The following is a 144,179-nucleotide window of genomic DNA, read 5'->3' on the forward strand; positions in this document are numbered from 1 at the left end:
AAGTTTATGGGCCCAGGTGAGTATATGGTAATTGAGTATCTGTTGTTGGTGAACCACTGTATAAATAATGTGACACTTATTACTTTGTTTAATGGAAATGACAATAAAAAAAACCTAGTAGGTTCAATCACTAGAGTCTAGTTGTGGCGGTAAACTATTTTTAATTCTCAAAGACACTGGGCCGATTCACAGAACTAACTTAAGACAAAATCCTAAACTTACGACCATTTTCGTATTCACAGAAGGCACTTACTAATTTTGGTATTCACAGAAGACACTTACTCATTTTGGTATTCACAGAAGTTAGGAGTCCTAACTTTAGGAATCCTAAATGCCTTCTGTGAATACCGAAAGTCCTAAAGTTAGGATTTTTCTCAGTTTAGTAGTAGTAAATTTAGGACTCCTAATTTTAGGACTCCTAAATGCCTTCTGTGAATACCGAAAGTCTCAAAATTAGGATTTTTCTCAGTTTCGGAGTAGTAAAGTTAGGACTCCTAACTTTAGGACTCCTAAATGCCTTCTGTGAATACCGAAAGTCTTAAAATTAGGATTTTTCTCAATTTAGTATTAATAAAGTTAGGACTCCTAACTTTAGGACTTCTAAATGCCTTCTGTGAATACCGACAGTCTTAAAATTAGGATTTTCCTCAGTTTAGTAGTAGTAAAATTGAGAAAAATCCTAATTTGAAGACTTTCGGTATTCACAGAAGGCATTTAGGAGTCCTAAAGTTAGGAGTCCTAACTTTCTACACCAAATTGAGAAAAATCCAAACTTTAAGACTTTCGGTATTCACAGAAGGCAATTAGGAGTACTAAAGTTAGGACTCCTAACTTCTGTGAATACCGAAATGAGGAAGTGCCTTCTGTGAATACCAAAATGAGTAAGTGCCTTCTGTGAACACCAAAATGGTAGTAAGTTTAGGATTTTGTCTTAAGTTAGTTCTGTGAATCGGGCCCACAACGTGCATGCAAAAGAAGAAGAGAGGGAGAACAAGTGGGTGACCCGGATAACCTTATTTTTTTCTGAGGGCACCCAACTTCTAAACTAAAAACATTTTCCGGTGAGTTAAGCATATCCTTAAATATTGGTGAATCTAAGGTGGTTCAACTAAGTCTCCTTCCTTCATTTGCTCCACTGGTCATGATTTTTGTTGAAAAACAATGCTTTCATATCAATTCAGGTCCCATCATATGTCCGCATTTTTTCTTTTGTTGTGTACATACGAAGATTGACAGCTTTCGCATGCTTGTCCCATATAGTGCACAAGCCAGCTTTGCCCGACAATGAAGGTCACATTGACACTGCACACCTCACCCTTGTTGCCTCAAGTGAGCTTCTGCCCGGTGAGTGCTGGACACACCTGGTGAATGTCTGTGGATCACACTACTTACAGGTGTGGGCTCTCTGCAGGCTGATGATCCAATTTATATCTCTGCAACACAACTGCAAACATCATACACAAGCAGTCATCATTATTGAGACACCAAAGAGCCTGTCACAAGTCTAAACAATTGCTAGGATTGCAGAGGGAACTCAGTATTGGTACCTTCCACTGCCACACACATCACTAGAATTCTGACTGAACACTGCCCAGTAGGAATCCATGCCAACTAAAGGGACCCCCTGCTGCCCCCACAACCAACTCCTTATGTGTGTTTGCAATTAATTTCAGATGTAATAAGTCTGACAGACTTAAAAGCAGCCTTGAGTGAGCCTCAGGTTTGTGCACTACAAAGGAGAGAAACACATATTAGCTATATAACCTTTCACTGCTAAGCGGTTGTCACCATGGAAAAGGGTGAATATGGAAGAAAAAGGCAATAACTGTTTTCGACGTGAAACCTAAGGGCATATTTACAATGGCTTATCACCACCAGAACGTCACTTTTTATTGCATTCCGGTGACAATAATCTCTTTGCCTTATTTACAAGGCAGCAACGCCGCGTTGTAAATAAGGCACCTTTTCACACAGCACACTGAAGTTACAAATCGCCATTAGTGATTGTTTATGTGCAGGAAGGGACATCTTACTGCACAGGAACAATCATTCCCTACAACACCATACACCCTTGCACTATGGTGTAAGGGTGCCTGCTTTGGTGATATGTAGCTAGATTTAGCATCAGCACTAAGGGAAATCCAGGGGTGGGCAGCATTCTTCTGAATACAGCGCATTCCTAAACTGACGGAGCAGAGCATTAGCAATATTTGAGCTGCACTGCGCTCTGCCAGTTCATTCTAAAAATGCCTCCTAGTGTGTAATGTATATATGCTCACATATATGCAAATTATGTTCATGGGCAAACCAAAAATCAGGTGATGGCATTTCTACCAAGAAAGTTCTTGAGTCACCAAGGTCGTAGCTTGCACTTCCAAAATGAACAAAGCTTTGCTGAATACTAAGCTAACAACTTCTTTGAAAAAGATGTACCATTGACTGGACCATAAAACTATTGCTCAAAGCCAATATTTTGCACTCATGTAAACTTTTTATTCCATGCAGCCCTACAAGGGTTAGAATTTACTGTTCATCCTCGGGACCCATTGAAAGTCAAATGCTAAAAAGCAAGTTCTTGTCACTGAACTTGCAGGAGGACTTGATTACAGGACTTCATGGCTCAACCCATTTACTGATCACAGGGATGTCCAGTTGCTGCTTAGTTTCACAGAGAACTGGTTTGACAGCATGATAAAACCGAAGATCATGCTTTAAAAGATGCCTGAGGTAGCAAGCAGCAGAATGTACCTCTTGGCACTGATCCTTCCCTGCCCTCTGTGGTCTGGAGAAGATTAACCAACTGCTGTTATGCAAGGTTTTGTTTTGCAAAGGATGACTACATTTATTAAGATGATCAGGAACAAAGCCCACTGCCTCACCCACTACATTCCACATGGCTAGCCTGGCAGATAGCATTACAGGTCGGTTATAAATACAGACACTGTTCCTTGCCGGTGGCACGCTCATCACCCTTTTGCTGAGCTCCAAAGCAAAAGACTCACTTGCAGGCAGCGGTGAAGAGAGCACGGAAGACAGCATGGAAGGTGAGTTCCATGGGGAACAAGTTCACAGTTTTCTTGACTGTAGCTCTATATTTCTCCCGACGAGTTTGCCTCTTTAAAGACTTGGGGGCATATTATCAAGGGGGTTTATCTCCGCTTTTTTGGCTTTAAAAGCCAAGAAAGCGGAGATAAAATTATCTCCCTATTACCTAGCTGTCGCTAACACCAGTTAGCGACAGCTAGTAGGAGATAGCGACCATCTTGGGCCCCACTTTGCATGTCAGTGATATTTATCACTAATGACATGCAAAGTGGGCGTGCCAAGATGTTAGCGACTGAAAACAGTCGCTAACATCCCTATCTCCTATTACCAACTTTTGGAGATATTTGCGCTAAGCGCGAATATCTCCAAAAGCTAACACCTGCCCTGAGCAGTTCTTAGCCATGTTATCCAATGGGAGGTGGATAACATGGCTAAGAGCATTAGCTCGGTAATGCATGAATATCGCTGACTTTTCAACCATATTCATGCATTGCGGCGATTTTTATCGCATTTGCGATAAACCTTGGTAATAACAAGGTTTATTTGCGGTAAAAATCGCCGCAGCTCAGCGGTAAATTTTTCATGCTAACCAAGCAATAGCGATTATTATCGCTATTGCTTGGTAATCTGCCCCATGCTTTCTTTACTCCCGCCAATCAGTTCCCATGACATCAAGTTGAAATCCACCACTGACAATATTATTATGTTAATTAAGTTTGTCATATGACCTTGTTAATCATTATCTATATCTATATCTATCTATACTAATATAATAAAGAGAGAGCCCAAAACCTTTGAGGCGGGTAATCTCAGGAACCACAGCACCAATCACAACACCCAATACAGCGTTGGAAAGGGCAGTTGCGGCAGAAGGACATAGGCTATGCAGACGCCCACCATATACATTTAAAAGGCAAAAGAACCGTGCCAGCAAAGTAGTCCCTTGTGGGCGTGTCTGCGTTGTGCTGTGGGCGCGTGACAAACGCTGGGGGCGTTTGGTACGTTCCGCCCTTCATGCCATGTCTCATATCGTGTGCTAATCCCACCCTGCTCCCTTAAAATAACCCTGCACCCCATAATCATAACCCACCCTTACTCCTTAAAATACCCCAACACCCTTAAACACTAACCCATCTTAACCCTATAAATATACCCTGTACCCCAAAACCCAAACCTATCCCTAAACCCTAAAAATACCCCTGTACCCCAAAACCCAAACCTAGCCCATAACCCTATAAATACCCCTGTACCTCAAAACCCAAACCTACCCCTGAACCCTAAAAATACCCCTGTACCCCAAAACCCAAACCTAGCCCTGAACACTAAACATACCACTGTACCCCAAATCCAAACCTACCCCTGAACCCTAAAATACCCCTGAACCCCAAAACCCAAACCTAGCCCTGAACCCTTAAAATACCCCTGTACCCACAAACCTAGCCCTGAACCCTAAAAATAACCCTGTACCCCAAAACCCAAACCTACCCCTGAACCCTAAAATACCTCTGTACCCCAAAACCCAAACCTAGCCCTGAACCCTTAAAATACCCCTGTACCCCAAAACCCAAACCTACCCCTGAACCCTAAAAAGACCCCATACCCCAAAACCCAAACCTAGCCCTGAACCCTAAAAATACCCCTGTACCCCAAAACCCATACCTATCCCTAAACCCTAAAAACTACCCCTGTACCCCATAACCCAAAACTATATCTGAACCCTTAAAATACCCAAACACCCCAAAATATATACCTCAGTACCCCGAAACATATACCCCTATACCCATACTTACTTTATATGAATATTTTTAAAAACATGCTTTTACCATTCATGCATTACAACAAATTTCGTTGTAAATGTATGCGTGGTAAAAGCATATAAAATGTAATGCCATGCGTTATAATGGCATTGCGGAGTCATGGTACTTTCGTAATGAAAGTATGCGGAGTGATGGTATGAGGAAAGAAAGTTGCGGAATAATGGGTGTTTACCCTCCACGGTAAGTACATTGGTGGCACGGCGGCCCACATCTCCAGCAACATACTCATATTTTTTCACCACCCATTTGAAAAATGCCCAGGTCTCTCTCATTGATGGCCAGCACTGACATACACTTTTAGACACACCTCCCGCCACAAGTTCTAGAATTGCGAACTTTAGAGCTGGGGAGCTACGTTCGAATCTGGGCATCAGTCCAACATCCTGTGATTCCAGGCAAATCGCTTTGTCTCCCTGTGCCTACCACAAATGAATGTGTTCTTCTTGTGCTCATGCCATGTTGTCGAGTTCGCGCTATATAATATTGCAAGGAAAATTTAAGTAGGGAAACTCGATTTCACACACTACTGAACGCTCACTCTTAAGTGCATCAGCAGTGCACTGTGAATCGGAGCGTTTCACAGGCCTGTCACAGATAAGAAATGCTATCAAAACGAAATCCTACAAAACATTATACTCCTGGCCGGCAGCAATTCATACCCGGACAACGTCGGGACGGGCTGCTAGTAATGTATATTATGCAGTGGCGGCTGGTGACATTTGAAAGTGGTGGGGCGTAAAATTATTGTCATACTGAACCACTGCGAGCGAGCCCGGCCTACCCGTCCCACTTAGGGCAAACATAGCAAACTGGCAGTTTGTGCTGGACTGTTCCCATGAGGAGCAGGTTCAAGACTGATATGCATATGACTAGGTCCAAACTAGGATTCCACGGTGAGCAAAAGAGCAATGGATTAAACCCAGCTGTCTTCACTGAGGGTGAGTGGTTGAAAAGATTCAGCACTCCGTCCATCATCTTGTGTTTATTACAGAAATCGCAGCACTTGGTCTCTCTCTCTCGTCTTCCCTGATTCGTCTTCTCTCTTCCCTTATCCTTCTAACTCTTCTCTATCTTTCTGTCTTTTTCTTTCTTTATACTCCTCTCCTGCTCTATCTTCATCTTCTATTCTTTCTCTTTTACACTTCTGTCTCTCCCCTCTCTTCCTCCTTCCTCTTTCGTTCCCTCTCTCTTTCTCCACCTCCCATTATTTACCTGTCTTGCTCTTGCTTACTCTCTCTGCTTGCTCACTCTAGTCTGCCTCTTTCTCCTTTCTTTGTGGTTTGTATTTTCCTTTCCCTCCGTATCTCCTGTCACTCTTTCCATATATTTCTCTCTCCTCCAAGTGCTCACACTTTTTCTCCTCCCCTCTTCCACTACTTTTCTCTCTCTCCCTCCACACGTTCTATTCTCTCCCTTATCTTTCTCTTGTCGCTCTCTCACCCCTCCTGCATACTCCTCCCACCCCTTAATCAGTACTGAGTCGGCACCTTATCTTCTTAGACACAATACACAGCACCCTTACTCCATAAACTGAAGACCCAGCACTCTCTCAGTGCCTTAAACAACACATGCTTTTGAATTAATGGTATTTACTATAACAAAAGTATGAAAGGCGGAGTTGGATAACAGCGTGTAATCTGAGACAGTTTAAACGTAGAAGATTCAAAGAGTATTACAAACATAATGTACATTTGGTAAAGGAATTATGCAGATTCTAATATGAAAACACAATTACAATCTTCATGTGAGCATTTACAAAGATCGCTTAGCATAATAAACAAAGTGGACTAAATCATGGCTTTAGATTTCTGTGCTCAAAGTAAATATGTAAATACGCGGCCTGTATGCCGACAGGTGTACAGTCCACCTGCTGTAGACAGAACAAAATTTGTTTTGGTATCAACACACCTAGTAGTAGCTGAAGGGGAGATTTGGTAGTAGGCTCCGCCAGTGTTACCTGAGATTGAGAATACACAATAAATAAACGCAAACTGTCTCATATTAACAAAGTAAAACAAGGGTGGAACACTGCTGTGGGCTAACCACACATATTATGTGTGCGTGTGAAGACAAGTGTCACCGCATGTCATACACACAGAGGCATGAACAAAGGCACACAACGCCCTTCTCATTCGTGTTTGTTACTCGAGCTACTTGCTTAACACAGGTATGGTGTGCACAAAAATCCGAACCGCCTGCAGCTTGACAATATCCCTGTTGGTTAACCTAACCTCCAACAAGAGTGGTGAACCCCATCAAAATGTGTGCTTTCCACAGATAACGTCAGGCCACATCATTTCCAGATCGGAATTGCAAGACGTTTTATATGTGCATATACACGACTGACCACCTTTTAGCTCACTGGAAGTAAAAGCAACAGAACTGGTCATTTCAAAGTATCATAACATCCTCCACAAACATATGTTTAAAAGCAGCAGTCAGTTACTTGAGAAGGAGTCGTTAATCCAAAAGTGTCTATATAAGGTGGAATGCTATGCATCACAGAACATTACACCAATTGGAATTATAAACACCAGATTGTGGAAACATGTCCGCTCTTTGCCCCTAATTATCAAAAAAAAAATCGGCACAGTTTTTATTCGTCTTCGCTTCCACGTGCACACTAGAAATAGAGACGCCACCCATCTTCTTCATACTAAACCCGAGAGGGCCTTTTATTCAACTTGGTACTGGGGTCAAGGGCAGTCAGAGTTTGTTTGCAAAAACGTAACCCCATCCGGTCATTTTAACCTCAAGCTGAAATGCGCTGGCGGCAGGACGGAGCACTGTGCATCACCTGCAATTCCCAGGTTAAATGTGCCGTTTGCATGACATCTCAATATTCACTTAGCGCTCTCGCTGCTTTGATCTGGAGTGATTGAAGTCCACTACACACTGTCTCTCTTACTAATACTCAATCTTATTTCTTTACTACTGGCAAGTATTTTTTGTTTCGTTCTTAATACATTACATTTATTAACTCTATAAATAAATATAAAAAACTTACCTTGGCAATGGCTTCCCGAGTTCCCGCTCTGACTCTTGAGTCCCGAGACTGCTCCCGCCATCCTGAAATTCGAATGCCTCCGCTCTCGTCACGGAAGGCTGCAGGCAGCCTCCCTCCCCTCCATGGCAGCCGGCGCTGATTGGTTCGGCCGGCTGCCCTAAAAACGTCATTCCACTTAGTCTGCATCCTGCAGAACAGAAAGTGGGAGGAGGCTTGGGGGAGCGGCTTGCCCTCTGTTGCTAATACTGTCTGTTTGGACTGCCTCTCAGGCTGTCCAAACAGTCCGTATTAACAACATTGGGCAAGCCACTCCCCCAAGCCACTCCCCCCTTCCCTGAGACTCGAGTCGAGTTAGTAACCAGGAAGGAAGTTCTGTTCTGCTGACTGTAGTGTTTTCTCGCCGTGCGAGAAGGGCAGGCAGAAACAAATGGTAGTTATAAATAAATAACTACCATTTGTTTCTGCCTTCTTCTCGCACGGCGAGAAAACAGGGGGGGCGGCGCCCAAACGCCCCCATGGGGAAACCGCCACTGATATTATGAAATCACTGAAACCTTCAATCATGCAGCGCCTTGAGATACTCGCGGGTGAGTAGTACGCTTCACAAATCCCTGATTGATTGGTTGATTGATTGTTGGCCATTTTGTTTTTTAAACAAACAAGGTCTTTTAATACCAGGAATTCTTACTTGGATACATGGTTGTTGGGTGAATGTGCGGTGCATTAACTCCAAGTACAGGTGCGTAGTAGGAATATAGCTGTGAGTTGCAGGGTTTGCAATTACTTCACACTTTTTAAACCAATTTGGAAAAGCAACTCCTATTACTTGACGACAGTGATGTTAAGTGGCGTGGGTGGTACAAGAGGATTTAGTTGAAATCTACTACTGATGAGGTGGTAAACATATGCTTCAAGTAGCGGGGTAACACAAAATGTTGGATGTGACTACAGAAATTCATAGCACACATTCCATACTGTAACTATTCAGTCATTTATGAGTCACTCCCACAAAACCTTGGAGCAGATTTACAAGCCCTGTGCTCCACTTTTGCGCCACCATTGCGTCACTTCTATGACGCAGTGGCGACGTAAAGCTAGCGCCATGCTGTGGGGGATTTACAACATGACGCATCTAGGGATATGCGTCACGTTGTAAAGCCCTGCGCCACATGAAACCTGCGTCAGGTTTCATGTGGGTGCTCCGGCACAGGGGGGTGTGTTTCGGTGCAGGAACGCCTCGGAAAAGTGCCTGAGTGAAATCTACAAGATTTCACTCAGTCACTTTTCTGACCCAGCTGCGTCAAAACCTTGTGCCTGCTTGAAGCAGGCGTAAGGTGTGATGCACCATGTGCAAGATAGGCCGGGTTGGCACAGTGCTGGATTTGCGTCGCGCCCGCGGCACAACTCCAGCACTGCGCCAACGTTACGAAGGCAGATGCGACACACATCTGCATTTCCTTGCGCCATGATGCGCCACATTGTAAATGCGGCAAATCCGTGGTGGTGCAAGGATCGTGATGCGTGTCGCAAGTTTCCTGGCGCATCCCTGCTGATTTGCAGGGATTTGCCAGGAATTGTAAATCTGCCCCCTTGTGTTCTACTGAATTTAGTGTTTGAACAGTTGCCATTTTCAATGCTCCATGGACGAACTACCTGTCATGAGCGACTGGCAATGTTGGACCCATTGTGCTGCAGAAGGTTTATGCATGTGTGTGATACCCTGGGTTCCATGAACTGATTCTTGCTCCAAACGCCATTCAGATGATAAAGACAGAGCTGAGCTCCATTTCTTGAAAAAACACACCTACTACCTGATTTCTTACCTCTCTGCAGGTGGGAAGCTTTCAGACGAAGAATCAGGGGCCCTTGCCAATGGTTTCATGTCACCGTTGTTATTTATTTAGTGAGTTACTTAATTGTGTATTCAATTAATTCATTATTTAGAGGTTTTTGCTTTAGAGCGGCTAAACCGTATGTCTGTGACAAAGCGCTGTACAGGAAAGTTCAATTGAGGCAATTTAAAAAGACAATAGATAGCAAAACAGCATAGCATAGCATCACAACACAGCACAGAATAACGTAACCTAGCAAACAAACCTAAGCAAAAATAACAACACATAACACTATATCATAGTATAATAACATAGCAACAAAGCATGTGATAGCATAATAAAGTATAGAATAACATAAAAAACAACATAGAATTTCATTGCATAACATAAAACTGCATAGCACAGTATTCAGTAAAAAAACATAACATAGCAAAACTTAGCACAGTATTGCTGGGCATAATATAATATAACAATAGTGGCAGGTTATATTTGCAAGAAGGTTGGCGGGCAGGAACCCCCACAACAATATAAATGCATTGTACGTGTGGTATCATTTCACCGCACTGTGCTCCTGGAGGAGGAATTTTCAGTTAAAGAATGCCAACTTGAGGACATGAAAAAAACATTTGCCACTTCCGAAATATAATATGTGGAGCAGTATTGAAGAACGATTAACTAAGGAAGCTTACACCACATGTACTTTATTAGCAAAACCAAACGTATAAGGCAAAATCCACTATGAACGTACATGGCACCTGATCCACACAGGCTTTACACCAGAAATTGTAAATTGATATGTAAAATGGCTAGATCCAGTTGAATTTTTGGATTGTATTAAATTCATAGGATCACAGAAATGTTGACTTTTTTCCATATGCGAGCTATCACAAGGACTTAATAATTCCTCCCCTTTCCTTTTTCCACCATCCTTGCCTCCCACCTTCCAGCCTTTCCGTGAATTTGTCACATTTCTGATTCTGGGCAGAGGAGGAATCACCCACACGCATGAGGAAAGATATAAAGAATTATGGATGAGTAACAGTGAATTACAGAGATGTTTTTTAAAGAGGAGTTTCTAAATAACATCAAATAGACAAGAAGAGAAGAACTTGAGTTGTCTATGATGTCACTAAGAATTCTAAGGTGAAACACATTCCCTTAATTCACTTTTTACCCATCTCTAATTTTATGCTTTTATGCTCAGTCATTTATTGTACGTGTGGTATCATTTCACCGCACTGTGCTCCTAGAGGAGGAATTTTCAGTTAAAGAATTCCAACTTGAGGACATGAAAAAAACATTTGCCATCAGCTACAGTTCATTGTGGTTTTTGTCATCTTTCAACTTCCGAAATATAATATGTGGAGCAGTATTGAAGAACGATTAACTAAGGAAGCTTACACCACATGTACTTTATTAGCAAAACCAAACATATAAGGCAAAATCCACTATGAACGTACATGGCACCTGATCCACACAGGCTTTACACCAGAAATTGTAAATTGATATGTAAAATGGCTAGATCCAGTTGAATTTTTGGATTGTATTAAATTCATAGGATCACAGAAATGTTGACTTTTTTCCATATGCGAGCTATCACAAGGACTTAATAATTCCTCCCCTTTCCTTTTTCCACCATCCTTGCCTCCCACCTTCCAGCCTTTCCGTGAATTTGTCACATTTCTGATTCTGGGCAGAGGAGGAATCACCCACACACATGAGGAAAGATATAAAGAATTATGGATGAGTAACAGTGAATTACAGAGATGTTTTTTAAAGAGGAGTTTCTAAATAACATCAAATAGACAAGAAGAGAAGAACTTGAGTTGTCTATGATGTCACTAAGAATTCTAAGGTGAAACACATTCCCTTAATTCACTTTTTACCCATCTCTAATTTTATGCTATGTATGGTGCCCAAAATAATCATCTGCCCCAGCTTTCAACCACTGCCCAGGGGCAGAGGATAATGGTAAGCTATACATAACATGCTCACTCTTTCCTGACGCAAATTTGGAAAATAAATATCTTACCTGCCATCCTTTACTAAAACCCACTATCTTTCCTGCCTTCCTTTCCCCTCCTACCACTGTGCTTACAGATTTCAAACAAAGCAGACAAGCAGCGCTGTGCAGACAGGCTTTCAGAGAGACCTGCCACCTAGCTTGGAAGGCCTCACCATATCACAAAAGTTGATAACCAGTTTCATTATCAAATGTTGTGATGTCATAGCAAGGAGTTATGACTTTCAGAAATTGAAATAAAACATAGAGGCTCTCTATGAAAGCCATTCATAACATAATGCTATGCAAACACCAGGGGCCTGATTATCAGTTGGCAATTTTGGATGCGATAATTATTGCATTGACGCCATCATGTTTGGAATTTATTGGGTGTTATAATTATATCACTTATTCAGAGTTTTTGTGGAATGACATGGATGTTGGTGCTGTAAGTGCCAAAAATGCACATCTTATAGTAAATATTGTACACCTTTCCTCCATTTATATCCCAGCAGGTTTAATGTGACAAAATGTAATTAATGGTGAGGTCTTTATCGCACCCTGTAAATGCCATACAACTCGGAATTGTGACCTCTACGCAAGCAGCAGTATGCAAAGGGGTATGAAATCCCAGCCCTGCTCATAACCAGGGCTTGAGACACCACTCTCCTTCTATCCAAAGGACAAATAACATGCACACGAAATGAAAACAACATCAGTCACCAATAAGAACTGAATCATTTTAGGTTTACCACATCCACCATCCACCACCAACTTCGAATACATACCTCATTTCCAGTTTGGAGGCCTTCCATTATCATGATCTAAAATGAGCTTACTAAGACTTTCAATACTGAAACGTTGTGTATAAACCACTCTTGGCTCTTTCAATTACCCCAAGACAAAGAGCCCTTCCAAGGCTTCCACTTGAACTCTGTCCATCAGCTCTTCTTCCTGCTCATATGCTTCTACCAATTTTCTCTTGTGTCAAGTGACATCAACTGCATTCTCACAACTCTCACTTCCTGAATCAAACCCACCATGCCAAAAATAGAAAGACTACCAAACTCAGAAATAAGTAAACTGAGGGTGGGACATTAGGCACTGCCAGTCTGAAGTAAAGTTTCATGTGAAAGATCCTAGTCATATTGTAGAGCTTGGGCTGTAGTGTGCTGAAACAAAATGAAAAAATATATGTTGGTAAAAACATTTGCTTAAAATATAGACTGAGAAAATCTTGAACTGAACATTAATTTTGTTCTACACACATTTTGAGGATGACCTAATCTAACTACCAAATTCGTTCACTAAATATGCTAGTACCAGAGACTGACTACTACATTTCAAGCCGATGATAGATAGGTGGTAAGTGATTTCGGCTGATTTTAGACATTTAAAGTTACTCAATATTTTAGTAGGAAGAGAATTATAAGAGAATTATGTTAGATTGAGGTGAAAGACTGATCGCAGTGACTTTCTGGCTACTGTCAACTACCTGTGAATGTGAAGCTTTTCCAAGTTCCCTAACATCCTGGCCCTTTTCCTCACCTGACAAGTTAGAAGTGGGGGTCTCTAAATGGCCACCAGGTTAGTGCCAACATTGCCTACAACAATTTCGTTGCATGTACAAATCTCATTTGAACAAGCTTATACTGCCTCAGTGTCTTTCCAACAATGTTCAAACTATTACATGGTCCTCGGACACTCACCCGTGTATGGTACTAGCGGTCTGAACATGATTGGCTTGATACAGCTACATACCACTGCACCACTTGCCCCTCTTAGAAAAAAACAAGCAGCTAGATTCATGAAGGTGAATTAGCGCTCGCAAAGGGCCAGATTCTCAGAATCTGGCCCTTTGCGAGCGCAATTTATGCATTTGGGATTCATCATCCCAAATGCAAAACTCGGTAATAGCGAATTCGCAAATTTGCGAGGAATTACATTTAAGGAATCTCTATTTGAGATTCCTTAAATGCAGTTCATCATCCATTTTCAAATTGCGATATCGCAATTTCGGGCCGCTATTTACCGCGAGGTCAAACCTCGTGGTAAATATCGAAAACTTAGAAAAATGCTTTTAAAAGCATTTTTCTAAGTTGCATGTTGCACACACACATGTCCTTTGGACATGTGTGTGCGCAATACCTGTTTATATTTGCATTTAGGGGTGCTACAGGGTGTCCTCTGGACACCCCTGGCACCCTTTAAATCGCTATCTTATTTGCGATTAGCTAATTGCTAATCGCAAATAAGGAATACTCCCCATTCATTCCTATGGGCCTTTTAGCCCATAAGAATGAATGGGGAGTTATTCCTTATTTGCGATTAGCAATTTGCTAATCGCAAATAAGGAATGTGTAGGAATCGCATTTTATTTTGCGATTCCTACATGAATCCCGTTTTGCGAGTCTTTAATAGCGTTTCCTTATGAATCGCTATTAAAGACTCGCAAAACGGGCCTTTGATGAATCAGGCTGAAGATCTCCATCCCACCAGAAGACTTCAGATCATCTGTTCAAGCTCTGGTATTCTCCTTCACAGCCAGCAGCAAGACCTCACCCCTGAAGCCACACAGCACGACGCAGCACAGTTGGTAGCAAGCACAAATAATTCAGGTCAATTAACTCCATTACTAAGGCAATTCTATTGGCAACTGCTAGAGGTGTATATCAATTTCAAGATTACCTGCATAACACACAAGGTGTTACACACAGTGTTTTCATTCTACCTGAAGGAAAAACTCCACCCACAAAGAACAGACACTAAGAAGGAGATAAGCAAGACGAACAACAGAGGTCACAAAAAGAAAAGAAATAATGACTGCCAGGAACCATTTTAAAACTCCTTACTCTGGGAAAAGTCTTAAAACACACTTTAAGAAGATATTTCTTCCTTGTATTCTCTTGCCATGTTGGTAGGTTCCAGTTATTTTGATTCCCCCATAATTCAGTTTGAAGTTGAAATAATGATTATGATCTATTGAAATTGAATTGTCATATGTAAAGTGTACCACTGCCACTATGGGTAGTGTTGTGCATTAAAAATGCAATAAAGTAAAAAACTAAATAATACTAATAATTCTCTATACTTTTTACTTGCAAATTACAGCTCTTGCAAATGTTCACAGCTTTACTCGCTTCGCTTGATTTACTTCGCATCTCTGCAGTTTAGACTGTTAAACTCCAATGTTTTACCAGGCCCCTAGGGTTCTTTATGTTGGATGACATTAGTCTATAAGATGTAAATGTAAATTGATACTTGTATAGCGCACTACTCACCCGCAAGGGTCTCAAGGCGCTTGTACGAATACCGCTGTGGAACCCATCCTGGCTTTCCCTGTGAGGCGTCCACTCCTGGGCACCCCCAAGGTGGAGGCCAGGCATCCTTAGCATTGTGGGGGCCGTTGTGGAGATTAAGCAAGCTATTGCCCAGAGTTGCAGAGTGCGACTCCATGATTGGAATAGGCACCGAGGCGAGAATTATCAGGTCCATGGAATTTTGAGCCCCAGACCCGCCAAGGCAGGGAATTGAACCCTGGTCCCGGGCTACATCTCTGCATCAGGGTCTGCCGCTCTAATCATTGAGCCACACTTCTCCACTAAGATGTTATCCCCATCACTGTTAGTACCTTAATTTACTGTGAAATGCACAGATGAATGTCACTAAATGATCAAACTTCCATTTCCTTCTCCAAGATCCCGGTGAAAATGCATCCTCTCTTATCTTGCTACTCTCCCACATGAATATGCTCGTCTTAAGAAACACAAGAATAGGGGAACCTTCAATTCCACCATTTGTGAAGCAAGGGCATCATCAATCCATTGACAGGTGCAGAGAAAATTCCTTTTCCTGAGGCTAGGGGGTCAAAGGCCACTGCACCATTCTACAATTCACTAATATACCACATGGATTACATGTTTATATCATTCTATACTAACATCCTACTTCCAACTAGTGTGGCAGTTATTTGAATTGGATGTTCACTCTGATAAGAAGTCAATTTATGTTTTCTGGCAAGCAGGGAGTTGACTCATTCACTTATGTGTAACATTCTGTGCCAAATGGATCATGCATCCACCACCGGCAAAATATCCAAAGCATCTGCTCCACGAACCAACAATCTTGTCACATCTTGTCAATTCAATATTTCACTTTAATATGACAACGGGTGTTGAGGTTTCGCCACTGCTGATACATTTTGGTAACAGCCTTGAAAAGTGTGGAAATCTTGCCGGTTAATAGCTAAGGACATTTGCAATGCATAAAATGTGAGAAGAATATACTATGCGTTTCTATACTTTACTATATTATACTATACTTCTTCCCAGCACTTAATTGGTGCTTGCTTCTGTGGGTGGTGTGCAGAGGCATTCACATTTGAGGACCTGTACTTATTTTTCATCATGAAACTTTAATCAGGAGCAAGCGAGAGAAAGACAGAAAAGTGACAAATACGTAGGGCAAGAAAGATATGAAAGAGAGATAGCAGGGATTAAAAAGAAGGGGAACAGCGTTTACAACGCAACTTTTACCACGCACTACCTTTCCCATGCAACTTTTACAACGCAAGTCGTTACAACGACTTGCACTGGGGGGCGCTGTAGGATAGGGAATGTTTTAATTTACTTTCCAAAACCTTCCCTACTATCCACGGGGAATGGAGTTGGAATAGTAAATTAAACTATTCACTATCCAGCGACCCCCAACGCAAGTCGTTGTAACGACTTGCGTTGTAAAAGTTGCGAGGTAAAGGCATGCGTTGTAAAAGCATGCGTAGTAACGACATACAACCAAAATGAACCAGTAGGAATGATACTTGAACTGCCCCCCGGAACCCCCTCCCTCCCTCTGCTCAAAAAACTGCACTGGCTGCCAATCGAAAAGCGCGCAATGTTCAAGATCTGCTGTCTGTCTTTTAAGGCCCTAATAGGGGAAGGCCCAGCATATCTTAGGGACAAACTCGTCAAGCATACTAGCGAGTGCAATCTAAGATCAAATGCACTTGCTCTACTGAATATTCCTCGAATCCGACTCACCCGCACAGGCGGTAGAGCTTTCTCATTTATTGCACCAAAGTACTGGAACTCGCTTCCACTGACACTGCGAAAATCCCCAACCTACCTGATCTTCAGGAAGCAACTAAAAACCTGGTTGTTCTGAATCTCTTAACCACAGGACTTCCTTCCCCTTTTTTGGTGAGCGCTGAGATGCCCCTGGGTGAGTCATGCGCGATAAAAAAGCCATTAACATAACATAACATAACATATACAGAGACGGAAGTATAGAGTGATGCAAGAAAGAAGCATCAGATGTAATCAAGACTCTGCAGGGTTAGTAATCAGCAACCACGTCATTGGGCAGAACTTGCCTTCTGCTACGAGAATAACTTTAGGCTCCTACACTTTTATTCTTTTACATATTAAATGCTGCTGTTGCTTCTGCCCACATATGCTCTCCACTGACAAAATGACAAGCTGAAGAAAATTGATGTTCTTGATACCGCCCATCACCCATGAGCTTGCCTTTGACATACATGTCTGCTTAGTGTGGAACTAAATCAACACTCTCTGGTGCATTTGCTAAGGGTGGAGAAAACCTAGCCTGCCTCTGACTAGTCCAATCTTTCTAGGAAAAGCATATAACTGGTGAAACATAGGAATTTTTCTTTACAGGCTGGTGCTTCATTAAGACTGGTAGGTTTGAAGCAGTGTTGGTTCTACCTAAGGCATGCGTGAAACAGGGGCGGCTCTAGGCTCATGGCGGCCCTGGGCAGCAAGTGTAGGTAGGGGGCCCCGGAAGAGGGGGTCCGGGCGGGGTGGAGCCCGGAGGCCAGTGAAGAAGGGGGGGGGGGTTAGGGTATTTGGAAGTGGAACAGAGCCAGAGGCTGCCAAATCCCTGCCAGGGGCCGCCATGCAATTAAGTATCCATCCTTAGAGGATTATTATATTAAGGATATATATTGCCATGGTGGCCCCTGGGGTTTGGTGGCCCTGTGCAGGAGCAGAGCTTGCACATGCCTAAGGCCGCCCCTGCCTGAAATAAGAATAACTGTGCCTCAGCCATACTAGACTACTGGATCACCGTTCTCCTAGGACAGGAAATATTTCCTAAGAGAGCAGTGCCTCTGAGAGGAAGGGTAAGGGAAAATCACATTGTAATTGAGTGTCCTACCACAAGGATCTCATGTCTCTTCTTTAGGGGGTATTATAACATTTTGGGGCATATTATCTAGGAGATGCGATAATTATCGCAAATCGCGCTTAGTGCGATTTACTCCATCACTGGATTACATCGCCATGATAGCGACGTATCATGAATGTTTTCCTAACAGGCGATGTAATTCCAGCGATAGAGGCCACTTCTCAGGAATAGCGTGTGAAATCCAGCGATGATTTCACAGCGCTAAGGAGAAGCTTGCTGATAGGGGAGTGTGGACCTAACCTGGCCATCCACTTCCCATTATCAGTATGCCTAAGTCACTTTTATTTACAGTACAAATTGGTTCTGTCAGTGTTTTACCAATTACTTAGGGCAAGTAGCAACAGCTTACTTATAACACATATCAATGATTTGCAAAGGAAAAATAACACACACCAAAATTAGAATTCAATACTGTATTCAGAGAAAATCAAATAATCATGGCTGTCGCAATTTACAATTTCAATTGCAATAAGAAATAAGAAATACGTGACTGTGGTGTGTGTTATATATATATAACACAAACAGAGACAGATGCACACACAAACAGAGGTGGACATGGGTAACTACAGTTTGATCCCGTGGACTCTAACTTTTTACTGCTTGCTTCCTTTGCGTCCGTATTTGGAACATCATCTGTGACTTTGGCACTCAGCTCCAGCCACCCCAGGTCAGCAAATCCCCTCTGTGTCAAGTGTCCAAGTAGTTTGGAAACACATCTTGGTTGCCTGATGAGCATCAGGTTTCTGCTCTATACTGCATATAGTAAGATCTTTTGCTATGTTCTTTCACAGAAACTTGTATTCGTATGTAAGTGCATTAAAACTACCTGCTTTGAAGTGATTGGCTGCATACTCTCATCTTTTTTTATGCAACTCATACTTTGTTACATAAAACAATCATGCTGCTTCAAATGAGAATCTGTTTTTGTTTGTAGCACTCAGGCTTTTATCCGTGAACTTCCAGCTCGCATCCAATAAGATTGCTCACCACTGTGATGACTACAAAAGCAACCCGGAGCTGATTATAAGGAGGGGACAGCCCTTCGACGTGCTTATGAAGTTCAACAGAGCACCCGTGGCTGATGACAGACTATATTTTACTATGTCAATAGGTGAGCATCAGTACTATCTTAACTTTCAGATAAAAAAGCAACATCTGTCACAAGGATCACACCTCTGTCACACCCTCTACTCATAGTCAAGCAATATTCTTGGGGCTCTCACCTCACAGACAGGTCATATTATGAGTAAGTGATTGAGTGTTATGTTGAGTGCATAGTTCCTCGATACGTCTCATCAAGTCATTCCACTATTAGACTGGTTGTCTTCATCACACTTACATTTCAAAACATTTATTTTGGATTTTTTTGTTTAGCGCTGCAAATCAATGGTGGAATCCTCTGAACACTAATGTCAGGGACACACTAGCCTCAGATAAAAAAAAATCATAGCATTCAATCCACAACTCATGGATTGCACTATTGAACATGTACTTACTTCATATTTGACATATTGGTTAGGGTTGTCACAGTGATTTTTCTCCCAAGCCTCACATTGCCCTAATAAAATCCTTGTAAGAAATGGCAACAATGCATGGCAACTATGCAACTATGTATGGCATATACTTGGCTTTCCTGTCCTTGGCAGGAAGACTCCCACTGTAACCAAAAAGTATGTTTGCAGGCAACATTGCTTTGGTGATGTCGGAATCATAAAGAGTAGATTTGTAAAGTTGTCACAAAATGCAGCAGTCCACTAAAGTTGCTATGCTGAGTTGCATGAGAGAGAGAAATCAAGACAGCACCGAATCTGCTAAATTATTCCTTCCTCTACAAAATACTATGTTTAGACAAGCCTTAAAATGTTTCCTACAGTGCAGCACACATACAAATTAGGAGAAATTAAAAAAAATCTTCTTTTTCATGCCAGCTTCAGAGAGGCATTATTTTTGGCACAATGCCCTGGCACCAAACGTTAGTAGATAGGGCTTTGCATCAAAATCAATGGGTGGTTGTATGGGAACAGCGATGTTGTTAGTGTAAGGCTACATTTGAGTGCAAGTAAACTGTTGTTCTTGAAAGTATATCCCAAATAAACATTTTGTACTGGCTTGGTCACTTTTGTCACTCAAACTCGATGTAAAATGTTAGTAAATTTTCTCCACAGTTAATGTGTATTTTGGCCACCTTTTGGTTGCTAATGGTGCTGTCAGTCCCATGGTCACTTAGCAGAAAAGTGATATTTGTCACACATTTATTTTAAAGACAAGTAATTTGCAGCACACCATTACCAAGCATCAGGAAATTTCTGTCACAAACTTATAGCACAACAGCTAATACCCAACACAGTGACAGCATGTCTCTCAAATGCACACCTCCCAGGCAGAAAGCATCCTTCACACACTCACCTTCACTCACCTTGCATACCACTATAAGCTTCTCAAAGACAACTTCCAAAAATGCTGCTATCATGACACTAATGTTTCAGTCAACCTCCATCGAAAACTGACCTCTTTGACATATAGGGGCATATTTACAAGCCCCTAACGCCACAGGAGTGTCTATTTTTTTGACGCTCTAGGGGGCTTTGCTCCATACCTTATATTTACAAGGTGGCATTAAGCCACTTAACATGGCTTAACGCACCCTGTAAATATGTCCCTTTCCGCCGCAGTCTGCATTTCACCGCAGCACCACATTGCATTTTGACGCTGCCCCATATTTACAAGGATATGGCAGCACCAAAAACTAAGGCCAGGTACAACCTGTTCTTAGGATGGCAATATCTGCAGCACACATAGAAACAGCCTATCACCTTTAAAGATTGTTTTATATGCGGGAGGTGTCACCTCCTTCTCATAATCAATCAAACCTGCAGTGCAGTCACCCTTGCAGCATGGCGCAAGAGTGACTGTACTGGTGCTACGCATCTTTTTAGCGCAAGCGATAGGGGAAATTAAGGGGTGTGCCGTATTTTAGGAAATACAATGCACACATGCATTTTGAAAATGTTGGAGCGTGAAGTTGCCAAACTTGGCATTACACCGTGCTCCAGCATTTTCTTGTACATATCCCTCATAGTTTCCATTACATATTAACATTTGCAGTCAGTAAAATCCATCATGCATGTTTTACTCAGACAGGAAATATCAGTCAAGTACTTACATTCCATAGATGCATCCTCAATGGCACACTTATATAAGAGGCTGGTGAAAACCATCACACACCTCACAAATAGGTAATAAATATCACATGCATCTCAGAGACATGACACATTCCTCTTGCAAACATGTAAAAAGCATAACTAGATCCAAACCATTGACCAGTAAAATGTAACACATGATCACATCCCAGAAAGGTCATCTTCATGACTCAATTGCTTTGCAGAAAAGTAACATTCATCAAACACTGAAACAACAACACTACCCATTCATTATTCAACTCAGAGACAGATTATGTAATTCACGTGTCTCAGCGAAAATAAGGGTACATCATACTCTTAAAGGTATGCTCTCCATCACACATTCACCTTCCAGATACCTCAGTGAAACAAAAACATGATCACAAATGCACAGTGAAAAGCTGTGTCTATGCACAACCACAACCTAAGAATTAAGCTATCACCAAGCAAAAGGAACAAATGTTGAACGAAATGCTGAACAAAGCAAACATTCACCCCCAGTCCCAAAGATCTGGGTTTAATCTAAAGTTCTTTTGCTCACCACGCCACCCCAGTTTGGACCCAGTTTGGACCCAGCCATATGCAAATCATTCTTGACCCTGTTCCTCATGGGAACAGTCCAGCCCGAACCGCCAAGCCAGGTACTCCCTGGACCGGAAACAAGCAGCCTGGGACCAGTTTCGGGGTATCACCCCTCACCAGCCAAGCTAGCTTGAATCTAGTGGTACAGTGAGGATGGGACCCAAGTCTGGGCATTCCCTTCCCACTTAGATCGACAATACCAAAAAGAACAAATGATGGATGGAATGCTGAAAAATGAAAACATTCACCTCCATGTCATGAAGGTCTGGGTTTAATCCATTGTTCTATCGCTCACCACCCCACCCCAGTGGACTAAACCCGGATATTTGTGACGGGGGTGTATTTTTGCATTGTTCAGCATTCCGTCCATCATTTACATTTACGTTTTGTAGAAGTAATATTTTTTATCTAAGTTCTGGTCATGCAACGTTTTTTTAGGTCTGGCATGAGTGAAGTGAGAGTTTGCCAAAGTTACTTCAGGCAACTGTTTATTTTTAGGTCTGGCTTGCGAAAAATGAGAATTTGGTCTCAATGTTCACTTTTGTATCACAGGGCCTAATCCTTCCGAAGCAAATGGAACGAAGCTAACCACCCCTATGACCAGCTCTGCTGCCAGCGGCTTATTGAGCGCTGTCCATGGAAATGTATTTACCAACCCCCTCAAGGTCACCATCACTAACCCAGCCGATGCCATCGTTGGGCGCTACAAGATGGGCGTAATCATGTCCTCTCGGGGCACCGTCACCTCCAGCAAGCTCTTGGACTGTATTGTCCTTTTCAATCCTTGGGCTTCAGGTAAAGGATGTGCATGTGTACAATGCTTAAGTTGTAAAAAAAAAAAAAAAAAAAAAAGATTCCTTAAGCACAACACAAGAGGGTTGCGTCATTCCAAGACTATTCCGTCTTAAATCCAACTCATGCCTCTTTCGTCCAACACCAGACACTTTCTGTCCATTATCGCAGGAACACCAAGGCTTCAGGGTATTGTTTCCACATCTTTGCTCTGCCACCCTCCACTTCCTGTTTGTTTACCACTCTTGTAAGGTATTTTTCATCCCTGATTTCTCTTTTTGGTTTCCTATCTTTCTCTTCCTCTTTATTTCTCCCATGCACCCTCTTCCTCACAGCCAAATTCCGATGATGTGAAATTTGTTCTGGTACCCAAAAACTGAGATTCTGTGCCCATCCCCTTCAACCATCTGGACAAAGTAAGCACTGGTGTTAATTGCAGTATCTCTCTCAATATCTGTAGCTTCTCTATTGGTTATCTCCCGGCAAGGCCTCAATTTGAGATAGTTTATTGAAAATGAGTTATAAATGAGAAGTATTACAAAGGAATTAATGCTTCTGGACGCAGGCCAAGGTGCAGTAAAATATAACTAATTTCACTTGTAACCAGAAGAATCCAGTAGTGGCTGGTGTTGTCGAAAAGTGGTGGGGCAGGGGGGCCAAGGGGTCAGGAGGCGATGGACGACAAATGACAAAATAAAAAAGAACAAATAAAAAAACCTTACCTGCAGTCGGTCGCGTCGTGCTCTACTGCCCCTCTCCTCTGCAGGCACAGGCTCCCAGACTCCCCTGCGGCCAATCCTGATGCTGTTCCCATACTGCTTGGAGAAGCGACAAGGTTGACCTGAGTGCTATGAATGTGTGTTCCCAGTGAGACTGGGAGCTGTGCCTGCTGTCTCCAACCCTGCAACGTAGCTCGGGATGGAGACAGCTTCAGTGCAGTGGTGGCTGGTGACTTTTAAAAGTGGTGTGACGTAAAATTGTCGTACTGCCGTACGGCGAGCAAGCAAGCTCTAACAACATAAAAAGGGGCTTTTGCAAGGTCTAACTAACGTCTTGACTTCATCCAGTAGAACTTGCTCTTAAGTCTCGATCTTGTACGTTAAAATCCCCATAGGCCCTTTTTCAAGCCATTATGAAAACTCTGAAACCCATGAAGAAGGGAGATTATTCCGCGCAATCCCACCTTGATCCAGGACTCACTACTTCCATGCACAAAGAACGCAGTCTAGAGGTCCTTCAAGACTTGCCTTTTTCTCAATATGAATTCTAGATCTCATCCCGAGCAGCTGGCAGGCACCATAAAGTGATCAATATAGAGAAACATATCAGAACACAACACAACTTAATACAGCATACCATTGCAAACCACGCCACACAAGGAGAGACCAGCAGCTGAAGAGCATGGCAGATGGCATGGAGGGTGCAGATGGCAGTCGGTCCTTGGGACCAGAACCAACAAGAAGAATCAAGCTCTGGTGTTCGACCCAAAGGTGTAAAACGTGAACTAAAACTGAGGCTGCATTACACAGACGTACAAAGGATAATGGAGGGATTTGCATGGCTGTAGGGAAGCTCACTGCTTTCTATACTATACGAAATAAAGAGCAAGAAAAACAAACGAAAACAAATCCATTATTAAGGAAGGAAAGGAACTCTTCTCTTTTTAAATTGTTAAATTTTAAGAAACAACCTACAGCATAAGCAATAAAATAGCTCAGAATGGCTTCGGCTACAGCGCGTTAAGGCCATACTGCTAAAAGAATAGGCGCATTGACATGTGACTACATACAACAACCCTTAGTGCCACACAGATTTCTCCAATTTAGCTCTATGAGGCGAGCCCTGTCTCACAGACGGAGGCGTGTAGGAGCTATTTTAAGATTCCTCCCTACTCACAAAATTACACAGAGACTCTGCTGATGGTCACAGCAGCATGCTAAAGAGGACAGTCCCGAGGGTTTCCGGTATAGCTTTTCAACAGACTGCTGTGCTGGAAAATGTTTATAACACTCGCATGAGATGCTCAAGCATCCAGGGCCCTGGTGATGACTTCATTGAGACGTGAACCCTGCGTACCCCTCTGCGATACAAGGGATATACCTTTGCTTCAAAGATCGCTGGATTAAAAGATGTTTATTTGTTGCACAACTCCAGTCGCAGCTGGAGGGGGTGATGTCGCGCAGGCAAGGGGGGTGATGTTGCGCTGGGGGGGGGGATTAAATATGAAATATAAAACAAAACTCACCTCAGTCACCCCCGGTCCGGGTCCGCGCCACCTCGACCCCTTGGCGCCTCACGTCACAAGACTGGCAGCCCCTCGCAGCCAATCCTGGTGCTTGGGGCACAGGTTTCTCCTCGCCCGCAGCACGCCTATAAGGAGCCCGGAGGGCTCCTAATGGGCATGCGCAAAAAAGTGCAAACACAAGTGCGCATGAGTGGGCACGGGTAAAAAATTCACCCTCCGTCCCCACTCATGCGCACTTGTGTTGCTTGCCCTGGAGACATCATGTCAGTCAACATGACGCCACCCAGCCCACCCTGAAGGGGGTGGGCGATGTGATGTCATGCTGACTATCGTCTTTGAACTGAAACGCTGAGGTGAGGGAGCTGCGGGCGGCAGTGGGCGGGGGGGGGGGGGCTACGCCCCCACTCTCCAATGGACGCACCGCTGCGCATGGCCAAACTGTCATGCGCATAGATTAGTGCATGGTACCGCTGCCAAAGACTCGGCAGAAAAGGAAAGGACAATTTAAATGATAGTAAAACGTGTATATTATCGTTTTACTTTTAATTTCCTGACGTTTTGAGGCAGCTGGTGAGGGGTGGGGGGCATGGTGGTGACACTGGAGGTATCAGCTACTTAACCCAACATTTCAGGATCTTAGTTGAACTTCCAGTGAGAACCCCCTGTTCACAGGAAAACAGTTCTAAGTTTCTTATAGTGACTAAGTGGAAATGTAATTTTATTTCTCAAGTAACTTTAGGACTCCCTGTCTCTGTCCACAGATCCCTTTTACGTTTTACTCATCTGCAAATCATTCCTTTACTGCCCAGCTCACATATTTGAATTAACCTTTGCTGTGTGTACACAGTGCTTTCTTAGCATCATTGTCAAATACCTGGCCATACTGCTTCTGTGACAACTGCAATGATACAATCCTTTTCTGTTCTTCAAGTGGAATGACATTTTGCCCCTGGCGCTCTCTATGTCTACTATGAAATAGATATTTTTTTTGTCTTTTACTGTAATTTGTCATTGCTTCTAGGTGACATCTTGTTGCTTTACATTGCTTTATGAAACACCAGCCCTGCATGGTAGCACCCCCACAAACTATATTTAGCATGTTTTAGTATCTCAAAAAATGAACACATGATGTATTTGTGTGTGTGAAGCCAAGTACAGTTGAGACTTTTCCATTAAGTTCTACTCTCTGAATATTTTCAGATCTCATTTAATGCAAAGAAAGAACAACCAATTGAATGCAATGGGTGAGAAAGGTGTTGCTTTCTGAATTGTTGTTTTCTCATTGCTCGTTCAGAGTTAGCTGCTTATATTGGCTTGTCATAGAATCTGATTTAGCTTACCCTACACCTCTCTCCTCCTCCCTCACAATACACAATCTGTCAAAACTCCCCTTGGAACACTTCAGAGGTATCAAAAAGGATATTGTTGCCTCTCTCCTACTAATAGACAACCAATAAAATTATTGCACATATGGTCTACCACAGCCTTCCTATGGCATAACCGTGCAATCAAGCTAGAGGGCAAAACAATCTATTGGGAAACGTGGGCTCGGAAAGGTATTAACTTGATAAATGACCTGATCTCAGGAACCAACCCCACCCCATTATCACCTCTGCAACCCCACCCCATTCTCACCTCTGCAAGCCCACCCCATTCTCACCTCTGCAGCGGAATTTCTATCTCCCAAACATAGACTTATATATATTCCTGAGCTTGAAACACGCTTAGAGCGTGTTGAAGCTTCCACACCACCCAGACCTACCGGACCTCCTGGGAAAACTTGGGAGAGAGGGCCACACCGCTTCACATGTAAACAAACTCCTGGGCACACTCAACACCCTTACACTGCAACTCTCTACCCGGAAATGGAGACCATACAACCAGCACGTCATCAAGTGGATTTCACAGACAAAAGGGGGGTAATATTGGGTGGTCCCCCTATTCATCAAGAATCACACCAGCTCTTGCACAGTCAAGGTTCTGGTATATTCACAACACTTACTAGACCCACGCCTAAACTGGGGCTAGGAGACTCGGACATATGCAGGAGATGCGAGGAGGCAAAGGTGACCTACAACACATGTTCCTTACTTGCAAAATGTCTTACCAGCTGTGGTCGAGAATACAATCATTAATACAGAAAGTCTCAGGCTCAGCAATGGAAAATGACTTTTTAACGCCAGCACTCGGCATCCAAGCTAACTCCCTTTCCTCCAACAATACTGGAAATACTGCATTACTAGTGGATCTCCTCATCTCAATAGGGAATAAGACTATAGTCGCAGATTGGGAAGTGACATCCCCAAGCTCTCTTGACAAATGATGGAACCTACTATACACGATCCGAGGGGCTGACAACATACTGCACTCTAAAATATATACCTCCGCAGGACCAAGACATCTTTGGGACGCCTTAGACAAATACCTACAAGAAAACAAACCTCCCTGAACTCGCCTCAAGTTCTAACTCCACTCAAGGAGTTGTAAAGGTCTCTTTCCTATCTTTTTGGATACGCGCATCTGAACTATGGTCCCCCCTGTGGAAGTGCGAGCCCAACCAAGTGTAGCCTCCCTTCCCAACCCTCCTCCCCTTGCCTGTCTCTATTTCTTCATCTTTTAACCTCTCATTTTCTATATGCCTATCTCTCTTTCTTTATTAACCACTCAGTTTGCCATGTTACACTCCTACCGAACCAGGCTCCATAGTATACCAACGCAGCACCTTTTACTTCACCAACAACAAAGATCTTGTCGCATCTCATTAGGTCTCCCACCATACTTGTTTAAGACTTCTGATCAACGCTGTTTCTTCCTCCAGATGCACTGTAAAAGGATTGTATGGTATACTATTTATGTACTGTTATTTAGTTTGTCTTTTTTATATGAAAATAAAAACTAATTGAACAAAAAGAAAATCATGTGTGGTTCTAGGGAATGCGCATGTTACACCTTTTTGACGTAAAGTAGTGCATAATGCTACTTTGCATTACTTAAAGGCTAGTCTACAGTGCAAAACAAGTTTGGTGCTGCAAGGTAAATCTCAATATAACACTCCTCTCTTTGATTTGCATCATTTCTGTCATGCAGTCCTAGTGCAATGTGTTAGTAAATCTGAACCTCAGTATTGATCTTGAGCCCAATTTGCTCCTGGGACGCTGGAGGATTTGGAGGTTCAACATGTAAGCAGACTAAATGTGCACAATTATGCCTTGATTGTAGTGCACCGCACCTGCAACACTTGTGTTGCAAAAGATAGCATGAGAACATGCATGGAAGGCGCGTGATAATGACCTTGCATGTTACGGAAGCAAAAATTCTCTACTGTGTGAGAAGGATGTTGCATGTTGGCCTTTGCCTCTCTTCCCATGCATGTTAACAGAGCATAATAATACCCTGCAATGTCCTTGAGTGTATAAAGTCTTTTAGAATGGTGAGAACTTCCCAAGCATAAGAGATCATCAGACAGCTACATTTTGTTCATTCGTCAAACACAATGGGAAACCCTCACTATAACACTTCTGTTAGGATGTACGTTGTTACAACGCATGCTTTTTCCACGCATGCTTTTACAACGCAGGTTTTTCAACGCAAGTCGTTACAACGACTTACGTTGGGGGTGCTGGATAGTGAATAGTTTAATTTACTATTCCAACTCCAGTCCCCGTGGATAGTAGGGAAGGTGTTGGATAGTAAATTAAACTATTACCTATCCTACAGCGCCCCCCAGCGCAATTCGTTGTAACGACTTGCGTTGAAAAACCTGCGTTGTAAAGGCACTGCGTGGTAAAAGTTGCGTCGTATAGGATCTTTCCCCTTCTGTTATATTGCATAACACTAATATCACATCCACCACATCAAACCAACCACAAAATTGCATGGTACATTTAGCTAAGTATAAGTGGAGGTAAGAATAGGGATTATATTCTTCCCATACGGTCCAGCAGTAGGTTCATATTATTGTTACAGATGTAGTCTCATACAACACATTTAATCTGTGGGAACTTAGTAAAGAAGGAACTGACAAGCTCCACCTTTGCTTTTAATAGCTGACACCGTGCACCTACCCGATGAGGCTAAGCGGCAGGAATACGTTCTGAGTGAGCATGGAATCATGTACCAAGGCAACCTGGACCACATTGCCCACCGTGGATGGAACTATGGTCAGGTAAAGAGATCTGTGGAAGAGCAGCCCAGGCTGAAAAGGAGCACTTGTGGATACGTAAATATATTAGTGTTATAATGAAGCAAAGTGCACATGATGCCACGCTACGCGGTATTCTGAATTTGTATTTTACAGAGATGTGCAGTAAGGCATATATAATGTGAATCTTTTTCTAATCCCAATCTTAAACAGAAATGGGACCTGTTTCATAATGAGGTGAATTAATTTGCATGACTTTACACAATGTACTCAAGGAGAATGATAGTCATTAGGGATTTTGTTTTATTACCACCAAGCTCGAAACCAGGTTCTTGTATCCAGTGTATGGAGTGCTGCCAACAAACCACATCTCCTCACAATAAGTAATGGGGTTATATGGGACGGTGGTTCTCCATAAGTTAAAAGAAATTCCAGAAGGGACGATATATTTTTTTAAGCGCAAATGTACTCTTCTGTCATCTTTCCACTGTACGCTTTTTAATTTCCGCATGTGCAATACACAATTTAGGTGCATATATCGAAGATTACCATGGTGCACTGACATTCAGTAGTGCCAGACGCACGCTTTTGAGCAAAATACTGAGCTTTGCACTTAATATTTTGAAAAAAATTAAGCACTGGTTGCTTAGTACCCACCAAACATGTATGTTTGTGCAGAGCCATCAACAATTTGCACATGGAGGCCACCCGGGAAATATTTTAAAGCTGTCTCCTGTCAGAGGCAAGAGTAAAGCTGTTTTCTTGCTGAGTTGGCATGGTGAACAATGGAGCAAGGAGTTGGCATGCTACCTTTAGCAATCCCCAGTGGTTAGACAAATTGCAAACATTCTTCCTATCACCTTCTGTGTATTTGATGTAACATCCTAGGTGGCAAGAGTGTGCCCAGACCTGGGTCCCATGCTCCCTGTGCCAATGGACCCAAGCTACATCTTACTGCCGAACCCCAATCAGGGCAAAACCAGTCTCGAGTTGCTTGTTTTCCATTTAAGGGAGGACCTGGCCAGACGGTTCATTCTGGACTGTTCCTACTGGAGAAGTGTCAAGATTTATTCACATACGACTAGGTCCAAAGTGAGGTGGAATACTGGGCAAAAGAACAATGGTTTGGAATACTACCCAAGCGGTTGCCAGTGGTTAGACTTGTTACAAGCATCCTCCCATCGCCTTTTGTGTATGGGAATGGAGAGAAACTACATCCAAAAGTGATGGGGTTGTATGGGGCAGTTTTTCTACATAGCTTAAAAACATGTTCCAGAGGAGGACAACAATATATACGGTTAAGCGCAAACATACTTCTCTGTCATCTTTCCATTGTGCACTTGTTTAATTCCGTATATGGAAACACACATTATTAATTCCTGCATCACAATTTATGTTATGCTTGCTTCCTTAATGTGAGTTCAACATGTTTCTGTGGTCCTGTGCAATCACCTTTTGTATTACTGACATATTAACAACTTGCTACACAATGTTTCCTGCAGTGTAGCACTATATTAATGTTTTGAGAAAAGCCATAAAGTATGTTAAAAAAAAGTGGAAATACACATTTGAGATGCATATATCCAAGATTACACTGCAATGTCAGGACTATCCTGGTGTAATTTACATATGTGTAATGGCAGTTTGCAAGTAGAATCCCACCATTTCCATTCTGTGAAGGCGGAATGGACTTTGCTCTTACCACCAGGTGACCAACAACTTTTAAGAATTCAGATGAAGAACCCCTTTGAAATGAGCGACAGTGAAGAATTGTTGAGCTAGGATTTGCTGTCACGAGTGCCTTAGCCCAAGTTCTTGTTATCAGCGACTATTTAAGGCATTATCCAAGTGGGTGATTACCCAGCCCCCCCCCCCGCCCCCCCCTCACCCCGCCTTCCAAGGGGCCCTCGGGAGAGTGAACGTTCTCTCTTTTACCTCTGTCTATTCCATTTTCCTATCTAAACCTCTCCCCGTTAACCTACTTCTACGCTTGTCTTTCCAACCCGTGCCATCTTAAGGATTTTTAGACATTTTTCAACTGTTTTTGTGCGACCCAGTTAAACTTTAATATATAATTAAATATTGTCGGACAAGATGCGGGCTTGAGGCAGCAGGGAACGTGTAATGAAATTCAAAATTCGTTGCATACAGGAGCCCCCAAAATATGCGTTTTCCAGGCCCCCCATATCCTGAAGATGACACTGCTTGTTAGAGATGTTGCCGCCTGTGTTGGTTTCTTTCATTCCCTGTCTGAATGCCTGACCTGCAATTTTTGTTAAAATCCATTAAGGCTTTTAATTTCATCTCCATCCCTTGCAGGAGTCGGTCATCTCTCAATCGACTAGTTAATGGCAGGGTGTAGTCCTTGTTTTACTCTTTTAGCCTCTTGCAATTAGCTGTCAGCTCAGCACAACTCTTTGGTTACTCGTAAAAAATGCAGTCTGGAAACGTTGCCGCCTGCACGTACATGGCATAGGTTGACGACGTGCTTAACGACTTAATTACTATTAATTCGCTTCCGGAGTCACTCCTGTGTTCATCAACATTTTGCTGCACACCAGCCCTGGGTGTTTTTCAAATTCTCGACCTCAGTAGAAGGCATGCGGCGTGACACCAAGGCGTTGTTGGCAGTTTCCAATGGACCATCAAATAGTCCTTTGTGCCCGTCTGTTTTGCAAAGATATTTGAAACCCAGCCAAAAGGATTGCTCGCCATTCGTGTTTTCCTCCGAATCTAGCTGCAGGGACTTTTTGTGTCCCTTTGTTCCTTGGTGTGGCATCTTGCAGTGCCTAGAGTAAGACAGCTGACTACAATACCCATAATGCTGCACTTTCCTTGTCTCTTTTCATTCCTTTCCATGGCTTTTGGCCTTTTACAATTGAACACGTATGCTTCTATTTCATGTATTTCCGAACCTTTTGAACATTGTCATAATAAAAGAATATCAATATGGTGCTTTATGACACCACAAGGATGCTTCAGAGCGCGCAAGGCGAAAAGGAGTGACAAAAAAGAGGGGCCGGAGAGAGGACAAGAGGGGACAAGTTAGTGGGGAAGAAGAAACGCCTTGTGGTTAAAGTGGTCTTTCTGGAAACACTATTATTTCACTAGATGGAACAATAGTGTGTGGGACAGCCATAGTCATCTCAGTGGGACAGAGATGGGGAGTTAACGGAGAGGGGACGCGAGCCATAAGTGGACAGAAGAAGGAAGGAAGGAGAGCTGGGGGTGAAGGGTTAAGCCTGTGAGTGAGAGGAAGCTGCTGGTTATGTAGGCTGATCCTTTGGTGAAGCTTGGTATACCGGATTTCAGTCATCGCTGGGGATGTCTGTTGTGGGTTGAGACCACAAGGAACGTTTTCTGCATGGGACTTTGTCTGTTCTGGGTTTGTCTCCAATGAAAAATGCTCTTTTTTTTTTCAGTTTAAGAAATGTTTATTTTGTTTTAAGAACATACAAGATAATTATAACAAGTCATATAAATCATTCAAATAGAGCAATAAAGATGATATAGAATGACTATGAATATTAAATCAATTATGAGTGAGGGGGGGGAAGGAGAAAAATGCTCTTTGAAAGCCTCTCTTCGAGGACGTTCAGTCCATGTATGAGATCATTCAAAGTGGTACCACCTACTCCTATTGGCCTCAAGGAGTCATAGGCGAAGCTACATTTAAACATAGGTTTTGATCATTTCCTGTTGCTGACGTTGAGGCCATCAGTTTCTTCAACATGGCTTCTCCGGACAAGGAACTTGGACATGGAGTCTGTTGAGAAGAATCGCAATCTCTTAACCCCGGTAATTAAAAAGATCACTAATTCCAACAACCGTGTACTTATGTCTTAGCAAATCAATCCTGCCCCGGCTCGATTTCCTCCCCTTTGTTTTGTTTTCCTGGCACTCACAGGAGGATAAGCCTTAATCAACTGTGAATGGTCTTCAGACACATCTTGAACATTTTCTAAGTCAACTTCTGGTACCTTCTTTGACAACATAAGGTCTCTCCACTCTCTGGTAATTGATAGATATACATATTATACATTAAGCACAGTTTTGGTGCCTTGCTTTTAGAATACCTATTTGCTGTTCTACATATTATGATTCTCAACAATCCAATGACGTTTCACTGCTTTGTAGATCATATATAGGTAACGACTCGCAAAGTGGCCAACTGAGCTAAACGTTCACTGATGTCGTTACCTGTGGGCTGCAGGTTTGAGTTCTAATCCTTGCAGAACCAACTCAGCGGTTATCATGAAGCACTATAAAAACACGACCTGTCATTACCTGAAAAGGAGAAAACATAAGGAAGTAATTCTCTGATCACTAACTGTTTGCTGTTTTGCTGTAGGGCTCTTTGTCTTGTTTGTTCCGTTTTCGACTGTCTCCCTTCATCAGCATTCTTGAGGGTGAGTCTTAGGGAAGGTGCGACTGCCCACTGTTTTGCAGTCAAAATATTGACCCATAAAAAAATTGCATCCACATTGTTGACTACCACAAAGTAAGTAGATGTAGAGTTCTTAATTGCAAATGTATACTTTCCTATATATATTAAGGTCCTCATTTACAACAACACATCTGCATAGATGCTTCACTTTCTTTGCACCAGCACCAAACGTCCTTGCGCCAACATGGATGCGCTGTATATACTATACAGTGCTCCATGGAACAAGGATTAACAGATGCATCAAACATTCTGATGCACCTGTTGGCACAAAAGTGATGTATTGATGGAGTTGCTCATTAAAGTGATGCAACACAAGCACTGCGCTACAACAGATAGGTCAGTCCCATTCAAAAAGCCCTGCGCCATTCCTTACGCCTGGTCTTAGCAGGCTTAGGGATTTTGATACAATGAAGGCGTAGAGTGACATAGTGAAGTGTTTTAAATTTCACTGCGTCAGTTCTACATGGCTTTTTGCATGGAAACACCCACACTGCATACATTATACCTGATGCAGTTATAATGTGGTTCAGAGCTTTACAACGTAACGCATCTCCCTAGATGCGTCACATTGTAAATGGGCCGCAACTTGACGCATTGTTTACGCCGACCGCTGTGTCACAAAAGTGACACAACAGCAGGGCAAAAGTGCTGCAAGGGGCTTATAAATCTACCTCTTAGTTTGAAGACATAGTGGTAGTTGATTAAATTAATCCAATATTTTGGAGGTTAATCATTCAAACATGGTATTGCAGCACACAACCTAGGGAAGTCAGATGCAAAGCCCAAAAATGGAAATGTTTAGTAAGATAACCAGTTATATATCACAAGGTGTGGACACACCTGATTAAGTAAATACTGGAAGAATGAACTACTGGAATCAGTGTATTGAAAATTACTATATAGTAGTCGGGGACATTTTTGTGCAGAGGGCATTAGTGTCAGACTTTCTCAGCTATGTTAGTGTAGCTCAAGTGGTAGAAAGTGATTGACTTGTGGGCTATGATTATATTTTACCTATGGCTGCCTTAACATCTGTCTGTGGGTATAGGTAAATGTAATTGTCTTCAGATGCTTTGGTCCCATGCTGGGTTTCTTCTCTCTCTTTGTAGGTTCCACCTAGACAACACATGCACTGTAGGCATTTTGTTTTCTTTAAGTGGGCTTAGAGGCCGCCCATTGCTTAAAGTTAGTTGGCTTCATTCTCACTCTCATTTGTTTGATTCTTTCTGGTCATCTGCTGTAGGCTTACTTTCTCTTTAGGTGTTTGTCCCTCCATGGAGCATGGACGCATCACTTGGGTTCTTCCACTGCTCATTTTTTACGTGCTACTTTCTTTCTTTGTATTCAAGCAATCTTCCAGAGTGCATCTTTTTCAGCTGGTTCCCTTGAGTACTTCATTCCCCTTCATGTTCTTTTTTTAAATCTCTCCCTCCTTGTCTGTTGCTTGCCCCCAATTCCTGCCTGCCTGGCCAGTGGTGCCGGCTCCACCCGCCCTCCCTCCTTCTATTGTTGTCAGTATTGTTGCTTGCCCTACCCACCATTTTCTCCCATTGTTGTCTGTGATCTTGCTTGCCCTCATCCGCCCTCCATCCTTCTGCTGTTTTCTGTGTGATTACTTGTCCCCATCTGCCCTCCCTCATTCCACTGTCTGTGCTATTGCTTACCCCAGCCACTCTCATCATCAGTTGTCTGTCAGCTTGTACCCCACTCCAACCCTTTGATGTCCGTGTGCTTTGTCCCAACCCCTCCCTCCCACCCCATTGTCTGTGTTGCCTCCTGAGTCGCCCTGGCTGCCTCATATAGCTTTTTCCCGCACCCTCCATTGTCCATGTTACCTCCCATCCCACCAGAAATAAAAAAACAAAGCAATATCACCCGGCCAGCAGTGGTCGTATCATAACACATTTCTGTATTTCAGCCACGCTGCACCACAGCTGTGCTGGTATAGGACATGGCTAAACGACATTTGCAAAGCCAACAGCTCTTTCGTAGGCACGACTGATTGGTTTTGCCAATGCTTGTTTGTGTTACTTGTTACTGGCTCCTCATTTTCATGTGATTAACATTGTTTGTCGTTTTGCAACTAAATGGTATCTTAGTGAGCAGTAAAATTGTTCTACATTTCATGTGTTATTGTCTTTGACTCGTACTGGCTTACCTCATAATTACAACATGCATACTATTCCCAGTACATGACACTACAGAGACACTATTGAGCCGCATCCTGTATAAAATTGAATTTCAGAACAATTTCTCATAATATTTTGGAACATTAATGACCACTATTGTCCAGGTTAAGACATTAATATACATAAATGATCTCTCTTCATTCCTTTAAGTCAGTCAAGTCGGTCTGGGAAATATTGACATATATTTCGTTTTGTTTCCATTAACAGTTTGAACCGGACATTTTAAACATCACTCTTTCTTTGATGGATAAGAATTCTACGACAGACCACGTCCTTCGGAGGGACCCAGGATACATTGGGCGTGTATTTAGTGCCCTGGTAAGCATGCACACTCATAAATCAACTTGTGGACACCTAGTGGTCGGTGCACTGAATTGCAATTTGGTCGGTTTCAGTTGAATTCTTCTGACCTTATAGTGAGAAGCAGGGGTGAATGTAACTCGTGTGATTTGTTGTAAGGTAATTACGTACAATTACATCAAAATTATGCAAGATAACATGGAATTATGCCAGGATCGTAATCCTACATTTATAGCTAAGTTTTAGCGTAAAATGCATTCTTCTGTCAAAGATGGACCTAAGGAGGCATCTTGAAAAAAGAAAATAGGCCTAAATGCAACAGAAAAGAAACAGCAATATCTAACAGCCGGTCACGCATTGTTCGTGTTCTTTTTGGTAGGCATTGTTGACGGCAATTACGCAAAACTACACGAATGGACATCATCATGTAATTTGAAATAAATTAGCATCACCCTGAGTAATATGAAATGATTGAAATTACTATGAATAGTCTGGCATAATTCAAATGTTGCCCAGGCCTAATGGGGAGACCGACCCTCACTGTAAGGTTGTAGCAAACGTATATTTGTTTAATTTTTCACATTTTAAAAACTAAGAAAACTAGTTTGTTCACACCCCTGCTTTCTATGCACAGCAAAAAGAGAGCTAAAGAACATTGTTATTTTTTTAAATAGGTCCAGGTGATTTGAATGAATTTATGCTTTAGTAACAATACCAAAAAGCAACAACTAATTTCTTGTTAAGGTTTGGCATTAACTCATAGATCTAAGCAAAACAGTACCTTACTAAATAGACATGAGGCCCTTCCTCATTAAACATACAATTATGTCACACAACGGTAGTCTTTGTACGACATCAGAAGAATAAAGGCTGATTGGATCCACCAGGATACGAACAGGTGACCACGACGTCAAATACAGGCACCTCGAGTGGATACATGAGTGCACCGAGTCAAAGGAACCGGCTTAACAATGTTTTTCCTCTTAAATATATAAGAGAAATCCAACCAGTCAATGTTTGTTGAGTTGTCTGCTCATACCCCAGAAAAGAGAAAATGCTTCCCATTCAATATAGATTCAGAGAATACAACCATGTTTTTTTTTTAACCCCTTGAATGCTCATGACGAGCTGAGCTCGTCATGAGCCACGGCGCTCCGGTGCTCATGACGAGCTCAGCTCGTCATGAGCCGTGGAACGCTCGCATGCGGGGATAATTCCCCTGCTGTGCTGAGCGTTCCACGGGAACGGGTGTGGCCGTGACGAGTTGAGCTCGTCATGAGCACAGGAGCGCCGTGCCTCATGACAAGCTCAGCTCGTCATGAGCATGTGAGCGCTGTGCGCGCCCCCTCCTCCCCAGCACAGCACAGCACAGTGGGGGAATATCCCCCGCAGCGAAGGGGTTAATAAGCTACCCAAGGCCATCAGAAGTAGCCAGTGGCAGCAGTTTTTAACCCTGACTTGCCGTTTCGTACCCCCTGAGCCGGCCTTGCTACCCCTGACCTCAGGGGTCATGCAGGTAACAGGTAGAACTGAAAGTAAACAGGGTTAGCATAGCCATGTTTGGTGTCTGAAGTTTCTGCTCCTTGCTTTGCCCCTACCTCCTTAGCAGCAAATAAATGGCTGTTGACAGGCTAGCATTGACATTACCAATGATATCAGAGAAGAGTCAACTGGTTTCTGATGTAATTCCCTCCACTCTTGCCAATTAAGTAAAAAGGTTTCAGTAACTCTTCCTGAAAGTAAAGCCTTCCATTTACAATCTTGAGCTTGTTAAATTCTACCATGCTCTTATGATATTTGATAAATGTACCTTCTCCAGGTCAACAGCAATGATGATACTGGAGTGTTGATAGGAAACTGGAGCGGTAACTACGCAATGGAGGAAAGTCCATCCAGGTGGAACGGAAGCGTGGAGATACTCCGAAAGTTTGCTTCAACCGGACCAGTTCGATATGGGCAGTGCTGGGTCTTCGCTGGGGTGATGTGCACAGGTACTATGCGGTGGACTAAAAGCTGACCAGCTGATGGAAGAGGTGTCCTTATGAGCTTCCACTCAGTGGACCTCATTTGTGAAAAGTGATGCATCGCTGCGTGAAAACAGCGATGCGTCACTTTTCACTGCGCCCTCCTTTCGACACCAATGATGCGTCATACTTACAGTATGACGCATCATGGCGCAAGGAGTTACAGATACGTCAGTATTTCTGACGTATCTGTATGGCGCAAAAGTGACGCATTGCTGGAGTGTGTCACAAAAGTGACGCAACTCCAGCAATGTGTCCTTTCACATGTGGCAAGCCCCATGTGAAAGGGCCTGTGTCAGTCTTACGCCTGCTGTGAGGCAGACGTAAGAAATTGACGCATTTGTGTCCTAGAAGTGGCGCAGTGAAATCTTATAAATTTCATTGCGTCACTTCCATGACCCTTTCTTGCGTCAAACGCCCCTCTTGCATACATTATACCTGGTGCAGGTATAATGTGGCGCAGGGGTTTACAAAGTGACGCATCTACCTAGATGCGTCACTTTGTAAATATGGCGCAACAAGGTGCATTTTTATGCCACTGGTGCGTCAAAAAAAGTGACGCACCAGAGGCGTAAAAGTTACGCACAGCCTCATAAATGAGGCCCAGTATGTTTATGCTGTGTATTGAACAAATGTCTTAGGGATGGTGTGTCAGTTACCCAATGAAACAATGAGTATTGATTGAAAGCATTGTGATTAGAACAGGCCCAATGACCCAATTACTTAACAGAAATCTTCATTACTCGGAGCCCAAGGCTAGCCTATTTCATGAGATGATGAAGAGTGTGGCGAGGAAGGCAGATGAATCCATAAATGTATGCAAAATGGTGATGGAATCCCATTTGGGCAACTGTTAGCAACAAACAATACACCCTACTGTAACATTATTGATACACATCATAAGATGGACCTATGAGGATAACAATGCTACATTTTAGGTTGTTATGTATTGTTGCCAATATTGCCTAGGATTATAGTCGGTTTTCCACCAAAGGTTTCTTTTCCCCCTTTTTCTTTTTCACTTAAGCATGCATTTGACTGTATGATCTGTGTGTCCTCTTTCATCTCCCCGGTCCATCGGTCTTTGTTAGATTACTTTGTTTTGTGGTCTTATTGGTGAAGGGAGAATTTAAGATGCATATCCATGAAGTATCAACATATTTCCAAACTACTAAATATTAGCTATAAGAAGAGGGTCATTTAGAATTTCATCTTTTGCTGAGGAGAGTCTGGTAGTCTTCTTATCAGACATACTTCTTCTTCAAGCCATTTTACTACCTCTGTCATTTGCAAGAGCTGCAACTGTACTATGGAGTGTTGCCTGTGAACCAGCATTCCATCAGTTCTCCAGCATCCTATTTCTGACGAAGGACAAATCTGGTAATGGCCCATGAAAAGTAAGTCTCTAACGGTAGGCCACCAAATCCGCTGACTTGTTCTGGATATTACGGTAATGACAGCCAATGATTTAGTATGGATAGCAGCTGAGAAATTTCCTGAATATTTCAATATTTGTTCTAAATCAGGAACAACTACTTTATTGTATAATAAAGTCGTCTACGTACTTGCTTGTTTGTACCCGTATTAATGTATTTAATCTGGCATACACACAAAGTAAATGCAACATCTTTATGTTTTTTTTTACACCTATTTTTCATATTTGTATTTTTTTTTATCAAATGTATTTTGTTTTGTCTTTGATTTAATGCTGCTCAACATTTGATTGCAATGAATTCTTTTGGTTTGACTCAAAGCGTCGCGTACTGTAGACTCTGAAATATCTGAATTAAGCATAATCAGTTGTCTGAATGATACCCTTGTTGCCCATTTACTTCCGTAAATTCTGTTACCCAAGCTCACAAGGTATTTCCGGGTTGCCCTTCCTTTGTAACAGGATCATACATGAAGGTAGCACAAACAAAGGTGCCCATACCACTTGTGCTGTTTCAGAGCTCCTGGCGGAGACCTATTAAATCCCTAATTGTTTATACGCCTTTTGCCAAAGATTTTGGGGCAGATTTATGTTGGTAATGCGCCACGTTTGCATCACGCAACTGTGGCGTAAACGTGGCACATCCCTATGACCCATTTACAACGTGACGCATCTAGGCAGATGCATCACGTTGTAAAGCCCTGCACCACTTATGGGCGTTCCGGCGCAGGGTGGGCGTTCCGGGGCAGGTGCGCCTCGCAAAAGTGGCTGAGTGAAATCTATAAGATTTCACTCAGTCACTTTCAGGCCAATGCTGCGTCAAAATCCTGCGCCTGCTTGAAGCAGGCGTAAGGCTTGACGCAGCATTGGACAGATAGGGCACCCCGAGCCTTGCTGAAGCTGCGTCGCGCTTGCGACGCAACTCCAGCAATGCGCCACCTTTACGGCACAGATGCGTCACGCATCTGTGCCGTTTTTGCCCCATGGTGCTCCGCATTGTAAATGCGGCGCACCATGGGTGGCGGAGCAGCGGCGCAAAATAACTGGCACATCCCCAGGGTTATCATAAATCTGCCCCTTAGATTTGCAGAAGAAATCAGAGGTTCTAACAAAGCCAGCTCAGGTATTAAAAATGGAGTTCAAGAGAAGATAGCCACTTGAGAGGCTGTTGGTTTGTAGAGACTATCTGAGCCCGTTTCTAATACATGGGCAATTGGTGTTTTTTTCTCTTTCTTTTATTACTTTCTTCAAGTAGATTAATGATGGAGACCATTATAGGTTCATACACAAGAGATTATTTTGCTCTTTTGCTTGCCAAGCACAGAGAGTAAATGGTGTCACAGTGTAGACTTTGCAAGGCAGTACCATGTGGGGTATGAGAACTAGTCCACCTCTTCTTGAGGTCCTATCACATTTAGACCTTCTAAAGCAGAGATACTTCCTGTTCCCAAGATTCCTATTTTAGATTGATGACCCCAGCAGGTTAACGGATCACTGACATAATATAGAATGACAAAATATAGACTTACCAAAATATAGTCACCAAAATGTAGAATGCCAAAATATCGAATTCCTATCTACAAACAGGTAAGTACAAAAATATCGAATCCAAAATATAGTCTGTAAAAAATATAGTCAGTCAAAATATCGAATTTTTTTAAATGTCTTAAAAGTAATTTAAAATGAATGAAATAATAAATATAATTAACTAAAACATACTTAAAAATACTCAACTAACCTTAAAATTAAGATATAATTAATTTAAGTTATTAATAAAAAATGTACAATATTTTACCGTAGGATAGCAGGAGGGTAACATTTAATATTAACTCTCCAGTGAGTGCAACAGTAGGGAAAGCATTGGATAGCGGGAGGGTAAAAAATACTATTCCCACTCCAGTGAGTGCAACAGTAGGGAAAGCGTTGGATAGCGTAAGGGTATAAAATACTATTCCCACTCCAGAAAGTGCAACAGTAGGGAATGCGTTGGATAGCGTAGGGGTTAAAAATAATATTCCCACTCCAGAGAGTGCAACAGTAGGGAAAGCGTTGGATAGCGTAGGGGTAAAAAATACTATTCCCACTCCAGTGAGTGCAACAGTAGGGAAAGCGTTGGATAGCATAAGGGTAAAAATTACTATTCTCACTCCAGAGAGTGCAACAGTAGGGAAAGCGTTGGATAGCGGGAGGGTAAAAATTACTATTCCAACTCCAGAGCGTGCAACAGTAGGGAAAGCGTTGGATAACGTAGGGGTAAAAATTACTATTCCCACTACAGAGAGTGCAACAGTAGGGAAAGCATTGGACAGCGTAGGGGTAAAAATTACTATTCCCACTGCAGAGAGTGCAACAGTAGGGAAAGCGTTGGATAGCGTAGGGGTAAAAAATACTATTCCCACTCCAGAGAGTGCAGCAGTAGGGAAAGCGTTGGATAGCGGGAGGGTGAAAATTACTATTCCCACTCCAGGGAGTTTAACAGTAGGGAAAGTAATGATTTAATATATTATTAAAAATACATTAAATATCAATCCCAATAAAACATTAATTGAAATTAATAACCATTTTAATATTATGTAATAATGAATTAGAAATACAACTACATATTAGTTATTAAAAATTAATAACCTATTCATAATTATTTCCCAAATAATTAATTTTCAATAACAAAAACTAATTAATAATACAAATTAATATCAATTAAAAATTACCAGTAAATTAATTATCAATACACAAAAAGTATTTTTAACATGTAATTAATTACAATTACATTTCTTCCCACCCTATTCCCCTATAAACCCACATCCCACTACAGAAAATACATTAATACAATTATCATAATTATCAAATATTTAATGAATACAAAATAATTACCAATTAATAAAAATTAATTGCCAATTAATAGAAATTAATTACCAATTAAAAATTAATTAACAATAAATGTAAAATCAATACCAATGAATGAATAAAATTTCTTACTTAATCACAATTAAATTACTTCCCACCCTATTCCCCTATAAACCCACAACCCGCTACAGAACTAAAAAGCAAAATGTAATTAAAAATTAATAATAATTACTAAAAATTAATATTTAATTTAATATAATTAAATTACTTCCCACCCTATTCCCCTATAAAACCACAACCCGCTACAGAATTAAATTACGCAAAAATTAAATAACATAACATTCATTACTTAAAATACATTAAACATACATTACAAAAATTAATATACACTTTTCACACATATACTAACATACAAAACACTTTTAAAAAATTGATATTATTAAAAAATCGATATATTTAATGCCTATGTTGTATACTCCGATATTTTGACTTCTATATTTTGAAAATCGATATTACTTACCTTAAATTCGATATTTTTAACCACTATATTGTGTCCATTCGATATTTTGTCCATTCTATATTTTTACTTCGATATTATGTCCATTCTATATTTTGGAATCGATATTATGACTGTTTACCCAGGTTGACACCCTAGCATGATGTTCTGACAGGAGGTTTGCTTCTTGAGTAGATGACCCTGGGGAAAAGAGGGGGCTCTTGACATCCACTCTGACCCAAGTGCCCAAAGCTGGTAAGCACCTATTCATGAGAGGCTCAGGAAAGGCTGCCAAACCATTGCTCAGCAAGTATAGGGTCTCTTAATGACCTGCCCATACCACAAAAGAGCTGCCCTTTAACACTGTAGAGATGTCAGAGTACACTGTGGTGCATTGAGGTGCACTGTAGTGACCGAAAGAGTAAGGAAATGATCCATTTACTGATTACAAACTCAGGGTGCATAGTTAGTTTGACACCATACACTGCAGAGGCCAGGATACGAATGCACTGACAAACTCTTAGGCAGTTTACCACCAGGAATAATAATCCTGCCATGTTGAGAGCTATTGCAAGCACACTAGTCATCAAGTTGAGCATCACAAACGTGAAGAACATGCTCTATTCTCCAGTGTGGCACCATCCTTCTCAAAATCATAATGTACTAAGCAACTTGCAAATTGATTGACATCAGGGCAACTGTAATTGTACGGTTTTACAGTTGTGCCATTTTCAACATAATTATTGGTTTGACACATCTGTTGCTCAATCTGCAGGTTTCAACAGAAAATGTTGTTTCTAGCTCAAACAGATCAAAAGTTACTAAAATGTGGCGTCACTTGTTGCCCCGCAGGGAAGGCGTTCGGCGAGGTTGATTTGCCACCTTACTGTTGCTTTTTGCTGTATTTGGGTGTTAAACTGGTACTAATAAGGTGAAACCTATGTCCAGAAAGTGTTAAGAAGTGTAAAAATAACAAAATAATAAAGTAGTAGTATCACAAATTGTGCCACATAATTTGCCTTTTTTGCCACATATTTTTGTCAATCCTGCCTCATAATTCCTGCTGCATAATTCCAGAGTCTCTGACTGACAATAGAAATCAACACATTTTGCCTTGCATCAAGGTGTGCTCCGTAACCTTTTCCCTTGACAAAGATGTATTTAAGGGTACCTTGCTAGTATGGGAGATACAAAAAAAAACAGGAATTGATACAGATTTCTAAGCACCTCTATTTTGACATTTTTTTCTTCTTTGTTCTATTTTTCTCCTTAGCTCTCAGGTGCCTCGGAATCCCAACTCGTGTCACTACAAATTTCAACTCTGCGCACGACACAAACCAAAACCTGAGTGTTGATGAATTTTATGACATCGCTGGGAAATACATGGGCAGCCCTGACAGCGTATGGTAATGTCAGCAACTATTTGCGTCTCTATGAGTTTTTAGATTAAAAATGTAATCTATCTATCAAGTAGCAGCTTTTCTGTGACAAGCTAAATAAGGGATAGAAATTTGTGTCTGAAACTATCAATATTTCACGAGTGTTATGTTAGTGAAATACTGAACTGGGCTAAAATGTCTTTGTTGCTTAACCACTGATGTATGGCACAGCCATCTGCTATATAATGTAGTAGTAGAACATGTTATTGTATGGTTAAATAAAACATTGACAATATAGAACATTTTGGAAGAAAATTAAAACCATGTTATACAATGGACAGGAAAAGATTGATTAGTACATTATAGTGCCATATAGCATGAACAAGTATAAAATGGGACAAGCAGTTTAAAATGTACTATAGTTGTCTTAATGACAATATGATTGTTTAAAATCGATTGCAATTGAGCCAATGTGTACAGTTCGTTGGGATGGATAGATCTTTGTGGAACCATAGAACCTTCACAAGCTTCCCAGGTCAAACAAGATTACTTTAGAAGCCATCCCAGAGTTATTGGGTGATCATCCAAATACTCTAAAAGTCATTTTCACATCATCAGGCATCATCAAGCTCTTGAAGTCATCAGCAGACTTTAGAAACTTGAGCTTGATGACTTGCGGATGACTTGAAAATGAGCATCTGATGACTTCACAAGGTGTGACTAATCCTGATGACTTCAGGAGGATTTAAGAATGACTATGTAATGACTTCACAAGGTGTGACCATTCCTGATGACTTCAGGAGGATTTAAGAATGAGTATGTGATTACTTCATAAGATCCAATTGTGCATGATGATTTGAAAATAAACATCCAAATCTCCACAAGTATCATTTCTTTTTAACATTATGAAAATGCTCCTGATGTTTTGAGAATGATTATACTTCTAGTGCAGATGGGTAATTGGAGAAAATGTAACACAAAAGCCAAAAGTGACTGCAGTGATCAAATATGAGGTGCTTTCCTTAGCATCTTATCTAACAAGCATTAAAAATGCAATAGGTCTTGCCTTTCATTAAGTTAAAACCATTCGCTTTGCTATACAATACCATTAGCAAAGCAAATGGCTTTAACTTAATCAAAGTTGAGACCTATTGCATTTTCAATACTTGTTAGTCTACCATTCAATTGCAGATTCTTGAGTGGTATTTAGTTTATTTATTTCGACTATTTTATACTAACTTTAGCTTGGGCCTGGTCATCCCTTCATGTATTACATTTTAATTGAGGATGCTACCTTCCCACTGCAGCATTAGCACACCATTTTAAGACTTGAGCTTGGCTTCTACTTCAATAAGTCACAAGTGCTACAAATAGCTATTAATGTTATGTTATGTTATGTTATGTTATGTTATTAAAATTTCTATAGCGCACAGCTGCCCCAGCAAAGGGGCGTCCTGGCGCTTTGACAGATGCTGTAACATAACACACAAAAGAAATTAGCTAGGAACTGGAAAGAGGAAAGTTTTGATCGCCTGCCTGAAGGCGAACATATCCTCCAGAGCTCGAATGTGAACTGGGAGCGAGTTCCATAGGCCTGCCGCTAGCACCCTGAAAGAACGGCCACCCATCCTGCTCAACCTAAAGCGTGGACAGACAGCCAGATGAAGCCCCTCAGATCTTAAAGATCTCGACGGCACATAGGGCGTGAGTAGAGTAACAAGTGCCGGAGGCGAAGAAGTTTTCAGAATTTTGAAGGCCAGACACAGCGCCTTGAACATGATTCGCTGTCTGACCGGGAGCCAATGCAAGGCCGTGATGGTACCAGACACTGAACAGTGTCTGGGGAGGCCCACAATGGCTCGTGCCGCGGCGTTTTGTACTCTTTGGAGCCTAGAGGCCTCCGCTTGATTCACCCCTAACAACAGTGAACTGCCGTAGTCCAGCCTAGATAGTATTGAGGCCTGAACTACAAGCTGTCTGGTAGGGGGATCAAAGTACTTCAAGACTGGCCTAATACCACGCAATATTCCGTAGCACGTGGCAGCCACCTTCTTGGTGTGGTCCCTGAAGGTGAGCGCAGAATCCACCCAAACTCCTAGATTTCTCACTCCATCCACTGGAATAGGAGTGACACCAAGCTCCGACGGCCACCACTGGTTACCCCATAGCTCAGCGTGCTTCCCTAGAACCAATACCTCCGTTTTGGTGGCATTCAACTGGAGGCAGTTGGTGCGAAGCCAGCTGGCTACTGCCAAGAGACCCGCACGGAATCTCGGAGCTGCTACCTCGGGGTCTCCGCTAAGTGTCACCGCTAGCTGTGTGTCGTCCGCATATGAGGCCATCGTAAGACCCCACTGTTTGACGACACCAGCCAACGGTTTCACATAGAGGTTAAATATTGTAGGGCTCAACGAAGATCCCTGTGGAACCCCCATCTTCAGGGGGTAAGTGGTGGATTGGCCAGGTGGTATAGCCACTTTAAAAGTACGATCAGCCAGAAAGGACCGAAACCATTGGAGAGCGACATCAGTCACTCCCGCCTCCTGTAGGCGTTGGATAAGTATTTGGTGGGACACAGTATCGAAAGCAGCGCTTAGATCTAATAGTATAAGCGCTGCAGTATGACCTGAGTCAAGTACCTGGCGTAGGTGTTCCAAGATGTAAAGTAGTGCCGTCTCGGTACTGTGTCCTGACCGGAAGCCGTTCTGGCTGGAATCCAAAATCTGGTTGCAAGCCAGATGCTCCGACAGAACCGAGTTGACATGCGCTTCTGTTACTTTGGCGATCCAAGGCAACAGGGAGATAGGTCGGTAATTTTCTGGCAGTCGGGGGTCAGAGTTAGCTTTTTTTAGTATGGGAGTAACCACTGCCTGCTTCCAAGCCGCGGGTACAGTTCCAGAAGACAGAGACATATTAATGAGATCCAGTATGGGGTTTCGACACAGCGGAGAAAGTGTATTAATGAAGGCAGGCTTTAATGGGTCCGCCGGGGAGCCTGATTTGACCCTGAGGCTGAGTCTATCAAAGGCCTCAACCGACAGTTCAGGTAAGATAGCCAAGGGCTCATGATCCGATGTATCAGAAACAGTGGCTTCTCGATCCTGGTGGAGTGTGTCGAACCCGTGGTATATTTTTTCCACTTTCTCCACAAAAAAGGAGGCCAATTTGTCACAGTGTGAATCTGTGCAAATCGCCTCTGATGAGGATCTGTTTTTCATAAGGTCCTTCAGTACCTTGAAAATCAGTTTAGAGCGGTTAGTACTGGTGGCAAATTCCTGGGCGTAGAATGCAGCTCTAGCTCTGCAAATAGCTCTGTGGTAAAGTTTCACCTCAGTGAAATACCGGATTTTCAGAGCAGGGTCATATGATCGTCTCCATTCCCGCTCTGTTTTACGGCAGGATTTTTTCAATTCTGCCAGCGACTCGTTATACCAGGGACTAGGTGTTTTTGTCCGGCCTTTCGCCCATCGTAAAGGTATCAGAGAGTCCAAGGCGTCGGTGATCCACATGCAGAACTGTTGGTAGCCTTGTTCCACATTAGTGAAATTGTTCAGAGGTTTCCGCTCTAATGTACCGTAGAACTCTTCCAGCGTAAGTTTGTGCCACGGCCTTTTGAGGGTTAGCCTTTCCCTGGATATAAAAGGATTGTCATGGACCGGGCAGAGCGCCTCTACTAATCGTTCTCTTTTTCTGCCTTTGTGAGTGTGCGTGTGCTGCGGGAGCTCAGCTAAAGCAGGTTAAACTTCTCGTCACCCTATCACTTTTTCACTGTCTTTAAGTCTCTTACTCTGAGAAAATTGTAATTAGATTTTTCAGACATTATTGTGATGGTTGAACATGTGCACTTATGGGGCTCATAGTGTGGACTCCTTTGTGTGGGATCATGTGAATTTCTAATCCATTGCCTTATTTTCGCTGGATAATAATTTAATTTGTATTTTATTGATATAAGTGTGGCCTACCTAACAATGTTACCTGGATTGCACTGCGTGCTGCAGTTTGACATAGCACACATTTTTATTTTTCGGTTTTGGTTATTGCTGTTAGTTGTGAATGGTTATGTGATACCAGCCTCAGTGTTTACATTTTACAAGTCACCTACATCTAGGCATGATTGGCGGGTGGCACCCGAGTGTTCTTTTTTCTGTGCAAAACTACATTCTCTGAAACTGAATGCCACGCTACTCTGCACGACTGCAGTCTAAGTCACTGCAATCTGCATTGCTCTACGCCACTCTAATCTATTCTGTACCATTTCACTCTACACTACTCTGTCACTGCACTCTGCTCTACACCTCTGCAATCTACCTTGCACCACTCCACTCTATGCCACTCTTCTCTGAAACAATCTACTTTACACCACTGAAAACTACTCTGCACTCTAGATCGCTCTACTCTGCGCCAATGCACTCTACACCACTCAACTCAACCAGTGCACTCTACGCTGTCTACTCTGCACCACTGTTTTTTACACTTCTTCAATCTAGGCTACTGCACTTTAACACACTATAAGCTTTGATACTCCACTCGATGATGCTCTACTCCATAAACCTCTACTCGACTCTTTGCCACTCCACTCTACAACACTACTACATGCTATGTCACTCTTCAACACTACTCAACAACGCTCTACCTAACCCCCTCCATGCCACTTTAGTCCACTCTATTCTACAACATACTCCACTCTACTCCATGCCACTCCACTCAGACACTCGATTCTACAACACTTTACTCCACTCTCCTACACGACTCCACTTTATGCCACTCCACAGCAATCTAGTCTACGTAACACTTAACGCCACTCTGTTCTACACCTCTCCATGACACTCTGTGGCTAGAATCTATGCTACTTCATCACATTGCACTTTCAACATGCAAATCATCTTTACCCCACTAACTTTTAGCCATGCTGAACAGCCACGCTCATGTACAATATGGCTAAAACATATTGGCAAAGACAATAGCTCTTGCAAAGGCCAGACCATTTGGCTTTGCCAATGCTTTTTCATTTTAACCGATACTACAAACCATCGACAAAAGACATTGGCAAGTCACATGGACGAAAAGGCAAAACCTATTGGCTTTGCCAATGCTTGTTTTTGTAACCATTATTTGCTCTGCTAACAAAGTAATAAAACTGTATTTCTTAACATCTTGTGAATGGCAAACACGTATTACTACTGGAGGTCATCCTAGAATAATATTTCTACATATTGACACCGCCATGCAGTAATACAGCCAGAACCCATCCTACGGTAATACATTCCCATTATTAATTAATCAACTAGTACGGTTCCAGTCACATTCTAAAGTTATCCTTGGATCATCCATGAGTAATGCAGCCTCATTCTGAAGTCATCACAAAATGATTCTGTAATAATACAGCCCCATCCTGAAATACTCAAAGGATCATCCTGGAGTAATCCAGCCTAATCTGAAATCATCATGGGATCATTCTGGAGTAGTACAAGGTCATCACATGTTTTCCACTGAAGTAATCAGGGACCCATCCTGGAGTAATCCACCCTAATCCTGTAATCAGCATGGGATCATCCGGCAGTAGTTCAAGCTCATTACATCTTTTCTACTGAAGTAATCAGGTCCTAATCCTGGAGTAGTTTCTCTGATGACTCTAGATAAAGTCATACCATTTAAATATTTTGCCCTGTGGGCAGACTTCAGGATGGCTTCGGATGACATCCCCAGTTAATTGCAGGGATTGCCTGGCTGAAGTCATCGAATGACTTCAGAATCACTCCAGGATGATCTTCCTTTTTGACTTGGGTTATGGTATCAGAGGATAAAATACATAATTTGAAATCAGCAATCGTTACATAAAAGGCTATATAGTTGTTTGGAGTCTGTGGCAGATAAGCCAAGGTGTAAGGTGCGTTTTGTTATTCAGCGGTCATCATTGCGCTTAGGAGGTCCTGCACTATTCTTGCCAGTTCCGGAGGGACCATGGTACTAAAAATCCTTGTCATAGCATCACTGCAAGTCCTTAAGCCATAGGTTAGAAAAAGTGGCTTTAGCAGTGTCCACCTAAAGTGAAGCAGCGACAGGCAGGAGCAGAGTAAATACGAGAAGGTTTCACGTTTATAACAGCACAGCCTGCACTTTGTAGTGTCATCATACTCGCAGCCAAGATTTGGGTGGGGCAGGTTTTCCTGATTGAACAACTAAGAAAAGGCTGTGGCTTCAGGACAACCTGGTAGTCATTGGCATATAAAGTTGACAGGGCTTGTGAGGGTGTCTTGATATTTTCCACCGCAGGAAATTTCGAGACAAGTTTTGTGTGTTTCTTCAGTATTTTTTCAACTGCTGAGTACTAGAGCATTTAGTGTGGTTAAGTCTATTTGAAGGGCATCTGCTGATGCCATTAAATATGTGACTGTTTTTGGTCTTAAATATGTTTTGAAGGACAAACTTCAACATACTGGTGTGACTGTGATGCATCTGTGGTAATATTTTAGGATAGAACCCTTGTTGGTCCATTTTAGACCCCCTCAGCAAAATTCTAATCTCACCAAAGATCCCCTGGTGTAATGTGGCAGCCTAAACACTGTTTTGTAGGTTTCTAGCTACAATTATTCTTGTTTGTGATGAGTAGTCCCAGTAAGGCCTCCCTGCCATAAGTGATGGCTGAGATAATGTGGCTTTTAGAACTTTTTGTATTGGGGCTAAAGTGGGGGTTTCGAGGGAAGAATTCAGTTGGCAAAGTCTGGTGGTAATTAGTGCGGCCTTATCTTTAAGGTGAATCAAATGTGTTTTGAGTCCTCTGTTTGCCGAAATCCTAATGCCCAGATAGTTATAAGATTTCGATCCAGTCATTTTTTAGGGAACTGTGATGATTTATTTGCTTATGCATCCTTCCAAATTATATCACCCTGATTTTTGAAGCATTTACTATCATCTTGTTTGTCTTATTATATGTATGAAGGGCATTAAGGGCTCCCTAGATCCTTATTTTCGAATTATCAAGAAGAACTATATCATCCACATACTGCAGTATTTGATTGGCGCAGTTTAGTGACAACGACATGTCTGCCGTGTATGAATGAAAAATCATTGGGGCTAGCACGCATACTTGTTTAGACCTAGGTTGGTGTTGATCTTTTTTGTAAGAGCAGTGTCCGAGAGCTTGACCCTCATCCAAGTTGATTAGAGTGAGATATAATAGCAATAGGCAGGTGGTTTGGAATGCCCCATGCCTGGAGTTTGCTCCATGGGATGCTCCTATCCACCAGGTCAAATGCAGATGAATAGTCAACAAAGCATGCATAGATAGCTTGTGATTTCTGGTTGTTTGCCTGGTGGATGAGATAAGAATGGGTAATTATGCTGTCCAGTGTGGAGGAATTTGATCTAAATCCTGTTTGACAAAATGTGATTATTGCGTTTGTTGTTGCCCATAACTTCAGATCTTTTAATACAGCTGAGGTGTATATCTTGCCCTCTATGTCCAAAAGGGCGATCAAGCGATAATTGGAGGGATTCTGTTTGTCACCCTTTTCGAAAATTGGAGGCAATATTGAGCCTCCCCAGCTATCGGGGACTTGGCAGAGTTTGAAACATGATGTTGTTAATCGTAAACATTAAGTCATCTTCCTTTGGGTCATCCATGGGGTTTAAGGTTTCTGGCGATGGAGCACTCGGGTGTTTGTACAGTTTTTTACTTGCAGGGTCCATGTAGGTTCATTGATGGCATTGGTTATGGTGGCATCCCAGTGTTTTGTTTTTGATATGCTTCCATAAATCGGCCTGATTGCGCTGCTCATAAGTGAGTATACATATTGCCACTCCTTTTCCCTCTGCTGTTTTTTTTACAGACCATACCAAGTGCTTGTCTTGTTTTCTTGCACCCCTCAGTTCTTGTTGCAGAGTGGCTTTGGTATGGTGATTATGGGTGCTGTGGCATGCTTTCATAAGTTTACGGATTTGTGGTGAACCAATCAGAATAGATTGGTTATTGTTGGAAATGTTTGCAAAAGGCGCCCACGACCTGGAGGATTGGCTAGAGATTTGTAGATGCCCTTCATAATTTTTCCAATAGGTAAGTGAATGTTTGCCACTTTGGACCTGGAGGGACTGCCCTATAGTAGCTTTTCATGCTTTTGTTTTCTGCAGACAGTCCAGGCCCCACTTAATTCTCCGGATTAGACATGTAGCTTCATCGTGGAGAGAGGTGCCTAACGTCTTGTGGCTTTCATGTTTGGCTAAACAAAGGTTAAAGGTTATGAGAAGTGGAACGTGGTTGTCCTCGTACAAGGAAAGTACACCAAAGCACTCGAGGTGTTCCCCAAGTTTTCCTGAAACGAAAACGTAGTCAATAGTGCTTATGCCCACGTAGGTTTTCAGAAACTGAAGTGATGGCTCTGAGTTTTCAGTTGTGGTCTGAATGGACCTCAGTCTGTATTTTTTTTTAAAGTTTTGTCCTGTTGTTTAATTAAACAGTTTGTTGATGGACAGCCAGTGGGAACAAATCCCAATTTCGCAAATGAAAATCCCAGCAGAGTATTGTTTCCTAGTTCACATGATAGGAGAGTATTTGATCCAGTTTTTTGCTTAGCTGGCACAGCCTTTTTGCTCGCGCTGAGCCAAAACTGTTGGAATAGGTGTTAATCAGAAGAATCCTAATTCGGGAAGATGTTGTATTAGGTCTTTCCAGTGCGATCACTTTAAGAATCCCATCTTGACTTGGCATTTCTGTTACTGGTAGTTTCAGATTGAGGTTGGCATAAGTTGACGGACCCAACGATGGCCTCCAAAAGTTATTCTTTTTTCCTGCTTCTTGATGCACCCCTTGGAAGCCAGTGATTATTAGTGGGGTAAGTGGCCATGTTTCTTGTAAGCAAAGAACATCAGTTGCCATTAGCAAAGTTTTTGCAGAGTCTGATATTATTAATCTTGATAGTCCAGCGACATTCCATGTCAGGAGCTTTATGTGTTGGTGTGTCTTGAATGGGTGAGTCTTGATGCTAGGAGAAGTTTTTTGCTTCTCTGGGTGAGTGGAACCCAGCTCCAGTCTGGTGTTTGTTCTCCCCTAGTTTTTCCTGTGGCAACTTTCCTAATGGTGCCCCTTGTTGAAGAATAGGAGAGAACTATATATATGGTCTCTGACTGAGTGTGGTCATAGGAATGCCAAGACCCACTTAACATGCTATAGGGGCACGCTTTTAGGTTGGGTGGGTCTTTTGGCTTTTTTAGTGGTGCACAGTATTGAGGGCTGAGATTTCTGAGATTCCAAAGCCCCATTTCTCAAGGACAGGCTTTTGTTCTAGTATTGCTTCAGCAAGTTGGTTTGTTTTTAGGGTTAAGACTGTAGCTTCCCTCCTATTTCGCACTCCGGAATGGTTTTGAACTCAATGCTCAGAATGTCTTTGAGGTTCTTTTTTGACTGGCTGGGGATGACATGAAACAGCCTTAGTAGGTTGGAGCAGTTCAGAACGATGTGGCTCCCCTCTGAGGGGTAATGTGGTATGAGTACCAGCTTTGTTGGTTTGTCCCCGCTTACGTTCTCTCCAGGTTGGCCTTTATTACAAACTTCGGCAAGAATTGGAATGTCAGAGGAGGTTGATCTAATCCTGTCAAGCAGGGTCAATGCTCTATGTAGGGCATCATTATTATGTGCAGAGCGGGTAACTTCCTGCAGAGCAGCTGTTGGAGCCCGGCCAGATGGATGCTGCACCGTCTGTATGAAGCAGTTGTTTATTGTAATTGAAGTTAGTGAGCTTTGACTTATTGAAGAACCTATGTTTTGTGTGCATGCTGAGAAGGCTAATATCTCGGTACCATGGGATGGGCAGGCTGACAATTGGGCCAATTTTGGATCTTTCTTCTCTGTTCCTTTGTTTGTAGACGAGGCTTCCATCTGTTCCGAATGTGTTGATGGTGTATCCTCTATTGGTGGGTTACTATATTTTGTGCCTTGCCTGGGTCCATATTGAACTTAAGTGAGGTAGATACTGAGGTAAGAGTTGCATGGGTTTGAGGTGCAATCATTTGCTCTGACTTGGGTCACTCTTCAGGGGATATTCTCAAGAATGTGTGATAAGTACTGCAAAAGTAGCTTAAGGCAGCTCTTCACATCACAGTCTATTTCTGGCAAATATCGATGTGTTAACGTTGAATTCACAACACAGAGGTACCATGCGATAGTCCCATGATAAAGCATCAAATGTCCGCGATAAAGTCAATGCTATGCTGCAAAACGCGAACGTAAAAAAAGCTGCAATGAGGCCAATCGCAATACAAAAATCAGCGAAAACCAGCGACAGGCCTGCAATTCACACACGTCAGGGAAAAATCACCATAAAAGTAGAAAAAAAAAATACAAACTAAAGCCAAACAACAGCAGAGCACAATGGATGTTGCCGGCATAAGTACAGAGGACAACCAGAACCCCACAAGCCGCCAGGAGGACCATCCTGGGACCTCAGGGTCAGGGAAGGGCAAGGGCAAGAAGAGTAGGAAGAAGAGGTTCAGTCCGCAGGAAAAAAGGGATCCTGATAACGGAGGTGTGAGAACACCATCAACTACTGTTTGTCACCTCCACTGTGTCATTGGCAACAAAAAATGGAATATGGCAGTCCATCGTGGACAAGGTGAATGCAGTCCGAGTGCTGAAGAGGACAATGGACGAGGTCAAGAGGCGCTGGAATGATGTCAAGCGCAAAACCAAGCAGAAACTCGCCAACAACCAGTAGGCAGCAATGAAGACTGGAGGTGGGAGTCCAGCGCCACAGAAGGACCTGGATGAGATGGAGGAAATGGTGTCCACAGTCATCAGTGGGGAGACGGTGGAAGGAGTTGGGGGACCGTACACTGCTCAACATGACCGGGCACAACAGCACCAGGATGAGTAACAACCAGGGACTGGGGGGACGGGGGGAGCTGGGCACAATGGCAAACATGCACAGTTAAGTCAAGCATATCTGCAGACAAACCATGCCCCAGACCCCCAACTCCTTCCCAGAGATCAATGTACCCAAGTACGCAAAATCACATCACTGAACAAGCACATAAGTCAAAGGCACACCGCATGTAAGGGAGAAGGGGCAGCAAAATCAAAGCTGCAGGGGCGACTCACATAAAATGTAGCACACACACATAACATGCAGAGCACATCAACATTGACAACAATGTGGTACAAACCGCAACATGTCCACAACAGAACACATGACACAACTGGTGCCACATGTGTGTAGAAACTGCCAAATCACATGTGACATTGCAGGGAATTGTGAGTTAATAATGTACAAGTACCAACACACATCTGTGATGTTGTCGAAATGTCCACTGTCCCGCATCAAATAGGCAGCTCGTCACAAACAGCCACAATGTACACAGTCATGCAGTCTGTATGTAAACATGTACAATCCAATAACATACATGTGAACACAATGTTAAACTGCATCTCCCCTTCACATTGCAGAGGGAAGTCCAACACCTCCTGCAGAGCAGCCCGAACCTCTCTTCTCTGATGACAAAGAGGACCACCACACCTTCGACTCCGACGCCCTCCAACAGCTTGTGGAGAGCCTCCGCAGCCCAGCTCCAGGAGCAGGGCAGTTCAGCTGCTACGAGGAGACCCCACCCCCTGCACAGACCACACATCAGGCAGCACCCACCACCACGGATGTCTCCCGGGACCTCCACGAAGAACACATGGCCTTCCAACGCTGTGTGTTGGGGTGCCAGGAGACTCTGGCTGCACAGGTGCGGGTGGGGTTTGACTGTATGGCAGTCACACGTTGATGTCTAAGTCTCTTCAGGGACCACTCACAGTCTCTAACGGACACCCACAGTGTGCTCCATGCTCTCCAATGGACCATGTCTGACATCGCTGGAGCTCTGACTCAGAGACTAGAACAGCTGTCCAGTCAGAGTGGCTCTAGCAATGTCACACAGGAGTTGGGACATATGCGGAGGTTGATGGAGACCATGGAGCATACGCAGGTGGAAATGGCTGCACACCAGTGAGAGGTACCTGGGTTCTTCAATGATCTCAAGACCATCCTCATGGCATTGCTGCTACAAGGCCTGGCGCTGATGCATGCTGCTGCTACCACTACATCCACATCTACGCCCCCTGAAGTGTCAGTGCCACACAGCGGAGCAGACATTCTAAATCCGGCCTCTGAGGTTTCACTGCCACACAGTGCTGGATACAGAACACCACCGCCCACACATGAGGCACATGACACAGCAGAGGACGAAGATGTGGATGAATCTGTTTGCGTGGTAAGAAGGACGAAGTAGCATTCATCTGAACCATTTGGATGGTTTCTGCTTGGTTCTGCCCTCAGCATCATCACCTTCCACTGTCCCCTGATGCACTCTGCTACACTCACCTTGGACCTCGAAACGGACTGCCATATTCCGTTTGATTGCCAATGACACAGCACTCAGACTGTGGGCTGAACTCTACTTCTTCCTTTGGACTTGTCATTCCGTGAAGGACTCTTGCTGGCCCTCGAGGGACCTTAATTGGTATGTGGGGTTTGCATGGCCCTGTACTGTTCCAGCTGCAACACCACACTGAATGCGCATTAAACAGTCATTATCACACAGATGTGTCATGTTTATGATCTTTCAAGTGTGGAAGTATGGATGAATGTAGGATTAGTGATTCCCGCTTACATCCATATTGCTCTTGTCTTTGGACTTGGCTCAGAGGGAGACACATTGCCGAATGTGGTCCGGGTGGCACAGGCACTACAACAGGGTCACACCCATTAGTTACTTCCTTGTCCAGCCCAGTGCGAAACCACGCCCAGAGCCCGGGGGTCATTGTTCACACGCTTACGCTGGATTGGCACATGCCAGGCCAGCCCACTCCGCTTACACTCACAGGGGACGACGCCAACGCTAAATGTCCCGGGTCTTACCTGTAGTGATCTGCTGATCACAGGTCTAGTTGTCAGCATTCCACAGCCACTCCCTCGGGGCTGGTATACACCCACACCACCACACCCATCCAGCACACGCGTCACAGGACATGTGACCCTGCCAATAAAAAGGCGGGGCGCACGTGCTGGACACCATTTCCACTCTATCTGGATGTGTCTGTGTGCTTCTTATTTATGCATGAGAGCATAGGGCCCGACCACAACACATTCCCCAGGGCCGGAGGTTACTTGAATGCGAGTGCACCTCGATACTCAATCATAGAGGGTCCAGACTTGGTGGCACTGGGCACACTGCAGCCGGCACAGGCACACCACCAGAGGACGGTGACTTTTGGTGCCCTGGGGTAGGGGCACCTTAGGTGCTGAGCCAGTGTGCCACCTGCGATTATACCCCATCCTGGCGGTCCGGACTGCTAAAGATTTGTGTGCCCTGCTGGACTGCCGTATAGGTCTGAGCCAGCGGGCAGCGCGGGCCTTCCGCCACGTGATGTTGCCTCGCGGATAACAGAGTTAGAAGAACCTAAAGGGCTGAGCGGGTGTGCAGCCTACGATTATGCCCTGTGCACTGATATGTTCTCGGCCATTGCGATATCAAGACCAATATTCAAGAATGCGACCTGGTGGGCCACTGTGCAGGGCTGCATGATATGGAGGCTGCCAAGGTCGCGGGGCCTGGGCTTGGAGCCTCAATCCAGCATGTGGTGGGCCCTCTTGGAGACAAACCGGTGGCGGAAAGTGAGCACTGAGGCCTGGGTGTGCAGGGGTGGGCAGTCATCGCTGGGCGGTGGGAGGGGCTGGGGTGCAGCAGCGTGTGTGTGCAGGGGCGATCAGGCGGTGATGGCGTGTGCAATTGTATGTACTCTGCCATTCCTATATCTGGACCCTGATTCAGATAAGGAACTTGGTGGACTGCAGTGTGTACCAGCATGTGGTTGGAGACACACCGGTGGCAGCAGGTGAGCAGTGAGGCCTGGGTCTGCAGTGTCAGCACTCTCTCACCCTCTCCCTCTCTTCTTTTCTCTGTCTCTCTGTTTCTCTCTCTCTCTCACCCACTCTCTCTCTCTTTCTTTCTCTTCCTCTCTCTCCCTCTCTTCCTTTCAATCTCTCTCTCCCTCTCTTTATCTTTCTTCCTTTCACTCTCTCTCTTTCTCTCGCTTTCTCTCTCTCCCTCTCTTCCTTTCACTCTCTCTCTCCCTCTCTCTCCCCCTCTTTCTCTCTTTCTCTCTCTTTCGCTCTCTCCCTCTCTTTCTCTCTCATTCTGTCTCTCTCTCGTTCTCTCTCTCTTTCTCTCTCTCATTCTCACTCTCTCTGTCCTTTGAACTGAGCGTGATTCTCCTTTCTTCTAACTCACATGCATGTTGAGTGTTGCGACAATAGGCAAATTGTTTTGGTCATGATTTCGTAAAGTTGATGTCACATATCTTTGTCGGAGGGGAGTCCGGGGGGGCTTGTGGGCCTGGGGTGGTGGGGGTTGGTGTTGTGGCCCGCTTGGATGTCAGAGCTCCATGTTTGTTGGGCTCCATGGCATCTGTTGTTCTTTTGGTGTGGCTCTGGGCTGTGCTGGGCTCCCTTTTATGGTGCAGTTTGTTGTCCGACTTTACACCAGGTCAGAGCTGGTGTTAATTCCTGCTGCTAACGGTCCTTATTGCCTGTTTTGGGATCTTATCGCCAATCTTGCTGTTCGCTGAGAATGTTGCGAAGTGGTGTGTTCGCTGCTTTTTGCACGTAAATGCCTACTCTGCACCTCATTAGCGTTAGTTGCTGAGGTCATCTGTGGCGATATTATTTGGGCCTGCTTTCGCAGGTAAACTGGTGATGTGGGCTGTTAGCACCAGCTTGTGAATAGGGTGATAAATTTATCACCACTTTGGCTGTGATGAAGTGCCGATAACTCAGTGATACGTCCTTGAGAATATGCCCCTTCTTCTTCCACTGCCTTTAAACATTGGGTAAACGCTAGGCGAATTTTTGTCTGATGTTATTTGGTTGAGTGGGGGTGGATTTGAGAGTCGTTCTTTCTAAGCTTTGCTTCTGACCTTCTCTTGTCTCTTTTTGCTCTTTTTGATAAGGGGATGTCTTGCTCCGTGTTTTAGATAATACAGAGTTCTACAAATAATCCCACAACACGGTGGCCCAAACACGGCGGAGCAGGAGACATAAAACTCAACAACACCTAGAAAAGCGTTTCACTTTCTTAAAATGCAAAGACTCTCTTTTTAAAATAAGGCTTGGGGTTTTATTTATGCAAAGCTTTCCCAGATGTCAATAAGCAGCATTCAAATAAACATAGAGATATATATTTATATGTAAGCAATAATAATACACTTGGTAAATGCAATAGTTAAATACATAAATATTACTAATAAATAAACAATCAGCAAATAGTACTGGGCGTCTTGCAACAAATAATCAGAAAGAAATATACACTAAATATGACTTTGGATGTGCACGCTGACTCATTCACAAATCACAAAGAAAACACCTCAAATGCTCAAAGCCACAGGCCACACATCACAATAGCAATATTCAAAACTCAACATTTCACCTGGTGCAAACACTGCATCTGCACCTTAGCCCACTCCAGACAAGGGGATTTACAGCCAGGGATAAGAGCCTCAGCAACCAGGGTTCGGCTGTACCGAAGTAGATGAGTCCTTCCCCATTCGGATTCCAAAATCACAGTTTCTAAGTCAACAACCCTCAGCTTTATAATCTCAAAACACACACTAGAAGGATTGAGAGTCTTCCACTCTGCACCAGGGAAACTTACAACTTACAGGAACTGGCCAGCTTCCAGGCAAGCATTTCACGGCAGGAAGGATTCCCAAATTCACTCTATATTCTCACATGTTCCAGCCTTTATCTTGACGAAGCTTACAAAACCCTTCCAGGGTACATTAAACAATCTCTCACAAAACAATCCTTTGAGCGTGATTAACCCAAACAACTTGCAACACTGTCTGTGCGCGCAGAAAAGCTCAAGCAAGGCAGAAACAGAATTCAGGATGACATGAGGCTACATCAAAGGCAATAGTAAGAACGTAATAATACTTGCCAATGTACAACACAATATACATTTGTGCACCACTGCATATAGCATCACATACTTCATCTCTCAATGTACAGCACAGTGCACATTTGTGCACCACTGCTCACAACACTGCACTTCGAGACCAACAACTACTTTCCACATCTCTCTCTCTCTCTCTCTCTCTCTCTTTCTCTCTCTCTCTCATGCTTTCAAATGCACATCCCACATGTTCTATTCTTGGCAAGGCTGTTCTACTATGACAGCTCCCATTTCAAAACTACGAGAAGAGAAACAAGGAATATGCAGCACGTCGTACATTCAGGCTGGGATAAAATAACACACCAAAGTCAATTAAATTGATGGTAGTCAAAGGTCATCACGTAGTTTCAGACCACAAGAGTGCCTGTAGCACTACAGGGGAGGGACCATTGGTTTTCTCTAAAAGTTGCTCTGTCCTGAAGATGACCATGGTGGGTGTTGTCCTTCTCTTCTGAGTCTGTTTCGTGTTCTAGGGAAATGTTGGACGGCCCCATATTATTGTTTCCTGGTAAGATGGGCAGAGAGATGTATAGGGTGTATTTTTTTGGGTGGTGTCATGCCCAGCATTGAGGCTGCTAATGTCATTATCTTGCCTACAGACTCCGGTATATAGGCTGCATTTTGCTCAGTTTGGTCAGATCCCTTGTCGATTGGTTTTATGTCGGGCCTCCTAGGGCTGCTTCTTACTTGTGATTGTAGGGCCGATGTTATACCCATTATTATTGAATTTAATGCCTCTGGAACAGTACACAGTCTTCTCACAATCTGGTGGCAGGTGCACAAGGAGCAAGAAGTTTGTTTGCCTCTGGCGTACTTTGTCCTCCCTGTCACGGAGTTGACTGTTTCCTCTATTTTTACAATTGAGATGGCCAAGGCTTGGATTAAGTCAAGCTGCAGTTATAATTTGTCTGACTGTCATGCCAGGGCACTTACTGTAGTACAGTGATATTGTGGTACTTATGTAAGCCATTAAGTTGTCTTGTTAACTGCTGGTATTAGTGTTTTTAACGGCGGAAGAAGTTAGGTTTTCCAGAATACTCATACTCTAAATAGGGGTGTGGACAGGGGAGTGCTAAAAATGTTGCTTCTGGGTTCTTTCCACTATCTCTTCTATATTTGTTGTGTTTTTTTCTTTTTTCCCTGCTGCAGGGCAGGGCCACATCTAGGCCCTGGCCTAGTTTGGGCTCCATTGATCCCATCTATCGCATGCTGGGTTAACTTGTTCTGCTGTCCTTAAGTTGCCACCTATGGGCCGGTGACTCCTCCCCCCGATCTAGGTATCTGGGCAACCGTGGTAGTGCTGCTTAATTTGATGCATATTTTGAGTTGAATTTGAGTCTGTAGTAGGCTATCCATGGAAATTGGAAGGTCTATTGTAAAGTGAGTGGGAATCTCGCCTCTTTGATCGTTTTCCATGACATTGGAAAACTTCAATATTTGCCAGCATACTGTCCGGAGGACTTCCTGATTACATTTCTATTATGGCGCAGTTTCCTGGCTGCTGAGGCACCTGGTTACATCTTCTTTTGGATCCTGGAGATGGTGTTATGAGGGATATTATGTTTGCCATCAGAATTAGTGTTGCCACTGAACTTCAGTTGGCACCCCATTTCATGGTTGAGAAGGGAATATATGGCTGGGTCGACTGGGAAATTTGTCTGTGGAAGTAGTCAGCTATTGTTGTTTTCTTTGTTGTTCCTATGATGCCACCATTGTTACTGAAGCTGCCCCTGGTTATGTCCTTACTATCCTTTGCTTTCGGTGCTATGGGTGCTGATGTTGAACCTACCATTGGAGGACTAGGACCAGGTGCACAAACTGCTTCTTTAGTAGGTTGGGTTGGCTCAGGAGCCGCTGAGGTTGACATCATTATCTTGCTGGAATTGGTCATGACGCATTGAGATTGAGGAGTTTGTGAATCCCCCTGGATAGGCGTGGAGGTGTCAATTGATTCTGGCAAATTGCTTCCAGATCCTGTGTCTTTGGTTTTTGGCTCCCTCTTTTTGGGACCATGGTTACCCTGTAGCTGGAGCAGCTCTCCAGGGTGAGCCGAGCTTCGGGAATAGGCATCTAAGGTGTAAAGTTTGTTTATTATAAGGTGGGTGGGCAGACAACTGATGTTTTGTGCCATGCTATTACCTTGCCGGGGATCGTCTGACAACTGCTGAGACACCTACTTAGGGAAAAAACTGCCACACTTCCACTTTCTTCTGCCTTATCTCTTTTTTTCAGAGGGGGGATGTGCCAAGGATGCACCAGGGGGCCTTAAGGAGGGGTGTCTTCCTGGGTGTCCCTGACCCGGGCTTGTAAGTCTGTGGCCCATGTTTGATAGGCAGTTGCTAATTTTTCTGCCTGGTCTGGCTGAGCTGGAAGGGCTAGGCATCTGTTACCACGCATGCCAAAACAGATGTGGCTTAACAACACAGTCAATACCATGTTGTTACCTTGAGTTCGATTACAACGCAAGTCATTGCACCAACTTGCTTTTGGGAAGCGCTGGACTTTGGAATAGTTTAAATTACTATTCCAACTCCAGTTGTGTATCAGTAGGGAAGGTGTTGAGCTTAAAATCCTACACCAGTCTGTCACCGCTTTACCTAAAGCAAGTTGTTGTAATGACTTGAACGTGCTATAGGATTTTTATTGTTGTTAGTAACCGCTGGGTAAAACCAATCAGTGGGAAGCAGTTTAAAATGTTGTAATGACCCCTACACCATAGGAGACATTTCAATGGTGTGGTGGTCATTACTTTTTGCTTTTTTAATAAATAAAATCCCCCTTTAGGGTTTTGTATTTAAAAAAAAAACTTGATAAAAGTTTAACGGGTGTCCGACTTATTTGACCAAGCTGTGACAGTGGTTTCTGCCACTGTTAATAGATGACCGCAGTGCCAACGGACTTCTCTGAATGCGGAGAATGGGCTCGCTGTCAGAGCGACTGACTATTTTAATGCATTGCCCTGAATGAGTAAATACCATATTCTGCGCTTGAAATCAGGCCCATCAAATTTCTTACACTTCTAGGATTTGGTCAATATAATATATGACAGCTTTAGTAATTCACATGGTAGATTGGGAATCATCAGTTACTACAGAGTTTTTTAAAAATATTCTTGTGATGTGCTTGAAATGACAGAAGCTGACCAGTACTTTGTCATTTTATACATAGGAACTTCCATGTTTGGAATGAATGTTGGTTCAAACGAAAGGACCTGGGACCACAGTTCGATGGATGGCAGGTTCTGGATGCCACACCTCAGGAGCTAAGTGGAGGTATACTGTGCCTGTTACATAGAGAACACACACTTACATTATTAGGAGAAGTGTTTACAGGTACCTTGTAAGCTATGTTGTTCCTTGAGGGAGGAGGGTCTGATGGCAACTATTTTGAATTCCGAATCGAAGGGGCAGTGGCGACTGCCACAATAAAGATGTGGTGGGACGGTTGGAGGGAGTGCGGGAGAGGGAGCGCCTGGGTGGGGGGTAATAATAAAAAAAAAAAGAAAAACCCTTACCTGGAGATGCTGCCTGCATCCGGCGTTGCACCTCGTCCTTCTGGTTTCAGCAAGCAATGGGGCTGCATCACAGACTTCCTGCAATCCCCGCGCTACTCTTATGTCAAAGCAGCGCGGGGATTGGTCTGGGCAGGCTGGTAAGACGATCCGCTCAGACCAGAGACTCTGTGGGTGTTTCTCTAGCCTGGCTGTTCAATACAGCTGGGCTGGAGAAACCTAAGTGCACATGTGGGTTTTGGACGGCCTGAGACAGCACGCCAAACACATATGCGCAATTAGGGTGTGCACATAGCACTCCTCCTCCCGATGCCCTGCACCCCGTGCAAGCTGGCTCAGATCCGGCAAATGAAAAATAAAACAATGACATTGTTTTATATTTCACTTGCTGGTTTTAAGCCAGGCAGTGAGGCGACGCTGCTCCGCCATTGCGGATGAGCCATGGCGGCGAAGAGGGTTAGGCCTGCATTTTCACGGATCGTGCGCTTAAGGAAGAGGTGTGGCGCCGTGGCCAGGGTGACTGACTCCGGAATCTGGGGATCATGGTTCGATCCCCGGGACCGGCAGAAGATTAGCCCAGCACCATGTGACTCTGGGCAATAGCTTGCTTAATCTTCCCGACGGCCCCAAGCGCCTAGAGATCCTAGCGGGTGATGGTTTGCGCTTTAGAAATGTGGCTTATATTTTAATTATTTGAGGACATTTAGAAAACATCCTATTTTGATACGGACAAAATACCTAAAGAATTTGCACCCGTGTTGCCTTTAGAATTCAGAATAACTAAAGGAATAAGCTATTAGCAGGTATATGGAAATGTAGTGACTACTACTGAATAGTGACAATGGCCTTTGGAGCCAGGGAATGTGTATTCTTTGAGCCAGTTACTCTCCTGTGTAGAGAACGCCTAGGGAATGCAATTACACTGCAGACAATTAGCCTTTGTATTTTGTTTTTTCACAGCTGCCTATACACTCACGGGAAAATATAGGAAGATCTTCACATTCACTAGATAATAACATGCAGCCAGTGCAGTATATTCAAGGAAACTGGGAACGCACTGAATATCTGCAGATTAGACCCATTGGAAGTGGGGAATTTTTTTTAAAAAACGGATTGATTGAGCACTGACAAATCTAGGGGCATATTATCAAGACAGGAGATACAATTATCGCCGCTTTATTGGCAGAAAACTGCAGATAAAGCGGCGTTAATGGGCTTGATAATATGCTCTATGGAATTCCAATCGAAGCCAATGTTAGATGTCTTCTCATCTAACATGGGCTTTGATTGGAATTCCATAGAGCATATTATCAAGCCCATTATCGCCGCTTTATCGGCAGTTTTCTGCCGATAACGCAGCGATAATTTTATCTCCTATCTTGATAATATGCCCCGCGGTTTTCAGATGATAAGGTGAACATGACTACAGTTACCAGGCCTGGTGCAAATACTGAAGTGCATCTGAGATCAAGTCGCTCTTCCACAGGTCAGAGGTATATAGGATTAGACAATCTCAACTAGCTAATGCAGGACTGTTTGCAAGAAACTTGTAGCAGAAGGTGATATCTCTTAGCACAAGCTGGCGTCAGTTATGATGACGTCACTTACCTTTCTTAAGAGTGTAAGGTGAGTCATAATAGATGGACAGTTAAGGGGTATTACAGCTATTCAGTTTGCCAATAAATATAATGGGGCAGATTTACAAACCTCCTACGCCACTAGTACATCTCTTTTTGTTACGTACTGGTGGCACATTTCACTGCTCCATATGTACATAGACAGGAAGAGCCACCCTGCGTGGCTTTTCCTGTCCTTGTAAATATTGCCCCTTTACACTCAGCACTTTGCGTTAAAGGGGCGTTCCATGAGTGTTGCTGTGGGTGTTCCTAATCAACACCCATGGAACAAGACACATTTCCAGATTTACCAGGAATGGTGCAAGGATGCCTGCGCCGGCGCATGTCAGCTGTTTGTGCGCCAGGCAGGGGAGAGCAAAGGAATGCAACATATTATTATAAATATGTTGCATTCCTGTGCTTTGGAAGTGCCGCAGCGTGGCGCAGCCAAAGGGCTTGCGTTGCCGCGCTGCAGCACTTCCTCGTAAATCTGCTGCAATTTGTGTACATTTAACATATATCTCTGCATTATGTGATGTTCTCTGGTCTTCTAGATATACCATTTTGAGTGAATGATTTCTGCAGTTTGCAGTTAATAATGTTAATGTTTTTGTCTCTATATGTCAGTTCTGATAAGCATTACATTGCCGTCACGCTAGATTCAAAAGTAGGGGACCTTTTAAGGAGAACACTCTCTCAGCCTCGAAGTAGGCCTTCATTTGTATCCCTGGGCAGGAAAAAGACACCTCGAGGCTTGCATCTCAAAGAGTGGAGGAAGATGCAGGAGGCCAATTTATTGGTCAAAAATATTGGAAGGAGAAAAGAAATGCCATTGTTTAGAGGTTAACCCATCTGCCTCAACTATTTTGACTAATTTGCTTTTAGGAGTTAGGAGGGAGGGGGGAGGCCACCTGAAGTGTTAAAAGCAGCTGCTCAAGCTGTACATGATGGTTTGGGAAAGCAGACGTAAAACTGGGGAAGACAAAACTTAATCTATATGCCTGATAGTTCAGGGCGCAATTATGGGGCATATTATCAAGAAAGGGCGTTACATTATCACCGCTTTTATCGGCAGGAAACTGCCGATAAAGCGGTGATAACGGGATTGATAATATGCTCTATTGAATTCAAATCGAAGTCCATGTTAAATGTCTTCACATCTAACATGTGCTTCGATTGGAATTCATAGAGCATATTATCAAGCCCATTATCGCCGCTTTATCGGCAGTTTCCTGCCGATAAAAGCGGCGATAATGTAACGCCCTTTGTTGATAATATGCCCCTATGTCTTTTATATCTCAGGACATTTTTGACATTTTACAAGAAACACTGCTCGTCATGAAACCAGATAGAAACCGAACTTGTACTTTATGTAGATCACAAAACAGCAGCCAGTGCACTACTGTTACAGGCCTGACAGTCTATAAATTGTTGTATTTAAAATGATAAGCACTTTCCAATTCTAATCAGTTTGATTCTATTATGTTTTTCATTTCTTATCATCTTGCTTGGGCTTTTCTATTCCGTTATGTTTTGAAGATTATAGCAAGTGTTTCCCAATTTTTTTTATCTTCTTAGGTCCATTAGTTTGGAGATCTGAAAATATCAAGCATGTCCATACCTCTATGTATTTCAAGGTACTCCATGGTGCCTTATTGTGGAGTATGCAAGCAAATCTCTGCTTGCAAACTAAAAATAATCTGTAAAGCTCAACGAATACAACTAGGTTAATGCATATGCTTCCTGAAAATACACAACAGTCTATGCAGCCATCTAAACCTGTTCCAGGAATTAAGGATTATGCTTTGTAGTACTCACAAACTACAGGTATTGTTTCCGATGGACAGTGCTCTTTTGTATATTAGTCAGATAAAGAGATTGATCAGAAACATTGATTGGAAGACTGCAAGTTCACTAGAGCGGGCAAAGAGATCAATGCTAGTGTGGGACCTAACACAACTGCAGACCTGCCAACTCACATGATGCCACTGTGTGTCACATCAAATGGTCTCCCCTCCCATGGTCACTGGGTGAGGAACCAATTTCACAAGGTGGCAAGGAAGATGAGCTGGAACCCAGTGCAGTCCATCTTGTCCCGGAAGGCTCTGACCAGCAGATGTCCATTAATGGGTGTAAAAACACCATAGGACATCGGCAGCCACCTCCAAAAAATATTACTTACCTTGCGGAGAGTTGATGGTGGGTCAAAGTATGGAGGGTGCAGAAGTGTCTTTTAGTGCACTCTCGGCATGAAGCTCCAATCCCTACATGCCCCCCCACCCAATTCAGTGTGGTGAGATTTCTTTTCAACTCGTCAGGTCTGCAACTTACACCGATTTGGACAAAGGTAAGATGTGCTCATAATAAATCCTAGAAGCCACATATCTGGAAAATTAAGAATCAGTTACAATCCTACTGATACATGAGACTTGGGGGCATATTATCAAGGACCGGTGTTAAAATTATCGCCGTTTTATCGGCAGGAAACTGGCGATAAAAGGGCGATAATGAGCTTGATAATACGCCCTTGTTAATTCCCATAGAAGCCCATGTTCTTGTCTTAACATAGGCTTCTATTGGAATTAATAAGGGCCTATTATCCAGCCCATTATCGCCATTTTATCGCAGTTTCCTGCCGATAAAATGGTGATAATTTTAACACCGGTCCCTGATAATATGCCCCTGAGTTATCAGTAACTAATTTCATACTGCCCGAAGGAAATTCCTGTTACAGGATGCAAGTTATTGTATTTCTCATAATAAGCCTTGATGGAGTGCAACCATTCAATGACAACATTACCACTCTCTGTCCTCCATAGGATTATTCCAACTGGGACCGACATCTGTCAAAGCGATCAAGAATGGTGATATCAACTTGCCATATGATGGGCATTTCGTTTTTTCTGAAATGAATGCAGACCGCAAACTATGGGTATACGATCAAGAAAATGAAGATTTGGAGCTGGTTCAATCAGACACCACCACGATTGGTCAGTTTACCAGGACCAAGGCTGTGGGCAGCGACGATTTTGAAGATGTCACTGGAAATTACAAATATCAAGAAGGTAATGCAGCATTCATAGCATATAGAATAATGCACTCTTACATTTATTAGTTTGTGTACAATGTGCACCTACACACACTAGGCTACACTCATGTCTACTTCACTGTACACTAAATGACCCGATGAGAAAGACTATAAAGGCAACAAGCTTCTTATAAGGACACCTACAATATCTCAAAGGATTGGGGAGCAACAGTCTGGGGTTGGACGTCCTAAGGAGATTTGAGACCTTGGACCCAATTTTAATTTCTATTTTTTTGTTCTTATATAGCCCAAACTACACCCGAGACATCGGGTATCAGAGCGCTTTACATGAGCACCAGTTTCGTTACAGAAGGACACATTCATTTTTGTTAGGCACAGGGAGATTAAGTAATTTGCCCTGAATCACAGGATGTGGAGCATTGTAGCCGGGACTCGAACCTGGTTCCCTTGCTTCGAGGTCGGCTGCTCTAGCCATAAGGCTACATTCTCTACTCCTTCTATGCAAGGACAAAAATAATACCCTTTACTCAACTTAAAACTGAATATAAAATGGCAGTGACATAGACTAATAAAATACATACAAATGAGACATGCCTTCTATTCAATGACACAGGATAATGGACTAAAATGGTAGAGTCGCTATTAGAATACTAGACACATATGATGAAAAAAGCTATATTTTATACATACATCATACTTACAACTAACTAACAGAAAGCCCTTCAAGCAGTAAAAAGGCAATAAAAAAAAGATACACCATAATTTGATGATAGAACATGAGAGGAGGCCTTCATGTATGATTGAGAAGTTTTGATGAGGTTCAACCTTCAGATTAAAGTAGTACAATTTTACACAGCTTATTATGGAAAATAAAGAAGTTCAGTAGAGCCGAAAATGATAACTGGCTGTGAAAATGTGGGCAACACGGTACCTCCATACATATACTATGGGAATGGCCAGTCATTCAGTTGGAAGTGGTCAAAAATACTAGACTTTTTCCATGAGGAATAGGGTCAGTACTGATATACATGAGGTGGGCCTCTTTCTAGAAGGCAAGAGTGGGTGCAAAATGATGGGCTGGAATGCCACTGGTTCAACTATTTACAAGCATTCATCCAATACCCTTTTTTGTGTTTGTCAGAAGCAGTGGTGGTTCCTCCTAAAGGGCGGAGGAGAGTTGCCCACCTGCAGTGAGCGCAGCAGATACATGTGAATAAAGAATAGTCATTATTATCATTTGATTACAGGCAGTGAGTGTCGTAGTATGAGGGCACGGATGACAGCAGCAGCATGATTAGGATGACCTGTGAGGCTGGCTGCCAGTGTGGAGTGTGCTTGTTGGATTGGCTGACTGTCTTGTGATGGACAGCCCAACATGCGCATTGCAGACTTCACCAATCCCAGTGGTGTTACACTGCTGGGGATTGCCTGCACAGGCACCTAGGCTCAAAAGGACTGCTGAAGTAGCCTGCTCAAACCAATCCTGGCGCTTCTCTCATGCTGAAAACAGCATCGGAGGAGCTCCAGGATTGCTTAGGTTTGCGCTGGCAGTAAGAAGTCAACCACCTTCAGATCAATCCCTTTACTGTGGCCCTGCAGCAAATCCCAATCAGCCCTGTGTGCATGCAGCACACACCAACCTCAAGAGGTAAACACAAATAAAGAAACAACTGTGCACGTTTTTATGCTGGTTTCTCATTTGGGGAAGGTGGGTTGCAGGCTGGAGAGTTTTTTGGGGTAAGGGGTTATATATGCAGGTTGAGCCACCCGTTCAACATGTCAGGTTGTACTTCACGCTGCCGAATACAAACCCTGAGGACTAAAAAAAGAGACAGAATACGTCAGAAACAAAACCTGTGAGAAGAGGTCGGTCACGATCTCTGGAATAGTGATAAAAGCTGCTTTTGTCTTTCACGGTACCCACTTCTCAGCAAGCATGACGCATAACTCCTGAGGAGTTCCAAGAAAGGAATCACGTTTTGCTCCTTTTAAGCTCCATTGATAGAGCGCTGTGCTTTAGTACATTTGGATTGCCACTCCCCAAAAAATCGTAAGGATTGAAAGGGCCTACTGTTTCAGCGCATTGCATAGAAAGGGCCTAGTCATTCAGTACTGTGTGATGCAGACAGCATTTTGACACCGTATACAGGACTTAGCCTGTTGTCTGAATGCAGATATACTCAGTAGCGGCCCGTCCCATGCCAAAGGGCGGGAGTGGTGGAGACGGTTTGGGTAAAATAAATAATGATAATAATAAAAAATAAACTTACGCTGCTGCCTCCAGCGCATTTGATCTTGCTGCTTCTGGAACTGGGGCTGGGCACACACGCCCAGCCTGCCCTCTGGCCAATCCTGAAGCAGCTCTCACTTGAGAGCAGCTTCAGGATTGGCCTGATCATCGGCAACTTGCACTCCCATGCAGACTGGCAGCCGGTGCCTGCTCTCTCAGGCCCCAGCAACGCAGCTGAGGCTGGGGGCGAGTTTCACTTTGCAGGAGGAGTAATTTGGCTGGCCTGAGACGGCCGTCTAATTCCTGGGGGCAGATTTACAAGCCCCTTGCGCCACTTTTGCGTCACTTTTAACATGGGAAAAGTGACGCAAAAGTGGTGCAAGGGGCTTGTAACTCTGCCCCCTAATGCGCAGTGAAGGTAGAGCCCACCACTCTCCCACCAGCAGTGTCATCCCCTGGACCCACCCACAAGACTCATATGATAATAAAACAGGTTTAAAACCCGTTTTATTTTCATTTTATGTACTGGTGGTGGCCACTGCTGGATCTACTGCTTTTAAATACTGTCTGTAGGACATGGTCAGCTGACTACCTTGACAACATTAGCTGTGCCCGTCTTGAACATGACGACCGATGGCCTTAAACAAACCCTTGACCACTGATGAGGTTGATGACTGCACGCCATTATGAGCAAGGCTAATGGGAATTCACTTGGGTCAACCTATCTGATGGCAGAGTCTTATAAAGCATTTAAGGACCTCTTTGGCCCACACTTCCTGGAGGTCTGCACCAAGCGAGTTGCATAAATGAGTCCCATATGCCTCTCTGCCCTCCAGGTGCCCCAGTTACAGTGGCTCTGCCCGAGCTGGCACCCCGCCGGAGGCGGTCTCAGTACAGGGTTTAATGCAGTGTGTCTAAAGTGCTGCATTCAGTCCAGAAATAACTGACCAATGCGATTGAGATGGAAAATAACAAACTATTTTATGTTGTTTCGGTAGGGTTATGACTAATTATTTAGCCATTTTGGAAAAGGAAAAATGGAACAAATGACTTCTGATAATGAGATTGAACTAAGTGGAAGAACATCTAAAGTCGTAAAATGGAAATGAAATCCTGTGATATGAAACCCTACCATTAAATGTTCCACGGTTCTCCATCAGCAAGTCTGCTTTTAGATGTGTTGCACCGCACGCTAACATAGCCCTACTAACATGTTTTGTACATTTTAAATAATATTCACTGCTCGTTTTGCAAGCCTATATTCCAGATGAAATGTTGTGAACATTGTAATTTAAAATGGACACCAATTAGACAAAACAGGGTTAGGTTCGAATAAACTGGTCTCTATATATATTTATGATCCCGATCATAAAACTGAACCCGGTAAAACCTCCTAATAATTGAGAATGGCATAAAAAATCAACACAGACATAGAAGACCCAGCTCTTGGGCCCCAGGACTACCAAATCAAGAATACAGTTCTCCCTGGGATCCCATGACTGCGTTCAAATACAAACTAATGGTCAGGAGTAGATCACATATTTTAAATGTATCCTCACTCTGCGTCCTTTTTTCATCTCTGCTACAAGGGTTGTCAAATCATGCAAGTGGGTAGGGTCCATGTTTCTATAGTCCTCCCTCTTACACATGATTTTATTAATTGACTGACTGCCCCATGCACTAAGCCCGGGTCACAAATGGAATAGGACGCTGCAAAATGCAGCACCCATGCCAAGGGGAATTAGCAAGGAGAATTAAAGATATTTCTCCTCATTACGCCAGACTCGGATAGGTGCACTATTTTGGTGCAATTCTGTGTTTACAAGTCATGTAAATATTGGATAGCCTCAAAAATCATGGGTGGATGTATGGGAACAGCCATGTTCCATCTATGTAATGCCTACCTGATACAAGGTAATACAGGGCAAGGCTAAGCGCTGCATTGCTTTGTCTTATGTTTTTTACAATACTATGCAAAATGTATTTATTTTATTTATTTTGCGGATTTATAGAGCGCTAGAATAAAATCCCAAGGGAGTATCTCTGCGCTATCTGACTGCTAAACCTGCAGGAGAACGAATTCCATGGCTCCACTCTGGTTCTCAAACTGTGTGGTTAGATCTGGAACAAGAACGTCTTCAGCTTTTTCCTGAAGGCCAGATGATTTTCTAGCTGCCTAAGCTGGAGAGGGAGACCATTCCATATCCTCGGTCCCCTCACAGACAGAGCCTTACCCCCTTGCCTTTCCCGCTTGATCCTAGGAATAGTGAGAAGCATTTGGTCACGGGACCGTAAAGCACGAGAAGGAACATACGGCACAAACTTGTCTGCCAGATAGGAGGGACCCAGACCATGAAGTCATTTGTGGACCGTACAACAGATCTTAAAAGTAACTCTCTGGCGGATGGACAGCCAATGAAGCCTGGCAAGAAGAGGTTTTGAAGATGTTCTGGGAGGGGCATTTAAAACCAGCCTGGCTGCGGTGTTCTGCACAACCTGTAACCTATCCAGATCCTCCTCATTAGCTGACAGCAAGAGACCATTACAATAGTCGAGACGACTGATAACTAACGCCTGGACCAGGGTCTTTCTGATGGTATCTGGAAGCAATGGAAAAACTCTGCGCAGCAATCCAATGGTCCGAAAACAAGATCCAACAATGTTGGTAACATGCTGCTTCAAGCTGAGTTCTTGTTCCAGACGGACCCCTAGGTTCTTGACTATCTGCTTAGGCTCGGGACTGGGCCTAGATCTAAAGGCCACCAGTCAGGAGCCCAGCAGATCTTAGCCTCCCCGAAAAGCATAACCTCTGTCTTTGAAACATTGCACTGCAACATATTCAAAGACATCCACTGGGAAACTGCTCTCATCCCCTCAGAGAAAGAATGTAATACCTCTGGAGTAAGATGATCAAAGGGATAGAGCAGCTGGGTATCGTCAGCATAAGATACTGGGCAAAAACCAAAGGCTCTCAGGATATTAGCCAGGGGGGCCACATAGATGTTGAATAATGTAGGGCTCAGACAGGAGCCCTGTGGCACCCCCTTAGTAATCCTGGTCTCCTCGGATCGGAAATCGCCCATGGTGACACATTGGGTCCGATCCGAAAGAAAGCTCTTTAGCCAAGCCAGTGCCATGCCCCCTAGTCCACTCCCAGTCAGACGCTCGACCAAAATTTCATGTGAGATGGTATCAAAAGCTGCCGATAGATCTAGCAGCACCAGGACAGCTGATTTTCCTTTGTCCTGGAGCATGCGTAGATCATCGGTGATTGAGAGCAAAGCTGTTTCCGTGCTGTATTTTGGTCTGAAGCCCGACTGGGATGGATCTAGGGCACCAGTGTGTTCCAGGTGATTGGACAAGTGCTTATTGCCGTGCTTTTCTATGAGCTTTCCCATGAATGGTAAAAGGGAAATGGGTCGCAAATTGGTCATGTCAGCCCATGTAGTGGCGGTGTTCTTGCGGATAGGTCGCACTTGGGCTCTCTTCCACTCCAATGGGACACAACCTGTGTCCAAAGAGAGGTTGACCAGACTTTGTATTTCTGGTGCTAATATGCTCCTCACTGAAACCATCACTCTTGGTGGAAGCTGGTCCATAGGACTCCCACTCTTTAAAACTCTCAAAACCACACAAATAGAGTTTTGCCAGGCTTTGTAAATCCGAAATATATTTTGAATCAGGGCTGCTCCAAAAAAAGCATTTTGCGATGCAGGGCACGCAACGAAATTCGTTTTATTAATAAAATTGTTTACTTACCTCCAGTTTTCCATATGCCGGTTTTTAGCACCCCCACCCTGCCCCTCCCCCGCCCCGCCTCTCTGCCCCACCGCAACTCTCTCCACGGGCCGTGGCTGCTAGCTACTCCACTGAGGAGAGGAACTCGGCCTCTGGCCTGTTAAAGCATTGCAACGTAGAGTTCAACTCTTTCCTATACTAGAGCAGCATTGCAGTAGTCCTTATGGATATGGGGATGTTGTTCCAGGTCCTGGGTGAATAGATAGAAAGGCCTGCCTTCTTGTTCTTTCTGTTTTTTACACTTATTAGTCTGCATTCTGTGGATGTCCTAACTGCAATGATAAACTTGTCTGCAAGATAAGCAGGGATGCTGGTTGTGATGGCTTTGTAAATGATAAAGCTGGTTTTGATAATGGTGTGGGCTGGCAAGGGGAGCCAAATGAGTTCAATCTATATGGGGGTAATATGATAATACTTCTTCAGGTCTTGGATGAGAGGTCCTGCAGGGTGGAGGATGCCCCTATGGGGTGCCAGTGTGATGGGTGGGCCATGAAATATAAAGCATTACCTCCATCCAGATGCGAGGGTACGAGGGCTTGAACAGTAGTTCTGAATATGCCTTCTGGAAGTAACAGTTTTACTCTCTTTAGAACACAGCGCTGGTACAAGGCCGTCTTTGGATTTTTGGCGATGTGTTCCTTTATAGTGAGGTTGGTGATGAGGGTGAATCCAAGTCACTTGGCATTTGGTAAACGCTGGGGTTTGAACATTGAAGGTTCATATTATTGAACCAGGTACTTATTCATCTAGTAATCCATGTTCCAGTAAAACTCATCTGTTTGAATTCCTATCAGATTCCAAAGTGTTTTCATATTTACAGTGTTGACCAATAAATAAGGTATGTGTACCTAATGAGTTAATGCAGCAGATGGTGTTTCATTTTTAGGCTTCAATAAATTAATCTAGGCCTATTCATATTAGTTAGCCAAATGAGGTACAATTACAACCTACGTTTGTGCCCATATTCCACCATATTTTACGGATGTCACATTTATTCCAATATTACAAATTTGCAGTGAGGAAATGCTTGTATGAATCAAGGCACACCATTTTTACATTATTGGTGAGATTACAAGTGTCATTTGTACATTAAAGTCATCAACCAGTGGGAAGCATTAACAAAGGTTGACATTTTAGTAGTCAAATTGAGGACTGCAATACATCATTAATGGACCAAGCTGGGAAAATGAGAGACACATCCCACAAATATCTGGTGGCTGGTTATCAACCTCAAGTCTTGGGCACAATTATCAAGGAGGTTCTCTTTAAATTTATGTCTATTGGAGTGGGTTCTCCAAAAACTTGAAAGTAAGGAGGTTCTCTTTAAATTTATGTCTACTGGAGAGGGTTCTCCAAAAACTTGAAAGTAAGGAGGTTCTTTTTAAATGTATGTCTACTGGAGTGGGTTCTCCAAAAACTTGAAAGTAGTACCCGTGGTTTGCTGGCTTACATACGTTAGACATTTGTATGCTAACTCATTCATATAAGGAGACACATGCCCTTAATAGAAAAGGAGGCTTCATTAGACGCATTGGAGTATCTATTGGGAGCCTTTGATATACCCGATTGCTGCAGAAGGTGTTGTCTTATTGTGGTTCGAGGGCCAAAGTGACCCTTCTCTAGAAGGCGTGTGCATGTTAGTAGTCAATGCTGAGTGCATCACTGCACAGGATATAAAGGTCAAATGTCATATCCTTGCTGTCATCTTCATTAATGTAACTCAGTTTGAAGCTGAGAATGCGGATTTGTTGAGCACAATTCATGCATTTCATGAGCAGGCAAGTATGAGCTGGCAGTGCAGACAAGGGGATATTACTCTGTAAAAGCTCTGTGTCTGTCCAGTATGGTACCAGAATGTTGTGGCCTAAATATCGTCTGACAAAAATACACTGCCCTAAATAATTTAAAAAAAATAGAAACTCATTGAAAATATTAATAGGACATCTACATCTCCTGATGCATATCAGATTGTAACATCTGCATGGGGAAAATGGGTGTGGGCAAGTCAGTTTGCACACAGGCGGCCCATGTTGCCCATGCGGTAATTCACTTTTGACTCTGATTTTCTCTACCAACAAAAACGACCTTTACATACAAAACCTACCCAGCATCATCGGTGAGTTTCTAACTGGGGCAGATGGTCATCCATTCACTGGAGTGCAGCGAGCTACTGCACTGCAGGAAGCTGCACATCCTAAGCAATTATTCGTTGAAATTAAATGGGGGTATTGTTAATGGCTGTCTGATAGACAATGATAAAAGTAATGCCATGTTGTCTTCCAACCAGGTTCCAAGGAAGAGAGAGCTGTGTATGAAAAGGCTACTGCAAAACTTTATGGTAAGGAGTTTACGTCATTCAGTGCCGAAGTGGACTCTAGCAGCGTAGCTGCAAGGAGACCGGAAGTAGCACCCGAGGCAGAAGTTACCTGCAAGTTCATGAAGTTCAATCCTCCGGTGGTCGGTCAAGATGTCAACTTGATATTGAAATTGACAAACAGCACTTCTTCTGCCAAGGCTGTGAAAGTTAACATTGATGCAGCATGCACCACTTACACCCGAAGAGAGATGACGTCATTCATGTCCAGCACTCATGCTGTCACGCTGGGTCCCAAGGAAGGTATGAATTCACAAGACAATAAACATGACCTTGCTTTTATTTGCATAAACGGTTTACGTTAGTGAACATGGATGGTGCAAGGGATAGAGCATTAGGGCCCGATTCACAGAACTAACTTAAGACAAAATCCTAAACTTACTACCAATTTCGTATTTACAGAAGGCACTTACTCATTTTGGTATTCACAGAAGATACTTACTCGTTTCGGTATTCACAGAAGTTAGGAGTCCTAACTTTAGGACTCCTAAATGCCTTCTGTGAATACCGAAAGTCTTAAAACTAGGGTTTTTCTCAGTTTAGTAGTAGTAAAGTTGAGAAAAATCCTAATTTTAAGACTTTCGGTATTCACAGAAGGCATCTAGGAGTCCTAAAGTTAGGACTCCTAACTTTTGTGAATACCGAAATGAGTAAGTGCCTTCTGTGAATACCAAAATGAGTAAGTGTCTTCTGTGAAAACCAAAATGGTAGTAAGTTTAGGATTTTGTCTTCAGTTAGTTCTGTGAATCGGGCCCTTAATGTCCTCACCAGTCAGGATATACAACTATTAATGTGGGCTAAATATATGTAAACATAAGGCAAGGAATGCAGAAGGTTAACTCTGAGCAATGTGATAGCTGGAGATAAAAGGAGCCCCAAGTCTCCTACTAAGACTCATGTAGGGGGTTCTATAAAAAATGAAAGGCCCTGATTTAGAGTTTGTCAGACAGGTGTCCTCTGACACAAATGTAGCAGGGTAACCTTCCCTCCAAACCCTTGGTCTGCCCACCGCATATAGAAAAGGGTGGATTTTAGGTATTCGTTCATGAAGCCCCAGTTGGCTCTACTGTTTGAACACTCCTTCCTACAGGCCAATGAAGTAGGTGCGGTCAGAGGATGGACGTTACACCAACCTCTCTATTTAGGGGAGATGGTGTAATGCAGTTTTTCCTATCCATCAACACCCTCAACATAAAAAACCTGGCACAGAAGTGCAGGATAAAAAACAATAAATCCCCCATGACCAGAGAGAAAACTTCCAGAGTTTGAAGATCATTATTTTTTTCCAAACTTTGGGAGCGGTTTTTGGCAAACAAATAATGTAAAAATGTTTAGTGGGTGGCAATCAAAACGGCGGTGGCTGTCCAGCAAACATTTTGTGCATCTAAAGGAACTGCTACGAAGGTGATTAAATCAATGTCCATAGATGGCTTAGCAGAGGTAATGTCCTTCACCATCCTGACCGACACTACTCCGCCCGCCAAACTCAAAGTCAGACCCATAGTGCCAGATTTACAAAAGTGTCACCCAACACAGCGCAGCACCCAATAATGCTGCACTGTGTTGTGTGACAGGGAGTGACCAGGATAGGTCCATATCTACAGACATGGGGCACGGTGAAGATGTGTCAATAGTGGGATCACTGTCAATACATCAGATGTTGTTAGGATTAGAAGCTAGAAACCTTTTAGTCAAGTTCTATGAACCATGGGGTATATTATCAAGGAACAGAGTTACAATTATCGCTGCTTTAGCGGCAGAAAACTGCAGCTAAAGCGGCAATAATGGGCTTGATAATACGCCCTTGAGAATTCCAATAGAAGGCCCTGTTCTGCTGTGAACATGGACTTCTATTGGAATTCTCAAGGGCGTATTATCAAGCCCATTATCACCGCTTTAGCAGCAGTTTTGGCGATAATTTTAACTCTGTTCATTGATAATATGCCTCAAAGTTACTTGAAAAATGCTTGTTTTAAGGTAGTGCTCGCACTGTATAAGTGCTGGAAATCGGTACGGAAAATGTTAGACATCGCACGGTTTAGTTATTATACGCCGTTATCTATTTTACCCAGCTATATTTTGGGATTTTAGGATGCAGAGTTGGAGGGCTAAAGGTATTAGACAATTAGGAGATCTCTACGAGGGGGGGTATTGGATTTATTTTCAGCGTTAGTGGATAGATATGGACAACAACAAAAGGAATTTTTTTAATATCTGCAAGTTCGGGATTTCCTATTTAAATATCAAATGGGGGAGGGCATAACCACGTCCTCGATGGTTGAGGCAATTAGAAGGAGGGTACCGCTAGGGGTATTGTATGCTATATTAATTGAGACACAACCAGATGATATGACTGCACAAACTGTTAAATGGAGTGAATGGCTGGGCCAGGAAGGCGATTATGTGCGACAATCAATTGATATGGTAGTAAAGATTTTGTTATCGGCTAATCTCAAAGCCCAACAGTACAAGACAATTTTTGATTTGTATCATACACCCGAGAGGATGATGAAGTGGTGGGACTCTAATGATGGGAAGTGCTTTAGATGTAGTATGGAAAGAGCTGGCATTGTGCATGTGTTTTTCGATTGCAATATGCTTCAGCAATTAAGGCTTCAAATAGACCAGTTCTTGACGGAAATCTTAGGGCTTCAAATTTATATGACAAGGGATATAATGCTGATGTGGGTTGGGGATAATCTACAAATTGATCAGCCGGCATATAAATTCAGATATATTATATTCATCGCAGCCGCAGTGGCACGGTTATGTATTGCATCAGTTTGGTTGCAGCTGGACCCCCCTACGTTTGAGATATGGCGGGTTAAATTTTATAACATTTTTAATTTGGAATATAGTCTTTACTGCCTTAAGTCAATGAAGCGGAAAAAATTGAGTATGCAGATCTGGGGCCCAATGGTAGAACATTTTAATTAATTGTACGATCTAGGTAAAATATGTCCTGTATGCGCTGTCTTGTTTTTATCTTATTTTGCGATATATGTTTGTCATGACCATGAACAATTATGTATTAAATATGTGTTGTCAAATGCTATGGATTGAAAAAAAAGCATGTGTGATTGAATGGGAAAGCCCATACACCACCCTTGTAACGCCTCCTTGACACTGAGTAATGCACAGCAGTGCTTTATGTTGCATGGCATTACTAATCAGAAACTTTTCAGCGCAAAGCAAGTCTTTTGTGCTGAAAAGTAAATAAAAAAATGTGGGGAGTTGTTTTGTGTCACTTTTGTAACTCAAATACAGTGCAAACTGTTTGTAAATCTAGACCTCAGGGTTATATATTTATCAAAGGGTTTTCTCGTTTTTGCACAATGACACAGGATGCCTTGTGTGGCCCTGAGTGGCTTGATAAACCCAAGCAGCGCAACACTGCACAAATTGCTGCATTACATTACCCCAGGGAGGGGTTCCATGGCAAATACTAACACACTCTCAATGGTGGTGTTTGCGTTGCACTGTTCATTTTTTCTTTTTCTTTTTGTAACCGGGGTGTCTCCCCCACATACCTGTGTCTCCTCCATCCTCCAGACCCTGCCCGAAGGCCTTTTGCCACCTTGAACTGCAGTGCACTAAAATTAGGTGCTGCAGTGCAGGCAGCGAAATGTCTGTCAACAAATACAAAAGTAGCAAAAACTCTGCATACCCCGCTGACTTTAAATATAAGTGTTTGATTCTTTTTTGTAGGTGATTCTGGTGGCTGGTCTCCATTACCCTGTCCTGTTGATAAATTGTGCATGAGCAAAAACTGGGGAATGGGGACTTGAGTAGTGAAGGGCTATGAAATCATGAACAAATGTTTAAGGTGACTGTCAGGAATGGGACAAGTGTGCACAACCAATGGGTTGAGCATATCTTTCTTGGACTTAAGGGAACTATTGAAACAATGTCTGCCATGAGAGACTTGGGGGCATATTATCATATTAGAAAACTGCAGCTAAAGCAGCGATAATGAGCTTGATATTATGCCTTGGAGAATTCCAATAGAAGCCCATGTTCACACCAGAACATGGACTTCTATTGGAATTCTCAAAGGCATATAATGAATCACATTTTCGCCACCTTCCCAGCAGTTTTCTGCCGCTAAACCAGCGATCATTTTTAATGCTGTTCTTGATAATATGCCCCTTGGTCTTTGTTCGTGTCAGTGTTGTGCACCAACATCAGTGAGATACTTGAAAGGATTAATATAAATGTGCATGTCTACAGTCAAGTTCCACCCAGTAGCTAGCTGTTTTTCAGATAATATTATATAGCACGTCCCCTCATGTTAGAGATGATAAAATAATACTATATACTCTAACTGATGGTCTGATGATCTATTTCACTTTTTCAGAAAAGGAGCTTCCAGTGAATGTCCCATATGCGCAGTACAAGCTATCTTTAACGGATGATCATGTCATTGAAGTGTCTGCGCTGTGCAATGTTGGTCAAGGGGGCAAAGTGATGGCTAGTCAGACCATCACCCTGAAGAGTCCCTCCATTAACATTAAGGTAAATACCTTTGCATCCTGAAGTTCCAGTAGCAAATACTATGGGCCTGATCTAGAGTTTGCAGACGGGTACTCCATCACAATTATGAACATTTCACGTACACCTCATTATAAGGGTCATAGGATATAATGCACTTGTAACAAGCAGAATGGGATATTCGTCTAATTTGTGACCCAGTATACTACTGACCAATCTATAACACAGGCCCTTTGGTGGGATATGGTGATGAGGTGTTTATCTAACCTTACAGAAGTTAAATTAAAGAATCCACAGATAAAATAAACGTTATCAAAATCAATAGATCAGACGTTCTCGAAGAAGGTTAAAGGGATAGAAAGAAGAGTATGTTTTATAAGCACATCAATATATCTTTTAAATACAAAAAAGTAATGACTATATACGTTTTGAGGGTATGCCTTTTCAACCATGGTTTACTATACTTCACATCGATGTATCATGACAATACACATATCTTTAAATGACATTACTTTTGGATTAAGAATAGTTAATCTACACTTACCTAAATGTACTTACCTTCACAATATTTTTGGGTGATATTCCTGCAACATCATATACGTTGCAATATATTTTTGTGGTCGATATTCAGACATTCTAGCTTGTTCTTAAGGACATGTGCGTAGGATGGTGAAAATGTTTAAAGAAAGCTAAAAAAGTTTGCTATGAGTCATGTTTTTTTGTAAGGAAGAGTAGACAATACGTTCCAATAGATTTACGTAGATGAACTGAAATTCTTCCTTTGTTGACTATGTGTTGGAGCCCAGGCTCTCTGAGACACAGCAACAACAGCAGGGAGAGCACCATAAGCAATCAATAAGGGTTCTTGTAGAGCATGGCTAATCACCCATAAGGGTCTCAAGGCTCTGGGAGAAGGGGTTCTGAAGTTCATTCAAAGAGCCAAGTCTTGAGGTCCTTCCTGAATTGAGGCACTCCACCAACCAACATTGGCCGCCTGAGATGTTGTTGTTGGTGGTTAATATTAGCATGTTAATTAAACTACATGGGAAAGCTATAAAAAACAGCACATTCCACAATTGTAAAAAAAATGCAATCCACAATGTGCCTCAAATTATGCACAGCAGGCCAGTTAACTGTTCACAAAGTAGAAGGACAGTTACTACTGCACCAACGAAATGCCAAAAAGACCTATCTTATGGTGCACCATTAAATATATCTTAACAATAAGACACACTAGTAATAAATTGGAACCCACATCAAAAACCTTGGCCGACACCCTTTCAGCCTTTAGCATATGTGTTAGCATAGAGTCCACTAGTGAACATGCATTATGCTGATGCAAACGCGAAATCTCCCTTCAGCCAGATCTATGAACGACTGCATCAGTATGAAAAGACTGTCAAGCTCATGCAGAAGTAGGGGGTTTGTAGAACAACAGCAGGGTAGCAATAAGCAGGCAGGGATAACAGTGAGAGTTTCATGGGCACGGGCTTTCACTTGTTTACTTTTCCTCGTCTACCCTTTCTTGTTCATCTAATGAAGCGTACAATATGTTATAGCTATATCTGCAATAACACTTTATCATATGCAGCAGGGTGCTAAGTTAGCTATCTCGGAACATCCCAAAAAAACAAAGGCGCTTATCTACAAGCCTCTTGCGCCGCTGGTACATCACTTTTTTGGACACACCGGCGGTGCATTTCGCTGCCCCGTATTTACAAGGACATGTAAAGCCACCCTGCGTGACTTTTTGTGTCCTTGTAAATGCGGCCCCTGTTCAAGCAGCACTTTGCGTGAAAGGGGCATGCCATGGGTGTTGCTGTGAGTGTTCCCACTCAACACCTATGGATTCTGCCACATTCCCAGATTTACAACAAAAGGGATTGCGGCACTGTGCTGAGACGCTTTCTTGTAAATAAGGCCCAAAGTTTTATTTTTAACTTGGTTAACTTTGTCAACGCTATCATATTTTTCAAAAGGTGGATGATAGTGCCCTAAATTTGCACCTGTTTGTATGGGAAACCCAAGAAAAACTTCCTTTTAAATCAAAAATTAACCCATATAAATGTTGTCATGGAAATTTCTCCAGATAAATATATTAATCAACAGGGCACAGAGACCGCTCTTCTCGCTGTGATAGAAGAGCATAGAAACATTTTGGACAGTGGAGGCTGCGCTGCTCTTATCTTGTTAGATCTCAGTGCAGCCTTCGACACGGTCAATCATCAACTTATGGTCCAAAGACTCAGGGAGGTGGGGGTGGTCAGAATCGCCTTGAAATGGCTGCAGTCCTTTCTTGAAAACAGATTTTTCGCTGTTTACGAGGAGGATACTTCCTCTGAGCTGATCCCTCTGCAGTATGGAGTCCCTCAGGGATCATCCTTAAGTCCTACCATGTTTAACATCTACATGAGGTACCTTGCAGATGTGGTGCTTCCCTGGGGGATTCAGATCGTCACCTATGCTGACGACACTCAGTTGGTGGTTTCCCTTAGTCAGCAGGACAAATCTGAGCCTGGCCTTACATCATGTCTTATGAAGGTCTCAGAGTGGATGGACAAGTCATTCCTAAAACTCAATGAAGCAAAGACAGAACTTATGCTCCTGGGTTATTCTGCGCCCGCAAATATAGACTTTTTGTGGCCCAGCTGTCTAGGCCCCCCCACCGGCACCAAAAAAACTGATTAAAAGTCTTGGAGTCTGGTTGGATTGCAACTTGGATTTCAAAGTACAAGCCCGTAAAACCGCCCCAATTGCTATGGACTTCTTAGGACAATTAGGAAGATTCTCCCTCTCCATCCTTTTGCTGCCAGATGAATTTTGGTCCAAGCACTCATACTGTCTTTCCTGGACTACTCAAATGCATTTTATTTGGGAGTGCCACAGGGGACAATTAAGAGACTACAAATTGTTCAGAACTGGGCAGCCCTCCTTTTAATGGGCACTCCCAAATGTAGCTCAGCCAAACGAGCCCTTACTATGCTGCATTGGCTCCCCATCCAGGAAAGAATCAGTTTCAAAGCAATGTGCATTGTCCATAAATCTATTTCTGGGAAGGGTTCCCCATTGTCCCACTCAATGGTGCAACTATACCGTCCTAATAGAACTCTGAGATCTGACAGTAAACGACTACTCGCAGTTCCTATGATCAAGCGGTCACGAATCGGAGGCCAGCGTTTCTCGAATAGTGCAGCCAAGTCTTGGAACCAGCTCCCAGATCATTTACGGCTAGAATCTGACCATCTTACATTCAGAAAACAGCTTAAAACGTTCCTCTTTCCGTGATCGGCTCTGTGTTGAAGGTGTCACATTAAGCGCTGGGATGCCCTTGGGTAGCCATGCGCTATAGAAATGTGTATTCATTCATTCATTCATTAATTTTGTTAAGCATTATCCAGTTCAAGTTAAGTTGTATGGAGTCCAAAGTAGTGAAGTAATTACATTAATGTATATCAACCATGCAAGTGAAATGTACATTTAGCACACTCCTAGTTGTTACTTGTTTGTCTGTTGTGATTGTAAACATTTGTTTGTAAAGTCAGACTGATTAGTGCACTTTTGACAGATGGGATTTCTGATGTCTTCCGACCAACTTTAGACACTTACAATACCTCAGTGGGCAGAGGCGATCCAATGAATACAATAGTCTGTGATAGTAGGGGTGCTTACCACACACATTGTGACTCTTTCTTTGGTCTCTGCTCAGGTTGTTGGCCAGGTGGTGGTGAATGAGAAAGCTCGGGTGGACCTGACATTTTCCAACCCTCTCTCTGAAGAGCTCAAGGACTGTGAGATGCATGCAGAAGGCAGTGGCCTGTTTGCAAACGAATTCATAAAATTGTAAGTTTTCAAATGTGGCTTTTCACCACACTTTTTTTCATTAGTTGAGTCTACTGCTCATGAAGTTCTACACCTCCTTCAGTATTTCGTATTTTCTCTCATTTATTGGCCTCCAATTAATTCTTTATGTGCTTTGATGTTTCGCACTATTTCTCTAAATCTTTATTTTTATATGTCATTCTCCTCTAGGAATTTCACACAGATTGCACTTTATATTTTATTCCCGAGAGCTTCTGTATTTTTCACCATTTCCTACACGCCCTGAACCCTTTGTTTATGTCTCGTTCTTCTTCAGGCCTTGTTACTTTCTCCTTGTTTTGTTCTGGTCAGAGTTTTTTACTTCCCTAGATCCTGTTATGTCGGTTATATGAGTCTACCATTCGTTTTGTATTCTAAACTTACATTATACCATGTTTCTTTGCTTGTTAGTATTTGCATGGGTGAACAATTAGTTATGAATTATTATTTCACGTTTCAATGAAAAGAGGCAATGTGCAAAAGTATTTTTAGAGAAAAATTGATTTTTCGGGTGTGGTATTCCCAACTGTTCTGCAACCCTTGAAAAACACAAGTAGTATATATAATGCAATAGTGCACCCTGCATGTGCATTATTTCTTGCGCTGAAGGTGCGCCAAAGGCAAGCCCGTCTGCGCCCGTCCGCGGCCGTTCGGGGACCGGGGCCAGAACCCCTGGTCGTCCTGGGCTGGTCTTGCAGTTCAGCTCTCATGAATTGCCTGCGCTCTGTTCCCCTTTGGCTGAGCTATGCAGGCACAGTATCCTAGCTAACAACCATGGTTGGAACTGTAAGCACTGCTAATTTAAGTCCTCTCCTGGCAGGGTGATTGAGGAGGTGAGTGCACGCCAGAACTGTTGCCTGGTAAACTGTAGATCTCTCAGGAAGCACAGATTAGAGATCTACGACTTATTCTCTGACGGTCAGCTTGACGTGCTGTTCCTTACCAAGACCTGTCTGGACTTGGACTCTGCGCCGGAGATTGTAGAGGCATTACCCAACCGCTACGCAATCATAAGAATTGATAGTACTACCGGTAGAGGAGGTGGGGTAGCACTTATTTTTAAACTCACCCTTCAAAGCTCGCTTGAACCTAGCACCATTGCAGATAGTGAGGTGGGCTCTTTTTCGATTAGGTGAACCCTAATTACATCGTGAAGGGGCTCCTGATCTATAGACCTCCGGAACCTCTGACTCAGTTCTCACCTAGCCTTATTGAGGGTCTCACACAACGGGCAATATACTATGACAAACTCCTAGTGCTTGGTGATCTAAACTTACACTTTGAGGAGCTCTTTAGTGGAGGGGTGGGTGCTGTACGCCAGGAAATGCTGACGCTGCAACCAAGGCTCATATCTGAACTACCCACCCATCAGGGAGGACATCTACTGACCCCATTTTTTCCAACTGGGAGGGCATAGTAACTGATACCCCTCTCCCAGTCCTGTGGTCCGACCACTTACTGATCCCTTTCGCACTATGGGTGCCAGTATTGAGAGTGCGGGATAAACCTATGCTGGATGTTAGGTGCTGGAAGTGGGTTGGCTTTTCCCGAGAAAATGTAATAATGCTCTGACCCAGGGAGGGCCACCGGGGGGCACTGATATTGAAAGTACATGCGCCAACTTAGATAGGCGAATTATTGAGGCACTCAAAAGTACCGCCGTTTGGGCATCGAGAAAGAATACGGGAAGGGTGAAAAAATCTGCACCTTGGTACAATCACGAACTGCGCACGTCTAAAAAAGAGTGCAAACGCCTGGAGAGGTGATGGAGGAAGGGACTCTTGGACCAGGGGAGGAGGGAGTATAATGCCATGCGGCGAGAATGTCATGGGCTCATTAGGAAAGCTAAGGCTACTTATTATCAGGAAAGAATTGGGGCAGCAGAGAACTCAACTAAAGAACTGTTTAAGATCTATAAGGAGATCTCCTCTTTGCCCACCAGAGCTCCTCCAGTGTCGGGATCTGTAGAGTCCTGCAACCGTGTAGCGGACTTCTTCGCAGACAAATTTACTCCACCTTTCCTGAGTCTGCTAGGGAAGCTAAAAATACTGGAATAAAGGCTAGAGAGGCCTGGGAGGGAGTAGAGATGAGAAACCTCTCAATCCCCCCCCCCCAGAGCAGCTATTCCAAACCTGTCTGAGTGTTAAGTCGGGTTCTCCTAGAGACCCGGCTGCCCCTAAGGCACTGAGGGGGAGCATTACTCCTATTGAGCCCTACATTACACATCACTTGGAAATGTCTTTTGTGACCTGCACAGTTCCTGGCAGTTGGAAAGAGGCGGTGTTCTCCCGCTACCCAAGAAACCTCATATCAGCTCGAACAACTTGACAATCTGTGTCCGATTTCTCTCCTGCCTTACTTTGCTAAGGTTAGAGAGAAAGTAGTGAATAAACAACTCATGGCGCATGTTGAGAAATACCATCTTTTACATCTCTCCCAGTCGGGCTTTCGTGCCGGGCAGACAGCGACCTTAATCCTGTTGGACTTAAGTGCCGCCTTTGACACTGTGGCCCATAAAACCTTGCTTCGGTGTCTGAATGAAGGCGGTGTCTCAGGCCCTGCACTGGAGTGGATGAAAGCCTTCCTGTGGAGCGCAGCTTCCAGGTGAGGCAAGGCCCCCATTACTCTAAAATCATCAAGCTAAAACAGGGGGTGCCGCAAGGTTCGGCCTGAGACTGACCCTGTTCAATCTTTATGTGGCTCCGCTAGCTAAGATAGCGGATGGCTTCGGGATTAGGGTCGTGTCCTACACCCAATGACACGCAACTGGTGGTCTCCCTGACTCAGGAACAGGACTCGGCAGCCGTCAACTTCGTGTCATGCTTGCAAGAACTAGCAGCTTGGATGGCCAATAACTGCCTGAAGTTGAATGGCAATAAGACCGAGGTTCTTGTTGTGGGGAGAGCCCCGTCAGTGCGGTCATCGGCTTGGTGGCCTCAGAGTCTGGGACCTACTCCTACGCCTAGCGATCAGGTGAAGAACCTGGGTGTGTGGCTGGATCCCAATCTCTCCTTTGAATACCAAACTAGGTGCGTGGTGGGGACCTGCTTTGGGGTTCTTAAGGGCCTTCGTAAAACTCTGGATTTGCTGCCCGTTCCTGCTAGGAAGACTATGGTACATGACCTTGTGACGTCTCACCTTGATTATGGAAATATTCTGTACCTGGGTGCTACAGCTGAATGTTTAAATAGACTTCAATGTCTACAGAATGCAGCCCCGCGGCTGGTCCTCATGCAACCAAGGCGGGCCCCCTCAAGGAAGGCTCGGGCGACCCTTCATTGGCTTCCCATTAGGGAACGGGTGCTGTTTAAGGCACTTTGCGTGTGTCATCGCATTTGCCAGGGTATGGGTCCTGCATACTTGGCTGACCTGATCACCCGCTATTTTCTCACTAGATTACTTAGATCCTGTGGGACGGGCCTGCTACTTGTTCCCAAGGTTCAGAAGGCTAGGATGGCGGGGGCGGTCGTTTAGTCGCCTGGCTCCTCAGAACGGGAACAAACTTCCCTGAGCCTTAGGTAAGAGGTTTCTGAGGTTAAGTTTAGGAGAGACCTGAAAACTCATCTCTTTCAGAGCTTGTAGGGTCTCTTGAGTTGTCCGGATTCTTCTCTGGTTCAGGTTCTTCTGTATTCAGCCTCTCATCACAGCGCTGGGACACACCAGCTGGTGTAACCAGGCGCCTAACAAATAAAAAAAAAATAAAAAAAAAACATTACAGTCATACATTAGCTTCTGAGGTCTATCATTACTATCAAGACTGGACGAGCCGTACCAGGCACTGGCCCGGGAGGCTGGAGGGGGAGCGGGGGGGTTGCAGTTTTAGGGGCCATTTTTTGTTACTCGTAGCCGGTTTTGCCCCCAGTAACAAAAGCAGCAAGCAAGCAGTTCCAGCCTCCCAGGGCCAAGCAGTGCTTCACCAGGGGCTGGTCTGAGAAAATTGCCAGGGCTGCTAGGAGTTCCCAGTCTGGTACTGATTATGATCCTCTGTGACAGCCCGGAGGTGTGCTGATTATATAAACAGATGTGCGCTTATGGCTCAGCAAGGAGTTTGCAAAGTGCTATTTTAATACCAATATAAAACAGTTGAAAACTGAGCTTATAGCGAGTTGGTATACCTTGAATACTTTTGTCCTTCTTCTGTTTCTGCAGGTTTTGTTTTGGCTACCGTTTACAGGTAGTGCAAGACTTTTTAGACTACGGTGTGTGGAGAAAACATCTTGTTGGAGGGTTTCTTAGTCTGCCGAGACTAGAACCTCACAGTAACTGACTACAGTTGGTCACCATTTATGTATGGTTTGCACTAAATGGAGTATAACCCACAAAGGGATTAGTACATTTTCATATGTGAGATCCAAAGAATGAACATAGACTGTCAGCACTCTACTGGCCATCATACAGAGTTGTGCAGATGGTGTCTCCGCTGGAGACACAACTGCTTGTGATCTTGAGCTTTACTTGGTGTGGAATCGCGATTCATAATGAAATATGTGCAAATAGAGAGATAGAGTTAAATACAGAAGCATAACAACTGGTTAAAGATTATATATAAACTCAGCCCTGCTGAAGAGGACTACACATCCAACCTCCTTTGGTGTGGGATGGCTACGGAAAAACATTACACCAATGTGGCTAATCCCCCTTCATTAGATGGTAGGTTCTTAACTGTGTTACATAGGGAAAATGATGGGACCTAAAGGCTAGAAATACAGACACTAGACCTGGGAAACCAAGTTCTAATCCTTGCCTTTACACAACGCCCTTTGATGAATCATTTAATCCCCCTGTGTCACGTAAAGATAAATGAAGATTAGGAATAGCGATTTCCTAATTCCGATTTCCTGCAAATTGCAATTGTAGGAAAATTGAATATAAGTTCGTATGGGTGGGTACCCTTACCAGGCAATATTATCACAATGCTTCAAATATGATCCTTTGATTCATAGCAATAGTCCTTAGCGCAGTCCTGGTATAGCAAAGAGCAGTTTAGCATTACTGGATGAACATGTGTTAAGTGGTTTATAGAACCGTAAGGTTTCATAAGCAATCCACAAGACTCGAGAAAAAGTCAATTCCAATATGTAGAAATAGAGTATATTTTTTTGTAAATGTAGACACCTAGACAAACTAAATAGAATACAAATAACCAGAGTTATATAACCAGTCCACCACAGCCCAGTCCCCTGCACAACATGGTCCATCCCTTGACTTCCCTAACACCAGTTTACCCTCTAAACAACATTTGCCTTCCTCCTCTCCTGCCCTCATGTCCACCGAAATGGCAAACCCTCTATCCAACCATCTACATCTCTTTCTCTAACACACATGCACACAGCTGCACAATCGAACACACACACCCCGGTACTAGCACATTCACCTAACAAACTGACACCCCTTGCACACATAATAAGCGTATCTCCCCACCCCACCACAACCCCAGCAGACGCTAGACTGGATGAGATCATGTCCACACTTCATCTAATCAAAGAAGACCTTCACGCTTTTAAAATCATCCATGGCTCCCAAGATCCAACACTCCTAACAAGTCCCCCACACACCCCCACTGCACAAAACACATTGCTCCCAGGTGAATATCAGTACCCACCTGTAACCTGCCCTCCCGCCCTTCGCGTACCAACAACCATCTCTCCGAGACCGATCTTCTCTCTCTCCTGCTCTCCTACGAACCGGCCTCTACTACCACTGTTCCTCCTACACACCTGCCCATACCTTCTATCCTAGCAAACCTTCACAGGCCCTCATCTCACAACAACAGATTAATCATCATCAATAATCTCTGTAAAGTCCCATTCATCCAGGACCTCACCTCTTCCCCCGTCTCCCCACGTCTTAAATGCTCACTCCTGAATTGTAGATCGGCATTGAAACACACCACTGACATAGCCGACCTCATTATCTCGACTAACCTTGACCTCATCATACTCACTGAAACATGGCTTACAGACTCTTCCTCGCCCCTCATTGACATTTTGGTTCCCCATAACTATGACATCATCAGACTAGACAGGTTGGGAGGCAAGATTGGAGGTGGCATTGCGTGCATACACCGCAGCAACATCACCATAAACAGAGCCATACCCTCGTTACTCCCTTCTTGTGAATACATCAGTCTCGACATCAACAGAAATGGTAAACCTGTCTGCTCGCTCCACATCATCTATAACCCACCTGGCGACAGCCTCCTATTCACAGAACACCTCATGGACCTGATCACATCACTCACCGGTAGACGAAACACACAAATTTTCCTGGGTGACTTTAACCTCCACTGGAACGACCTTAACGACACAGTAGTCAACAGCCTCAAAAACTTCCTCAACACCTTAGACCTCATCCAATTGTGCAACAGTCTGACACACAATAAGGGCGCAATCTTGGACTTAATAATTGCTAAGACTGATGCTTCCCTTGTGACTGGTCTGACCATCACATCATCACCTTCTTCATCAATGAAACAATCAAGCTGACCTCTGCCCAACATACAAAACCTAAGGTATGGAAAAGGGACTGGAAAAAGCTCAACACAAACTCCTTACCCACCTCTAGCAAGAATCTACTTCTACCCCCCGCTGGAACTTCCAATGTAACTGACCTCACCAACCACTACCTAAACTCCATGACCTCTATAATTAACGAATTTGCTCCCCTGCAACTAAAGAGAGTCTCCATGAAAGACTCAAAGCCCTGGTTCAACGGGCTCCTTAACGAGGACAGACGTTTTCTCAGAACTGCTGAACGCAACTGGAGATCAGTACCATCCGCCAATCTCCCCCTGACGCTAAAAAGAAAGAGAAATGCTTCTTTAGCCAACAACTTGACCAGGCAAAAAATCGCCCCAAAAAACTTTTTGAATTAATCAAAACGCAATCTAAGGACCAACCGCAAAGGCCACTTGAACTAACTCACCCACAACCATCTTGCGATGACTTTTCTAATCACTTTAACCTAAACCGGAAAACATCAAGAAAGATCTCCTCAAGGACTTAATCTCTCACTCTGGCCCCCTCACCAACCCCCCCCCTTTCCCCATAACGCTTCTCAACAAATCCTATCAAAGTTTACCTTGAAAAACAACGCAACATGGTCATACTTTTAATCCTACTCTGAAGAGGCTATATGATCATTTCTCAGTGCCCTGAAGCCTTCCAATCACCTCAGGGACCCTCTCCCCGCAAATGCGGTCAAAGAGCTTACACCTTTGCTACTACCCCTATGGACCAAGATCATCAACAGTTCACTTCAACAAGGCTGCATCCCGGACTCATTAAATTTAGGACAAGTGTCTCCCATTCTTAAGAAACCCACAGCTGACCCTTATGGACCTCAACAACTACCACCCAATCTCCAATATTCCCGGAATCAGCCATGACACACATCATTGATGATGCACTACAACTTCTCGATCATAATGAAGCATGTCTCCTCATCCTAGTAGACCTTTCCTCAGCGTTCGACATGGTCAAAAACGATCACTTGACAGATCTGTTGAAACACAGAATGGGTCTTTCAGGACCAGTGCTAGACTGGTTTACCTCTTTTCTGCATAACCAGACTCAGAAATTCAAGGTCAACAACACACTATCCAAACCAGTTCTTGTTATGCTAGGTGTCCCACAAGGTTCCTCGTTATCACCCACACTCTTCAACCTCTTTATGGAACCACTCACCGATCTGTTACAAACTTCCAACGTGCAGTTCCACATGTATGCAGACGACACTCAACTCTACCTCAAAATCAACAGCTTGGACGACATTAGTTTACTCAACAATACTCTTAAGACCACCAAAGCATGGCTGGCAATGAATCACCTCTAACTGAATGCTTTAAAAACTGAATTCCTCCTTATTGCCCAACCTGCCAAAGTCCCCACTATGCACAATTTGATAAAACACCTCACAGCACTTGATGTTCAACCTACCATCGTGGACTTTGGACAGTAACCTCAATATGTAGAAGCATATATTAGTAATGCAACGAGGGGAGCCAACTTTCAGATCAATACGCTAAGGAAGCTGAAGCCCTTCCTACCCCCCCAATGACTTCAAGTTAGCAATTCAGGCTCTAGTTTTACCTCGGCTGGACTATGGAAGTGTCTCGTATGCGGTCTCCCCAAAGCTGCTACAGCTCCTCTAAGAGAATCCACCAACGCGGCAGCGAGACTCATCACTGGCTCGAAAAATAGGGCCCACTTCTCCCTGGATCTAAAATCGTTAAACTGGCTGCCATTTGAAGCCAGAATCCACCTGAAAATAGCTTGCATGACGCACAGGGCCCTACATCACAATACGCCCAGCTATCTCACACAAAAACTCAGAATATCTGGAGGGTCAAGATCAACAAGAAGTGCCGACAACCTCCTTCTGAAACCACAACAATTCAAAAATAAAAAAACTTATAATTGCTCCTTCTCAGGAATGGCACCTAGGAACTGGAATGCCCTACCACCAGAAATAAGACTGAACCCCTCCTCCTCTTCCTTCAAACTGGAAGTAAAAGGCATCCTTATGGCTAAATTTACATAAACATTGACTCACATGATGGTGGAGAACCCCTATTCCATTCTTCTTTCCTACCTAATAAATGCTTGGCTCTTATATGTACAGCTTTGTTCACTTATTGTTGTCGTTTTCACCATCAATGTATTACCATCATCCTTCAAAACCAATCGGTACTGTTTTGCACCTTATCTGACTTACCCTTCTATCCATTGATTGTCTTTGCTGCCATCCTTTTTGGTCCTCATTATCCTTAAATGTTTGATATGTCCTTTTGCTTTTTATTAAGCCTTTTGATGTTATACTTACGGTCCTGCTTATTTTTACTGTTTGTTATGCCTATACACTTTTTTACTGTAAAGCGCTCTGATACCCGCAAGGGTCTTGTTCGCGCTCTATAAAACTTTCAAATAAATAAATGCCAAAAACGGGATGCATATACAGAAGAGCGGGGTCGGTGCTGACATCAGTTGCTAGTCTTATGAAGTGCCCTCTTGACATAGCGTTGAGTTTAGGGGGTCATTTACCTCACTCGTAACTAACAAGCCTTGGTAGCAGTAAAGGTAAGGAAAAAGAACTTCAATGTCTTGCAGTCTACGGGAGTGGGGCAGCGGCTTGTAAAACTAGACTATAACTCCCTTACATTGGGTAATCCCTCAGAGGGCCGGATGGCCAGTGAGTCTTCCGATGTAGAGCGTCATTTTACCTGCACTTTGCAGGGTAGGGGTGTCACCAATCTAGGGGTATTACACTTGCCTTGGCATCCTTGGCATGGTTTCTCCTGACTTTTTGCCTCTACCTCCCGTATTTTTGACAGTATGCTGGATTGAATTTTTGCTGGCTTAGATGCTTTGGGCACTTTGCCACTGCTCATCAGTGTCATAGTGCAAGTGCTCCTTGTGTAAATTGTTATCCAGATTGACTATTCATGATTGCCATATTTGGTTTGCTAGTAAATCCTTAGTAAAGTGCACTGTGTGCGCCCAGGGCCTGTAAATCAAATGTTACTAGTGGGACTGCACCACTGAGTGTGCCACCCACACGAGTAGCCCTGTAAAGGTATCTCAGACCTGCCACTGCAGTGTCTGTTTGCAGTTTTAAACTGTCATGTCGATCGAGCAAGTGCACTCACTTGCCAGGCCCTAACCTTCGCTTTTTATACATTTAAGGACCCCCTCAAGTAGGCCTTAGGTACCCAAATTGGCAGGGTGCAGTGTATGCGATAGGTAGGACATGTACTGGTGTGTGTAACATGTCCTGATAGTGAAATACAGCCAATTTCATTTTTACTATTGAAAGGCTATCTGTCCTATAGGCTAACATGGGAGGTGCTTTGTAACATCTTACAAGTATAACTATAATTTTCCATTTGGACAAGATAGAGAAATTGAGTTTAGATTCTCTAAACTTAGAATTTAATAACACATCTTTTTAGAAAGGTGGTTTTTAAATTGTGCATTTGAAAATGATACTTTTAGAAAGTCATCATCATAAAATCTTTATTTCGGTAAAAAAATACCATAAAAGTACAGGTTAAAACATGGACAGATGTATAGGTGTTACAGTTTATACATGACAATTAATTATTGCAAATCACATCCAAATTAGAACAATAAAATTTAATTCTATTAAAAACATGTCAGTATTTTTTAATGTTAAAAAAAGAGACGGAGCAAGTTTATCAATTAGCTCATATACCATGCATTAACCATGGTCAATTAAAACAGTACGAATACGCCACATAGCTGCCAGAAACTTCGAAACAGCAAAAACAATTGGTCCAGCGGTGTCAGTTTTTAATATTCTGAGTGCATGCGCACATTGCCGGAAACCAAGGTTTTTGCACAATGGGATAAGCCAATGCCTCCCCGATTTTAAATAGGCAGGGCAAAAAAAGAAGCCATGTGTCTCCGATTCGCTTTCACATTCGCACTGAGGGCAGTTTTTCGGAGCAGACATGGCCCATTTGCATGTGAAGGTTCGTAGGGGTAGAACGCCATATCTCCATTGCACATACAGTTTTCTGGCTAACACAGGGTAAATTTTATCTTGGAAACATTCAAAACGATATTATCTTTCATCAAAAGAAAAGCAGCAGTTCTGGAGCCGATATTGGGATTGCACAGAGCAACGTTCAAGTTCTCAGCGCGACATACCTTCGCCAGCGTAATGGCCGAAATCGCTTTGCAACCCTGCTCAGGATCAGACCATAGAACGTAAAGTCCCAACCTGGTCAATTCCTTCTTGATATACATAAGCCAGGGGATTTTGAGTGTGCTTGGGGAAGTGAGTATTTCCCTGAGCCCCTGCCTATAGTTAATCAGCTCTGGCGTGGCCCAAAGCAGACGCCAGAACCTTAGTGGTTTTAGGGCTAACTCCTCATCGATTGGCAAAATCCCCATATCGAGTCTTAGTGGGAAGAGCGGGGTACTGGGCGGAAGGGCTAGCAAGTGCCTTAGAAAGTTGTTCTCTACCCTAATGAATTGGGTGTTGTTACAATGACCCCATAGTTCACCGCTGTACATACTTTCACCCCTAGCTTGAGATTTGTAGACCTCCAAAGGGGGGGCATGAGGTTTAATCGTTGAGATATTAGGTAGGTTGAGGATCCCACCAGATAATTGGGCAAGTTTTAGTTGGGATTTAGTTTCCTGGGGACCCCATGACAGACTCTCATTAATTGTGACCCCAAGGTAAACAAAGGTGCTTACCCTTTCCAATCTTGTTTTACCTGTGGCGAGATTGGGTCTTGTGGTTCTAGGCGGGTTGAAGATCATGTATTTTGTTTTAAGTGAGTTGATCTTCAGTCCCCGAGCAACACAAAATTCTACAAAACCATCCAACGTCTGTTGAATGCCCATTGGGGATCTAGAGACCAAGAGGGTATCATCGGCGAACATTATCGCCGGTACCCCATTCCCTGCTAGCTTGGGAGCGTCATTATACTGGACCCCGTTAAGGGACGCTATTATCCAGTTGACGTAGAGGCAAAACAGGGTCGGTGCAGGCACACAGCCCTGCCTTACCCCCCGGTCAACGGGGAATCTAGATGTTAATTCGCCACTCTTCCCGCATCTAACTTGGGCAAAGTTAGCCTCATGTAGCCTTATCAGGACTGAAAGGAGGTGGATGGGAACACCCAGCTCGCAAAGAACACTCCAGAGTTTGCTCCTGGGTACAAGATCAAAGGCGGAGCGTAGGTCAATGAACACCATATAGAGGCTGCCACCCTCTATATGTGCCGTTTTCCAGCGCAATAGCACTAGTCGAAAGATTTGATCCATGGTCGAGGTGTTCTTCCTGAACTCCGCCTGATAAGGGCTGAGTATTGCATGCTCCTCCATCCAGTCCTGTAGCCATTCCAAAATAAGTCTTGCAAAGATCTTTTGGGGAAATCAATGAGACGTATAGGTCTATAGTTGGATGGGAGAAGAGGTGAGCCCTTTTTAAAGATAGGGACAATCTCTGCTCCCAGCCAAGTACCGGGGAGAGCCATACCTCTTAGGACTGCATTAAATACAGTCCGGAGATAGGGACCTCAAACTTTCGGCTGGTGCTTGAAGATGTCACCAGGGAGTTTGTCCAGACCGGGTGCTTTATTTGAAGCAATTTTGTTAATAGCGATGCACACCTCGCCCACCGTTACCTCACACTCCTCTAACAGAGTATTATGCGGCGAGAAATGTTGGGAGATTAAGGTGTTCATCCGGGGGAGCCTTGCTCGAGTAGAGAGCCCGGAAATGTCCTTCCCATACTACTGGCACGAGGTTGGGTTCTACAGCAGTTTTCGTTTGACCTGTGCCGTTATTAATTATGGACCAAAATGTTTTATAGTCTTTGTTGTCCAGGGCGGCAGATAAACTGGTCCACTTTTCCTGCTCCCACTCTTCCCTCGCGCACTTGGGGAGACTTTTATATCGAGCCCTCCTGTCTTTGACCGCTATTCTATTGTTATCTTTGAGGGCCATCACCAGCTCTGACTTGGCTTTCCTGCACGCCTTATTATACCAGGAAGCAGGGGACCCCTTTACCCTTCTTAAACTCCCTGGGATTCAATATCTCAGCTAGGTTAGTTGCTAGGTCCCCGTAGTGCACCTCAAGTTGTGATAGAGAATCCACAGACAATAGGGGTTCAGGTAGGGCTGCAACCTCTGTCAGAAAGGGAATCGCTAATTTATACAATTTCGCTATCTGTTCTGGGTTTTTCTCAAGACGAGACCATCTTATACTGCGCCTATTGTTAGTCAGGGTGAGGTCATTGTTGTTATTTTGACCATCTCCCATAACTGGAGCTCCGTTTCTACCAACTTTTGGCAGGCCCATTTCTAAAATTAAGGCATTATGGTCACTATCCACTCTAGACACCACAGTGAGATCAATTGCCCTCGGCCAGAGCCTAGTAAGATGTAATCAAGATGAGACGTTTGCCCTGGTTTATTATATGTACATTTGGCTGGAATGTCCGAGGGAGTACGGCCATTACATGCACATAGAGAGTGGGTGATGGTTTATGTGTCAGTGTCCTGCCCAATTTTCTCTCCCATCGTTCCCTCCCTGGATTATATAGGTGTGAGGCAGGCGGCTGTAGTAGTTTGTACAGGTCCGTGATCAATTTCGCGTCCGATGAGCGGGTCATGAGCCACTTCTCGAAGGGGAGGAATTGCCTATCTGCTGCGTCTCGCACCTGTGGGTGCAAAGCCCAGTGGCGGACCTGCATATAACATTGCCTCTCGGTCTCTTGGAAGGAGTACTCCTGTCGGAGGCGCAGGAAGGGAATGACACCCTCTGCGTCGTAAATATGGCACAGGGCTCGGCATGCGGTCATTTTCCAGTGGGTGAAGGCCCCTCTCTCAGTGCCCGGGGTGAAGTCCGGGTTATCTACTATGGGCGTAAGGGGCGAGGGGAACGAAGTAAGATTGTAATTGATGTTTGTCGCATCCCATACCTGCAGGGGCACTCTAGTAATGAAGGAGGCATAGAGGTTCGCGGGTCAATGGACCCGGCGTAAGAACGGCACTTCCTGTAGAGGACGGCCTGCCACTGCCTGGTCCTGAAAGAGCCAGTGCTTATCTGATTCCCACCTGCTCCATTTTACCAGATAGCGTAGTTGTGTGGCTTGGAAATACTTTCGGAGATCCGGAATCCCGAGTCCTCCAGCCTCAGGTGTTAACAGCGAGAGTGATCTCCTCATTCTGGGCCTCTTTCCCTGCCAGATAAAATGCGCAAGGTCAGCTTGCATCTGTTGGATCCACCCAATGGGCGGCTGGAGTGGTAGAGCTCGGAAGAGGTATAGAATCTGGGGCAGCACCGTCATTTTAACCGCAGCTATTCTGCCCAACCAGGAGATGGTGCTGCGGTTCCAACGTCCCAGCTCCTCCCGAATCTTCTTTCCCAAAGCGGCATAGTTAGCCGTGACCATAGCCGACAAGGCGGGAGCCAGCTGGATTCCCAGGTAAGGCACAAGATCTGATGACCAGAGCATGGGGAACATCCCCTGTAAGTGTGCCCTAGTGGCTGGGTCAAGGGACACGTCTAATGCCACTGACTTCCCCATGTTCATCTTAAAGCCTGCGACGGCTGCAAAGGAGTCTAATTCCCCAATGCATGCTGGGAGGGCCGTCCGGGGTTCGTCCAACGATAATATTATATCGGCAGCGTAGAGGCCTATGGTGTGAGTAAAGCCCCCGAACCGTATCATGCGAATCCGTTGGGCAAGGGGCTCCATATGCAGGGCAAAGTGCAGGGGTGAGAGTGGGCACCCCTGTCTAGTGCCTCTCTCGATGTCAAAGCTCTGTGAGCTGTATCCGTTCACCCGCACTACCGCCGTCGGAAATTTATAGCAATTGAGTACTAAGGATCGAAATTTCTCTCCGATGCCTGCCTTCTGCAGGACCTTTTCTAAATAAGGCCAATGCACCCGGTCAAACGCCTTTTCGGCGTCTACCGCCAACATCATCCTTTCCCCTGGGATCCGGGAGGCCTTCTCAATGAGTTGGACGATCCTTTTGGTGTTGTCCACCGTTTGCCTCCCAGGAACGAATCCCGCCTGATCCGGTTCAATAAGGCCTGGCAGGTGAGGGGCCAGTCGGGCGGCAAGGATCCCCGTATATAGCTTAAGATCGACGTTTAGGAGAGATATCGGCCTGTAAGAGCCGCAGAGCGACCGATCTTTCCCCGGCTTAGGGATGACTGTAAGAGAGGCTCGCAGGAGGTCAGGTGGGATGGCCCCCGGGGTCGCGAACGAGTCGAATAGATGGGTGAGGAGCGGAGCCAGCAATGCACAGAATGTTTTATAGAATAGAGACGTACATCCGTCTGGACCTGGGGCTTTGCCGTGTTTAATTTTGGCAATAGCGGAAATCACCTCCTCGATTCGAATGTTACTATCTAGGTGTTCGGCCTGTGAGAGTGCCATGGATGGGAGGGTAACAGAGTCTAGAAACGCCGTTGTTGCAGGTTCGTCCGGGGGATCCCCTGCATAGAGATTAGCATACAACCTGCGGAAGGTTTCAGCTATTTGGGCATCTTCCGTAACCATCGTCCCAGTGGGGCCATAGATCTCCTTCACCATTTGTTGCTGGCGTTGTACCCGAAGTCTATTTGCCAGTAGGCGACCACAACGGTCCCCCCAGTATAATAGGCATGATGCAGTCGCAATGCTGCGTATTCCGCACGGTCCATATATAGTGCCGTTAGGAGTTTCCTGGCTCCCTTCAGTTGCTTTCACACCCGGGGCGCCCCTGTGCGGCGGTGTATCTGTTCGAGCTCACGGACCCGTTGAGTGAGTTCCTCCCTTTTACTCTGCCTCTCCCTATTTTCAGCCGACGCAATGGCTATAAACTCTCCCCTAAGTACCGCTTTCAGGGCAGCCCATCCTGTCGCCAGTGTGGTGTCGGGGTTATCATTGTGAGACAGATACTCCTGAGTAACCTCTGTTATGCGTTTAACAACCTCTTTCCTATGAAGTAGAGTGTCACTAAGACGTCAGACCCGAGGGGTGCAAGTCACCGGTGGCAGGCTTAATGTAGCGAGTACCGGAGCATGGTCCGATATGAAGATCACCCCCATTTCAATTGTCGAGGCCAACGCCTTTACCTGAGTCGTCACCAAAAGGTGGTCCAGTCCTGCATATGTCTTATGCGCATGGGAGTAGTATGAGCACTCCTTGTCAGTAGGGTGCATACAGCGCCAGAGGTCGTGGAGGTCCACTTCCGACAGCTGTGTTTTACAACCGGCGGAAAATTCCCCAGTCTGTGGGTTACGCTGCGCCAATCTATCAAGGGCCAAATCGAAAACCATATTAAAGTCGCCCCCGATGATAATGTGTTTGTCCTGCGAGGCAGTAATATCCACTAACGCCGATCGTAAAAACTGCTCCTGTTGGTCATTGGGGCTATACAGGGATCTGACCGTAAGCGGGAGTCCCCCAATTTTTAATCTGTAGGCCAGCAATCTGCCTTTGTGCTCTGCATGTTTATGAAGGACCTCCCCCTTGTGTCGTGCCACTAGGATCGCCACCCCCGCAGTCTTAGTGTTGCTGGAGGAAAAGAATCGTGTTGGAAATTTATGGGAACGCAGCCTATGGGAATCGCTAGGTAGCAAGTGGGTCTCTTGAAGGAGACAAATATCCGCTTGTGTGCTCTCCAGTAAAGACAACACTGCCCTCCTCTTGACCGGGTTATTGAGGCCTCTGACATTTAGAGTCAGTATCTTAAGAGACGTGGGAGGCATGTGCAGTGGTGAAAGTTAAGCAAGAAATACTTGCCTGAGCAGGGCTAAATGTATATATGCCGTTAGCACGGCCGAGACCTGCATAATGCACTGGACGAACCCTCCCCGACCCCCCATTCCCCAACTCCCCTGCCCTCAACCGAACTCCCAGACCCCCTCTCCCCTGAAAACAACCCGCACACCCCTCCGCCGTCACCCCTCCCGCTCCCAACAAGTTCCAGAACGGCATTGTCCCAGGCAAGTCCTCAAGGGACAAGTCTGTGGTAAGTCACAAATGTGGACGTCCAGCCACTACACCCCTACCCGCCACCCCTTACCCCCAGAACCCCCAAACCTGCAATGCAAAATAGGCTATGTTGATCTCCCCCCGTAGTCGGCTTAAGCCAGGGGTCTCCAAACCGGTCCTGGAGGGCCGGATCCATGCCAGATTTTTGGGATATCCCCATTGAGATACATGTAGTAATATTAAAAATCTGTCATGGATCCGGCCCTCCAGGACCGGTTTGGAGACCCCTGGCTTAGGCCGCCATAGCGACATCACTCGCGGTAGTGTGACCGGCTGTCTCTCGGAGTGCCCCGTCCATTCCGGCTCGAATGGTAGGCGAGTCCTGTCGAGCAGAAGAAGCAGAGGACTGGCGTTCAGAGACCCTCTGCCAGCCGTCCCTGGGTGTGCGCCTTCTGCGTGGGGTGTGCGGTTCTTCGTCCGTCGCAGTGATACCCAGCACCTCGCAAGTGTCCTGGAGTGATCGGAGCTGGTGTAGGATGCCATTCCACCGGAAGATCAGACGGAAGGGGTGTCCCCAGGAATACTGTGTCTGGTGGGCTCTCAGAAAGTCGTTCAGACTCCCACTCCATTTTGGCTAACTTTAGTGTATCTCTTTAAGGCCCGCCTGATTGTTATTAGAGATCTGTCATTTAGTTTTATGGCATCCCTGAGAGCACCCTTTGCCATTCGACAAGATTTGTTAAACCAAGTGGTTTTTTGGGACCTTTTGAGTGTGTCAAGGGATTAAAGATTTTGGTCTGACTGGAGGTCAAATCAGTGTGGATGGCCGTAGGTTGAACGATGGTGCTATTAGGGTTAGGGGTCTGCGCAGCCTGCTCCATTACCAATAAGGGTGGAATGATTGGGAGTACAGGGCAGCAATCTTGCCTGGCGACTGATTCAGAGTTTCCCACCTAATTTGCCTCCTGTTATTATCTAAAGATAGAATAAAACCAGTGAGGATGCTAGTGGTAGAAGGACTATAAAGTTCTGTGAGCTTAAGATCGAGTACCAGAGCGTTATGGTCGCTATCCTGTCTGGACCAGACAGCGAAGTCAACGACCCATTGCCATATACTTGCTTCCACCAAAATATAGTTCAATAACAATGCTTGCCCCAGGCTATTAAAAGTGGGTTTTCCGGGTTGGTCTGACTTGGTACGACCATTGCTTGCCCTCAATGCTGAGTTGGTATGACTGCGTTAATCTGTAATAACAGGGGGGCCCAGGCTCTCACCGGAGGGATCAGCCAAAGGGAATCCTCAGCAGTAAGTGTAGAGCCAATTGAGAGGGCTAGGGGCTCAAATTGGCAATTAAAATCACCACCTTTCACCAACCTAGTATTCAGGGGAACTAGCTCGATGAATGTGGAGAGCATGTCCATGGTCTGGGATTCCTGGGCAAAAGACACTGGACGGGAATAGATGTTAATGAAAGCAATTTTAGTCCCAGCATTAAAGGTAAGGAGGGTACAAAGGATATCATCCGAGGAGGTGTTCAGCTGTTCAACAGTACAGTCCAAGTGTGTGGCAACCCATGTGCCTAACCCTCCTAATGGTCTGCCTCTTCTCCCGTGGTTTCTAGCACATTAAAGGTTGCAAAACCGCTCATGGCAGAGTACTCTCTAGCCCGGGTCTCCTGAAACATACAAACATCATGATGTTGTACAAACTGTGACCATTCAGGATTTTGAAGTTTGTTTTTGATACCGGCAACAATCCATGATAACACCTTCAGCTGAAGACCCGGGTTCGAGGTGGCATCACACACGGTGGTGCCGGCGGGGTTCGTGATTTGGGTCATGTTTGTCTCGAGCTCGGGGTCTGGTACTCCCAGTTCCACTAGGGATCTGTTCCTGTCCTTAGTTGCCATTGTCAATTAAGAAATGGAGGAGGCTTGGTTGTTTAATACCTCTGGGGTAACGCCTACTGTGCCCTGAGGCCCCGGGTGAGATGTTTGATGAGGTTCACCTAAAGCGACTTGTGTCTCACCAGCAAGGTTAGGGAAGTGTAGCCCTGAGATTTTTAAATTAGCCTCTCTATTTGCCCCCCCAGCCCCTGGATAGAAGAGGGATCAGATGGGGTCAAAAAAGTAAATCTACCTCTTCACGGGCCCCAAACCTGTTTGCTACTGCAACATTATACTGTATTTTGGAGGATTGACCAGAAGTGGGGTTGGGTTGTGGCCAGAGTGTTGGGGCTCTATTGTAAGGGGTCCATGGTGCTGGGTGATTGCATAAATAAAAAAAGGCCAAGGTGTGTAGTTGGATCCCTGTGGGCGGTGCTCGAGGGCTCGAGGGCTGGGGGACTGGTCAGCCAAAATTCAGACTGTCAGAGGATTACTAAAGGTGATAACTATGCAGTCTCCTTTGATTGACTTAGGGTTCTTGCCAACCCATCCCACTCTCCGAACTAGTAATATCTTACCCACCCTCTCATAGGGAAACTGGCCATGCCTGGTGAGCCAATAAAGGCACTTGTTTCTCAGTTCCAGCTGTGTTTCTTTCTGTGCAGTTTTTATTTCAGGCACACTGGTTAAAACTGTAACATAAGGGAGAGAAGCTGGGGGTAGATCGATTGTTGGAAGGGCCGTGGGGGCTAGGCCTGCGTGCACATTGTCTACTGGGTTGTGCACTTCCCTATCCATCATCTGATCAGGATGGAAACTCACTCTCTGCATACTAGAATCCCTGGTGCTAGGAACGTCCCTCCTAATTTGTGCCCGGTATATACTGGGTTCTTCGCCAGGGGAGGAATCGTTGCCTACATGGGTCCCTAACTTGGAAGCACACGTAATGGTAGGACATGATGGAATGGTGGAAGTACCACTTCTAGGTGGTGGATGTTGCCATACAAGGTCCGTCTGTGTACTACAATCTTTCTTCTCCACTGGGGTCGGCAAGATATTGACCAAAGGGTTGCCAGGTACACACGGGGCGGGCGTCTGACTGCTAGTTCTATTCCCAAGATGGAGCGGCAACCCTTCTTTAACAATCGCTCTCATCTGTGCCTCTAATTCCTCTATCAGGTTCCTTACCCAAGAAGGACAGTCAGGGTTTTTGTGAGAGTTTAAAGGGGGTTCTACTACTCTTCCCAGTCTGGCTGGTTTGCCCTCCTTGGGACAGGTTTCTGGACTGGGCTTTTTATGTGTTCCTATCACATTTCCTGTCTTTTGCCTCATAGCTTTGGGTAATGTAGTGTTTTTTCTACCATTGCGGGTTTTCTGTTTTACTGGGGAGGGATGTATGGGTGAGGTCCTTCTCCCACCCCACCGCCAAGACCTGGAACACCCTCCCACTGAGCCTACGACAGACACAAGACCTGCTGACTTTCAGGAGGCTTCTCAAGACCTGGCTGTTCGATCAGTAGCGGCCTCCTCCCCCAAGTGCCTTGAGACCCTCACAGGTATGTATTGTGCTCTACTAATGCTTGGTTGATTGATTGATTGATTGAGAATAGACGTCTCTCAATTAGCTCAATTTCAGTCGAGACTACCCCGATAGCTCTCTGAACCATCCTATCCATTTGAGGTTTGGGGGAGTGGGGCCGGTAATTACACTAAAAGGTTTTTTTTGGGGTACACAACCATGCTTAACCATATCCAAAGCAGAAGGAAAAACAATTGTATAATTGATGCTAAGATGAAACTAGATGACCACCGGCCCAAGGGTCAGGTTGGTGATAACCAGTCGACTGAGTTTCAGAGTTGGTCAAGAACCAGACGAAACCTTGGCCTTGGGGACACAAAGTGCAACGTGCTAATAGGTTTGGGGAAAAAATAGCATGTAAACACAGACCAAAAGGTTCAGAGTGCTAAGGCTAGGGAGATCTGGCCCCAAAGGATAAAGTGCAACGTGATAGTACATTTAGCAGCTAAAGGGCATGTAAACACAGACCATAAAGTGCAAATATTGAGGCTAGAAAAAGCTGCCCCCAAAGGACAAAAGTGTGACGTGCTAAATGTGTTTGGCAGCTGTATTAGGCATGTGAGCAGGTTACTGTCAATAAAGTGCCTCGTATAAAGTGCCTCGTATAATGTCCCAGTATTGGGTGTAAAGCAAGTCAAATATGGTCCAATCAGCCCACGCCGAGACAGAAGGTGATTATTAACTTTAAACTCAGTCAAGGAGCAAGAGAAGTGGAGAAAGAACCAACATATATACATAAAGAGGTAATATAGGTACAGAAACAGGCAGAAAGGTGCAGAAAGAAGGTACAGGGGTGAATAACGAGGCAAGAGAGGTGCAGCAATAGAAAAGAGGGGTGCAGAAAAAGCAATAGGGGTACGGAAAGAAGCAAGAGCAGTCCAGAATGTACCCACAGAGGTGCAAAAAGAAGCATGAGGAGTGCAGAAAGAGGTAAGAGAGGTGCACAAAGAGTCAAGAGAGGTACAGAAAGAGGCAGGAGGGGTACGAAGAGAAGGAAGAGAAGTGCAGAAAGAGTCAAGTGTGGTGCAGAAAGAAGCAAGTGCAGTGCAGAAATTACCAAACGAGGTGCAAAAAGAAGCAAGAGCGGTACAGAAAAAGGTAGAAGATGTGCACAAAGATGCAAGAGAGGTACAGAAAGAGGCAGGAGGGGTGCAGAAAGAAGGAAGAGAAGTGCAGAAAGAAGCAACAGAGGTGTTGAAAAAGTCAAGAAGACTGTGGAAAGAGGTAGGAGAGGTTCACAAAGAGGCAAGAGAGGTACAGAAAGAGGGAGGAGGGGTTATGTTATGGTAAAATGGTTTTGTAAAGTGCTCATACACCAGTTGGTTTCTTTGCTCTAATACTAGAAGGTGCTGGAACGGAGCAGTTATATATAGGTGTTTGTGAACAGCCAGGTTTTAAGGGATTTCCTGAACCTCAGTAGATCCGTACTTCACCTAATTTCCAGGGGATGGAGTTCCACAGTCTCTGTGCCAGAATTGCGAACCTAGAGCCCCCTTGGCGTTTCAACTTGAAGGTCGGGATAGTCAGAAGTTGTAGATGAGCCGAGCGGAGGTTGCGTGAGGGGGTGTAATGAGAGATGAGACTGTCTATAAATTTTGGGCCACAGCCGATTTTGAAAGCGATACCAAAGGAGATGATGGACGGAGCGTTGGAGCAAATCAAACACTCACCCCGAGTCAACTGATCTGGGTTTAATCCATCATCATTCTTCAGCTCACTCCATCACCCAAGTTCAGACATGGCCATATGCAAATCAGTCTTGCCCCGTGCCTCATGGGAACAGTCTAGCCCAAACTGCTAAGCCATTTCTTACCTGGACCGGAAACAAGCATCCGGCGACCGGTTTCAGGCTAATCAGCCGTTATCAGCCAGGCTAGCTTGAATCCAGTGGCAATGTGAGCAAGGGACCCACATCTGGGCATACCCTGCCAACTTAGGGCGAACAAAGCTATACCAAAGGGGATTATGGACGGAGCATTGGAACAAATCAAACACTCACCTCCAGTCAACTGATCTGGGTTTAATCCATCATCATTCTTTAGCTCACTCCATCACCCAAGTTCAGACATGGCCATATGCAAATCAGTCTGGCCCGTGCCTCATGGGAACAGTCCAGCCCGAACTGCCAAGCCATGTCTTCCCTGGACCGGAAAAAAGCATCCTGGGATCGGTTTCTGGCTAATCAGCTGTCATAAGCCAGGCTAGCTTGAATCCAGTGGCAAAGTGAGCAAGGGATCCACGTCTGGGCATACCCTGCCAACTTAGAGCGAACAAAGCGATACCAAAGGGGATGATGGACGGAGCATTGGAGCAAATTAAAAACTCACCCCCAGTCCAAGGGGACTGTGGAAAGAGGTAGGAGAGGTTCACAAAGATGCAAGAGAGGAACAGAAAGAGGGAGGAGAGGTTATGTTATATTATTTTAAAATTGGTTTTGTAAAGTGCTCATACATCAGTTGGTTTCTTGGCGCTAATACTAAGAGGTGCTAGACCGGAGCAGTTCTACATAGGCTTGGGTGAACCGCCAGGTTTTAAGGGATTTCCTGAACCTCAGTAGATCGTTGCTTAACCTAATTTACTGGGGATGGAGTTCCACAGTCTCTGTGCCAGAATTGTGAACCTAGAGCCCCCTTGGCATTTCAACTTGAAGGACAGGATAGTCAGAAGTTGGAGATAAGCCGAGCGGAGGTTGCATGAGGGGGTATAGCGAGAGATGAGGCTGTCCATAAATTTGGGGCCACAGCCGTTCAGGGATTTGAACACCAGGCAACCGATTTTGAAAGCACAGCGTCGGGAAATAGGAAGGCAATCCCGTTTCCTTAAGACAGGGAGGCATGTTGCCATCTGGGTTGTTTGTGAATCAGTCTTGCTGCTTCATTCTGCACCAGTTGTAGCCATTTTGTAAGGCCGAGTGGCATACCGAGGTAGATTGCATTGGCGTAACCTAGTCGTGATAAGACCATAGCTATCACATGACCCCTAAGCTTTTTACTGAGGAGAAAGGAATTGGGGAGGTCCTAAATCATTAGGTCAGTAGTGTGGGCCCAATGGATTGCAGGTGCACCTGTCAGGACTAGTTCTGTCTTACCTGGGTTTCACTTTAGGCGGTTGTGGTTCATCCAGTGCTGAATGAATTGCATGGTAGACTGAAACTCAGATATAGACCGGGGAGAGTTGTCAATTGTGAACAACAGTTGAAGGTCATCGGCATAGCTAAAGGTGACCACTTTCCTTTCCTTTAGAGATTTGATCAGCGGGAGAAGGTAAAGGTTAAACAGGTGAAGGGACTGGGGCATACCTCTGTCAGCCTTTTCCTTTAGGGAGTCCAGTACTGCTAAGATCACCGTTACTGTGGAGAGGGCTGGGCAAAACCCAGCTTGGTGTGGATCAAGAAATTTGGATTGTTCCAGGAAGCAAGACAGACATTTCGCCACAAGGGCCTCCAGCATCTTAGATAAGTATGGGAGCAGGGAGATGGGGTGGTAGTTTGACAGCGTTTGGGGATCAGCCCCATGTTCCTTCAATAGGGGGACCACTATTGCCTACCTGAACGATTTAGAAAACATTACCCTGAGATGAGTTGTTCAAGAGGGCAAGCACAGGTTCTGGTGAGATAATGAAAGCAGCTTTTAAAATGTGTGGAGGACAATGGTCCATGGGAGATCCAGATCTGACTTTGGATAGCAGATCATGAAAGGGTGCAGAGAGAGGCAAGTGAGGTGCAGGAAGAAGCAGGAGCAGTGCAGAAAGAACCAATAGAGGTGCAAAAAGAACTGTTCCTTATGTTCCAGAGGTGGAACTGGAAATTGTGGACTATCAATAGAAAGGGATATTAATATATCCCATTTTGAGCACTCGACATTGGGGAATGCATTGAATGAAATTCTGTTTACCTACAATTTAGGGTTTGCAAATGAATTGTGCTATAACAGAGTGCCATTTACTGCAACTTTTAATGGCAGAGGAATAATGTCGACTATAGACTATATCCTCATTTCTACTAGTTACCATGATTGTATTGCTAATTATAATGTCCTGAATGTCCCTCTTAGCGATCATTTTCCGATAAGGCTAGAACTGATGGACACATGTCTAAATGTGCATAAGAAAGTAGAGGTTTTTTCTGTTGATGTGGATATAAAGAGACAAACTGGGTATGTCCTCAAATGGACTAGGGTGGTCCCTGAGATATTTCTTAGTAAACTTGTGAAAGCATGTAGTATAAACTTCGATGCATGCCTAGACCCGGAAACAAAAGGACTCCGAAATTATAATCAATTTCAGAGAGATTATCGCCAATATAAAAAAAGGTCTATGGGTTGATGTTAAGACTAATAAGTGTAAAGCTAGAAGCAATGGGTGGTTTACTCCGGAATGTAGCAAAGCTCACAAATTGCTAAAAATGGCTTTGCAGCAGCAAGTGAGACATCAATCCCTGATAAGGGTTTTACGTAAGGAGTATAAAACAGCACTCAAAACCCAAAAGGAGTTTTCAAAAAATAAAGCATGGTCTGCCATTTTGGAGGCCTCAGAACTAAAGGACATGACTGCTTTTTGGAAAGCAGTCAATGCACCTTTTTTTAAGGACAGTTCAAAGGCCCGCATGGAGATAGCCGTAAGTGAGGAAGATTGGGTGAAGCATTTTGAAACTTTATATAAAACATCAGTATCCACCATTGACCTTATAAAGGAACCTATGGCTAAGGAGAAATATGTAGAAGGCCACCAACTAAACTTCCAACTTGAAGAGGTAATAAAGGGTATCAAGTCCAGTCTTGGGGGCAAGGCACCTGGGCCCGACGGTGTCCCAGTAGATATCTTTAGAAAGAATATCGATCTCTGGGCTCCAATACTTACCAGGATCTTCAATGCCACTTGCTCTAAAGGATTACTCGATACATGGTACAAATCGATTATCATCCCGATATTTAAAAAAGGTGATAGATCCAGCTGTGCCTGCTATCGGCCCATATCACTACTTGACTCTACCATAAAAATTATTGGGAGAGTCATCTTAGATAGACTTCAGAAATGGGCAGAGGAACACCATATCATAAGTGATCTCCAATATGGGTTCCGAGAAGGAGTTGGCACAATGGAGCAAGTACTTAATCTATCAATCTTGATTGAGAAATACACCACGGCGAAGGGTGGCAGACTCTATTTAACACTCTTAGACCTCACTTCAGCATTTGATTTCGTAAATCATGGCAAAGTATGGGCAATCCTAACTAGCATGGGTGTAGAAGCTAATATCATCAGCTTTTTAAGAGAATTATATAATGGAGCTGGTGCAATGGTCAGATTTGGCTTGAAGGGTGAGTGTACAAGGGAATTCAAAGTGGGGAGGGGCGTGAGGCAGGGGTACGTCCTTGCCCCATTCCTATTCTCTATCTACATCAACAACTTAGAGGACTCACTCCTAAATGAATGTAACGATATCCCAAGTGCCACGACTCGCCGGTTACCTGCACTTATTTATGCAGATGACATGGTGCTTATGGCTAGAACCCCATTAGCTATGCAGGCCATGATTTCGTCTTTTAGTTGTTTTATGGATAAACTCGAACTCCAAATCAATTGTACCAAGACATATGTGATGAACTGTGGGGGAAATGTCCGACAAAAGAAGAAAACAATGTTTATTGGGTCAACCCCACTACAGCATACCCCAACTTTTTCGTATCTGGGGATTCTTTTTGACCATACTGGGAACTGGAACATGGCAATACAGGCCAGGAATTTACTTTTTTCCAAATCCATAATGGCCCTTAAGTCTTTTAGCAAAAAGATGGGCAAAAAGCCAGTCAAAGAGTTGCTATATATTTATAAAAGCAGCTGCGTCTCAGTAGCGTTATATGGGGCTGACATCTGGGGAAATTTAAATGTTAATAGTTTGCAAATAAGTGAAAATAATTTCTTACGATTTCTATTGTCACTTCCATCGAGTATGTCAAACTATAACTGTCACACAGAACTGGGTATCTATTTCCTGGAAGACCTAATTAAAATTCAACCGTTGCTGCTTTGGCATCGGGTATGGACTACTGAGAGATGTCATTTAAATCGCCTCATCTTGGGAGATGTGCTAAAGTTGGACGGCGCCAAAAGGATAAAATGGTTACACTATATAAAAACTGTTCTTAATAATGATCCTGCTACCGAAGTTCCTGTATGCATTCTAAAATGAGTATTATCCCCTGCCGGCCATGACCGTGAACAAAATTCACGCCGATCTCCGCTCCTTCTTGTGGCTGGGGAAGCAGCCCCGGGTGGCGCTCACGACTCTACAGCGCCACCAATATAGTGGGGGAATATCGCTTCCTAATCTGGAGGCCTACTACTGGTCAGAACACCTTACCCCGATCAATGATTGGATACACGCCCCGGCTGATCACCCTACCTATGCACTAGAGAGATCCAAATGGGGGAATAAGACGGTGCTGCATTTCTTGTATGGGGGGAAGGGGGGCCACCAGCTCCTCCCTGCGACCAGGATTACCCTGTCGGCGTGGCGCAGAGCGAATGTAAGAATGGGCTGGAATGAGAGGCCCACCCGCCAAACACCACTATGGTCTTGTAGGTGGCTGGCTGAGCTGAACAAACTGAGAGGCTTTCAAAGGTGGGATGATATCGGCATCTCCACAGTAGGGGGATGTAATAGCAAGGGGGGAATTAAAAATTTTCCAGGCACTACAGCACGGATTTGGCCTCCAGAAAACCCAATACTACAAATACCTACAGTTTCGGCATGCGTGGGGGGCGCAGAACATATCTCTCACAGACATACCACAGTTTGCACCACTTGAGGGTCGTTTACTGCAGGAACAGATACAGAGGGGGGCGGTGTCTATGACATACAAAACACTGATGAATAACATGTTGGGTGATCTACAGGCTCTTAGGGAGAGGTGGGAGGCGGATGTGGGCACCCTGGAGAACCTGGATTGGGAACTCATCCTCATGCACCCGCGAGAAGTGGCCATAAAATCGAGGCTCCGTCTCATACAGTTTAAAGTTCTTCATCGGGCCTATTTTGACAGGGTGAGACTCTTTCGGATGGGGAGGATCGCCGACACTAATTGCTTACGATGCCACCACCAGACAGGCGATTTCTTCCATATCATTTGGGGGTGTACAGTGATTCAGGAATACTGGGATGAGGTCTTCAGTGAATTGGGTGCGATACTGGAGGTAGATGTGCCTAAGGACCCCAAACTGGCGCTTTTGGGCATGTCAACGGAGGTGGACCTCACACGCCACCTACTCATTTTCCTGCTGTTGGCTCTGGTAGTCGCTAAGAGAGACATAGCGAGACTCTGGGGGGTGCCTGGGAAACCTAACCTGGAAGACTGGAGAAGGGGATTAGATTTGTACATGGCAGCTGAACGGGTTACCTACAAAGCTAGAGGGTGCCCTCGAAAATTCCGAAAAATATGGGCCAAGTGGAGGCACTACCATGGGTTGGAGTAGGAGGCCAGGAACTGTCAGGATTTCAAGGGCGGGATGTCGGGTGGGATATCGGGGTGGTGCGTTTGCTAGTGATGCATGTATAACTACTCTCAGAGGGTTCGCGCCACGGGATTGACTACATCAAATGTTGCATGGAAATAGAGGGCTGACGTGGACTCGGGGGTCGGGGGGTGGTGGAGAAGGGTGTCACGATGCTTGGGGGGGGGGGAGTTCAAAATGGTGTTCCACAGATGACGTCTTTTCTTGCAGTTGATGGGGGGGGGGAGTTTTGGGTAAAAATGCAAAATGAGTTCAACATGATGAATACAATGTGTCGTGATATAAAAAAGTTACGAAATGACGGGGAGAGCGGAATGTTGACGCTCCTCCGCGATGTCTTGTTTTTTTGCAATTATGATTCGTCTGATGCAACAATAAAAAGAATTTTCAAAAAAAAAAAAATAACTGTTCTTAATAACATCAGACACCCGGAGTATTTTGACGAGCCAGAAATTATGCTCAATATTACTAGGAAGACTCTCAAACAATTGTGCCTAGATTTTATGGTGAACCAAAGAGAATCAGTTGAAATGGTAAAAAACACTGTGACTTCCCATCAAATGATTACTAAAGGAGGTACTTTTCAGCCTTATCTAAACCTACAAATGAGTGAATATGAAAGGTTTTTATTGATAAGATTCAGATTCGGTATATTGTTTAGATTACTGAGCTTCCCAATTACAAATAACTGGTCCACGGTTATGTGTTCATGCCCCTGTGGCAACGTCTCTGATCAATCGGATATTCATATTTTATTCTTTTGTAGATTTTATGTGACACCTAGAAAGAGATGGATTATGCCAATTTTAAAATATATGAATTTGAGACAGTGTCGCCCTGCATTTCTGGCTATACAGAGCTTTGAAGACATTTTTTCCGTCTCTTCCGTGGCTGCGTTTCTTAAAAATGTATTCTATCTGCGTAAGACGATGATGATATGATTTTCTTGCTTGTGCATAAAATACTTTGTATAGTTTGTTACCATTTTTTCAAAATTGACTGCTAATTGATGTTTGATGATGCTAAAATTTTAATGTAATTTTATGTACTTTTATGGTTATGAAATATAACCGAATAAAGTTTTCTGAACTGAACTGAATCAAGAGCGGAATGGAAAAAGGTTGATGAGGTGCACAAAGAGGCAAGAGAGGTACAAACAGACGTGGGAGGGGAGCAGGAAAAGGGAAGAGAAGTGCAGACAGAAGCAATAGAGATGCTGAGAGAGGCGTGAATGGTACAGAAAGAGTAAGAGAATTGCAGAAAGAACCAACAGAGGTACAGAAAGAGGCAGGAGGGGTGCACAAACTGGCAGGAAAGGTGCAGAAAGAAGGAGCAGGGGTACAGAAATAGGCAAGAGAGGTGTAAAAAATGAGAAAAGAGGGATGCAGAAAGAAACACATGAGGTATAGAAAGAGTCAACAGAAGTAAATAAAGATGCAAGAGAGGTGCAAAAACAAGCAAAAGAATTGCAGAAAGAGGCAAGAGAATTGCTGAAAAAAAGCAACAGAGGTGTGGAAAGAAGCAAGAGACGTGTAGAAAGAGGCAAGTGAGGTGCAGAAAGAGGCAAGAGGGATGCAAAAAAGGGAAGAAGGGTGCAGAAAGAAGCAAAATGGGTGCACAAAGAAGCAAGAGAAGTGCAGCAAGAGGCAAGAGAGGTGCAGAAAGAGGCAAGAGAGATTCAGAAAGAGGGAAGGGCAAAAATAGGCAAGAGAAATGCAGAAAGAAGCAAGAGAGGAGCAAAAAGAGGCAAGAGAGGTAGGGAAAGAAGCAAGAAAAGTACAGAAAGAGGCAGGAAGGGTGCAAATAGAAGCAAGTGAGATGCAGAAACAAGCAAGAGAAGTGCAGAAGGAGGCTAAAGAATTGCTGAAAGAAGCCACAGAGGTGTACAAAGAACCAATCGAAGTACAGAAAAAGGCAAGTAAGGTGCAGAAAGAAGCAAGAGAAGTGCAGAAAATGGCATGGTAAGAACAGAAAGAGGCGAGAGGGATGCAAGAAAGGGAAGATGGGTGCAGAACGAAGCAAGAGAGGTGCAGAAAGAGGCAAGAGAGGTTCAGAAAGAGTCAAGGGTGGTGCAGAAAGAGGCCAGAGAAATGCACAAAGAGGCAAGAGAGGCGCATAAAGAGGCAAGAGTGGTGTGGAAAGAAGCAAGTGAGGTGCAAAGGCAACAGAAGTGTAGAAAGACACAAGAGGTGCAGAAACAAGCAAGAGAAGTGCAGAAAGAGGCAAGAGAATTTGCTGAAAGAAGCAACAAAGGTGTAGAAAGAACCAAAAGAAGTGCAGAAAGAGGCAAGTGAGGTGCAGAAAGTAGTAAGAGCCGTGCAGAAAGAACCAACAGAGGTGCAAAAAGAGACAAGAGGGATGCAGAAAGAAGTAGGAGAGGTTCACAAAGAGGCAAGAGAAAGACAGAGAGAGGTAGGAGGGATGCAGAAAGAATGAAGATAAGTATACAAAGAGGAGAGAGAATTGCGGAAAGAAGCAACAGAGGTGCAGAAAGACACAGGAGAGGTGCAGAAACAAGCAAACGAAGTGCAGAAAAAGCAAGAGAATTGCTGTAAGAAGCAACAGAGCTGTAGAAAGAGCCAAGAGAAGTACAGAAAGAGGCAAGTGAGGTGCAAAAAGAAGCAAGAGCAGTGGAGAGAGAACCAACAGAGGTGCAAAAAGAAGCAAGAGTGGTACAGAAAAAGGCAGGAGAGGTGCACAAAAAGGCAAGAGAGGTACAGAAAGAGGCAGGAGGGGTGCAGAAAGAAGCAAGTGAGGTACGGAAAGAGGCAACAGAAGTGTAGAAAGACACGAGAGGTACAGAAACAAGCAAGAGAAGTGCAGAAAGAGGCAAGAGAATTTGCTGAAAGAAACAACAAAGGTGCAGAAAGAATCAAGAGAAGTGCAGAAATAGGCGAGTGAGGTGCAGAAAGAAGCAAGAGCAGCGGAGAGAGAACCAACAGAGGTGCAAAAAGAAGCAAGAGTGGTACATAAAAAGGTAGGAGAGGTGCACAAACAGGCAAGAGAGGTACAAAAAGAGGCAGGAGGGGTGCAGAAAGAAGCCAGAGAAGTGCAGAAAGAGGCAGGAGGGGTGCAAATAGAAGCAAGTGAGATGGAGAAGCAAGCAAGAGAAGTGCAGAAGGAGGCTAGAGAATTGCTGAAAGAAGCCACAGAGGTGTACAAAGAAGCAATTGAAGTACCGAAAAAGGCAAGTGAGCTGCAGAAAGAAGCAAGAGAGGTACATAAAGAGGCAAGAGAGGTTCAGAAAGAGGCAAGGGAAGTGCAGAAACAGGCCAGAGAAATGCACAAAGAGGCAAGAGAGGCGCATAACGAAGCAAGAAAGGTGGAGAAAGTAGCAAGTGAGGTGCAGAAAGAGGCAACAGAAGTGCAGAACGGCATAAGAGGTGCCGAAACAAGCAAGAGAAGTGCAGAAAGAGGCAAGACAATTTGCTGAAAGAAGCAACAAAGTTGTAGAAAGAACCAAGAGAAGTGCAGAAAGAGGCAAGTGAGGTACATAAATAAGTAAGAGCAGTGCAGAAAGAACCAACAGGGGAAAAATGAGACAAGAGGGATAGAGGTAGGAGAGGTTCACAAAGAGGCAAGAGAAGGACAGAGAGAGGCAGAAAGGGTGCTGAAAGAAGGAAGAGAAGTGCCCAAAGAGTGAAGAGAATTGGGGACAGAAGCAACAGAGGTGCAGAAAGACACAGTAGAGGTGCAGAAACAAGCAAGAGAAGTGCAGGAAAGGCAAGAGAATTGCTGTAAGAAGCAACAGAGCTGTAGAGAGAACCAAGAGAAGTACAGAAAGAGGCAAGTGAGGTGCAGAAAGAAGCAAGAGCAGTGGAGAGAGAACCAACAGAGGTGCAAAAAGAAGCAAGAGTGGTACAGAAAAAGATAGGAGAGGTGCACGAACAAGCAAGAGAGGTACTGAAAGAGGCAGGAGGGGTGCAGAAAGAAACAAGTGAGGTACAGAAAGAGGCAACAGAAGTGTAGAAAGACACAAGAGGTGCAGAAACAAGCAAGAGAAGAGCAGAAAGAGGCAAGAGAATTTGCTGAAAGAAGCAACAAAGGTGCAGAAAGAACCAGGAGAAGTGCAGAAAGAGGCAAGTGAGGTGCAGAAAGAAGCAAGAGTAGTGGAGAAAGAACCAACAGAGGTGTAAAAGAAGCAGGAGGGGTGCAAATAGAAGCAAGTGAGATGCAGAAACAAGCAAGAGAAGTGCAGAAGGAGCTAGAGAATTGCAGAAAGAAGCCACAGAGAGGTGTACAAAGAAGCAATCAAAGTACAGAAAAAGGCAAGTGAGGTGCAGAAAGAAGCAAGAGAGGTGCAGAAAGAGGCAAGTGAATTGCTGTAAGAAGTAACAGAGCTGTAGAAAGAACCAAGAGAAGTACATAAAGAGGCAAGTGAGGTGCAGAAAGAAGCAAGAGCAGTGGAGAGAGAACCAACAGAGGTGCAAAAAGAAGCAAGAGTGGTACAGAAAAAAGTAGGAGAGATTCACAAACAGGCAAGAGAGGTACAGAAAGAGGCAGGAGGGGTGCAGAAAGAAGGAAGAGAAGTGCAGAAAGAAACAACAGGGGTGATGAAAGAGGCACAAAGGGTACAGAAAGAGCAAGAGAAGTACAGAAAAATGCAACAGAGATACAGAAAGAGGCAAGATAGGTACAGATTCAGGCAAGAAATGTGCAGAAAAGGGTATAGGGGTGCAAAACGAAGCAAGAGAGGTGCAGAAAGATTGGATACAGGTGCAGAAAGAGGCAAGAGGGGTGCAGAAAGAAGCAAGTGAGATACAGAAAGACATAAGAGCGGTGCACAAACAAGCAAGAGAACTGCAGAAAGAGGCACAAGAATTGCTGAAAGAAGCAACAGAGTTGTTGACAGAAGCAAGAGATGTCAGAAAGAGGCAAGTGAGGTGCAGTAATAAGCAAGAGCAGTGCAGGAAGAACCAACAGAGGTGCAAAAAGAAGCAAGGGCAGTACAGAAAAATTTAGAAGTTATGCACAAACAGGCAAGAGAGGTACGGAAAGAGGCAGGAGAGGAGCAGAAAAAAGGAAGACAAGTGCAGAAAGAAGCAACAGAGATGCTGAAAAAGGCGCAAAGGGTGCAGAAAGAGCAAGAGTAGTGAATAACGAACCAACAGGGGTACAGAAAGACACAACCGAGGTACAGAAAGATGCAAGAGAGGTGCAGAAACAAGTAGGAGAAGTGCATAAGGAAGAAAAAGAGATGTAGTAAGGGGGAAGTGGGGTGGAGAAGGAGGCAAGAGGTATACAGAAAGAAACAAGAGAGGTGCAGAAAGAGAGAATTGGGTGCAAAAAGTGGGAAGAGTGGTGTGAAAGAGGCATGAGAGTTGCAGAAAGAAGCAACAGAAATACAGAAGGACGCGAGAGAACTGCAGAAAGAAGCATGAGTGGTTTACATAGCATTAGTACCAATTTAATACCCACATTTAGCAATAAGCAACAGGTGACCATTCTAGGTTTGCACAGGGCCTTCCACCACGCTGTTACACTTGTCACTGCATTTTTGGTAACGTTTTAGCTATCTGAGCTAGAAACAATGTTTTTTTTGTTCAAATCTGCAAATTTGGCAGCAGATGATGGATTATGTGGCAAATGCGGTAAATATATAATTGTGCAAAAGTCGGTGAAGCCAAACAGTCACATATTTCCAGTGGCCCTGCTCATACCTCTGACTAGGTCCAGAAGTGCTTCTCAGTGGGTCCCTCTTTTTTTGCCTCATTGAGTTCATAGATTCGCTTCTATGGAAACAAGGAAGACTAAAACTGAGGTTACAACTCCACAATACGGACTATCATACCACACAATTTCTCTCCATAACACATAATTCCACTCCACATTATTCCTACACACAAAATACCAGATACTTTCTATCCACATAATTTTACTGCTCAGCATACCACATAATTCCACTGCACACAACCTACATCCACTCCATTCCACTCCAACCAACATTATTAAAACACTTTTACATCACAACACCAATAGCTCTAACTCTCGCAATGCAAAACCTATCACATTTCAAATGCTTCTTTAACTAGTAGTCACGTTTGCAGAGTGGCAAAGAAAGGGTGCTGGGATCCAACCAGCACTCAGGAATTCCACTGCATGGGACTTACAGGAGGTACCAGGAGGGCTTCTTACCCACCAAAGTCCCTCAGGAGTAAAGTGGACTTCATCCTCCATCCCGTAGTCTTCCAGGAAGTGCATTTGCAGAGTGGTGAAGAAAGGAGGCGTGGCCTCCAAAGATGTTTTAGCAATCCCACTGTGTGGTACTTACTGGAGGTAACAAGAGGGGTAGTTGCCCCCCAAGGAAATCCTTGGGGGCCAACTACCTCTTCTATTACCTCCAGTAAGTCCCACACACCAGGATTGCTAAGTTCTCAAAGCAGGCCCCACCCCCTTTGCCCACCACTCTGCAAACGCGCTCCCTGGTGTACTCTTGAATAGGGATTGATGTCTCCTTCGCTGCTGGGGGGGGGTTAAGGACCAACTAGCCTACCTCTTAACTCCAGTAAGCGCCACACAGTGGGATTGCTGAGAGGTGGACACAGAACACGCCCCCTCTCTCCACCTCTCTGTGTGCTCTTGTTTTGGGATCAGGTCCCCTTTCCTCCTGGGGTTCCTGTGGGCTAACTAGCCCTCCTGTTACCGCCAGTAAGCCCCATACAGCTGGTTTGCTGAGAGTTCTCAAAGGCCACGCTGACTTTTTGTACCACTCTGCAAACGCGGATCCTGGCACACTGCTGCTCGGGGATGAGGTCCACTTAAGTCCTGGACACCTCAGGATACAAGAGGACTTCATCGCCTCACTAGCAATGCACCAAGAGGCGCATTTGCAGAGTGTTTTAAAAAGGGGCATAGCCTCAAGCCACATCTCAGCAATCCCACTGTGTAGGGCTTACTGGACATACCTGGTTGGCTAGCTGGACCCTAAGGACCGATAAGACTCTAGGAGACTGCAGCTCCCAACCCAAAACGTGCCAGGAGGCGCGTGGAGGGTGCGGGGCCTCCGGTGAGATGCCAGATTCTGTTTCATTTTTATTTTTAGAAGTGGGGCTGTGTAGCCCCACTTCTGCTGATATTTTTTGGGCCCTGGGGATTCTATCCCCAGGGCTTGAGCCAAATTTTGTTTTTTTATTAAATAAAAAACAAGAAGGGGCCCACCGAGCCTGTTTATGGGGACCCCATCCCCCGGGGCCTGGCCTCTTTGATGAGCACCATGGGGGGAGCCTCTAAGCAGCAACAGTCCCTACTGGCTCCCAGCCTCCTGAAGGAGCCGTCATTGCTTTTGGGCAAGGGGAGCCTTCATGATGCGAGAGCAGGTTTTCTGCTCTCTCTTACAAGAAGAGTAGTAGTGGCTGCTGCGGCAGGGTGAAAGGCGTGTTCCCGCCCAGCAATAGCAAACAGCAATGTTCCGGGGGTAGACATCCCGGGACATTGCAGGAGCCGGCCCAAGGAGGTGGCAGTCCACAGGGCCATCCAGGGCTCCAAGGAGGTGGCAGTCCCAAGGGCAGCATAGGGGTGCAGGAGCCCCTTTCTACCCTGCCCCCTTTTCTTGTTTTTCATCTTTTTTCTACTGTTTTCTTGTGACTCGGTTACAGAGTCACAAGATGGCTGCCAACACTTCTTGGTTTGTAGTGTTGGCAGCCAATCAAAATGAAGCTCGTGCTCCGGAGGATTTGCGAATCCTCCTCGGTGCTCAGATATTGATATTTTCTATTTTTTTAATTTCTCAGGATCTACTGAACGGAATTACACCATTTAAATAAAATAGTGCTTTCTGAACCAAGAGCTACCTTTTTACCAAATTTGGTGTAATTCCGTTCAGCAGTTCGGGCTATAGCCTGTTCCAAAATTCCTATGGACATTAACATGGGGAAAACTCGTTTTGGGACCCGTTTTTTCCTCGGCTCCCGCTTGACGAATCACCCCCAAACTTTCAAGACAGGAGCTGACCTGAGCTGGTCGCGAAGATTCGTCAAACGGCGCAAAAGATATTGGCAAAAGAAAAAATGCTTTTTGAATAGAAACAAGGTCCTAACTATAACTACCTACTGGAGACCGTATATTTGAATGAAGCCTATTTAGCTTTAAAGAAATTGGAAAGCATTTAAAAAGAAACATTTGAGTTACATTTTTTAAGAGCATGGAGTGGTCCATGGGACCAGCCCCTGCTAATAAAAAATATATTTGAATCATTCTCAAATGGGAAGGGGTCCCAAGGGGGCCCCTTCATATTTGTGCATGGATTACCGCGACTTTTAAAATGGTGATAAAGTATTACTGTTTGTGACCGTAATTTGGTTACAAAAACTTTAATACTTACCATACCAATTCGGTATTTGGGAGGGGCATGCCCCTTTCAAATACCGAATCGCATATGCAAATTGCCATTTGGTATCAAGCTATCGAATCGCATTTTGTACATCTGAAAAAGCATTTTTCCAATCACTAACGACCCAATTCAGCTAATTGCACCATTTGCAACAGGAAAAACTTGTATATCTTGCCTGTGGTTCTGTTATAACCTCAGGCTAAATATTGTAAGAAAAACACTGGTTCTGGACTGTGTGAATATGTGTATATGTATCATTTAAACACCATTGCATGGAAGCCTAGTGAAAGAATAACAAATAAATATAACTGGGCTCCTCTTCCCTTCTACCTTACCTAGCAGAACATTGTGGTTGGGACGAGGCCTCAATACCCCACATGTTTGTCCCAACAGCACTTAGTCAAGACCTCGTCTCATGGGTTCCAAGCTGGGGCTCACCTGTTCTAAACTTGAGGTTTGTTTCTTCCTTTTTTCCAGGCTGTCCTTGAAGCCCAAACAGACAATGGGTATCCACCTTGACTTCATCCCATACAAGAAGGGCGACAGACAGCTTCAGATCTACATCAAGTGTAACAAGTTTTTGAACATGAAAGGGTTCCAGACCATCAGTGTGGCAGGGGCTTCATAACTGCATCAAGCTGAAGCTCAAGCGTGAATTCCAAGACACATTTATAGTGTAATAATCAGTGTGATGAAGCCCACTGTTCAGGAAACTCACTCAAGGAGAAATTAAGCATTGATTTAGAATAATGATAAATGCTCTATCTATTGATTAAATATATTCTTATCATATCTAAATCAGATCTGCAGTCAATAATAAATTGTGGCTGTGAACTGTTGATGAAGTATAAACATCCTTATTCGTTAATATAATCTTATGTTTTGATTCATAACTGTCAAATAAACTAAGAAATAGAATGTTCTTCTGTCTATGTACAGTAATATGGATAGTTGCAGACTATTTAGTCTGGAGAAAAAAGATGTAGAAGCAGTGAAGTGCACAGGGGTTTCACTGCTGCAAACAGTTATGTAAATGTCATGGTACAGGAGTTGAGTAAGACGATTGGAATACTTCTGGCTGTTGTGTACGTAAATTATTTGTTGTTGTGCTGTGCTGTGACAAGATTGCATTGATGATTTATTGATTGCCTATATCACTTTATAACTTGTTGATTTCATCATAGGATTTATGACTGCCAAATAGGTGCACAGATTATTTACATTCATTACACATTTGTTGCAATATGTACCAGCACTATGGTTTAATTCTATATTTTGTGCTACTAACACAAAGGGATAAGAGCATTAGGAATTTTGGCAGAAACAACATATGCTGCATTCTGCGATGTAAAAGCCATATACTACTCTTGCCAGGCTCCTCTTCTGTCCCTGTCTTAACCTCACTGCTGTAATGAGTGCTTTCAATGTATATGAACAACAGGCACATGTCAATGTCTGTTAGGTAGTGCAAGGGCCGAGCCGTAGCTGGGGTGTAATCGGGAGGAGTGCTGGGATTTGCAGACCTGGAGATTTCTTGTCCAGGAGCACCTGACCATCGAGTATCACCTAGAGTGGAGCCCGTCCAGTGGGATAACATGTGAGGTGACACATAATAAAGACCATATTCTTAACCTGAATGAGGATATGTCAACAGTGGGACTCTTTTACAGTATCAAATTCACATATCTCCATGACAGCCATCAAATGCTGAAACGCGAGTTTAGTGAGCGCTGAAAATACAAAGCTCCTTGGCCAGCTAGATTTAAAAGCCCTGCCCCAAGGAACCCTATACTATAATGCAAAACAAACATATAAGGAATTGTCCATGTGGCTGCATTGAATATGTCCTTCTATGGAAAGAATTTGGACCCAAATGCATGAAGCTAAAAACCCCTCGCAAAGGGGCAGATTCTCAGAATATGCCCCTTAGCGACCGGTATTTTTGCATTTGGGATGCATCATCCCGAATGCAAAAATCACAATTTAAGAAATCGCATAATTGCGGTTACTTTATTTGCAATTGCATTTAAGGAATGTCAAATTGAGATTCCTTAAATACAATGCATTAAAGTAAAAAAAAAAATAGCGATTTCCATGAAGTTGAACTTCATGGTAATTTGCGAAAACTTTGAAAAATGCACTGAAGTGCATTTTTCAAAGTTCCATTTTACACACAGACATGCCCTTAGGGCATGTGTGTGTGCAAAATGTACCCATATGCAGATTTCAGGGGTGCAACAGGGTGTCCTTTTGACACCCTGGCACCCTTGAAATTGCAATCTCAATTTGCGATTCTCTAATTGAGAATCGCAAATTGAGATTGTCTTCCCATTCATTCCTATCGGCCTCTAGGCCCATAGGAATGAATGGGGAGGTATTCCTTAATTGTGACTCGCAATTTGCGAGTCACAATTAAGGAATTTTAGGAAATTGCTAATTTTTTCGTGATTTCTTCATGCATAGCATTTTGCTATTCCTTATTAGTGAATCCCTATTTTTCACTAATAAGGAATAGCAAAATGGGTGCTTGATGCATCTGGGGGTTATTGTGTACTGTTCTAGGAACCTCTAACCCAGCTACCTTGATGATGATCAAACAAACCCACTGGCTAGGATTAGAAACAAAGGACTTTAAAAATGAACCAGTTGGAACAAAATGAATAAATGGAACGTTTTTGAAGCAAAATGCATCTGCCATCAGTAAGGAGTTTTAGAAAGGATTCTCTACACATCTAGGGGCCGATTAGGATGGCGGACGGACTTGCGTCCGTCCGCCACCCTTGAGGAGGAGGGAACGTCCGCAGGGGCTGCGGCGTTCCCTCCGTCCTGATTAGGATGTGACCGCCAGGGTGGCGGTCACATCCTCTATATTTAACATTGCGGCGGGTGCAGCTTCAAGCTGCACCCGCCGCAATGTTAAAAAAGCATGTGTTACATTTACATGCACAAAGCGGCAGGGACCGCACGGTGCCTGCCGCTTTGTGCACGCAAATGCAGGGGGGTACCATAGGTACCCCCCATGTGCACCCCCCACCCCCCATTCACCCAGGGGGCCCGCAACGGGCCCCCAAAGTGAATGTCCGTATGCTTTTCCATGGCGGAAAAGCCGCCGTGGAAAAGCAGTTTTACACAAACATCATAATATGGCGGACGGTGTCTCATAGACACCGCCTGCCATGTTATAGCTTTTCCGCCGCGGTCGGAAGCCGACCGCGGCGGAAAAGCGGCGGACGGAATTTCAGACCCACCAGCCATCCTAATTTGGCGGTGGGTCTTTGGTGACTCCGCAGAGGATTTTCCGCCTCCTCCGGGCCGGAGGTGGCTTCCGCCGGCCCGGAGGAGGCGGAAAATCCTCCATCCTAATCGGCCCCATAGTCAACAAAATATTTGCTCCTGATAATCGATGATTAGGAATCAATATTGGCTGAACAATGTCCTTGATTCTAGAGCAGGTAGGATGAAATCTTGGCAGTAAAGTATAAAAAAAAATATAGTAGCTAGACCACACCTCCCTAGAAATCTCTAATCGACAGTGCTAATGCAGAATTTGAGAAGACCCCCAACATTAGCTCAAATGGGTCATGGGAGATGCTGCTGTTCAAAATTAATTAAAAGTTTGTTTGTCACAAAGTGAACGTGATGTTCTGCTGTCTTTAGTTGTGGAAGACAGCATTCCTATGTAGTATAATTTTAAAACATTTTGTAATCTTTCAACAAGAATTCAGTATCCCACCCTCATAGAGATATTTGATGCATAAAATGAGTATGCCAAACCTTTTCTTAGAGTTCTGGGCAAATTAGTTACTATTGGCCTATATCCACAATGCTTATTGTGGTTTATTACTACGTGTCTATAAATGTAAGTAGTATTGCACTGGAAAGTTTAGTCAAGACTCCCTTTGTATGTTTTACACTCCTTCAGTAGCGTGGTTAAAAACTCAAGCCTTACCTTAGGTAGAATTGGGTTTGTTTAAATGTAGAATAAACAACTAAGAATTTTGTTTTGCAAGGAATGCATCCTTGTTTATAAACAGGAAAATGGGGCAGATAATAAGAAGACCAAAACAAACCTGAAAGTCCTAGCACCTCAGGAAGCCGAGATAGAAGACTAGAGATGGTTGTCTACCTACCCACAAATAACCATTCCATTTGGTCATGTGTTAACACAATAAATATCTATAGCACATGCATCACCAAGACTAAGCAGCCTTCAAATCACCTTAGATCCTTCCGGTGTTACCTGTGCTTCAGAAAGTGTAATGTCAATCAATGAGTCAAAATTACAAACTGGGAATGCTGCAACGATGCATTAGGACATTCTGGGCCTTCCCCCTCACCAGTGTTTCCAGGAAAGAAAGTACTAGGATAGTTAAGTGGATATTGCCAAAGGATTGGCACCCATCCAATATATCAATCCAAATGGACTACAGCTGGGTAGATAGTAGTGCGCGCTAACCAAGATGCTGCTGCACTGTAATCTATGTTCCTTACCTGCTGGATGACAAGTAAGGAGACGACGTAGGGCAGGATTTTTGTTTTCTTTTGTGACCGGCTGGGGCTGAAAACACAGAGGAAGTGCAGGGAGGTTTTCCTGCACTTCCTTAATGAGCGCAGTAGAATTTTCCTTCTGCCGCGCTCCATCAGCTTTCCTCCCCTCACACAACTGTTTTCTCTGTTAAGGGGGCTGTCTGATGAATAGTGTTCTATTGGCCCAACCCGCCTACTTTCGATTTTGGCTCTATCTTAAGGGGTTTAATCTCTGTTTCTTAAAGTGATCCTTCTGCTGTATAATGAAGTTGGTTGCAGGCTGCTTAACACTGGATAAACTATACAAACCTACAAGTTTTACCCTCAGAGACTTTCTTCATAACACTTTACATCTTAACTCTTTTGAGGCCTTCTGTTAAATAACTGTTCATAATGCATATAGTAAAAAAACTATTTAGAACCAATACTGCAAATACAGCATTTAATGTGTTCTGTCCTTCTTGAATACTGCAGCTCATATTCTATATCGGGATGCCTCTACCTGACACTACCTCTGGCTTGCCTTTTCTCATCATCAATTATTAAGTTCAATTTTACTAACATTAACTCTACAAGTGTCACCTATTAACCACATCGATGCTAGTGTTATTTTCCTCCTGTGCTGGTTTATTGAATTTCCCTTTGTTCATGACGAGCTCAGCTCGTCATGAGTGTATGGAGGTGTACATCATGACGAGCTGAGCTCGTCATGAGCGTCCAAGGAGTTAAAACAAATGGAAAAAAACTACTTCCTCTACACCTAACAAATCTAAAGTGGTGGAATTTCAAGAAATATCACTTACTAAAATTTGGGAAGAAATTCAAGTTATATATCTAAATGTTAACTCTATCTGTTCAGTCATAGAGCATATTCAAAGGGACATTGCTTCTCTTTCAATGAATGTATGAGACAATGAGATCAAAATACGGGTTAACTCCAAAGTAATCTCAGCTATGACTCCTCCAGTTCACCAGATATCTCATACACAAACCACCCTCCTAGATCTGGAGAACAGAAACCCAAGATATATTCTACAACTTTTTAATGTTGCAGGAAGTATTGGAGGACAGAACTGTCGACCCTACTTGGATTCCACATTACCTAAACTACTTAACATTAAATTTCCAGAAAATTAAAAATCGATAAAGCTCATAGTATCCCCTCTCTCCGCAAGCTACATCAATCCAAGCCCAGGCAAATTATATTAAAAAAACTTTAGGAAATCACCATCTTTTCCTTATCAGAAAGGCAGCATGAGATATTCCAACACTACTCATAGAAGGGAACAGAATATTTATCTTCCAGGATTTTGCAAAGGAGACAATGAAGCTTTGCCATCAATTTTTGAATCTAAGAACCAGACTAAATGATGCAGTATATAAATATGGCCTTTTGGTTCTGTTAGCAATGTGTATTTGAAAATACAATATAGCTAAGTCTTTTTACCTCTCCAATGGAACTGATAACGTATCTAGACCAACACAATCCTGTAATGCTAGACTCATAACCCTCAGGTTCTGTTGGTTAATATAGCTTCCCCACAGTATATTATATATGGGATATACAATAGCAGGTACATGCAGTGTGATCTATCTTACTTTGCACCTTCATCTTTACTTCTCCATTTAATATGTGGTCGTAGTGGATGACCTCTTCTGTTTTGTTTGTCTTGTTTGTCAGGTTTTTTAATGGGCTACTTTTTTTTTCTTGCGCTAGGTTTCACTTCTTTTCCATACCATTCTATATATTTTTATGGCTCAACAACACAACCTAAATATTGTCTTTCTTAATGTGAAAGGTCTACCACATCCAGCCAAGAGGTATAAAATGACGGAATACTTAAAACAAATCAGTGCTGATATTTGTTTTCTAAAGGATGGACACGTTACATTGTTTTGTCACTGGCTATGGGTCGCACAAATGGGGTTGCTATCTTTTCTCACACAAACCTCATGCACAATTGTAGAATCACCATCATGATTCAGATGGTAGATTTGTATATGGCCAAGTCAATCTTGATCATCATATTCTCAATTTATTTAACATCATTGCTCCAACACTCAATGACTCTTTCTTGTGGAAAAATATTGCCACAGAAATTATCAAAACTGATAATGATCCTCTAATTATGGGGGGAGACTTTAACTTAATTAGAGACCCACTCTTAGGCTGTTCATCTACTGTCAATTCGACCAATAAATCTTTTCACATATTGATTTTTTTTTCTACCACTAAATTGATTGATTTTTTTAGATTAGTCCATCCTCCTGCTTGGATATTTGTAGCTTTCCTTCAAACACACATTCAATTTTTTCTCGGTTTTACTATCTTCTTACTTCTAGACACTTAAGATGTATGATTACTAATTCTGCCATTAAACCTATTTCAATTCATGACCATGCCCTAATCTCTTTTCCCCTAAACTTGCATGAGTCATTTTTACCTAAAACGATGAAGAATTAACTCTGCCATAGCTCTGAATCTCATTCATTCTGCAAAAACTTCTATTAATTAATATTTTGTATACAATAAACCCAACAACACCTCTCAATTATTTATTGGAATGCTATTGACCCATACCTACGAGGTGTCACAATATCAATTATGGTTCATGAAAATAAAACCTTATATGCACTCCTATCTAATATAGTGAAGCATTTTAGCTGAGGTAAAAATACTTTTTATCCCTTCACAAGAAAATTATGAGATAGGTTAGAAATAGAATGACTAATAACTAGAACAGAAAGAATATTAATTTAACTTATGCTGTAGCTTAGTATATATCTTTAAGTCTGAGAAACGTTTATGAAGCAGAATTACAGATGATGTCATCACTGATTTCATTTGAGATATCATCAGGGATGTCATCAATAATGTCACTGACTGGTCAAGAGTGATGTAATATGCAAGGTCATAAGCAGTGCATTGTGGGGGTGTAAGTTATAATTAACTCAGGTAACTATAACTGCTGAATTTGTATGGTTTTGTATGAGTGAATTCTGAACATAACTATTAAGCAGTCGTAACCTTTTTTTTCCAGAAATTTTATATATATATATATATATATTACCTACTGGCGGTCGCCAGTAGGTAGTCATAGTTAGGATTTTTTTCAATGCAAAATCTCAAAATTCTATTTGGAATAACTTTGGCGCCGAATGACGAATCTGCCTGAAAATTTCCTCAAATTTGCCTCGAAGAGCTCCCGTTCTTCCTTGAAAGTTTCGGGGAGATTCGTCAAGCGGGGGCCAAGATAAAAGGGGGGTCCCAAAACGTGTTTTCCCCATGTTAATTTCCATAGGGCGGTCGAACTCACTTTTAGACCGAACGGCTGAATGGTTTTCCACCAAACCTGGCAAAATTGTAAGGACTGGTAGCCCGATGTGCCTTTGCTATGTCTCAAGATATGTGCTGCAGTGGATTTTGAGTAATTTAGGTTCCAAAAAATATATATATCTATAGGCGCGCCCCGGTACGCGCACCAGGGAGCGCACCGGGCGTGCTACGCGACTTGCACACGGAAAGCTAATTGGCTCACGGGTGTCTGTAAACATTCGAAACAGTCCGGAGCGGCGCCAGCTTGTGTCTCGGTATAATCGAGACACAAGAGGTGGCAAAAAAAAGGGGGAAATGACCATAAAGGGGCAGGGTAGACCCCCCTGACCCCCTAGGTTTGATGTAGGGGCTATGATAGGGTCCCGCGGGGCGAAAAAAAAAATCGATTCGCGCGGGGGGAGCGCCTGGTACGCGCACCGGGGAGCGGACCGGGAAGCGTAGCATGGGGAAAACCCAGTTTATTCACTGTGTCACCTCTACGACCCTTTCTTGCGTCAATACGTCCCTTTTGCATACATTACATCTGACGTAGGTATAATGTGGCGCAGGGGCTAACAAAGTGACGCATCTACCTAGATGCGTCACTTTGTAAATATGACTAAATAAGGTGCATTTTTTACAGCACTGGTGCGTCACAAAAAGTGACGCTCCGTTGGCGTTAAAGTGACGCATGGCCTCATAAATGAGGCCTTCAGTCTTCTAGTCATGCGTCATATTAAATTTATGACGTATTATGTCGGAAGTTCTTACAGATACGTCAGTATTTCAGATGTATCTGTAAGCGCAAAAGTGATGCATTGCTGGAGTGTGTCTCAAAAATGATGCAACTCCAGCAATGCATCCTTTCACATGGGGCCAGGCCCCATGTGAAAGGGCCTGCACGACTGCTGTGAAACGGGTGTAAGATTTGGACGCAACAGCGTCATAAAAGTGATGCAATGATATCTCATAGATTTCACTGCGTCACCTCTACGACCCTTTCTTGCGTCAATACGTCCCTTTTGCATACATTATACCTAACGTAGGTATAATGTGGCGCAGGGGCTAACAAAGTGACACATCTACCTAGATACGTCACTTTGTAAATATGACTGAATAAGGTGCATTATTTACAGCACTGGTACGTCACAAAAAGTGACGCCCCGTTTGCGTTAAAGTGATGCATGGCCTCATAAATGAGGCCTTCAGTCTTCTACTCATGCGTCATATTAAATATATGACATATTATGTCGGAATTACTTACAGATACGTCAGTATTTCAGACGTATCTGTAAGCGCAAAAGTGATGCATTGCTGGAGTGTGTCACAAAAATGATGCAACTCCAGCAATGCATCTTTTTTTACCCTTCCACACCCCCGTTCCTTTTCAACATTTTCTTTGAATATCCACATTCCCCATATTCACTCTCCTTCTCCTTACTTTCCTTCCCAACACTCACCTTCTTTCAGTCCCCCTACTTCACTTCCTTTCTCCTCTCATACCTTTCTGTTCTTTCTTACTCATTTTCTTTTCCATTATCAATGCACTCCACTTCACTTACTCTTTTTCATTTTTTTAAGAATATAGCTCTTTGATGAGAATTGGAGGTAGTTCTGAAAAGAACTTTTTTTTCCTTCTTTTTTCTTTTTTAAGAACAGAAACAAAAACAGGGAGTGGAAACTGCTCAACAGGAGCAAAAAAAACAAAAAAAATTAGGGCTGGGAACGGCAGCGATGGTTCTTCAATGCTTGAACCATGAGCAGGACACTTTGCTCCCCAAAGGTAAGGAGTTGATCGCAGTATCTGCATATCAGGACACCTTTGTTGAATGCAGGTTGTATATTTGGAACCTGCTCCTGCGATCGCCACCTCACGAAGTAGTTGCTCCTCCGATGGATGTAGAGGCCCCATCACTGGGAACCTCTTGTGCCAGAGCCCTGACACTTTCGCGGGCAAAATTCTGGGGGTGCCGCCTCTCCACATGGCGTATCATTGTGAAGTTCCCAAAAGAATATTTCTTTTTGGCGTCACCCCGTGACAGGACTTTTTTGCAGATCCTGCACTCCACTTTTGGAGCATTCACCTTTTTCTGTCCATCTGGTATGGAAAAATATTTCCAGATGAAATGCTCTTTCACCTTTGGCTGAGGAGGCTCTTCATCGATGAATTCAGGCTCATCTTCACCGCTGGATTGTCTGTCAGCCATGATTAATCAAGCAAGATTGAAGAGAAAAAAAGGCAGGTCTTTCAGTCACAAAAGTGAAAGAAGAAGTGAAGGAAATGGGTGGGGATTTCATTCTTTGTAAAAAAACTGTTAGCAACCAATGAAAAGTGTTATTTTAAGGTCACATGACTTGACGCGCTGACGCTGCGCACACCGGAGCGCTTCCGGGTGCGCATACGCAGCGCGAACGTAGGCGCATACGCGGCGCGAACGTAGGCGCTTCCGGGGGCGCTTACGAGGCGCGCCGAAGTGACGTTTTGATAGTTTCACGGAAATGCAAAATTATTTTCATTTCCTTATTCAAAAAAACTGCTTTTATATGTATGGTACTAAATGTCTTGCATTATTATTTACTTTTCATTCATATTTTTTTACACAAACGCAAGTAGCACTCTGTGTGCGCTTTCCGGAGAGCTTACCGGTGCGCGGACCCAGAGCGCCCCCAAAAAAATGATAAAAAAAAATTATTAAAAAATATTATTATTAAAAAAAATAATACTAATTAATACTCACGCAAATCAGCAAATTAAAAAAAAATCATAGGTTACAAACTCAATATAGAAAGGAATTAGCATTTAAAAAACCTATGAAATTCACTGAAAAAAACATAGGTTTCACACCAGTTATAAATAGGAATTAGCATTTAAAAAACCTATTAAATTCACTGAAAAAACCATAGGTTTCACACCAGTTATAGTTACCTGGAAATTTTACTGACATAAAACCATTGAAATTCCCACGTTATAGTTAGTTGGACTCACTATAACTTGCGCGCCTGCAATGCACTGCTGATGATGTCACATATTACATCACTCATGACATGGTCAGTGACATCACTCATGACATCACTGATGACACCATCCTTGTGACAGAGTGACAGACCTCCTTTCAGTGTAATGTAACCCTTAAAACATATATTCAAAAATAGAAATTAACATTTTCAAAAAAATGGAGATACCCATACCAGTTACAACAAACAATTCAGTAATTCCACCATCTATATACACATCCACTCATTCACCAACAGTTCTATATAGTCACTCATACATATACTCACTCATCATATGTAGTGATACACCTATACATCCTGTTACACACCAACAGTCATCCAAAAGTTACTCACACACATACTCACACATGCAAATAAACTATTGAACATCCATTTATTTGCATATAGAACTATACACACACTACCACTTTACTTCTATGGAAATTTACACATACTTACTCTCTTAATCAATCACTTATAGAAACACATACTTATTTAAACAGGAACTCTTAAAATCTCTCGCTCTGACATATACTCACTTATATACATCAATACTCACATATAATAGATTAAAACATATGTAGTTACTGATAAAGACACTAGTGAGACAGTCATTCACTCACTAACACACACATATACACACTCATCCACCCATACAGTCCTGCACATATGCTGTCTTCAAAACACATACAAACAGTGAGTCAGTCACCAACCCATGCAGCCACTTATACACAAAGTGAAACACTGATACATATATTTCAATATTTAAAAGTTACTCGCTAATATATGTATTCACTAAGATACACTTAATAAGGCAGTTAACAAATCATTTTTTTTTAAAAACATCCATTTACACACTTATTTAACCATTTATTCTTCCATCGACCTTTACAAATACATATATAAAACAAATGTATTTTTCAGTAAGACACACATTCACTGGATAGTGTCATCAGTGGTGTCATGAGTGATGTCACTGACCATGTCATGAGTGATGTAATATGTAACATCATCAGCAGTGCATTGCAGGTGCGCAAGTTATAGTGAGTCCAACTAACTATAACGTGGGAATTTCAATGGTTTTATGTCAGTAAAATTTCCAGGTAACTATAACTGGTGTGAAACCTATGGTTTTTTCAGTGAATTTATATATATATATACACACAACACGTATACACATATACACACATATACACATACACATATATATATATATATACTAGCAGCCCGTCCCGACGATGTCCGGGTATGAATTGTTGCCGGCCAGTAGTATATTGTTTTGTAGGATTTCGTTTTGATAGCATTTCTTATCTGTGACAGGCCTGTGAAACGCTCTGCTTCACAGTGCACTGCTGATGCACTTAAGAGTGCACGTACAGTAGTGTGTGAACTCGAGTTTCCCTACTTTATTTTTCCTTGCAATATTATATAGCACAAATTCGACAACATGGCATGAGCACAATTTACATTACAGAAGAACACATTCATTTGTGGTAGGCACAGGGAGACAAAGCGATTTGCCTGGAATCACAGGATGTTGAACTGATGCCGAGATTCGAGCGTAGCTCCCCAGCTCTAAAGTTCGCAATTCTAGAACTTGTGGCGGGAGGTGTGCCTAAAGGTGTATGTCGGTGCTGGCCATCAATGAGAGAGACCTGTGCATTTTTCAAATGGGTGGTGAAAAAATATGAGTATGTTGCAGGAGATGGTGGCCGCCGTGCCATCAATGTACTTACCGGGGGAGGGTAAACAACCATTATTCCGCAACTTTCTTTCCACATACCATCACTCCGCATACTTTCATTACGAAAGTACCAGGACTCCGCAATGCTATTATAACGCATGGAATTACATTTTATATGCTTTTACCACGCATACATTTACAACAAAATTCGTTGTAAATGCATGAATGGTAAAAGCATGTTTTTTTAATGTTTGGATAAGGTAAGTATGGGGTATATATTTTGGGGTACTGAGGTATAAATTGTGGGGTGTTTGGGTATTTTAAGGGTTCAGATATAGTTTTGGGTTATGGGGTACAGGGATAGTTTTAGAGTTTAGGGATAGGTATGGCTTTTGGGGTACAATGGTATTTTTAGGGTTCAGGGCTAGGTTTGGGTTTTGGGGTATAGGGATATTTTTAGGGTTCAGGGGTAGGTTTGGGTTTTGGGGTACAGGGGTACTTTTAGGGTTCAGGGCTAGGTTTGGGTTTTGGGGTACCGGGGTATTTTTAGGATTCAGGGCTACGTTTGGGTTTTGGGGTATAGGGGTATTTTTAGGGTTCAGGGGTAGGTTTGGGTTTTGGGGTACAGGGGTATTTTAGGGTTCAGGGGTAGGTTTGGGTTTTGGGGTACAGGGTTATTTTTAGGGTTCAGGGCTAGGTTTAGGTTTTGGGGTACAGGGGTATTTTTAGGGTTCAGGGGTAGGTTTAAGTTTTGAGGTACAGGGGTATTTATAGGGTTCAGGGCTAGGTATGGGTTTTGGGGTACAGGTGTATTTTTAGGGTTTAGGGATAGGTTTGGGTTTTGGGGTAGAGGGTATATTTATAGGGTTAAGATGGGTTAGTGTTTAAGGGTGTTGGGGTATTTTAAGGAGTAAGGGTGGGTTATGATTATGGGATACAGGGGTATTTAAAGGGAGCAGGATGGGATTAGTTTTTAGGGTGTAAAGGGTAATAAAAGAAAATAATATATAAAAATAATATAAATAATGCAATTTAAAAGAATGAATCTTTTAATTAAATAAAAAAAATTGTGTGTATGTATATATATATATGTGTATATATATATATATATATATATATATATATATATATATATATATATATATATATATATATATATATATATATATATATATATATATATATCCAACGAAGAAGGTTACCCCACTAAAAAGAAGCCTTCAGGCAGGTATGTGTTTCTTGCTTTATCGGTAATAACTTGCAAGCAGGCAGCAGCGAGAAACATACAACCAGATTCAGGCCAGACGCGTTTCAGGAAGCTCCGTTCCCTTTCTCAATGGCTCGGTTGCTGAAATGGAAGACAGGGTTCTCAAAGCACTTTTCACTTCCAAAAACCGGCCCCAGTGGGAGTGGCCATATGAAATGGCTTGTGGTTCCTGTAGTGCTGGAGATAATATGTCTCTTGTGAGTCCATCTTACAGACAGCATTTTATCACACTTAAACACCCCAGTGGGTTGGTGCACAGTCTCGCTTGACAGCCTGCCCCGCTTTACAGTGGAAACCTTCGAAAACTGCCTCCCATCATCACGCTGACATCAACCTCGTGCCAACACGGGTCCCGCTGACAAGCGGTGGGCTTCTTTTTGCGGCCGGGCTAGCCGCTACAAATCCAACGAAGAAGGTTACCCCACTAAAAAGAAGCCTTCAGGCAGGTAAGTGTTTCTTGCTTTATTCGGTAACAACTTGCAAGCAGGCAGCAGCGAGGAACTTACAACCAGATTCAGGCCAGACGCCTTTCAGGAAGCTCCGTTCTCTTTCTCAATGGCTCGGTTGCTGAAATGGAAGACAGGGTACTCAGAGCACTTTTCGCTTTCAAAAACCGGCCCCAGTGGGCGTGGCCATATGCAATGGCTTGTGGTTCCTGTAGTGCCGGAGATAATATGTCTCTTGTGAGTCCATTTTACAGAGAGCATTTTATCACACTTTGCTGAAATGGAAGACAGGGTTCTCAGATAGACAGCGTTATGTAAAATTGCGTTAACCTAGTTTGGTGATGATTATCGCCCATTCTTGAAAATAGCCCCCTGTGTGTGTAGAGTCTTTGAAGTTCAACAGGGATCTAAAGGTCTGTTCACTTGTGTCACATGGCAGAAGATTTTGTTAAAATTCCAGAAAGATATGCCACAGATTGAAAACCAAGGAAATTGACTCTGTATACGGTGATTTATTCGTTTGTAGAACAAATGTCAACATGTTCTATTAAATTTACCAGGTAATTCGTTTAGACTAACAAAATAAGTACTAACTCGTTTATACTTTAAAGTTTAAATGCCCCCAGTGCCATTTAAAGGCACTAGGGGCCTTAGATTTTTGAAGTATAAATTAATCATTTGGGGGGATAATTTGTTGCATTATATTTACACAGTCTCTTGCAGGGTTATTGGTGTGCCACCTTGTGATATCCATTGCTAATGAGTTTTTCCAACTAAATTTGGTTACACGTTTTTCAAAGCAGTCTTCGTGAAATATTTCAATATTTAAAATTTACTTCAACTAATATATGAATCTGCCTGAAAAACAACACCCATTAATCAACTTCTGCGAAGGCAAACATTTGATCGATTCCTACCCTAAAATCTGTGAATATCAACGGGCACTAAGGGTGGTTTAGAGCTAACAAAGGAGATCAGAGAGATTACAATTCTAAACCTGATCACACCCATGACTAAGATCAAAGACAGACATGAACAATTAACTCTCATGTTCATTTACCTTAACAAATATTTATGCCTTGTAATTTGCAGCTTGGCTCGGGCCATTGTGGAAAAAGTAGGTCAAAACCTGCACGGAAAATGTGACGAATCACTCATTGCATTCGCAATTTCATGTATTTAGCAATAGAAGCGGAAAGAAGGAGACAGTGATAACGTATGTGAGAAAGATAGAGGGATAATAATTCATACACTTGCAAACATAAATGCTTATTTTCAAATATTATATGTATCAATTACATTTGTACCTACAATAAAGATCTGGTCAAAAACTATAATCAACAGACAAAGCAAAAAAGAATCACCTAGACAGAAAAGGATTAAAAAAAACCTCTAATAACACACAAGAAAATGATCAGAAAGCAATCATACTAGACGGTGTTAAATATAGGCTCATCATCTCAAATGAGAAGCAAATGCCAGCAAAGGCATGTACATTGAAATACTAAATCCACAAACGACTAGAACAGTGAAATCAAATAAGAAAACAAAAAACAAAGAATCAATGAAAAAAAGTTCACACCAAAAAAAGAAATAAGGGTTGCACAAATTAGGGGCATATTTACAAGACCCTATCACTGCCACAATGTCACTTTCCTTGATGTCGTTGTGGCGATAGGGGCTTCACTTTTTTCAGAAAGCAGCGTTAAGCCACTTAATGTAGTTTAACGCCGCCTTGTGAATAAGGCACCCTTTCACTCTATAATAAGCGTATGGGGTAGCGCCGAAATTAAGACCAGGGAAAATCTGGTCTTACCCTGGCTCAACCAGGAGAAATGTTTAATTCCTCCTTGTTTTTGCTGTTTCCAAGTGTGCTGCGTTGTGCTGCACACATAGAAACTGCAAACAAAACAGGTGATGGACGGAATGTGGATCAATGTCACACATTCACCCCAGTCCAAAGATCTGGGCCCAAATCCATCGTTTTTTTGCACTCCACACCACCCTGGGTTAGACAATGGCGATATGCAAATCAGCTCTGAGCCTGTGCCCCATGGGAACAGTCCAGTCTGAACTACAAAAGCCATGTCCTTCCCAGAACGGAATCAAGCATCCGAGGACCGGACCGGTTTCGAGGTAACACCTCTCATCAGCCCGGCTAGCTTGACTCCAGTGGTGTGGAGTGCCTGGGACCCACGTCTGAGCATCCCCAGCGCACTTATGGCGGCAATTGCAAACAAAACAGGTGATGGACAGAATGTGGATCAATGTCACACATTCACCCCAGTCCAAAGATCTGGGCCCAAATCCATCGTTTTTTTGCACTCCACACCACCCTGGGTTAGACAATGGCGATATGCAAATCAGCTCTGACCCTGTGTCCCATGGGAACAGTCCAGTCCGAACTACAAAAGCCATGTCCTTCCCAGAACGGAATCAAGCATCCGTTTGCACACATAGAAACAGCAAAACGCCATTGAATGTTTATGTGCAGTAAGGTGCCCCTTCCTCTACATAAACAATCATAAAAAAAGAGGTTTTTAATTTTTTATGTGTGCTGCATTAAGGAGCACACATAGAAGTTTCAAACCGTCATTTCAGATTGTTTATGTGCAGGAAGAGACACCTTCCTGCACATAAACAATCATTCCCGTCAACGCAGGCACCCTTCCACTGGCATGCAAGGGTACCTGCATTGGCGCTAGTCAACAAAATTAGCGCCATTGCAGGGGGAAACACAAGGCTGCACCATATTCTTGTAAATACAGTGCAGCCCTGTGCTTTAGAAGTGGCGGAGAGTAGCGTTTAGCCTAGGAGGCTAACGCCGCCCTCCGCCACTTCCTTGTTAATACGCCTTTTATTGGGTAAACATGTTTATTCAGAGTGAAGGCAGTTCAAACTTTTAATTGCTCAAATACATCATTTACCGCGTGCTATGCCTGGTCATACTCTATTTCTTCACACCAGTATGGTGTTTTGCCTTTTAAGACCGCTGCAGTTAGTACTTCTCTCAAGACACTAGAAGTTTCTTTCAATTAGAACAGCAGAAAGATTAAGTGAGAAGGAATTGGAAACAATCGATCAATTAGTGGAAGTGGTGCAAAGAAATAAGGCTATCTCAGATGCTAAATCGTTACTTGCATTAATAGATAAGGAGATAGCAGAACTTAACCCCAATACACAACTGCAGAAAATGTGGAAATTGCAGGAGGATGAGGAAAATTACAAATTAGAGAACACCTAACTTTACAAAGAATCTGACTTCAACTTTCATCCAGAAAACGCAAAGAATATCAGGGCAGAAGTGATTCAAGAAGTTTTCAGACATTTCTTTCTTACAGTGCCAGTGATTTTGATCAAGCAACAAGAGGAACTTTTTTAGGCAGAGGCTCCAAAAGAAGAAGGGACACAGAACACAGGTGACCAGGAGTCAAAATTATTGATGAAAAGAATAGATAACATACCGCTTCACACATTTTCCGTAGGATTTTATATAATACTTGAAATTAGTCTACTGTCTCCATAATTGTCCTCTATCCCAACAAGATTCACTGACTTTGCACAGATTAGGACTGAATGTATTCACTTATTCTGCAGAAGGAGACAAAGAAATGTTTTTGGGAACAGTGAATTGCAACAACCCACAGTTTGCACCAATTTCAAACAATTTTCTCGCTTTTTTTCTCCAGCACAAAAAGTACCCATGAAGGTAATAACATTTGAAATAACAGTGAGAGAAAAACATAAAACAGAATCTGAAAAGAGATACAGAAAATCTAATCTAAGAAAAGAAGAGCTACATAAAAAGAATGAGGATATACACTGCATATATGACTAGAAAATGGAAGTATTTGCTATCTGAGCAATCAAGAACATTATAGGAAGATACTGTCTAATCCCACAAAATAAATACCACGTGAAATCAGGAATACCCTACTGGAAGTTTTAAGTGGTTGGTGGTTAAGCAAGAAAGAATTTGAGGGCATATTATCAAGGACCGGTGTTAAAATTATCCCCGTTTTATCGGCAGGAAACTGCTGATAAAACGGCGATAATGGGCTTGATAATACGCCCTTGTTAATTCCCATAGAAGCCCGTGTTCTGATGTTAACATGGGCTTCTATGGGAATTAACAAGGGCGTAATATCAAGCCCATTATCGCCGTTTTATCAGCAGTTTTCTGTCGATAAAACGGCGATCATTTTAACACCAGTCCCTGATAATATGCCCCTTGTTTTCTTAAAGAATAAAAACTATAATACTCTGATTTTCTATACCCTTTCAAAAATTCATAAGAATAAACAGACACCACTGGGAAGACCAATCATTTCTGGGGTCAGTTCTGTGAAGAACCTGTGCCACCAACCAAGTCTCTCTCTCCCAGCCACCAAAAATGTACAGACCCACCAGCGAGCCAGCTGGGACACTCTGTAACTATTCGAAGTGCAGATGCAAACAACTGGAAAGAAGATGGTGCACCAGCAGGAACAACACTGACAGAGCCACCTTTCAAGCAGCCCTTAACGACTACCACCGCCAGTTCAAAGCTGAAAACAATAAAGACTTAGCCCACCGGATTGAGACCAGAACCCACAGAACGTATGACCTCTTCACCATCGTCATAAAGTTCACCCACACATCAGCCACTAAAAACTCGATCCATCCCTCACAAGGAACTCTGCGATGCCCTTCCCGACCTCTTCCACAACAAGATAGCAACCATCTATAGAAACTTCGATCACCAACCAGCTGACCTCCTCAGCTTCTCATTGACCACCCGCTCACAGCTTGGGAAAAACTCATAAACTCCATCCACTCAAAAGAACTAACCAACCCGTGCCTCCACCGACACGTCAACCTCGGAAACAACTAGACCAGCCATTGGCTCACAACCATCCTCAACGCCTCCATAACAACAGCCACCTTTTACTATGACTAGAAACATGCAAATCTCTCCTCAAAAAACCCTCAGCAGACCCCAGTGAGCTCCAGAACTACCGTCCCATCTCTCTGCTCACGTTCCCCGCCAAACTCCCGGAGAAGGCCATCAAATCCCAACACACCGAACACCTGAAAGAAAAAACAACCTACTCGACCCGACCCAATCAGGTTGCAGAACCAACCACAGCACAGAGACAGCCCTGATCACTGCAACTGACAACATCCCCACCCTACTTGACAGAGGAGAACTTGATCCTTCAGGACCTCTCTGCAGCCTTCGACACTGTCTCTCACCTAACACTCATCGGAAGTCTATGTCAGATTGGAATCACAAATGATGCACTAAGATGGATAGCATCTCCTCAGGGGATGCACCTAGAGAATCCGTCTCCCTCCCTTCACCTAGTGACTCAAGCACACCCTCTGAGGCGTACCCCAATGATCATCCCTCAGTCCAACCCTCTTCAACTTCTATATGACACCACTCACAGACATCGTCAGCTCACACAACATCATCTGCTATGCCAATGACACCCTGCTCGCCCTCTCACTCTCAGATGACCCCACCTCGACAAAGACAAACTTCCACACCTGTATGAAGAACATCTGAGCCTGGTTGAAGGACAACTGCCTGGAGCTCAACATGGACAAGACTGAAGTTCTGATCTTCTATAGACATACCACCCTCTGGAATGACTCGAGGGGGCAGGCAGAGATTGGAGCCACTCCTACGCCCACACCCAAAGACCACACCTCCAACGTAGGCATAATCCTGGAAAGCGAACTCTCCATGAAATGTCAGGTCAGTGCTGTCTCCTCAGCCGGTTTTCATACACTTCACTTGCTCTGCAGAATCTTCAAGTGGCCTCCTATTAGCACAAGGAAAAAGGTGGCGCATGGTCTCACCACCAGCCAACTAGACTTCAGCAACTCAATCTATGCAGGCGCCACCACCAAACTCATGCAAAGACACCAGACCTGCAAAAATAAACCATTTGCCAGGCCGAATCCTTCTTTTTTAATGCATATAAGTCACCCCTGAGATAGGACGTACACAGCCCATAGGGCAAAGTGCATTGCATTTAAAAAGTAGGACATGCATTTTTAAGTTTTACAAGTTCTGGTAGGAAAAACTCCTAAATCCGTAAGACCTTCCTCTTACATAGGATAACATTAGGTTACCTTATTACATTTAATGAGTGCAAGTGTTTGATTGGGACCATGTAGAAATGTCATGTTTGGATGCAAATAAATTGTAATGGAAAGTTTTCTTTAATGGTAAAGTCAGAATTTAAGTAAGGGTTCTGAAAATGCAACTTTTAAAAAGTTGGCATTTTTCTTGTCCTAACCATTTGTTCCTTTGTCAGTGTCCTGGAACAGGTGTATGTGAATGGTTCTACTGTTGGGCTTTGTGTATTTCTCAAAGGCAGTGAGACAATAAGGGACTCCTACCAGGATTGCTGGAACAGAGCAGCTCCCTGCCCAACTAACACTTCAAAGGGCTCCTCAGCACACACACAAAGGAACTTGACACTAATCTTTTGTCACCCCAGATCTCTTTGGGCCTTGGCAGGGCAATAGGAAAACTTCACAGGATCAGATGAGGGGGTAGCATAGGAAATTCCCCTACTGATACCAGGTATAAATATTGGACTTTCAGAACACCTCTTCGTAGACACTCGTGAACATGTGGAAGCCTTCATAAAGACTGCCTGGACCTCCAGAGGACTGCCCTACTATTTGAGGCTCGCCCTGCTTTCCAGAGCACTGATATTGTGCTACCACAGGACTGCACTGCAGCTTGAGGCCTTGCTGCTTAAACCTAGGAGAGCAAGAGTGATTCCAAGGGCTAGTATGCTGACACATGTGTGAACTACAAGTACATAATATGCTCCAGAAACCTTGAACCCGGCAACTGGCATCTGCTGGAGTGAGTACTAACCCCCAAATTTTACCTCCAAGGCCCTGGACCCTTGCAAATGGTGTTATAGGTGTTCCTTCCTAACCCTAGAAGTTGGGACTCTAAATAATTTTCAACAATAAATGCCAGAAAAACTGACAGAAGACTGAGACCTACCTTCCAGGGGATCCGTCAAAATACATCACCGGTTGACCTGACTTTGCAGTAACTCCGGTTACGTTCTTCTCCGCAGCAGCAGCAAATCATTTTCAGTGAGACCTCTGAGCGAGAATATCCAGCCTTGTTTGAGCCATCTTCGGCTACAGCTTGCAGCTTCGTCCTGCTTAAGATTTTTGACTTCAAAAGAAGTAACTTTGTGAGAATGTAAAATTCTTCACCGTCCAGCGGCTCCCCGATGACAATGGCTCCTCCTAGGATACCTCCTTGCCGTGCTGAAGTGTAGCTTTTCAGAAACTTTTCTTCTAAATTTCTTCTAACTCTGAAGGTGAGCCAACACTGGCCTGATCCACCTTGTGTAACCAACCCGTGCTCCATCGCTGTCAGCCTTAACGTTTGATTTTGACCTGGTCTTGCATGACTATGTTTCAGTGGCTGGCGTTATTTTCCATTAGGTGCTATTTTACACACACAATATTTTGCAAATTCATAAGTCTGATCCTACAAATTGGATTTAATTCATTTTGCATGATTGAATTTTTTTTGTCTCTTTTTTTATAAATTGGTTTGGGATTTTTCGTTTGTTGTGTTGTCACTTTATTTCTGTTTGAATGCTGCATAAATACTTTACACATTTCATCTAAGTTAAGCCTGACTGCTTTTGTGCTGAGCTTTCAGAGAGTTAAGCACAGGTTAATTTAGAGATTTCTGAGGTTCACCCTGACAAGGGTTGTTGTTGTTGCTTAAATAGGGTTTTCATGACCCTCAAACATAACCCAATTTCTTACAAGTACCAAATTTACACATCTTGAATTTACAAACCATAACTCTCAGGATGTGGTTTACATTATCCTTTGTCAAAGTGGTAAAAGCTATATTGGGAAAACAAACCCAGGTGGTCTGTAACAGAACTACCCAGCACAGGGCATGAATTAATGGCAAAGTAATGACAGTTCCTACGGTCCAACTTTTTATCAGAGCATAACATGCAGCTACAGATTTTAAGTGGAGTATCTTGAAATTTATTGCAGGGAATATAAAAGCTTGTGGTGTAGAAAGAATATTATTAAGGCATGATCCAACATTTATTTTGAGAATATGCACCATGGAGAATGGGTTCCATGAGTTAGCTGAACTTAGCAATGTAGTGTGAAACATCTTCTAAATTACACAACATATCTGCTAGACCTTAGGCAGAGTACTTTGTCGCCACATAGATTACCATGGTAAACCCTAAATATTCAATGAAAATAACAACATACACATTAGCAGATGGCAATGCAAGTTTTGAACACATGACTACACAAGAGAAGTTGTTGTTACTGCACTAAATTATCCTTATAATACATGCTTTTTAGAAATAACCACAACCATTTTTCATAGAGTTCTGGACTAAAGCATAGCACATGGTTAACACACGAAAAGGTCTATTTGAGACATTAAGCCTGATTATGACGGCAGACAGACACCAACAGGCCATCAGTGGCGGTCTGACCGCCAATAACCCCTCGGTCTGACCGTCGGATTACAATACCGGTGGCCGAACCCACAGCAGTTGGCAGGAAGACCGCCACCTCTGCCAAGATCATTGATCCTGATGGAGCAATGGTCAGATTTGTAGTCCTGCAGTGTGGCGGTGCCAAGGTAGGTTTTTTCAGGGCGGAAAGACTGCCATGAAGAGGTTGCAGGAAACAAAATGTGTTGTCCCAAACAGGACCGTTGTCCATCGTGGGCTAATGTAAAGTAGACATGGAGGTACATGTAGTGCCCCCACATACCTACATGCACCATGGTGCATGGCACTCGTCCATGGACGTGGAGGAAGTGCCCATTTTCACTGCGGCTGGTGTTTCAACCCTTTTCTTGGGCTGCAGTACAAGATGCTCTAGCACTCTGCAACCGCTAGCCAGACTGTTGCGTCACAATGAGGCATTCGAACTACCACCTGTTTGTCAGGTGGTCTCATGACCACCGCAATTGCGAGCTACAGTCTGACCACCCGCTATCATAATCAAACCCATAGTGCCTCAGAGTTTCACTTCTGAATAAGGATCTATACAGCGACACAGTAGTACGCTGCCACGCATGCCTGGTTTGGGAAATCATGCTGTGTAAATACAGGCCCAACAAGGAAACAATACATATACAATCTCGGTGATAGTTGTACCTGTCTGAAAGAGAACCATGTAACGCACATTTAAAGTAAATGAGTGGCTGCTGAGAAATTTGACAGCGAGGACCATCCTGAATGAGAAACTACAATTTCCATTGATACGGACTGGAAA

At 43.6% G+C, this 144,179-nt stretch overlaps 1 pseudogene across 1 annotated transcript; it reads left to right on the plus strand.

The window, feature by feature from the left end:
• The first annotated feature begins 2,966 nt into the window (after positions 1 to 2,966).
• LOC147705979 (protein-glutamine gamma-glutamyltransferase 6-like) lies at positions 2,967 to 121,511 on the plus strand (annotated as a pseudogene). Its single transcript, XR_015297339.1, has 13 exons — positions 2,967 to 3,044; positions 18,842 to 19,018; positions 22,221 to 22,463; positions 28,752 to 28,870; positions 35,690 to 35,800; positions 37,602 to 37,773; positions 43,852 to 43,984; positions 63,107 to 63,210; positions 67,885 to 68,130; positions 76,430 to 76,759; positions 80,874 to 81,031; positions 84,714 to 84,847; positions 121,120 to 121,511. The product of XR_015297339.1 is annotated as a protein-glutamine gamma-glutamyltransferase 6-like (transcript).
• The last annotated feature ends 22,668 nt before the right edge of the window (positions 121,512 to 144,179 follow it).

Source organism: Lissotriton vulgaris, chromosome 7 (genome assembly GCF_964263255.1).
Source record: "Lissotriton vulgaris chromosome 7, aLisVul1.2, whole genome shotgun sequence".
NCBI lineage: Eukaryota > Metazoa > Chordata > Amphibia > Caudata > Salamandridae > Lissotriton > Lissotriton vulgaris.